At 42.0% G+C, this 104,253-nt stretch overlaps 1 protein-coding gene across 2 annotated transcripts; it reads right to left on the reverse strand.

Annotated features, from left to right (window-relative positions):
- Positions 1-18,907: 18,907 nt before the first annotated feature.
- EGF (epidermal growth factor) lies at positions 18,908-90,842 on the reverse strand. Of its 2 annotated transcripts, none has more exons than XM_068137444.1 (25): positions 90,147-90,842; positions 80,240-80,371; positions 76,288-76,487; positions 74,608-74,789; positions 70,293-70,523; positions 68,986-69,188; positions 64,344-64,469; positions 63,171-63,293; positions 59,437-59,559; positions 58,022-58,147; positions 56,612-56,751; positions 54,556-54,704; positions 52,163-52,267; positions 48,407-48,630; positions 46,053-46,220; positions 45,119-45,268; positions 43,913-44,053; positions 42,861-42,977; positions 41,499-41,624; positions 38,852-38,971; positions 35,445-35,592; positions 30,910-31,074; positions 28,067-28,169; positions 23,738-23,825; positions 18,908-21,113 (listed from the first exon to the last, which is right to left on the reverse strand). In XM_068137444.1, exons 1-25 carry the CDS (start codon positions 90,271-90,273, stop codon positions 20,887-20,889), a joined length of 3,744 nt encoding a protein of 1,247 aa, XP_067993545.1. In that variant the 5' UTR covers positions 90,274-90,842; the 3' UTR covers positions 18,908-20,886. The 2 variants fall into 2 exon arrangements, with proteins under 2 accessions (XP_067993545.1, XP_067993546.1); XM_068137445.1 differs by having other exon boundaries at positions 56,612-56,748; positions 90,147-90,841.
- Positions 90,843-104,253: the final 13,411 nt, after the last annotated feature.

The following is a 104,253-nucleotide window of genomic DNA, read 5'->3' on the forward strand; positions in this document are numbered from 1 at the left end:
GCGGAAGTTAGAGCAGTAACTCAGGAATCAGAAACAGGATCTAGGAAAGAAACAGACCCCATTTTTTTATGTCAGTGGTTTATAATTCATTTCTCTTCTGATTCACTGACCTCATGGAAAACCACACACTAAAGAGAGTATCTAGCACTCCCTTGTTGAACAGTCACAGGATCACAGAAACATAGAATGGTGAGGGCTGAAAGGGACCTCTGGAGATCATCTGGTTCAACCCCTTTGCTAAAGTAGAGTAAGTTGCCCAGCATCACATCCAGGTGGGTTTTGAAATTCTCCAGAGAAGGAAACTCCACAACCCCTCTGGGCAGCCTGTTCCAGGGCTCCAGCACTCTCAAAGAAGTTTTTCCTTAAGTTTAAGTGAAACCTCCTGTGTTTCTGTTTGTGCCCATTGCCCCTTTTCCTATCACTGGTCACCACTGAAATGAGCCTGACCTCATCCTATTGACCTCTACTCCTTAGATATTTATAAGCATTGATAAAATCCCATTGATAAGTCACTGACAAGCTGTGATCCTGCCATGCCTCACTTATCAGTTCCCTGGAGCTTCCTCAGATACACTTCAAGGAGATGAAGAAAAAAGGTCTGGAGGACCACGCTTAGAGTCAGTGACTTGCTGCTGAATGATTCTCTATGCTCTCTGGCACACGTGCCACTTCCATGGCCCAGGACCATACTGCCCTGATGATCTATGCAGGGACCTGATGGAGGCTGCCACAGCTGATTTCTCTCCTATCCACTTAGATTTCCATCACTCAGAAACCAGGGTGCCAGCAGTACAGACGTGTGCAGGTCTCACTGAGTGATGACAACAGATTTGGTCAAGGCAAGCTGAAAACCTAGGAGCTGGCAAGCGATCCTGGTTTGGACACAAACCTTAGTAAGATGAGTGGCTCGTTTTCTACAGCTGTCTATTTATAGAAGCTCAATCCACCCAAACAGAAACTACTGACAACAATGAAAATGCACCAAACAGCAAGATCTTGAAAAGCATTTGGCTTTTTTACTTTTGGTGTGAGATCACTGAAGACAAGGAGAGAAGGACAGAGGAGAGTTAATGTTGACATGATCCATGAGGGTGCTGTTGAGCCACAGGCACATTTTAGAAGCCACCCAGGTTTGGTTTAGTTAATGCAGCCACAAAGAAGAGCATGTTGTGTGGATGGATGTTAGCGCCTTTCTGCACTCACTAAACTAATTCACCCTCTCCACGCCTCAGGTGCCCTATTCATAAATACAATGCTTCTCTCCAGCCAGAATTCATTAACATCAGCAAAGCACTTCAGAGTTTGGGTGGAAGTGTCTTCAGTATAAATAAAGGTCAATAATGCTGCACACAGAGCTACCATTCCTTTAAGAACTGTAGTTGAAATACATTTAGTGGGGTAGAAAGGTTCCTGGGGGATCTCTATGCTTCCAGAAATTTCAACAGGGCTCAGAGAGCAAAGACTATGAGCTGTCTCTGCTCCATTAATGTAAGCCCTGCTCCATTAATTTTGGTCTCACTTTAATCAGGCAAGCTATCCGATTTTTCCAGGACAGCAGTAGACATGTAACCCCAAATTTTCCTCTCTTAACATTAACAATAATAGTCCCTTTTTTTCCAGGAGCTCTCTGCCAATGCACACTAAAGAAAACAGCATCAGTAAATTTAAAAGGTCTTTTAAACGTCTCAGAATATTAATCAGCATTTTAACTGGCACCTTCATACGTTCAAAGTGACATGCACAAATTACCCAGCTGCTCAGGCTTCTCCTGCTCCATTGCATTTGCCAGCTCAGTGCCCACCCATGTGGCTCATGACCTCATATCAGGGGGCAAATGAATGTTATGACCCTATATATGCTGGCTAGCTGCCTCAAGCCCACTCAGCCACCCCTGGTATTTCATCAAGCCAAAGATCACTGTTTCTAGCAAGATTTTCCATGGGCAGCACTTACCAGAATCTGTCCCTTCCAGGCCTGCAAAGCAGCACTGTGTTCTTGTGTGCTGGACAAAGAAAAGACAGCAGTTTACAGGACCTGCTAAATACCCTCATGGGCTCCCTTGCCCCCTGGTGCAAGGAGATACCCAGAGGTGTTCATTGGAAGCCCACGAAATGTAGCCCCAAAGAAAGGTCAAATCCTCATCCAAGCCTCAGATTCAGCAAGTAGAGAAGGATGGGGTTGTATTCTCCCCACTTTACAGGTGAGGATGCCCCTGAGAACCTCAACTGCAAGATGTCTCCATATATTTCAAATATTGGAGAAGCACCATGGCATTGCTGTGGGCTGGCCAACTCCTGAATCTGAAGCAGAGCACTATTCAAAATTCAGACCCTCCAAGACCACACACACAGGCTGCCCAAGGCTTTGCTACTCTTACACAGCACTAAACAGCAAGCTTCTCCTAATGCAAAATACAACTCTAAACAGGCTAAGCCAGACAAAGCTCAAATATCCTCTTCTCTCCTCTGGGGAGTGGATAAGAACAAGGGTTTCTCCTTTCTCTCAACAAATGGAAGCCTTTGGGGCAGCTAAAGGGTTTAATGCACATGGCTGAACCACAGGGACCATCCACATGGGAAAAGGGAAGCAAAAAGCTTTTAGCCTAAATCTCAGCAAAGGAGATTTGCCCTGTCAATGAAAACTTTGATGAATGTGTTCTACTGTCTTTCCTCGGGCTCCCACTTCACTGCTTAACTGGGCCACATTTTCACAGAATCACAGAACACCAGGTTGGAAGGGACCTCAAGGACCATCTAGTTCAACCTTTCCTGGGAAAAGCATGGTCTAGAGAGGCAGAATAGCACTAGTGAAGTACAGAAGAACACATTTTGACTTTTTATTTTGGAAGTATTAGATAAAATATGTACTGATTTCTGTTGGGTCTCAGTGTTAAACACACATGCAGAGCTACAGAGAGTGAATTTGATTTCTTTTAAACAGAAACTATTCAAATAACTGAAATGCTAGCCTATCAAGATCAAGGGCCAAATTGTCTTTGATTTTAATAGAATCAAGTTCTTCACTATGAGGGTGGTGAGAGACTGGAATGGGCTGTCCCAGAGAAGTTGTAGAGGTCTCATCCCTGGAAGTGTTTAAGACCAGGCTGGATGAGGCTTTGAGTGACCTGGTCAGCTGGGAGGTGTCCCTCCCTATGACAGAAGGGGTGGAACTGTATGATCTTTAAGGTTGCTTCCAACTCAAGCCATTCTCTGAAATCTCTGAAAGCCTTCAAGACATATTTATTAATCCATGATATATACACATGTTTAAACAATGGAGATCAGCTAAAGTAGGAACTTTTTACGTCAGATCTCCAAAGATTTATTTAATATGGGTCTGCAGACCCCTGGTTTGTGTGTTCTCTTGTTAGAGCACTGTGGTGCTTCACCTACATCTTGCTTTAATCTTGTGGTAGAGCAGAACTGTAGGGTTTCAGGATGGGGGCTTGTCAGTGTTTGGGTTTTTAATTAGATCTAAATAACCTTTTTTTCAATCTAACAAGGCCTAACAAAGGCATTTAAACATCCTTACTCATACACAACTGAAGGTGCACCAAGTTCAGATTTAATTCTGAAGGATTCCAGGTACAGTTTCAGGTATGACTCAGCCTCCATGACCCAGGATGCAGAGCAGATCCCAAACTCAAGAGCACGTTTTCTCTACCAACCTACAACAACCAAAACACCCTGCACATGTTTTCAAGCCCACACCTTCCATGTGGGTTCAGTGATGTGGTGCCACAGAGGGACCAAATTGTGTTCCTTGGTCCATCTCCAGAAGTAACACTACATGAGCTGCAAAATGCCCTCTTGAACAGGTAGACTGAACAAAAGTAATAAATGTGCACCCAACTGAAGTGTTTAAATAGTTTTACTTCTTAAAGCGAAAATCAATGCCTATGCAAGCAGTTTAACATCCCTACTGTAACTTTTTTCTCAAACCAGAAGGACAGGAATTGATAGAAAATTCAAGAACCAAAGAATCCTACAATTGTCTCAGTTAGAAAAGACCTTTAAGAGCATCACATCCAACTGGCAACCCAACACCATCACGTGCCATATCTACATGTTTTTGAACACCCCCAGAGACGGTGACTCCCCCACCTCCCAGGGCAGCTTGTTCCAATGCTTGACCACTATTTCAGTAAAGAATTTTTAATTCTAATATCCAACCTAAACCTCCCCTGCTGCAACTTGAGGTCATTTCTTCTCTTTGTATCACTTATTATTAGGGAGAAGAGAGAGACTCCCACCTCACTCCAAGCTCTTTGCAGGGAGTTGTAGAGAGTGAGAAGGTCTCCCCTCATCCTCCTTCTCTCCAGACTAAACAACCCCTGTTTCCCCAGCTGCTGCTTACCAGACCTGTTCTCCAGACACTTCACCAGCTTTGCTGCCCTTCTCTGGACCTGTTCTAGTACCTCAATGTCTTCTTGCAAGTGAGGGGCCCAAAAACTGATCTGGAAGTTGTTGCATTGGCAGAGCTACTTTGTTGCACTCACGTTCTGATTCACTCTTTGCATTTTCATTTCCTGACAACAACTTTACCCAAATATACAAACAAGTGGGCTGGCTCCTTAGAAAAGGAAAATGACTCAGTTTTTGTTTTCCATTTTCTTGTCCCCACTCTGTCTTCTCAATACAGCAACAAAACCCCCTCAGCTCAAGCCTTTGATCACCACCCATTCTGGCAGTGCAGTTAAACACCAACATAAACTTCTCCAAGGCTGTGGACTGAGCCCTACCTAGCTGCCTGTCTTCTGTGGTTCGACATGACATTGATCATAAGAGATGGGATGAGTGACAAATGGAGGCTGACAGCAGCACTGCACAGTTGCTGTGCTGAGGGCTGCACACTGCCTTCAGCAGGATGCTCAACCACTACCCTGTGGAGGGCCTTAGGTCTCCCTGCTGAACCAAGCTCAGTTCTTACAGGACCTCAGATGTAATACTAGAAAGTATTGGCTTGTCAGGCCTCACCTTGCTCAAAGCACTTTGTGCCTCATGCTTTCCTTCAGGGCATTCCTTGCTCCTCATCACTGGTGGGAGGTATAGCCTCATCGCTGCAAGAGTCTGTTTACCAGACTCCATGGGGTGGTCTAGAGGAAAGTAATGAAAAATAGTTTTTCATAGCTCAAAAGCAAGTCTGTCCAGCTAAAGCCTGGCAGTAGATTTGTCTACTAGAGAGGGCAAGAGCAATTAGTTGCCAGTGTACATGCAATGTGGCACTGTGCTCATCTGAGTTTTTCTTCCAATACACTCTTTTCAGTCACCACAGATCTTTGGAAAGCAGAAAAGAGACAGAGGGCAGACCTGCAGGTACCATAACTGTGTAATGGCTCCAAATCTGGTCAACAGGACTTACACATTTACAGAAGGGCTAAACCAGCACAAGGAAACTCAGCCTGCCTCTGGCTGCACTGCACAGCGTCACACAATAGCAGGGGTTGGAAGGGACTTCTGGAGATCACCTAGCCCAACTCCTCTGCTAAAGCAGGATCACCAAGTGTAGAATGCCCAGGATCACACAGAAAAGAAATAGACACCTTTTTTATATTGGTGGCTTCAAAATAATTTCCCTTCTGATTCACTGAGATCACAGAAAACCACCTGCTGGAAGAGAGTCTTTACTACTCTCTTGTTGAAGTCACAGAAACCTAGAGTTAGAGAATGCTTGGTGTTGAAAGGAACCTTTGGAGATCATCTAGTCCAACCCCTCTGCTAAAGTAGGATCACCTGGAGCAGGTTGCCCAGGAACACGTTTTGAAAGTCCACAGAGAAGGAGACTCCACAATCTCTCTGGGCAGCCTGCTCCAGTGCTGCAGCATCCTTAGAGAATCTTTGCCTTAAGTTTAAGTGAAACCTTCTCTGTTCCTCTTTGTACCCATTGCACTTTGTTCTATCACTGGGCACCAGCAAAACTAGCTCAGCCCCAACCTCATGACTTCTGCCATTTTGATATTCAGGCACATATTATATGTGGTTATTTGTTCTTCCAATAGCTTCATATCCATTATTCAGTGAAATCTAAAATGTATCTATTTAATTTTCACTATCTGCAATTATTCCCCAGGCCACAATCGACAGTGAGTCAGCAGGCCCAGATTTAATTATCAGGTTGGACTGTAAGATGATGATGTTTATTGATACCACTATCAGACAGACACTGAAATGAAGCAGATGTTAATCTGAGGTTAAGCTCCAGAAGGCGCCTAGCAGTCTGACCAAAGGGACTGATGTTCATCAGATAGTAAAAGAGGAGACTTCCCTCCCTTCCTCTGGAGGCCTGCATAGAGTTCACCGAAGTACTGCCTTGTGTTGCAGATTCCTTCTCACACCAGTTCCAACCCATCCAACGCATGGTTTCCCTCTTAATGCAGAGCTTTCAGCCAGGTTTAGCAAACTGTTTAACCTCATATCTTACTTTGCTTACATAGGAACTTTATGGTGGGTTTGGTTTATTTTTCCCTGCTACACCCTAAAGGACAATGCCAGAGGATTCAAAACCAGAAATGGAGAGGTCACAAAGCTGCTGTGGATTCAGAGTTGGGAGCAGAAAGCCTGCCACTGTTCCTATTGCCTTAAGTATATCCACAGCAAAGCAAAATGCATCCAGCTCAAATGACACAACATAAAGAACAGGGACCTACGGTGGAGTGAGGGTGGATGACCAAATAGCAGCTTTCTGTGCTTCTCAGGGATCAGGTTCTAGTGTTGAAAGCAATGATGTGACAGCCTAGATACTCATAAAAAGCCTGCTGGCAGCTGACAGCCACTGAAATATTCCTATGTTAAACATATTAAAGTTTAATATTAGAGCCTGCACCAGGACTAGTGAGCTGGTGTCAATAATCCTTCAGATGGCTAATTTTCATAGCTACTTTCTGGTACACGTTTTTTCCTAACAAGAACATGTTTTCCATGGAAAATGAGTGGGAAGAAATGGCATGGTCTATACTGCATACAAACACTAGTGCTTCAGCAACACCATGTATTTTATTTTTATGATTACCTTCTTTGGATCAGCTAGAACATTTGGGAGCTGTACCACACTGCAGCAGCATCCAGACCGCTTTCTGGTCTGCTCCAAAGAGCAAGAGCATGGCCCAGCCCTGTGCTCAGACTGTCACACCAACAAGGTTGTGCTCCAGACCTGCCTCAGGTGTAACTGGGCATGTCTCTGGGCACAACACTGCAGGGTATGGCATAAGTAGGCTTTGCACAGGAGGGGAGTCTCATGCACTCAGAAGTCTTCCGGCTCAAGAGCTACAGACAAAGCACCACATTGTCCAGCATCAAAGAGCAGTTACATGGCAAACCTGTAACCAGAACAGAAAATGGCTGGATTATATGGATTCATGCAGTCCCTTAGGTAGTATTTTCTCTGTCAAGGTCAAAGTCAGAAAGAGTGTGACAGGACATGAAGATCCTCTCCCTGAGGTCCAGCTCTTGCCACCACTCCCAACCTGACATCTGGAGGCAGGACCTTTACCAAGCTGATGTTGGTGCATGTTTAAAGTGATGTAAAAGTATTGCTTTAAATTACTAAGAAGAGAGATTTAGTACCACTGGAGACTGTCAGAGCTAATGAAGTGGGGGATCAATGATCCTTTCTTTACTATTAAAAAAGAGAGAAAGAAAGAGAAAGACCAATCTTTGACATTTTGACATGTGAGAGCAGATCATTTGCAAGAGAGCTGTGCTCAACCTTTGTGCCTAGCTAAAGGGAATTTGTGGTTTAATTTCAGGCCCTTTTGGACTGTTTTTCATGCCAAAATTACATATTTGCTATAAGTAATTTCTCTTCCAAGATTTACTTAAACAAAGGAAACATTTGAATAAGATTTGAGACAACTTCACCTATCAGGAAGGATAATTCCCTACCCTCAGATAAATGCAGGAATGTGCTTTCCAGCATTCTCACTCCATATGTCTTCACAAACACCAAATAGATCTCAACGTAAGAGAACACTGTTTTTTCTCCATAGACCAAAAAGTTGCAGTGATAGGCATTACCTGGGATGATCCAGACTTCATCCATATAAAACCTTCATTTGTACTCCTTAGAGAAGTACAGACTCCTGGGCACAGAAATCAGGGGACAAGCTGAAGGTACCAACTCATTCCAGCACTTTCAATCTCAGCCACGTCAACTGTGAAGTGGAACAAAATCATAATGCCCGATTTAGGGACTGAGCTTTATAGGTGAACAACTGCAATGTTTAGACTACTCTGACTCTGAACAGAAGAAAACACTTCATGGTGCTGCATTGTCCCGACTTTCATTCCTAAACAAAAATAGTGTTTGATGTTTTGGAGTAAACTCTATAGAGTAAACAGTGTAACTCTTAAATCTGCCCCTGCGATGCTGTTCTGCTAGTTGGTTTGAAATCTGCCTTCCTATGCTCGTGTTCATACTGGGTTTAAAGGAAATATCAATGAAAGCAGAAAGAGTTGGAAGTGCAAAAAGGAAAGGTAGAAGATAGAAAGCCAGGTTTGCGCCATACCTGATCACCAGCGCCTATGTATAGAAAATTTATCCTGTGCATGTGCATCACAAGAGGGATTTTTTTGTCAGCACAGCTGCTTAGACCACAAATCACACTCTGATCTCTGTCTGTAAAGTCCATCTCTTGCCTTACCCTAGAAGCAACAGTTTCCTCTGCTGTAAAATGCAATATAAGGTGAGAACTTGAGGCACCAAGCTTAAACAGCCTTGATACAACCAAAGGCTCCTTATTTCCTATATGAGCCGCTGTGTCTGGCCTTGGCATCAAGAGGTCAGGTAGGGGGACAGCCAACTGACAGATGCCAGGTTGGCTCCACCACTTACTGGCTGGAATTACATCTCTCAGTGCTTGGCAACATGGCTGGATGTCTTCCCAAAGCAACAAGACAGGGTGGGAAAAAAATAAAAAATAAAAGGAAGGGGAAGGGAGGGGGAAGGGAGGGGGAAGGGAGGGGGAGGGGAGGGGGAAGGGAGAGGGAAAGGAGAGGGAAGGGAGAGGGAAGGGAGAGGGAAGGGAGAGGGAAGGGAGAGGGAAGGAAGGGGGAAGTAAAAGTAAAAAAAAATATAAAAGAGAAAAGGGAAAAAATGGGGGATGGGGGGGGGTAAAAAGTGCTTTACATGGGATTTTCCCATCGGAGAAGGAGATGGATGTACAATTATTTCTTTCCAAGAAAGCAAACATGGAGCTGGAAAAAAATATTTCTTTTCAAATCCCATTGACATCCCAATTCAGCATCTAGCATTCAGCATGGAACTGTCTGCATTACACATTGTGGTGTTTCTTTCTGCCATAAATGGACAGAAGTTATGCATAATGCAAAGCCATAAATGCTTACAGACTCCTGCAAGAATGTTTACATTTATTTTTCATAGCCCCGAGAAATCGATCTGTAAAGACATACCATAAGAGACTGCGTTTGGCCCTGAAATGCTGTCCTGAGAGATTGTGTTTCTCCCTTCCCTCTGACACATTTTACAGAGGGTATCAGCAGATGGATTTGCACCTCAGCTGTGTCATGAGCAAAGAATTGCTATTGTTTTAATATGCTGCGCTGGGACTTTTAAACATTGATACTGTCAGGTACTGCTTTACAATTCCCATTAGATTTGTTGTAAAGCACACATTTATGAAATAAAATATTGCTGTATTCACCCATAAAAATCTATGTTAGAACAGTACCAAGCATCTGGTTTCAATAAGAAGCCAGGAAATTCACAGCATGAGCTGGAACTCCATCCTCTCCTAAACTCATTGTGTTAAACTTCTGCAACTCAAATGGGTTCTACAAGAGTCTCGCTGCCCGTGCTAAAAGCTAAGCACGACAGGCATACAGGTTTGGAGTTAGGTGGTGGCTCAGGGACAATTCCACTTTTTGAGGTTTTCTGATGGAGCAACTTGAACAGCAGGACAAAAAGACCAAAAATTGCTAATAGTTTATACAAGGGTGCTAGTGTTGCAAACAGGCGCATGTGAACTCAGCTTTCAGATCCAAGTTCTATGTGAAATTAGCTTCATGGTTTCTAGGATTTTGTGTAAATGAATTTAATACTTCCTTTCTCTAAAACCACACCAGGGATTTTGCTGGTAAAATCCAATCAAAACTGAGCACCAAATGAGCATAACTCTAGTCACGCAGATCTATGCTAAATTGCTCTGTTCGTGCGTGAAGCGAAAAATCCATAGGAGCAAAGAAAATACATTACTGTAATGCACATAAACAAAGTGATTGAAAGAATGTTGGACAGAAAGCTTTGAGCACAGCATTTAATAAATTTCAGTTGATTACCTTAGCTGGTAAATAAGTGGATATTCATTTGGAGGGGTGGGGTAGGGTATGAGTGTTCTGTTATATAGAGCCAGCATTTGCCTGCTCAGTTTGTTGCTGAGGTTTTTCCTCTGCTCCTACATGCCCTCACCTAGGAGTGTGACGAAAAATTAGGTCTCAAAACCATCCCTAAGAAAATAAAGGGAGTTCTGAAGTATATGAAGAAAGTTTAACAAACCCTCTCAAAATCAAAAAAAACCAAACAGTTTGAGAGTTCTGCAAAACCAGGGACTCCAGTAGCATTCTCCAGGTACTTACAAGGAACTTGACAGGGTCTTCGCAGCTATGATGCTATACACTCCCATAACTCTTCTTTGAAGCTTAGCCAAAGCCTTCCGATGTGAAATGTTTTGCTGGAAAAACTTTTCAGAGCATCCTGAAGTTAAAAGCCAAACAAGCAAATAAAAAACACCCAAACAACAAGCAAACAAGAAGCTGAAAGTCTCATACCCTGCAGGAGTGGATCTGTGAGTGGAAAATTCACGTACGCTTACCTGGCCTCTCAGGTTTCACAGCACTGATTATTTATGTTCAGCAAGAGAAAGATGCTACCACAAGCTTACTGTCTCTTGTCTATACAACAACCAAGAAAAATCATATACTCACAATGACATTTACCTTTCAGAGTTTTAAACAAAAATGTGTTCTACAGCTCAGACTTGCCAGCAGATGAATGCCACTTTCATCTGACATCCAAAGGACTGGAGCAATTCACTGCTATGGCCCTTCCACCTGGTAGGAGGGAAAATGTTAAATTAAATCAAACATTTCTGGGAATATCCAGAGTTCCTATTTGAGAAAGTGTCACTTAGTGTTGCTTCTCAGTTGTAGTGGTGATGAAAGCAAAAAATTCCTATGTAAATCTGTCTGGTTTAGGTCATCACTCAGTATATGGTAAGTAGATACAGTTTGGGCGGCTAACCAACAAAAGGATCTGCATGTTTGATCTACATTCTCTGTCAGCTTGAATGCAATAGTGGGCATGTGTGTGAATCACAATCCAGTGTGTATGCAAGTGGCAGTGTGACCACTGCCATGCCTAGATCTACTGAACAGAACCCACAGAGGTAGCACAGACCACATTCATCCAGTAGCAGGAGCAAGAAACTCTGTACCCTTGGAAAGACCTTAGTTCCGCTGAACACAACATTCAGCTTTGTGCTATTTCTTGGATATATCCACTGTCCATTGATATAATAACACAATCTGTTCAATAGGATAGGATAGGATAGGATAGGATAGGATAGGATAGGATAGGATAGGATAGGATAGGATAGGATAGGATAGGATAAACCGGGTTGGAAGAGACCTTCGAGATCATCGTGTCCAACCCATCATCCAACACCACCTAATCAACTAAACCATGCAACCAAGGACCCCATCAAGTCTCCTCCTAAACACCCCCAATGGTTTCAACTCCACCACCTCCCCAGGAAGCCCATTCCAATGGGCAATCACTCTCTCTATGAAGAATTTCTTCCTAACATCCAGTCTAAACCTCCCCTGGTGCACCTTGAGGCTGGGTCCTCTTGCTCTGGTGCTGGTTGCATGGGAGAAGAGACCAGCCCCCTCCTGGCTACAACCTCCCTTCAGGTAGTTGTAGAGAGCAATTACCAATTAAATCCTTAAACTAATTCACTATGTGTTAATGTAAGACAGAAACATAAACATGCATGTGAAAAAAACTCAAAACACTGCCCCAGAATGTGAACCATTTCACACAGGGAAATAATAGAAGGAGAGTTTATATTAATTTATATAATATGAGAGATGATCTAGGAAGGCCTGTTCTGATGAGCCATTACCTTTAATCACTGTTTCTTATCGTAGTATCAGTCAAGGTTGGAAGGGACCACAAGGATCATCTAGTTCCAACCCCCCTGCCATGGGCAGGGACACCCCACACTACATCAGGCTAGCCAGAGCCTCATCCAGCCTGCTCTTAAACACCTCCAGGGATGGGGCCTCAACCACCTCCCTGGACAACCCATTCCAGGGCTTCACCACTCTCATGGTGAAGAACCTCCTCCTCACATCCAGCCTGAATCTCCCCACCTCCAGCTTCATTCCATTCCCCCTAGTCCTATCACTACCTGAGATCCTGAGCAGTCCCTCCCCAGCCCTCCTGTAAGCCCCCTTCAGATACTGGAAGGCCACCCTCTCCCTCTTCCAGACCACTTCCAGAATAAATAAACTTCCTATTTCATCCTTACTTGTAGGATGATGCGGTTTGAAATCTGCCAGCCATTGTCATTTAAGATGTTTCCCATCCTTCCTGGAGTTTGTTTGGCTTTGATATCTTTGAAGAAACAGGCTGTAGGTGCTTGTTTTCTATGCAAAGCACACAGGCTAAATGCAAATGCTTAGCAGTGAACTAAATATGCTCCTTGGATTTTGCAGATGGGAAGCAGAGGGATACAACCCGGGTTACAAAGCCATCTCTATGTAAGGCTGAATGACCTGCAATAGAACAATGGATGGAGGGATTTTAGAAAGTAGCAAAAACCAAACTAGCAGAAAAAATACACATTAAATTGGAAAAAGGTGAAAAGTGAAACCTATCCCTTTTCTATAAACAACTGTGGAAAAAAATAACGCCTAGTCTTTTTATTCTTGGCTTCATTCCCCCCCCCTCCTTTACATTCCAAGAGAAGATCTGCCAACTTTTGGCCGTATCCATTTCTCCTCGCTTGTTTGCCAGTATTAGTGCACTCTAGCACACATTCTTTCCTAAGACTTCAAAACGAGTCATTTGTTAGGTCTAACTGTTTAAAGAACCCAGTCACCCTTCCTTCCTTAGCTCCTAGCAAGCTGGGTGGTATTGAGCACATTCGCATAGCCCAGTTTACACACTACAAAATTGGCTGAAGTCTTTGACTGAAAAGACTCTTGAGCTAGGCTTCACACTGCATGCCTTGTGTTACTGTAGATCAGAAGACCTTGCACCAATACATTTGAATGCTTCTAATGCTTCCTTCATCCTAAAATATACATGGAGCCAAACATACCTGTGTTTTCCTTATTAAAGCCTCCCAATGCAGAGCTTCAGCACTTCTGTCCTGCAAAGCATTTCTAAAATCTGAGATCTGGATCTGCTTATCATTACATGTATAAACAGAGGCTGGATTCTCCTCTGCACAAAAGGTTAGCATTTAAGTTGGACTCTGTGGTGAACAGGCTGTAGAAGAATAGAATAGTATAGTATAGAATGGAATGGAATGGAATGGAATGGAATGGAATGGAATGGAATGGAATGGACCGGACCAGGTTGGAAAAGATCTTTGAGATCATCAAGTCCAAATGGTTGAGTTTTACCAAGAAAGATGAATTAACATCTCTCAAACATAAAATATTGAGTGAGTTAGGGTATGCACTACCCATTCTTTGTACATAATAATGTAAGACTTCAGATAGATTCGCATCTGGTGCAAAATGTGTCAACACTAACAACAGTGCTCAAGCTGCATCCACTTCAAACAGGTCTTAATTTGTCACTGGAGCAGCAAGAAATATACATCTCAATCAGCTGGATTCCAAGTTCAATGATTTTAATGTAAGCTTGGTTTATAAGAATAGCCCTCCTCTGAGAATTTCTTTTAAAGAACAAAAGCATACCATACCAACAGCTATTAGAATAAAGGAAAGAATTCCTGTGTCCTTCTCTCTCTTTGTTTCCTCCAAGTGGGAAAAGGCTTGCAAGGACCTGCTGAGTTGTTTGCCTGACACCACCCCATGCATAGAGGAGTGAGGAACAGAAACAAGAGCTCCTGATTACTCACTGTCACTCTCTAATGTAGCAGCATCCTCAGCCACAAAGCTCTGAATTTGCATGTTGAGGGAATGCTATAAGGGATTCTGAAGAGTAGGGAACCGCTGGCTGGTTGAAGGCTTTAGGGTTGATTCACTACTACATCCAGCCACAAAGCAGGACATATTCACATACACCTGCCTCAGCATTTGGTAGTATTCAGCTCTGGGGTCCTGCCTGACTCACTGTTAGGAAAATGGGGTCAGTAATGTTTTCATGTACTTCCTACAACTGATAGAGATTCTTAAGGATGAGAAAAGAGGAAAGAAGTGTCATGATTACATCATATAATAAGGAGTTCTGTATGCCTGTCTCCCAGAGGTTGTGTTTACCACATTTCCGCGTTGAGGCAGACAAAACTCTCTCAGGGGTGAAAAATCAGTGTTTAGTGGTTAAGGATACTGACAAAGCCAAAATCTTCACAGTTAATACCATGGACAGGCTCTCATTTAAGAGATTTTGCAGAGAAGTGTGTTACTTAAAGCTAACTCCTGTTGACCATTGGAGAAATGAGGAAAGATACTATAATCTTATGCAGTGCCAGTTTAGGTCTGTTCCCTTGACCTGGATTAACCTTTTCCCTTTTATCTGTATTTTAATTCCAAACACCTCACTCAAATGGGATTGTATCCAGGTCTTTGCTAAAACCTTTAATGAGCAACATTAAGGCCAGCAGAAAGAACTTTGAGCTCTATTATTATTTCATACAAATGCTGCAGAGATCCTTGAATCTCCCATCACTGTGGGTGACTTTGGCCTCCAGAGAGATGCTCAGTACTTGGCTGTGCTTAGTTTGTTGATTTCTTTTTTCAAATGGTCACCTTCCAAGAGCCATTTCAAAATGTAAGTTTCTTCTTTACTCTCTATGTGCAGGCACACACAGTGCTCAAAGGCTGCACAGAACTGGGCCCAAACTTTGTGTGCAAACAGCAAGTAATGTCTTGTGAAATCTTAAGCACTTCTAATTCTTTATTAAGTGAAAAGAATAAATTTAAATATAGCACACCTTCACCACTCTTACATTATGGCTAATGACAACTCATTGGCTAATGAAATATCAGCTGTGCATTCTCTGAATTCATTACATCACTCTCCAATGCAATCAATATTAAAAGAGACCATGTTCATTAAAATGTGCACACTGTTCTGTAGCCTGGATACAGCACATAAAACTTGCTGTCTCTAATCAATAGAAAGCCCAGAGCTACACAAAAATTGCTGGGTCATGAAACTACAAAGCTATTAAACCTTCCTCTTCTTTATGTAGGCATGAGTAACTAATTATATTATACATTATTAAGTATTCTTTTCATTGTTTGCATTATATTAATGCCTAGAGGACTTATTAATGGACCAGGACTCCAGCTGCTCTGTTTCCAGTAGCTGCTCACATCAAAGTGAGAAATTCCCTTATATGGTGTCTTTGACATACTTTTAAAACCATTCCAAATTGGTTTGGATAAAGGCCATTTAGGTACCACCAATATTGCTACAGGGACTGAAAACCAGCTGGTAGATAGGGCCCCATAAGCCATAACGAGTCTATAGTGAGGGTCAATTGATGGGGCCAGATTAGGGGTAACATGGACAACCTGGGAACTGTAGATCCTGGATGGATCTACTTGGCAAAGTAAGTGTCCTGCAGCAGTGGATGCAAGCAAAAACAAAGGTCTAGGACTCAGATGTTCTTAAAATTATTCCTGGAGACATATGCTAAGTTCTTACCTGGAAAGAAAGTCAGCTGTCAGAATACAAGGTCTTGAACTGTAGAAATTCCTTCTAGGCTTTGGCTTAGCTCCTGCTTGCACCTAATAGAATGAAAGAGTAAGAACCATCCCCTCCAAAGAGCTAGCAGGCAGGGAGAAGATATTCTGGCTGCAACACCTAGCTTGATGAGGAAGATATGATAGTAGCCAGGTTCTCAATACAAACAAGCTTCTGCATCTTTATAGATGCTAATTGCAGCACTTGCCTCAAAAAACAAGTTCCAAAGTCTTGAAACTGTGGGATATTGAGGGCTCCTAAGGCTGGTTTGAAAGGACTAAGCCTTTCTACTGGTCTGAATCTTGTCCACCTCAGTCCTGAGGAGTGCCTGAAAGTTAATCCCATGATGAATTGTCTTCACAAAGTTGGCTGTTCCTGGTCCACATCAAACCTGGCATTAAACAGCAGTCTCAATAAAAGATCAGAGAAATGTGAGTCAACTTAGGCTATCACCTTGAAGATTGTGTTTGGGGTGCATTCCTGGGGCTCTGGAAGAGGTTTCTAGTGCTGCTAACATCTTTCCTTTTCACATGCACAGAGATAAAGATGGCAAGCTATCAGGGAGAGGAGCAATAACACCAAGTGTTTCCTGAAGACTAACGTAGCAGTGTAGGCATCACTCTGAAATACCATGAGATAAAAGTGACTCCCAATAAGACAAAACCACAATATATGTTAACAAGGCAGAGGCTTCCTTTGATCTCCTTCTGAATGATTTTTTTTTCATTCTTTCCCTAGAAATTTTAATAATATTATTTGGTTTTATATATTTTCATCCTGAAGGAGACTACCAGGAGAGAAAATTTTTGCCTAACCAGATAAACCTCTGCAAAGCTGCAAGCAACTGGAAAAGGGGATTTAGAATGAGATGTGTCATGCATTCCTATGACTAGGAATTGCTCATGTCCATTGTGAATGGCCATGAATCATTCCTCACCTTTTTACTATGAAACTGTGACTTCAGTGAATGGAAATGTCATCTTCCATAAAGTCCAGATTCACTAAACAAACACATTTTCTCCCTTGCCCAGTAGTCTTCTCCCTTTTGTCTTCTCAAGCATTTTACACCTACATTTATAAATTCCTCTTTTACAGATTGATAGAGCACATGTTAATTTAGTTTTTAAACCTCAGACTACACCAGTAGGATTTGAGGTCAATGCTAAGTTAGCTACATCCTGATAATTTTTAAAGTTTTTTAGCTTTTTGGTTTGGTTTGGTTTGCATATTGGAAAAATATTTAGCAAAGCAAACCCTGAGGAACTTTCAGGTTTCACCCATTTACTTTCAGTTGATCTGCATGTAAAGTCCAAGAATAACACCTTGGAAACCAGTTTAAAAACATATGAAACCATGTGAACACATGTGAACACATGAAACATGTGAAACCATGAATAATATTTAGAGACAACAAATAGCAACAGCCATAACATTCATTTAAATGTACACAAGGAGGAGTATATGGCTTCTGCTGGTTTATAAGCATAGCCTAAAACTAACTGAAATCATAAAGCTACCAATATTCTGGCCGGGATCTACCTCTGAGCTGCAGAAGATAATCCTAATTGGAATAGAATAGAATAGAATAGAATAGAATAGAATAGAATAGAATAGAATAGAATAGAATAGAATAGAATAGAATAGAATAGAATAGAATAGACCAGACCAGACCAGGTTGGAAGAGACCTTCAAGATCATCGCATCCAACCTATCATCCAACACCATCTAATCAACTCAACCATAGCACCAAACACCCCATCAAGTCTCCTCCTAAACGCCCCCAATGATGGCAACTCCACCACCTCCCCAGGCAGTCTATATCACTCTCTCTATGAAGAATTTCTTCCTAATGTCCAGTCTAGACCTCCCCTGGCACAGCTTGAGACTGTGTCTTCTTGTTCTGGTGCTGGTTGCCTGGGAGAAGAGACCAGCCCCCACCTGGTTACAACCTCCCTTCAGGTAGTTGTAGAGAACAGCTCCCTCAGCCTCTCCTCACAGGGCTTGTGCTCCAAACCCCTTACCACCTTTGTTGCCCTTCTCTGGACACATTCCATCAAGTCAACATCTTTCCTAAACTGAGGGGCCCAGAACTAGACACAGTATTCAAGAGAGACTCTCTGAGAGACGCACATGCTGCACCAACCCACTACAAAGTGGCTGTATGAAACTAAAGGAACAGTCAATAAACATGGCATGGGTTACCTGAAACTAGAATTTTTGCATTCTGTAGTACCTGAAGGGGACCTGCAAGAAAGCTGCAGAGGAACTGTTCACAAATGTCCATAGAGATAGGATGAGAGGTAATGTTTCAAAACATTAGAGAAGAGTAGATTTAGACCGGATGCTAGGAAAAAGTTCTTTACCATGAGGGTGGTGGAAGACTGGAATAGGCTGCCCAGGGATGTAGATGAAGCTCCATGCCTGAAGGTGTTCAAGGTCAGGCTTGACATGGCTCTGGGCAACCTGATCTAGTGGAGTATGTCCCTGCTGAGTGCGGAGGCATTGGACTAGATGAACTTTGGGTTTCTTCCAACCCAAATCATTCTATGATTATTCCCTCTTTGTAAAACGAGAGGGACACCAGGGATTTTGCTTTGTTTTATAAACATGCAAGTAGCCCAAATACATTGTAATTTGTGTTGAAATATCATTTCAAGCTTTTACACTAAGGGTTATTTTGAGTTATAGCTGAGTTTGGGAAACATTTAAAATCTTGGAACACCCTAATTACAAGAACACATCAGCTGGATTTTTCTGTCTTAGTCTGTGAAGAGCACTATAAAATTTAAACGGAGATCCTTATGCTGAAGGAAAGCAAAGCAAACAAAACAGAGGGTAGAATATAAAATTGATCTGTAAGGAGTCCTGAAACACCCTTGTTTAGACAAGACTCAAAGTTACAAATCTTTATTTTCTTTGATCAGGGAAACCTCTGACCACATGCTGACTGTCATTCAGCACAACACTTTGGGCTTAGGCACACAAACACATTTCACCAGAGATAATCAAATGCAAGCACCAAAGTCATTTTATTGTCTAGCTCTCATGGAAATAAAATGCTTTATTGAATCAGGGACTTCATGGGTGGACTCTCTTCCCATCAAAATACACAAGACCAGTAATGAACTGTGAAAGAACAGGGAATCCAGCGTAGATGCTTTCAACAATGTTAATGGAATTACACTGATCTTAAAATCACACCTACCAAACCTAGTGGTTCAAGCCAGTGGTTGTCCTCTCCTGAGCACAGCTGAGCATGCCAACTCTCCTCAACCACATTTTTTTTACATGGAAATACCCTTGTTGCTGTTTACACAAGAGAGTGCATCTCCATTGTTCCTACTCCCAACTCACCTCTGGAAATGGCTATTTTACAAGGTTATTCTGAATTCAGAACCGGCACGATTAGAAAACAGACTCAGCAATCCAAAACCACCAGCAAGAATCACTTTAAAAGACAAACAAGTGACAACTCTCTACACCACAGAATATTACAATGTTTGCAATTCAGACATCTTAGGCTCAATGCTCTTAGTGTTTAGACCAACATAAATCTCAACCAATTCCACTAAGTTAGTCAAGCGTGTAAATGTTTTGAACAAGAGGTAAGAGCCTTTCAATACACTTTCCCATCACTGGCCTACAGAACTGGTAACTAAATGAAAACATCCCATACCTTCCTGTCAAGATTCAACAAAAACCCAAAAAGTAGGATTGAAACATACAAATTAATAACATTTGACACTATTAACCAGCTAGTGGTGGGCACTGTAACAGTTTAAAGATGATGTCTGATGGTAGGCTTCAAATAAAAGGAGGACTGAGAGATCATCCCCTACAATGAAATCATTATTAGTAACCCAGCTTATGTCCAGATACCTTCCAGAATGTTCTGAAAACATCCTTAGGAAGTCAAGATCAATGGTGACCATCACTTGATATGACAAACAAGCTACAATTCCATATACCACAGAGCTTTGAGAGTTAGTTCTTAGTAAATGACTGGAAGGGAACTGTAGCTGTTAGAAAGCCAGTTACAAGAAAAATTAGTGGGTTTTGTCCAATTATTCCCATGGATTTTAGTAGGCAGCACAAATCAGTACATCGAAGTCAGTCCAAACTGAAGTGGGTTTTCTGTTTGCTTGTCCCACTCCTCCTGTTCTTTTGGAGCAGCAGCTGTCTGGACTTCTTTCTCCATACTAAGTCCTAGAGAATGGACCAGGCAAGGACATCTCCATCACATGCTTCCTCACAGGGCTGAAAGCAGACCCACTGCCTTAGTCCAGAAACAATCCTGTGATGGTCTGAAGAACTAGTGTAGACTGCAAAATTTAATGGAAGACCTTCCCCTTCAAGTGTTAAGTCTCACTTCATAGATGTGACCATCATGAATAGCATATGCTCACAACCCTCTAGCCCACCAGCCCCAAGAAACGCAAGATGCCATCTGGTGCTCACTTACAGAAGCAGGTACAAGGATATCTCTGGTGAAGTCTAGGAAGTTACACTGGCCTGACAGCAGTGCTGGGGAGAGGCTTACGGTGTCCACAGACAAGATTTTAATGAGAGGATGAATTTTAAACTCATTTTCCTGCATGGTTTTCCGCTGCAGTTTCTCTGCAGTTGTCCTTGTGACCCATTTTCTAGGCAGTTTGGACTCTGTGTGTGTAAAGACCACTCCATTAGAAAGTACTTATCTCTGACACATCATCCACTCATCTCTTTTCCCCTCAGTGTCCTTTTAGCAGGCAGTTAATGAAGTTAGCAGCAGTGAACCTTAAAGTGATACTTAGAGAGTACTCATTGCTAATACATTGCTCACAGTAATTCTTCCCAGCAGAGATGACAGGAAAGCAGTGGCAAGGAGTTCTGTTTTCTACTTTGATTTGTGCTTTTCTTCTAGGCTTGCTTCAGTGTTTCATGAGTTCCCATTCTCTACTGACTTCATCCTTCTTCCTTTTCCAACTCCAGTGCAGGCTGCTTCTAGTCTGGCTGCATCAGTAGGCTGGCTGGGACAAGCTCACAGGGTTCCCTTTCCAGCAGAGGCTTATGGTGGATACTCCAGGGAGCCTGGGGACTACCCTTCACCACTCCTGTGGGCTGACAAAATTTCTCACCAAGGGGAACTTGTTGTTGACAGTCTTGTTGTTTCTTCTCCCCCACCAAAGAAGTCTTGGCTTCTCTGTCATATGTTTTATGCTGTTCTCCCCCTGCAGAAAATAGATACACAATACTGAAAGCCATCTCAGAAGCTTCACAACACCTAAACTAAAAGAACACTGATGGCAACTTTGAGAAAGGAAAGCTATAGAAGGAATTTGAGGGTGCCAGAGCAGTGGAACAGGCTGCCCACAGTGGTTGTGGAATCTTGTTCTCTGGAGACTTTCAAACCCCGCCTGCATGCATGATAGGACTAGGGGGAATGGAATGAAGCTAGAGGTGGGGAGATTCAGGCTAGATGTGAGGAGGAGGTTCTTCACCATGAGAGTGGTGAGACCCTGGAATGGGTTGTCCAGGGAGGTGGTCGAGGCCCCGTCCCTGGGGGTGTTTAAGAGCAGGCTGGATGAGGCTCTGGCCAGCCTGATCTAGTGTAGGGTGTCCCTGCCCATGGCAGGGGGGTTGGAACTAGATGATCCTTGTGGTCCCTTCCAACCCTGAATGAAACTATGAAACTGTATGGCCAGCCCTAGGTGAACCTGGCTTAGCATGGGGGTTGGACTAGATGGTCTCCAGAGGTCCCTTACAACCTCTATTGTTCTGTGATTCTGTGAATTTGGTGCAGAAAATTATGAAACCAACTCATGTCAAGAGAAGAGGCAAAATCAAGCACATTCTTCAGATTTTAAGAAATTTCTTGTCCTAGGCAAGCTTTGTGGCTTTCTGGGTTTAATACACAAGAACAGGAAAAATCAGCCCTGTGACAGGAAGATCAACTGCCTAGCAAAATTAAACCACCTTCTCCAAAGTCAGAAGACCTTAGAGTTATTCACTGCGTGGTATAAGAAGTTTCTTCAACATGTTAGAAAATACATCAGACTATTTACCAGACTTGTTGCTTAAAATGGTTGAACCAGTTTGCTCAAATTTCCAGCTAGTTAAAAAAAATCAGGCACCTGCCATGGGAAATTTGTGTTGCAATAGCTGGACCTGATAAAGCTATAAATGAAAACAGAGCCTCCTAATGGGAAACATCAGGCATCCTTCTCTGGACAATACAGTTCTACACATGTTCACAATATTAGTCCAATCAAGTAAATGTGAGGCATATTTTCTACTGATTAATAAAGTGACTGCCCAACATGTCTAAGGACAGGATGGGCAAGTTTGAAATTCCTGCAAGATGCCTGCCCATCCAAGTATCCTCAAAACCTTTGTCTTTGCATATTTGTAACTGACTGATGCAAACCAGGTTCTCCAGTAACTTCTGCAGTTAGGAGGTATACATGGCAAATAGTTAGAGAGAGAGCAGTCTTTCTCCATCAGTTCTCATAGGCTCATAGAATGTTTTAGTTTGGATGGGACACTTGCAAGGTCACCTAATCCGACTCTCTGACAGTCAGCAGGGAAATCTGCAACTAGATCAGGTTTCTCAGAGCCCTGTCCAACCTGATCAGGAATGTTTCAAAGAATGGGGCATCTACCACCTCTCTGGGAAACCTGGGCCTGTGTTCATCACCCTCAGCATGAAAAAATTCTTCCTTGTAACTAGTCTAAATCTCCCTTTTTTAGTTTAATATCATCACCTTTTGTCCTGTCACAAGAGGCCCTGCTGAAAAGTCTGTCCCCATCTTTCCTATCAGCCCCTTTAAATATTGAAAGGCCAAAAAAAGGTCTCTCTGAGCCTTCTCCAAGCTGAACAACTCCAACTGTCTCATTCTGTCCTAATAGAAGAGGCTATCCAACCCTCTGATTGTTTTTATGGTCTCATCTGGACCTATTCCAACAATATGATATCATTCTGGCACTGAGGGATACAGAATTGGACACAGTGCTCCAGGTGGGGTCTCAGCAGAGTGGAGCAGAAGGGGACAGTCTCCTCCCTCCACCTGCTGTCCATGTTCCTTTGGATGCAGCTCAGGATGTGACTGGCCTTCTGCGCTGCAAGCCCACATTGTTAGCTCACGCTCAGCTTTTCAATGGTCAGACCAATTAGGAGGCTCAGTTGCCATCTATAAGGCAGCATTTCCTAAAACTCAGAGTGGTCCAGGTAGTAGCCAGTGGGCTCTGAAAGCCTCTTGTGTGCTGCTTTGCTACCTGCTGCTCTTTCATCCAGGGACTGGAGATACATCTTCATTCATCTCATCTCTGTTTAAGCACCAAACACTCCCCAAGCAATCAGACATCTTGTTTAACACAAAAAGCAGAACCACAGTTGCTGCTGTAGGGCAAAAGGTTTCTGCAGAGACCTGGACTCCACACACCATTTCAGTTATCCTGCCTGAATGAATAAGGACTGTCAAAGTACAATGTTGCATGGATACACATTCCCCATTGGTATGCTGGGTATAACTTCATCTGTGATGAAACAAAGCTGTGAAAAGCTCTATAGAAATGCAAAAATATGATATGATACTATCACAAGAAGCATCTGGCTTCTTGTGAGAAGCATCTGGCTTCTTGTGAGCGTGAAAACTCTGTTACAGTGTAATTCCTCATGAATAATCTGCAAAGTGAAGGACTGAGTGGTCTCCTCACAGCAACACAAACGTGGCTTCTACTGTGCACAGAAAAGGGCCAGATATGTAATTCTGACTTCTCTGTCTCCTCTATAATCCACTAGTCCTGCTGTTACAAAGCTGAGGAGAGATCTAATAAGGAAGGAAATCCTACTCACCATATTCTGAGGGACAGGCAGGACGAGGATCTGCTGTCTCGCACTCAATCAGATCAATGACGTTAGTCTCCGGAGAGCTGCTATACTCCTTCACAACCGCAAACACATATGGGGTGCACAAAACACACAAAACCCAAATTAATATCAAATGAACTGGTTCTCTGAAACCCAAGAGGCAGACTGGAAGGGCTACACACTCCAACCACAGCAGGGGGAAAAAGGTCATCCTGGCTTCTGGGATGACCCTTCCCCTGCAAATAATTAAACATTTGAGTTGATGACAGCCCCAATCTTTCTCTGGAAAGCATGCGGTCCCAGTCTGGTAAAGAACTATCCATTCTCTTTCCTTGCACATCAACCTTTCCAGATGAAAGAACAAAAATTCATGAAAACTAACCCTCTCCATAGTACTGAGGCCCACTTTTGAAGTATTTTAAAAAAAAAAAACAAAACAACAAAACACAACCAGGCATCAGGAAACTGGAGAGGGAAAGAAGCAAGTCTCCCTTTCTGGCTCACAGCACTGCTTCGGGTGTGCAAGTTCATTGTCCCACAGTGACAGTCAAAGCGACACCTCAGACAGGAGCCTCCAAGGGAACATGCTCTGAAAATCAGAGGGAAAACTACAAAAACAGAGATAGAGAAAAACAAGGTGAAGCACTGTGCTGAGATGGTTTAGAGGGAAAGAGCGAGATCCTGTAAAGGGGGAATGTTTAAAGGGCAGAGGCAGGGGAGAAAATAAAACGTCTGTAAATAAGATGTTCCAGCAGAAGGGCTGACAGATTCAGCGGTCTGGGGGGATAACTGGTGGATTTATGTGGATAGAGATCACAGATGTAGCAGGTGCAGCAATATAGGCACAAGTTCATTTACATAAAATCTGTAGGTTTACAGCTGCTAACCTACATATGACAGACCTCTGGAAGAGATAAAGCTACACACAGTTCTGCAAATTATCTTTGGCTGTGTAAAGCAGAACACTTGCTGGATGGAAAGCCTCAGAATAGCATCAAAATCCAGGCATGAGCAGAAGTTTACTAAAGTTTACACATCCCTAGGACAAGCCTAGCCTGGCTGATGTGGATGTGAAAAATATATCCAGATATACTCTCACAAATATAGCCTTAGCTGGCAGAATAGAAGGGGAAAGTGAGTAACGCTTGGAGAGTTTATAGGAATAGTTTCAGTGTCATGATACCCAGAATTTGATACATGTGACTGTGTATTATCTTGTTTTCCTCTGCACTAACTCAGAAAGAGCAAAAAAGCCTTTCCACTCCCTCCCCCCAGCCTCACAACTGAGCAGTAGTACAAAAGGAGTAGCAGTAGGCTACAACAGGAGTGAATTTCAAGAGCTCTTTAGAGTTATATCCAGTTCCCATACAAAGTCATAGTTTCATTCATAGTTTCATAGTTTCATTCAGGGTTGGAAGGGACCACAAGGATCATCTAGTTCCAACCCCCCTGCCATGAGCAGGGACACCCCACACTAGATCAGGCTGGACAGAGCCTCATCCAGCCTGCTCTTAAACACCTCCAGGGATGGGGCCTCAACCAGTCCTAAAGCAGTCCTGCTTTAGGATTGTTAATGCTGTGTAAATCAGCAGTACCCAAAAACCCATTCTAGTACCTTAACAGTTGTGGAGTTTTCTATCCCTGGTGTAGTATAATCTTTTTTCTTTTTTCTTTTACATAAAGCTCCCCAATAAACCACTCTAAGTGAACAGTAGAAATGGCTAACTTCTTGCTGCTATTTGGAATCCTGATGGCCCAGTGTATTTAACACTCAGTGGATACATCAGTGCAGAGAAAAAACCCAATAAATAAACAATCACATGCATGAAAGCACAGGAATCCATTACTGTGTAAGCAGCAACAATTAGCAAAGCATCAGTCTGCAATAAACCATCTGCAGTAAATTATTAATGTGTTTGATGTAACCCACCGCAAAAATGCATGGTAGAATTTAACAAAGTATGTAATAGATGAGTAGGTTGGATTTGGTTTGGTTTATTCAGTCCATTGCTTAGCTGTCTAATTCCTCCTATACTCAGCAAAAATATAATTGCCTACTAGCATTAATTGTGGGGACAATTCTGGGCAGTGACTGGCTGGAAAGCAGCCCTGAGGAGAGAGACTTGGGGGTGCTGGTGGACAAGAAGCTCAACATGAGCTCTCAATGTGCACTTGCAGCCCGCAAAGCCAATCAGATCCTGGGCTGCATCAGGAGAAGTGTGGCTAGCAGGTCAAGGGAGCTGATCCTCCCCCTCTACTCAGCCCTGGTGAGACCCCACTTGGAGTACTGCATCCAGTTCTGGAGCCCCTATTACAAGAGGGATATGGACGTGCTGGAAAGGGTCCAGAGAAGAGCCACAAGGATGATCAGAGGGCTGGAGCACCCAGCTCCTATGAGGACAGACTGAAGGAGTTGGGGCTGTTCAGTCTGCAGAAGAGAAGGCTCCGAGGTGACCTAATTGTGGCCTTCCAGTATCTGAAGGGGGCCTACAGAAAGGCTGGGAAGGGACTTCTCAGGATCTCAGGTAGTGATAGGAGTAGGGGGAATGGAGTGAAGCTGGAGGTGGGGAGATTCAGGCTAGATGTGAGGAGGAAGTTCTTCACCATGAGAGTGGTGAAGCCCTAAAATGAGTTGTCCAGGAAGGTGGTTGAGGCCCCGTCCCTAGGGTGTTTAAGCCCAGGCTGGATGAGGCTCTGGCCAGGCTGCTCTAGTGTGGGGTGTCCCTGCCCATGGCAGGGGGTTTGGAACTAGATGATCCTTGTGGTCCCTTCCAACCCTGAATGATACTATGATACTATGACAACAGCAGGTGGGGACAGGACCGATAAGCCACAGGTCTTCTAGAGCACTGCTCTCAGGCAACAAACTGTTCTCTGCCCCAACAAATGGTTTTGATTTTCCTATCCTCAGATATTTTGCAAGCTATATTTTTTTTGTGTCTGCTGTGAACAAATGATGGCATCACCACAACTCAGTACATTTGCTGGAGAAGCAAAGTGCTGGTCAGAAAGGTCCAGAAGAGTATGCAGTTGCCCAGCTAAGGAACAATGTGCTGTAACCAGGGTCAAGTCAACTCAGTGCTCTCAAAGCACGCTTGATAGTGTGTTTCAAAATCACTCACAAATTCTTGCAGACACTCGGTCTAAAGTATTTGCAAGACCTTCTTTGGGCTGATTAAAAATCTTTGGATTTGCACTATAAATATTCCATGGCACTCAATCTCTCCAGCAGACTCTTAGTAGGAAAAATTAATTTCTTTCTGGACACAAAAATTTAGAATATTCAAACCTCAGGCCATTTGAAGTCAAATTCTTTTGTGACCACAACTACTATGCACATGGTTCTTGTGCCTTTCCAACTCTAGTTGGGTGGAGAAGGCTTTAAAGCCCTGAAGTAGTAGCTATACTAGAAAAACCTGTGCAGGTATCCCAGTAAAAAAGTGTATGCTTCACTGGAGTATATTGCTGATCTTGTAAGAGTATAAACTCTTTCCACTGGCATAACTGTGCTTGTTCTGAAGACTGCATGCTGTTTATCTATGTGATGCTACCTGGACAGTGGCTTATTCAGAGCTGAATGACATGTGTGCGCGGGCAAGTGCTCAGGGTAAGAAAGGAGTTTCAAACTGGGCACAGAAGTAGCCACAGGCAATAATTATGTCACATTTGCCAACTTCAGGTTTCCCTCAGCAGCGTAATATTTTATTGCCAGTGAGAATCAGGTCCTTAAATCAGATCTTATGGGGACAAATTCTCCGATGCCACTTCAAAACCAAGAAGAGAAACAGGCCAGTTCACCCAGATCACGGTGGCATTTCTGCCTACAGCAGTGCAAAACTGGTATTTTATATTCCATCCCAAACTACCCACTAACATTCTAGCTATTTGTCTTTACAAGGCAGCAGCCTCTAATACAAAGACCCCCAAACCGAAGTTCACCATCTCACGCAGCACACAATACTTGGCTTCCAAGAAGCCTTTTTTCACAGAGGGCACACTTTCCTGTGCAAACAGTCCTGTGATATGCCATGTCATCACATTGCCATTTCCTTAATTTAGAACACAGTTCCCCAAGTGTTGTGTTCAAAGCTAACAATAACACTGGTTAATGGTTGCAATACATCCAGGCAGCTGTGAACTTTGAGGGATAACAATGAGGTAAGCTGAACTAGGGTTCACAGCAAAGCACTTGATGACTCTAGCAGCTATTTAATATATTTAAGATGTGAATTATTTGATGGATAATCTCAAGTGGATCCCTAACACTCTTTGATCCTTCCTGCTTCCCTTTCCACTCCACGTTAATACAGTCACCTGAGACTTGTAGCTGGTAGGTGTCACGTTCTCGTTGTCAGCACAACTGCTGGCATCTCTTATCGCTTCTGCATAGAGATTCTTCTTATACACACTCTGACTTCTGCAACAGAACAAAAGCTGAAGCAAATCATCTTGCTTTGGGAGGAACAGATTCTGTTTCATTTTTCACATCATTGTGCACGATCTGTGAAGACATTTTGCTTATTTGGGGTATTTTAAATTATTTTTTAAGAGATTTTGCTTATTTCCAGGCATTTTTAATCATTTTTGAAGTGATTTGGATTCTTTTCAGGCCTTTTTTAGTTATTTTTAAAGAGTGGGGGGTTTTTCAGGACTTTTAAATTACTTTTGAAGCGGTTTTGATTATTTTCAGACATTCTTAATGCTTCCTGAAGATATTTTTATCATTTTCAGGCCTTTTTCAAATGATTTTTGGAGACATTTCAACCATTTTCATGTGTTTTTAATAATTAGAGAAGGGGCATACAGCTTGTTTCCTTTCATTGATTTGAAAGGGTGTGTTGCTGTCAATTATTGCAAAGTGGCTTAAATGGCTTGTCAGGAAAAGAAGTCATTAAGGAGCGTAGTTCCAATACAGCCACTCCTACATTCATCTGCATCACTTAGGGAAAAACAGCAATTTCACTAATTTCTATTAAAAAAAGGCCTGAAAGGCCCAAAAAAGCTCAGAGCTAAGACATTACACTAAGGCAGGAAAAAGCACGGCCAACAGAATAGCTCATGGGGGGTGGTGGGAGTAAAGAGCCAGAAGTACAATCTGGAGCTGGAAATGGATATGAATAATCACCTCTAAGTGGCTAGTTCCATAAAATTCAAAAATTATAATCTTTGCTGTTAAATATCAATCATTTATAAGGCAGCATTAAATTCCAACATAGAAAACACAGTCATAAGGAAAAGAGTTCATTTACACTGCTGGAGATCCACATCAGTACATCTTTACTGACTTTACAGGCATGAGTTTTCTCCTCCTCGACACCAGCTAACAAAATCAGCTTTACACTATTCTAATTCCAGAAGTCTCACCTTATTATGTCCTTTTACTTGATCTATTTGAAATGAAATTTGATAGATATGTAGTGAACAAAGTGGGAAAATGTCTTTTATATATGTAGGTATGGCACTTGGGGAATGGTTCAGTAGGCATGGTGGTCATCAGTTGACAGCTGGACTCAAGGATCTTCGAAGCCTTTTCCAACCTTAATGATTCTGTGACTTTACAGGGGAACAGGACTATCACACACTTAATTGGTACCTTTCCAAATACAGTAGATGATGTGAAAAAGCGGTATAGCAATTTCAACCGAGATGCCAGTTAAATAAAAATCTTAGGTCAGTGTCTTAATTTTGATCTAGTTATGCTAGTAATTGCTGCAGTAGGAATTGAGTCAAGTTATGTGATTGGAAACTTGTTGAGGTAAATAGTTACAGTGATCAAAAGCATTTGGCAAGAGAGAAAGGTAAATGGGACAGAAATGACGTGAGAAAGAAGAAGAGAAGAGATTCAACATCTTCACACCTTAAACCAAGCCATATTCTGGCTACTTTTCCTGATAGTTATATGGCATATAAACATATGGAAATAGAAGTATCTCACAATTTGTCTATTTTCCATGTATCATTCCACTTAGTAGCATAGTATCAGTCAGGGCTGGAAGGGACCACAAGGATCATCTAGTTCCAACCCCCATGCCATGAGCAGGGACACCCCACACCCCACACTAGAACCACTTCTGTGCCCCAGGTCAAGAAACATGGCAGCTTCCCTACTTCTATGGACTAAATATACTAGGAACCATTACATAAGACTGGGAAATATCAGTTTCCACAGTTAACTTTCTTGGTAGCTCAATATTTTTATGCCCAGGAGAGTCTAATTTTAAAATTAACCCAAACCACAAACTGAACTCCTGCACATGGAAGGAAGGCAGGTTAGCATGAAGCAGAAGCCTCCTGATTTTGCTGCTGTCTGGCTTTTTATTTGTTTATCTTTAAATATAAACATGCACTTGAATAAGAGCCTCTGAGAACAGTGATCTGCCACGGTCATGGCCAAAAGAGTCTATAATATTAAATGCTGAATCTTCAAGAGACATCAATGACATTTAATTTCACATCAGACTGGGTTCTTAAGTAGTGACTGTAGGGATTCTTCTCATGGAAAAAAAACAATAAATAAAAAGAACCCCAACCCTGCAGAATTTATTACAGCCATGGAAAATGCCAGGGAATACCTGTACAACAGATGTGCCCCAGGTTCACATCCCTGATTTTCCCTCTTTCTGACATCAGGAAAACTGCTTTCACTTCCATTGCTGGAGGCACCAGCTTGGAAGTTTGTTATTAGAAGGCTAGTACACTGCTTTTCTCAACAGCAAGGAAATTTTCAGGTGTCACTGCACTGAAAGAGAAGCAAAACCAAAGTGATAGGATAGCTATCAGTGAAGAGGCAAACATTGCCAGAGAGTTTCAGACATAAAGAGCTCTTAAGGGAAACTGAGGAAGAAGTAAAAGGCGTGCTGCTGATCTCTCATCAATACAAATTATGGCTCCTGTTCAAACCTAAAGATTGTTCTCCTTCCTCTCAGACACACATCACTCACTAACACCAGTGTGAGTACTGCAGGTAAAGAGATATGCCAGAAATTTCTGAATTATTCATAGATACAGTTACTGAAGAGCAAAGAAGGAGCATGGATGATATGGCAACTTTCACCAGCTGAGGAACACCTCAAGCTCTTCTCCACAAGCCCTCTGCAAAAGGCAGAACACCTCAAGCCCTGTGCCACACATTCACAGCACATGTTTGGAAGCACTACCTGTGGCAGTAGGCAGCCAGGAACCCCAGTAGCAGCAGGAGAACCAGCACTGCTACACAGACTGTGATGGTGATATTCCTCATCTTCACCCGCTCGGCATGCTGCTGCTCCCACCACTCCAGATCGCTGAACTGGCACCGCTCCCCGACGTAGCCTGTCACACAGCTGCCGAAAGAAAGCAAGCACACCTTGGACCTGGCAGCACAGCAAAAGCCCCAGATCATCACTTCACTCACCTTGCCTATTGCTTTAACATTGGCAACCTCTATGGAAATACCTGGCTGAATTACATAGTGGTGAAGGCAAAATGACTTTAAAGAAACAGCTGTCAAAACCTGTAGGATCCAATATCAAAAGGGTTGGGTTGGTTTTGTAATGTTTTGATTTGTTTTGGGTTTTGTTTGTTTGTTTGTTTGTTTGTTTTTAACTGTAAAGCTATTGAATCACCTATTTAATTATACAGAGAGCCTATAATTTCCAGATTCCCATGGGCAAAGACTAGAAAAAATCATTTTCTCTTGAATCTGGCTGTATGATTAGCATTTCTCCATTTAGCTGTTTCCAGAAGCAAGCCTCCTTTTGTTTGAAATAGGTAATAGAGGACTTGTATTTTCAGGACCAGTTGGTTAAGGGAATCAAATTTTAATTAGAATTCTTATTTTAAAATAAAAGATAAATGAAAGTATTCAGAGGAGAAAACAACTCAGGTGAGTTAGAAGTATCTTCATATTTTAGCTTTGATACAAGCGTCTTCACAGTATCACAGTATCACTTAGGTTGGAAAGGACCTCGAGGATCATCGAGTCCAACCTATCAACACAGACCCCATGACTACACCATGGCACCAAGTGCCACGTCCAATCTCCCCTTGAACACCTCCAGGGTCGATGACTCAACCACCTCCCCAGGCAACCTGTTCCAATGACGAATGACTGGCTCGGTGAAGAACTTCCTCCTCACCTCGAGTCTAAACCTCCCCTGGCGCAGCTTGAGACTGTGTCCCCTTGTTCTGGTGCTGATTGCCTGGGAGAAGAGGCCAACCCCTTCCTGGCTACAACCACCCTTCAGGTAGTTGTAGAGGGCAATGAGGTAGCTTCTTCTGTAGGTAGCTTTAAAATCACCTTCATATTTCAGTTTTAATACAAACTTCTGTAAGTAGTTTTAAAAACATGTAATTTTAATACAAACTTCTTCTGTAGGTAGTTTTAGAAACTAGTTTCAAAAAGTTTAGTTTCAAAAAGCTCAACATGAGCTCTCAATGTGCACTTGCAGCCCGCAAAGCCAATCAGATCCTGGGCTGCATCAGGAGAAGTGTGGCCAGCAGGTCAAGGGAGGTGACCCTCCCCCTCTACTCAGCCCTGCTGAGACCCCACCTGGAGTACTGTGCCCAGTTCTGGAGCCCCTATTACAAGAGGGATGTGGAGGTGCTGGAATGTGTCCGGAGAAGGGCCACGAAGATGATCAGAGGGCTGGAGCACATCTCCTATAAGGACACACTGAAGGAGTTGGGGCTGTTCAGTCTGCAGAAGAGAAGGCTCTAAGGTGACCTCATTGTGGCCTTCCAGTATCTGAAGGGGGCTACAGGAAGGCTGGGGAGGGACTTCTCAGGATCTCAGGTAGTGATAGGAGTAAGGGGAATGGAATGAAGCTGGAGGTGGGGAGATTCAGGATAGATGTGAGGAGGAAGTTCTTCACCATGAGAGTGGTGAAGCCCTGGAATGGGTTGTCCAGGGAGGTGGTCGAGGCCCCGTCCTTGGAGGTGTTTAAGCCCAGGCTGGATGAGGCTCTGGCCAGCCTGATGTAGTGTGGGGTGTCCCTGCCCATGGCAGGGGGGCTGAAACTAGATGATCCTTGTGGTCCCTTCCAACCCTGACTGATACTATGATACTATGATACTATAAACATCTTTACATTGTAACTCTTCTGCAGGTAGATTTTGTTTCTGTATTTGTTTGCAACACTTCAAACCCAACACAGAAATATCTTTACAGTGCACGAAATCATCAAATAAAAATTATTAGAAAGTGAGAAATAGGTCAACAAGTATCTCAGCCCAGTTTTCCCATCTAAGGTGAGATTCAACAAACAATCAAAAAGAAAAGGAATCAATGAAAGTTAAAAAAAAGTTTACTCAATTCATAACAATCTCTCACCTATGCACACTCAAATCCTTCTCACAATTCTTCTTGGTCTAATTTTACTCAAGTCAAATGAGGGGGAAAAAAAAAATGAGGATTTGACCTGAAGCAGCTTTAATTCAGTATCCTGAAATCATTGTATCAGCATTCCTTGACTCAGGCATAAGCACTCTGATTCTGTCACAATTTAGAAAGGTGTGTGTGTTGGAAGGCAGAAACCTGCTGATTTTTGGATGTCAGATCACAAGAAAATCCAGACAGGCTAGAAGATCTACTTTCTTCTGCAAGAATTTTTAGTCATTTGAATACAAACCCTATCTGGTATGTGAATTTTGCAAGATATTTTTTGGGGATAACATTTTTCCACGGCTTGGTGTGGGGATTTAACGTATTACAGGCTACGCGAATGAAGGCTGCCATCTAGTGAAAAATTCAGCGGTGTGAGAATCCAGCAAAGGGAGAACTCACAAATGCTGGCACCCAAGAACATAACTAAACAGTGTTTGTGCAGCAATTTTTAAACAGCTTCCACCTCCAGAATTGAAGAATATGTACATTTGGATTCTCGTTTCACACTAACATGTAACAAAAGAAAACAGATGTGATCCAATTTGAAAGTTCTCCACTTATAGACCCTTCAGTTTCAAGAAAAGAAACTCAGTGAGGTTGAAAACTATAACTTCACATGCCTCTAAAATTGACATTACAAATTCTTTACAAATACCAGGTCTGACTATGAGTCCAGCTCCTGTAATGGCTTTGACAAAGGGCTTTCCTGGACTTACAAAATTCACAGAATCACAGAATGCCAGGTTGGAAGGGACACCAAGGATCACCTGGTCCAACCTTTCTAGCTGATAGCATAGTTGAAACAAGCTGGCCCAGCACCCACCAAGCTGAGTCTTTAAAGTGACCAGTGTAGGGGAATTCACTACTTCCTTTGGGAGTTGATTCCGATGTTTAACTGGTCTCAAGGGGAGTCTAATCGGAATCTCCCAAACAGTAACTTATCCCCATCACCCCTTGACTATTTCATGTGACTCCCTGTAAAAGGGAGTCTCCATCCTTTTGGTAGCCACACTTTATGGTATATGGTAGTAAGGTCTCCCTTAAGCCTTCTCTTCTCAATGCTGAACAAACCCAGTTCTCTCAGCCTTTCTCTCATATGGCAGGGCTTTGTTGTGGCCCTTCTCTGGACACTTTCCATGCAGAAGGAAACATATGACCATGATTCTAAATTCATGGCACAAAGCATCCATTTCTTTTCCATGTGTGTACATCAGATAAGTACTTTTCATATTCCTGCAGGTACAGAGATCTGTAGGCAGGGGAGATGCCTCGTGTTGTATGCTAAGAAAATCTAGTGCTTGACAGTCCTTGCAGGAATAGCCTTGTGCAGAGGTTCTTGCAGTGGAGTACAAGGAAGATCAGGAGGAATGATGAGTCAGAGAAACCTTTCAGCACAAAGTTTGCTCTCCTCACTCTGGGGTGAGTCAGGCCACATACCAGGGCCACTCAAGTTAAGGAGACACAGGGAGATATCTGCCTACTACAGAACAGCACAGAACAGGTCCTCCAAACAGAGATCCCAGGGGAGGAGGCAGCCATTGGGCTTGTCCCACAATAAATATGTTCATGATTTTGAAGAGGAATATAACACAGATATATATAACACAAATATAATCAAGTCACACAATGAAACCCCAGCACTAATGGTTTTGAAAAAAATATTACCCCAAGGGACTAGGCTATCACACTGATCAGGGCCAAGCTCAGCTTCTGGAGGCATGAGATTATCTTTGCTATCAGTAACTGCATTTAGGGAACCAGGAATTAGGTTTCACAAAAATATCAATAGGAGGAAGAAGGCCTTGGTTTTGAGGTTTCATTTCTACTCTCCCTGTTTTTAAGAGGACCATCATGTTGTACCCATTCTGGAGGGACCAAGATGCTTCAAACTGTTAGGGAAGCTGCTGATACCAGACTTATCCCTGGACTTAATCAGGGAAGACAAGACATAGGTTTCCTCTTCCATCCCATCCTGCACATGAACAGCAAGACCAGCAGTACAAACCAGCACAATATGCAGAGGAGAGACAAGGAGCATCTCTTTCATAAAGCCACAAGCACCAATTAATTTAACAAGTTATCTACATGTCTAAAGAAAAGATCTGTGTGCTTAGGGAAGAAATCCAATCCTACTATCAATTGTGTAGCTGGAGTGAGCACTTGGAGTGAGCACTTGGAGTGATCACTTACAGGAAAGAACAGAGTAATGATAACTACTATCATGAGTGATGAACAAACAATTTATGGGCAAACACTTTGCTGCCTGCACTCAGCTGAGCCCTAAGGGTACAATTCATCAGCACAGACAATACACATCTCTGTACTTACTTGCAGGCATAGTCTTGGAGATCAGAAACATAATTGCACACTCCACCATGGAGACAGTAGGACTCATATGAAGGAGGGCATCCTACATCACCTTGCATGGGGTGTGTGGAATATTCCTTGCTGACCACAGTTGGGGAGACAGTAGATTCTGAAACACAGGATTTGAAAAGGATGCCTCAAACTCATGGCAACATTGCTGATGTGACCTTATGAAAGCGTTTCAAAACTTCAAGGTAGGAAAGTAGTTAAAATGTCAAATTTCAACCAATTTCTTGTATTTTATCCATTTCCTCATGCTGCATATCAGAACCTGAGATAAAAATAATAAATATGCTTGCTTCTAGATTTGCAATGAATGACCCACAGAGGTTGGCTGCATTTTCATAGTATCATAGTATCGTTCAGGGTTGGAAGGGACCACAAGGATCATCTAGTTCCAACCCCATGGCAGGGACACCCCACACTAGATCAGGCTGGCCAGAGCCTCATCCAGCCTGGTCTTAAACACCTGTTTTTTGCCTGTTCAGGTGTGTGAATAGAAGTCTAAAAAGAAACTGCACTTCCTGCCTGTTAACTACATTTAGTTAACTACACTTAGATGGCTTTTGCAACTTGTGCAGCTTTAGGGTTGGGTAAATGCCCACCATCATAAAGCCCCAGATTCAGATATACAAGTGAAGGGCGACTGTATCTCAAGCTCTTGGATCTCAAACTGAGAAGTTTTCACATGCAACTTGCTACTAGGCAGATTACTTCTGCTCTGCTGCCATCCAGTTATAGAATCACAGAATCAGTAAGGTTGGAAAAGACCTCTAAGATCATCTACCCAACCATCAATCCAACACCACCATGCCCACTAAAATATGTCCTGGAGTGCTCATGTCTACACATTTTTTTTAACAACTCCAGGGACAGTGACTCCACCACCTCCCTGAGCAGCCTGATCCAATGCCTGACCACTCTTTCAGTAAAGACATTTTTAATGTCCAATCTAATATCTAATATCCAATCTAAACCTCCTTTGGTGCAACTTGAGGCCATTTCCTCTTGTCCTAGTTGATTCCATCTGTGTGTGGCTGTAGATAATATTTTTTGTTGTTTCAAGCTAGCTCAGGTACAGATACCATCCCTGTTAGGAATGTTATCAGGTATGTCCCTGGGGAAGCAGGGAACTCTATTGACCCCATTCTTCACAGGGTTCTGTAGTCTGCTCTGAATCACTCTCATAGTTACCTGCACAGATATTCAAACTAGCCAGTCTTAAAGGTTGTACTGAGGTGGATGTTGGTCTCTTCTTCCAAGTAGCTAGTGACAAGAAGAGTAAATGGCCTCAAGCAGCACCAGGGTAGGTTTAGATTGGATATTAGAAAGATTTCTTTACTGTAAGAGTGGTCAGGCATTGGAACAGGCTGCCCAAGGAGGTGGTGGAGTGACCATCCCTGGAGGTGTTCAAAAACCTGTAGACATGACACTTGGGGACATGGTCTAGTGAGCATAGTGCTGTTGCGCCGTTGGTTGGACTTGATGGTCTTGGAGGTCTTTTCCAACTTAAATGATTTTGTGACTCTGATCTCTGCACAGCATGACCTAAAGTGCAGATACTCCCTCACACAAAAGTAGTGATCTTTTGCCTGCTTTAATGCTACAGCAAATCTATAGGTCAGAAGCAAATATCTACAGGCCAGGACCAAACGTCTACATGGCAAAGAATTTCTAGCGGTACAGCTTGGCAGAAGCACACTAATCGCTCTCACACATTCGTGAGATGAGTGTTATGACTCACACCACTTTTATTGCAAGGTGACCTTCAATGACATTTGTGGTTTTAAAATTTCATTTGCAGGAGAACTGCCACAGCAAAGAGCCTGAATGGAAAGGAAGGAGTGATTTTAGTGAACCACGGATGTGACTGTGCTTTGCCAAGAAAATTTCAGCTTGCTGTAAGAGCTTATTAGGCAAAGAACTAAAACACCCATGAAGACATGGGATCAGGCTTAGAGCTGAGGGACCTAGAAGGCCTTTCTTCCAAGTCATGCATCACTTGAAATTGTCATTTCCTGAGTGACACCTGACACTACTGAAAGCTTAAGTAACTGAAAGAGGGAGTGGAGAGGGGACTTCATAGGTGTTCTGCTTTAAAAAGGGCATAATTTCCCCCTTCTTTCCTGCAGAAACAGACCTGTGACAATTACACAGTGTCCTTCCATCACCAGGCAATCATTTGATCTAAAGTAAGAGAAAGAAAGCTGGGGAAGGATTTTTTACAAGGGCTTACAGCAATAGGACAAAAGGGGGGGATGATTGAAGCTGAAAGAGGGCAAATTTAGACTGGCTACTTGGAAGACATTCTTTACAGTGAGGGTGGTGAGACACTGGAACAGATTGCCCAGGAAGGCTGTGAAGGCCCCTTTCCTGGAAGTGTTCAAGGCCAGGTTGGACAGGGTACTGAGCTGGAAAGTGTCCCTGCCCATGGCAGAGAGGTGGAACTAGGTGATCCTTAAGGTCCCTTCCAACCCAAAACCAAATTCTATGATTCTATGAAAATTCACTCTGATGAGGAGGGCAGACACTAAGACAATAAGTCACTCAGCTCCACATTTTCAGAGATTGCTGCTGCCACATTGAGATACTGAGATGATGACCAGATAGTCTCTAGAGCTGAACTTTCAGCAGCTCCCTTCATGAATGTGGTAACCAGATTTTCTAAAGAGTTTCAGAGCCTTTTTGAAAAATTCACCACTGGATCTGAAAGAGTAGCTTGTTCTGAAGAGTTAATTGGAACTTATGTGCAATTCTTGTGCTAGTCTTCTGCAGAGGGAAAGAATCACAGAGCACATCTGGTTGGAAGAGACCTCAAAGATCCCCCAGTTCAATCCTCAACCCAGCACTAAACCATGTCCCTAAGCACCAGGTCCACATGCTGCGCAAACACTTCCAGGGACAGTGACTCCACCACTGCCCCAGGCAGACCATTCCAGTGTTTGAGAACCCTTTCAGTGAAGAAATATTTCCTAATATCTAGCCTAAATCTCCCCTGGTACAGCTTGAAAATATGAAACATGACACAGACTAAAATCACATCCAAAAAATGCTACCTCCAAGGAGCTTTTACTTCTGCCGTAGATTGTGAAAGCCATTAGAAAGATTTCCCAGTATGATTTGCCAGTGAAAATTAGCATTGAACCTTAATGTAGTTATTTCCAAACTAAACTCAAATCTGATCTCCTTAGCCTCCTAAAGGATTGCTAAATGGATCCTTAGCCTCCTAAAGCAATGTTAAATAGATCCACAAGCTGGCCAATATGTTATTATACAGTTTCCTTAATTTCCAGGTATAACAATTTACCCAAGGGCCCAAATCTTAATTAAGGGCTGCTTCATTTCAGTTGCTCACTCCATTTACTCACTGCAGCCAATGCCAGTTCCAGAAGCACCACCAGCACACAAGTAAGTAACGTTTCCCTCTGTGTTTGTGCGGGTTATGTTCTCTCCACAGGCGTGGGATCCCATCTTGCACTCATCAATACCTGTCATCCAAACAGTCTGCAGTCAGAAAAATGAAAAGTCTCAGAGCTTCCATTAAAAGAGCAGCAGCTGCAGCAGTACAGTCTCCTGACAGTGGAGGAAAACACCAAAGACTCTCTCTCTGCAAATATGCCTTCATGGAAATCATCATGGAAAATCAACCAGCATACTTTCTACACCGAGTAGACACAGCCTTTCCAGCCCCTCAGAGCATGCTATGCTGCTGCAGAGGCTCTCAACAGGAGAAGAAATAAAAGGCTTCCCCATGAAACATAATGAGTACAGCAGAGTTGAAAGATATATGATGGAGTGCTGTCAGCTGCCATCCACATTAAAACAGCAGAAGATTTTGGGAGAGGAGAGTTGGCCACCACTGTACCACCCAGCTGGTCCAGACTAAACAAAAAGTTTAGACCGAAGGAAAGGGGTCTAGAAACCTACAGGTTTATCCATCTTGTGTAAACTTAAATGAGGTGAGTCTCTGAATTACTACAAAGAGGCTACCTGATTACAACAGGAGTTTAGGCTCTTATACAAGTCTCACCCACATTCTGCTGGTGGCAACCTATGGTGGCAGCTCCTGCCAGGCTGGTACTTACTCCTCAGGCTGGCATCTGCATGATGCTAAGAGCCCAAGCACTCCCCTCAAGGGGTTTACATACCAGAAATTGAGAGCCTCTGATTCATTTTATGAACAGTCAGCAGAATACATGTGACAGATCTAGTCTGGGGAAAGAAAATCACAAATCTGCCATCCCAATTTGTGTGAAATTACTGCTTAAGCCAGTGGATTATTTTTTTCTAGAGTAAAATTAATGGGGTCTAGTAAAAAAAAAATATATGGAGGATTCAGAGCACTTTTAAAAGCAAAAATACAGGAACAGAACTGTTGCAAAATATTCCAAGAAATGTGTCAACAATAGAAGATGAACTCATCTTGTAGCATCTCTGCATACACTGACACATTTCTGGAGAGTGTGCCTGCAAGCAGGCATTTTAAACTCAAGTACAAACTTGCTTGCCAGTTTCTGTGTTTTATAGTAGATTTCAAGTCACCAAACCCCCAAATTCTTTTCAGTTCTGTTTGGAATGGGCTGCCCAGGTTGAGTTGCCAATCCTGGATGTGTTTAGAGGCCATTAGGATGTGGTGCCTGTGGATATGGTTTAGGGGTGAACCTTGTAGAATCAGGTTATTGGTTGGACTTGGTGATCCTGAGGATTTTTTCCAACCTGAATGTTTCTGTGATTTCTTTGATTCTGCATCATAACAACACTGCATTCTTCTTCATTTTTCAGACATCCTTATCTATGTTAAAGAATCAAAGTCCAGCAAAGGCTATATAAACTATATATACATATAAGTATGCATGGTCAAATTGAGCAGACTTTGAATTAGGCTATGAAGGAAAAGGAAAAAGGACAAAAGAGAAGTCAAGATTCTTACAAAGTTCTGAACATGCTGTATGGGGAAAAACTTTCTGTTCCTTCATATTTACTGCCAGAATGGATTAAAATAATTAAGAAATGTAGGGAACGAACTAAAGACCTGCATGAGAGCTGGATGAGAAAATCAGTGGCTCTGATTATTAACAAGACTCTAAATGTACTCGAGTTGTCAGTGTCAACACCTTGAACCTCATGCCTATTAAACAGACCTGGAATTATTTGATGAGCATTATGACACACTCAATATCTGCTTTCGTTTATATTCATGGAAACGATTTCCAATAAAGCTCTACTGCTTCACCTCCACTTCCCTCCTCCCCTTCAGCCTTCCGCTCTCTCCTGCTATAGCTACTAAAAAGAGTGCAAACACTGAGAGGAGGGTATCTACTGACAACTACAGGCTTTGCATATTGATTAGTTGCTGGGGTTGCCACACTTCACACAGGAAGGAAAGAATCAAACAGAAATTGGAGAAGAGAAGAGAAGAGAAGAGAAGAGAAGAGAAGAGAAGAGAAGAGAAGAGAAGAGAAGAGAAGAGAAGAGAAGAGAAGAGAAGAGAAGAGAAGAGAAGAGAAGAGAAGAGAAGAGAAGAGAAGAGAAGAGAAGAGAAGAGAAGAGAAGAGAAGAGAAGAGAAGAGAAGAGAAGAGAAGAGAAGAGAAGAGAAGAGAAGAGAAGAGAAGAGAAGAGAAGAGAAGAGAAGAGAAGAGAAGAGAAGAGAAGAGAAGAGAAGAGAAGAGAAGAGAAGAGAAGAGAAGAGAAGAGAAGAGAAGAGAAGAGAAGAGAAGAGAAGAGAAGAGAGAGACAAGAGAAGAGAAGAGAGAGACAAGAGAAGAGAAGAGAGAGACAAGAGAAGAGAGAAGAGAAGAGACAAGAGAAGAGAATTAACCAGGTTTTGACGGTTTGGAGGAGCTACATACAGTTAGGAACCATGCCCCTACAAATTTTTCCAGGAGAACCAAACCAGCTCATTTGACATCTTCACAGCTTGATACAAGTACAGCCTAAACCTTAAGACATGTCTCTTGCTCATTCATCCAGCCCCAGCCTTCCAGAGAGAGCATAGCCCTCACACATGCCCATACCATAGCAATGGACTCCATCTCCAGTGAAGCCCTCCAGGCATTTACAGACGTAGCCTCCTTCCGTGTTGATGCAGCTTGACACGCTTCGGTTGCAGTGGTCCATATTGACAGCACACTCATCAACATCTGGGAGACAGAACAAGGAGAGGGGACACATGGGTCCTGAAACCAGCAGGTAAATCCATAAAAAGAACTGGTGATATCACGGATTCCCCTCAGACTATGCTCCCACTTGTCATTTGTGCATTGAAAGCAAACAGGAAGAGAAGGGCTTTGTGGTCATTTCTTGGCATGAAATCTGAGGGGGGAGGTCTACAAAAGGTAGGTGGAGTCACCATCCCTAGAGGTATTTAAAAGATGTGTGAATGTGGTGCGCAGGAACATGGTTTAGTGGTAGTGGTTTATCAGTAGTCATATAGGATTGAAAGTTCCAGGTGAGTGGTTGGACAGGATGATTTCAAAGGTATGAGAGCCTAAGACAGTCAACCAGCTGCTTTCAACTGGAGACCTCAAATTTCCACAAGTACCACTTGCTTAAAGAAAAAAATCCCTTTAGAGGGAATGATTCTATTCAAAGCGAGCCTTAATAGTCTTAAGCCCTACTCAGAGAGAAACTTTGCTTTGAGAGAGAACACACAAGCTCAAAACAAAAACAAAAAACCACAAACAAACAAACAAACAAAAACCAAAACCAACAAACAAACCAAAAAGGGATAAAATAAAACTACACCCATTTTTTTTTGCCTTTCCATAGTAACACAGACTCCTGTGAGTCTTCATGCTTAGATCCCAAATGGTAAATCATTCTGTTTCTAATGCCTTCCAGTCTTGGCCTTTAGGAATGAACAATGAGCATCCATCTATGTTGTATGCAAGTCCACAAACATAAAGACCACTCTAAGCAATGTGTTGTCTGATTGTTAGAGTCACTGTCTAGTGCTGGAAAGAGCAGGCAGCACTTTTATATAAACATATAACAAGAATACTAATTTGGAAGAGATTTACTAATGCATACATACCTCTAAATAATGCATCAACTATCATGTCCGTGGGCTGAGTTTTTATAATTAGGCAATTTTTATAAATGAATACATTATGGGTTTTATTCCTATTATCCCCCATTATTGCCTGTTAATATTAATAGGATTAACACTCAGGACTCAGGGGAAAAGAAGGCATGTGGTAATTAGCCAATTCATCTCACACGCTCTCTGCTCACCATCCCTTTCAAAACAAGCAATACCATTGACCTTTCTGTGATGGCTCATGCAGCAGTGATGCCAGTGTGAGAAAAGGTAGATTTTTTTTCATCCTCAGTCTACAGTTTTGCAGAAGGCTGTGTTAGTGTCTTTTTATTTTTACCATAGCATGATTTCCCCTTCCTGGTAAATCCTTCCAAACACTGGCACACAGCTCCATCTTCCAGCAAAACACACTGGGCATTGACATCACATTCTAGTGCGGTGCAGTCATCTTGATCTACAGCACAAACAAAAGCAAAAGTACCACTAGATGCATTTGCAGAGATGAAAGCATAGATGAAAGCAGGTTCTTGATACTAAGAAAACAACCCAACCACCAAAACCTCCAAAATAACAACAAAACCAGAACATACAAAGTTTGAAACATAGCTTTCCAGGATTAATGACAATCTAATGCAACCTGAAGGTTGTAGTGAGGTGCGTGTTCATCTCACTTCCCTAAGATCAAGTGAGAGAACAAGAGGAAATGGCCTCAAAGTATGCTAGGGCAGGTTTAGACTAGATATGAGGAAAAGTTTCTTTACCTAGAGTGCTCAGGCATTGGAACAGACTGCCTAGGGCAGTGGTGGAGTCGCCACCCCCAGAGGTGTTCAAAGAATGTGTAGATGTGGCAGTTTGGGACATGATTTAATGGCCATGACGGTGTAAAGTAGATGGTTGACCTCAATGATCTTAGAGGTCTTTTCCAACCAAAATGATTCTATTCTATGATTAAGGCTGTTGGTTTTGTCTAGCTGGAGCTTAAGAGTCATTTAGCATCAAAACTTCTGAATATTGTAAGTAAAGTCTGTTGTAGAGTTGAATGATAAAGTGTCGCCAAACAGGCAAAGTTCAGTGGTTTGACTGCCGTTTTGTTCAGCGATATTTAATATACTTCTAAAATCTAAGGGAGAGATTTTCACAAGGGTTTCAGAGGTCTTTGTTTTCTAAACTTGGTTAATATCATCAAGTTTTGTCAGGATAGCCAAAAAAAAGAGACAAACAAAAACCCTGGCCTAATTCGATAGATCCAGCTTTTGGAAGGTGGATTAGGGGCATGAATGCCACTAGTCTTAATGCTGAGCCTTTCCTTCCTTTAAGAGCTCTGATTTCTGTCTGTTCTACAAACGTGTTTAAAGCCCTGCAGTAAAGGAAGACATCATCAGACTCTACCTGATACCATGATCTCAGCCACCAGCATTTTCTGCTTTTCCCCACTCTCTGTACCCTTGAATATCCCACTGCTTTGTGTGTTCCGGAGCAAGGCTTCTGGTGTAGGCATCGGCACCACCTCCTCACGCAGATCAGCACTTCCTGAAGAAGATATGAAAAAAAGGGACTCAGGCTCTTTAAATCTACTGAACTCATTTCCTGATTTTCTATCACTTGTCCAATTTCCAGTAACCTTGGTGGTTTCCTTTTAAAGTAAACATCAGTATCCTAAGGAAAGGGCCTGAGAGTGCTGGTGAATAAGGGGCTGACCATAAGCCAGCAATGTGCCCTCGTGGCCAAGAAAGCCAGTGGCATCCTAAATTGCATTAAAAAGAGTGTGGGGATAGGAGAGATTCTCTTCCCTCTCTACTCTTCCCTGGTGAGGCCTCATCTGGAGTACTGCATACAGATCTAGGCTCCCCAGTTCAAAAAGGACAGCCAGCTAACTATTGGAGAGAGTCCAGTGGAAGGCTATGAGGATAATGAAGGATAATGCTCTCTTACGAGCAAAGGCTGAGAGACATGGGGCTGTTTAGCCTGGAGAAAGGAAAACTGGGGGGGGCATCTCAAGGGTTACTAATATTTAAAGGATGACTATCAGGAGGATGGAGACAGTGGTGTCTCCTGACAGGACAAGGGTCAATGGGCACACATGGGAACAGAGAAGGGAAAAAAAATCTTCACTGTGAGGATGGTAGAGCATTGGAACAGGCTGCCCAGAGAGGTTGTGGAGTCTCTATCTCTGGAAGCATTTCAAACCAACTTGGACATGTGCCTGTGTGATTTACTGCTCTGGCAAGAGGCTTGAACTGAATGGTCTTCAGAGGTCCCTTCTACCATTCTATGATTCAGTGATCTCCCCATTCTACCCTGTTTCTGGCCTCAAATTATTCCTAAAACCACTCACTGATGGGTTTTCCCATATACAGAAGACAAGGAATGCAAATCATTGCTCACAATACTTGTCAGCACTGCACATCTCTCTTACTGCTAAGGGAATAGTTACAGGGATCAGAATTACACCACCATAAATCCCAGGACAACACCCCAGTGTTCACATCCTTCAGAGCATCCATCATAAATTTATGTAGGTGAATATTTTCCAGTGTGATCTGTCAGGATCCTCAGGGGTTTGAAAAAGGGGGTTTTGGAACTAGACGATAGTACCTGCTGTTGTGTTGGAAGCATTCAGAGCACGACAGATTTTCCCATCTTCAATTTTCCCAAATCCTGGATAGCACATGCAATGGGCAACTCCAAAATTGTTTTCACAGATCTGATCACAGCCTCCATTTACATAAAGGCAAGGATTTGCCCCTAATGCAGAAAAACAGGCAACTTAAGAAGCTGCTTCTTCAGTCAACATCTCCTTTTAGCTGTGCAGAGTTGAAGCAGTTGAAAAACAAAAAGAATAAGGACTGACAAAAACTAGAACAGCCTCCTTTTATATTTTTTAAGTAAAATTAGATGCATATGATAACATATGATATTATCACCTATCCTCTGGCAGGAAAGCAGATTTACATACCCTCTAATAAATGTCTTGCTTAAAAACACAAAAACAAAAACACCACCCCAAAAAAAAACCAAACCAGAATCCTTTATTATTTCTCTATTAATATATTCAATTCCAACATTCCCTGAAAGAACACTGCAAAGGCACAGGGAACTTGTGCCTCACTCCTGGTCTATTGAATGACTTTTTTTCTGCTTACTAGGAGATTGTTGCCAACTGAAAATCAAATTATTAGATCCAAAGCTAATCAACTTAGCAAAATATTTCACCATGTCATTTGTTATTGTTTCTGTGTGTGAAGTGTGCTAATAATCTAGGATAAATAGGGATTAGAAGACTGTCAAAGCCTCGTGGCAGTGGATCAGCCTCTATTTCAGGACATGATTATAAATCTACAGAATCTGTTAGCATTCCTGAGACACATTCCCAGGTGATGCTTTCAGTAAATGCCTCTCTGACTATGCAAGGCATTTTGAAGAGCTTCTTTTTGTGGAGATCACTCTCTCCCCAAGGATATCTATTCTACTGGGATCAGTGAACAAGAGGAGGCTGGAAGGGAATGACTGCTTGGTTTTTGCAGTATACCTGGTTTCGCCAAAGGATGAACTACAACCATTGATGAGGGTCTCAGCATGCTGCCTCGGAGACGTACCCTGTTTTGGCCGGTCTTCTTGTCCACCCTCATTAGTGATGGCCTAGCCCAGTCAGAAAACCAAAGATGATCCTCAAACACCACTACATCAAAAGGGTGGCCTACAAAGAAATTAGATTTCTCATTTCCACATCTGTAGAGCATGCACAAGAGACCATGTAAACAAAAACAGTATCTGCATACATGTCTTCTTCTAACATGGTAGCATAGTTATATCCACTTTTCCACTGTCTTCTCTCATGTGGAGGAACAAGTGTCTATGAATAGTGGACCACGGATACACATTACCTATATGCCTAGCAGAGGAGGCTATGACACTTGCTTGGCTCAGTAAAGTCTCAGTACTGCTGGTGGCCTCCAACCAGACCAAGTTCACCATTTGTTTCTACCTAAATATCATGATTTCTTGAGGTGCTGGCACTGTGATTAGCCTTTCAGAAGTGGAGTGCTAAACTCATCTGCCAATAAGTGGCCAAGTAGAGAGCTGCCCTGAGGGGTTGTGGAGTCTCCTTCTATGGAGACTTTCAAACCCCACCTGGATGCCTTCCTGTGCAGACTACCCTAAGTGATCCTGCTTTGACAGGAGACTCGGCCTCAATGATCTCTTGAGGTCCCTTCCAACCTCTAACATACTGTGATGTACTGTGATGCTGAAGTACAGAGTTCCTTTCACAATCTTCGCATTACAAGGTGGAGAGGAGCTCATAAACACATTCAGGATTAAAAATAGAAGTGTGGTATCATCAAAGAAGACAAAAGGACATGAAAAATTAATAATCATGTGAAGGTTTTCCACAACAGTACAAATCCAACCCATTGCATAGGAAAAGGAATAGTCATGTTGTTCACTGCCTTGGGCAGGTACTTACAAAGTGGTTTACTTACAGTTGATAACAGGGTTAGCAGAAGAGCAGAAATAATCTCTATTTTGCATGCACCTGTAGTGAATGAATTCTCAGTGCAGGAGCACTAGAGGGAGCTGCTGTAATAAAAATTGATGTTCCCACAGAACACCTAACAGGAGATGCCACCTTTCCATCCTTTGGTGTACAGCTGTCCAAGAACAGAAACTGAATTCTGACAGCACTAACAGCATTAGCAAAACATCAGGATACCAAGTTTCTCTGCCTCTCTAAATTCATACCCCTACAGGTCTGCACTTCATCTCTTTCCATAAGGTGCTGATGTTCTTTTTCTCCTACCTCCAACCAGCTGTATTACTACTGCAAGCCTATTTCCTTTCTCTTGCCCTGTGTTTCTCCAGCATTCCTGGCTCTCATCTATTCTTGACACAGGCTTCAAGGTCCATCTTTGCAGATCAGTCACAGGGTGAAGCATACAGCAGAATATATGCAGCAGGGGAAAAGAGAGGAATGCTGGGAAGTCACCCTGCTGAGGGCTTTTGATGAACTGGAAAGCATGTGTCCCTCCAAAACCTCACTCTGCTCACCTTCAAACAAGTGGGAGAGCATCTGGCTTAGGAGATTTACACAAGCCTTCCCAAAGCACAGACTAGAACAACATCTGCTTAACAGAGTAGCCATGAGGACTTTACCCGTGGCAGACATGGTATTGAGCCAAGAGTCCTCATTCTGCCCATGTTTTGTATGCATATCTGCAAAATGATGTCCAGAGAGATATAAAATACACAGGCAATTGCCCTCTCCAGGCACCAATTTGCCACATATAAGATTCTCAAATGTGGTTCACTTTAGGTGTGGTAGAACATCAGATTCTCATTGCTAACACTTCTGTTCTTCTGCTCCAGAGCAACAGAGTTACATGTCAAAGAAAGAAATCTCAGCCATAACAACTACCAGCATATTGCATAAATAACTTTTCCATTCAGGATCTACTATGTAGTTAGAATCATCCTAGTGTTAACAGTGTGTGGATGAAGGCTTGCTGCTCAAGGACCCTAATGGTCAGGATTAATACTCTTCCAGTTTATGCCACTATAACTCACTGGCATAATGAGTACAGCAAAACCTGAATTACACTAAGCAGCCATGCCTGGAAGAAGATAACCACATTTTAATATTTTCCCTTCTTTTCATTGTTCTGTGAAGCCAGAGAAGTTCTCTGTACAATGCAAAATGGCTGGTTAGTAAAAGCAGAGTGTTAGCAGGGTGACCTTTTGCTACAGCGAATAAACAGAAGTCAACTGGGTAACAGTAAGTGATGAAATGATGCCGTTAACCCCAGCACAGGCTTGCAGAGGGTGTACAGTACAACCAAATGCACACTGACAAGCAGCAGTAGGTAGTTATCAACCCCAAGGCCTCACCTACATCATTCTGTGCAAGAATTCGACGACCAGAGCCATCCAGGTTTGCGCTCTCAACCACCGACTGTTTAGCATCACACCAGTACACCTTGTTGGCCAAGTAGTCCAAGGCTATTCCACTGGGCTGCACCAGGCCAGTGCTGGCTATAACCTGGCGATCAATGCCTTCTAATGAAGAGCTGTCAATCCGAGGATTCACCCCCATGTCAGTCCAGAATAATCTCCTTTAGAGAAGAAAAAGTGTGCAGGAAGTCATTAAGTAAATGTTTGTCCTGCTCTCCGTGGAGCTCTTTCAAAGCAGAAAGCAATACAAGCCTGAGGCACATGAGGAAAAGTGTACACCTCAAGCAAATATATTGGCTGCTGATCTTGTCACAGTTGCCATAAGATTCCAGGTGATTGCACTGGGACTTATGCAGAATCCCTGCTCTGTCAATTGGCACAAAATCTTGGGAAAAACAACTCCCACATATACTAACTGCTGTCTCTTCGTAGCTGCTTTGTGCATGTTCATGTGACTGCTGACAGCACTTTAGCAAACCCAAACAGAAGACATTGCATTTGCCTGCCCTTTGTCTAAAGAAGGCTGCACAAATGAGAACAAAATTACCCACCACCCATGGAAAGTAAGAGAGTCCCTAGCTTATTCTGCTTTTAAACACAATAAGCCTGTGTCTGGTTTTAAACTGAAGCAGGGTAGATTTAGGGAAGAAGTTCTTCTCTGTGAGAGTGTCAAAATACTAGAAAAGGTTGCCCAGAGATGTGGCTGACGTCCTGTCCCTGAAGAAATTCAAAATCAGATTTGATGTGGCCCTGGGCAGCCTGATCTAGTTGAAGGTGTCCCTGCTCACTGTCGGGGGTGTTGGACACGAGAACCTTTGAGGGTCCCTTCCAACCCAATGCTATCTGTGAATCTGGCTCAGATTCCTTTCTTCTTTTAGGAAAATTGTGATTCTCAGGGTGTTTCTTTAGGAGTCCTACACATTGCTCATTGAGTGGGGAACAAAGCTGGTGAAAGGTCTAGAGAACAAGTCTGGTGAGGAGCAGCTGAGGGAACTGGAGGGGAGAACTTCTCACTCTTTAAAACTCCTGAAAGGAGGCTGAAGCCAGGTGGGGCTGGGTGTCTTCTCCCTAGTTACTAGGAATAGGATGATAGGAAATGGCCTCAAGCTGTGCCAGGGGATGTTTAGATTGAATGTTAGAAAAAAATTCTGTACTGAAAGAGCCTGGTCAAGCATTGAACCAGGCTGCACAGGGAGGTGGTTGAATCCCCCATCCTTGGAGGTGTTCAAAAACCATGCAGACTTGGCACTTTGGGACATGGTTTAGCAGGGATGGTGATGCTAGGTTGATGGTTGGACACTCTCTATGATCTTAGAGATCTTAATGATTCTATGTGTGTGTACTGGTTTTCAATGAAGAGCTGCTAGATTGCAGCTCAAAAAGGCAGGGTAGCCAAGACCACAAATTCACAGGCACCAGCTGGCCCTGTCAGGTTTACTGAAATAACCCTGAGATTCACTTAGCTTTACTTACATGAGGAGTTGTAGCCAGTTCTGGGGTCAGTACTTTCAAGAGCCTTAATAGAATCTCAGACCTCTCTTTAATACTGACTTTACAGTTATGGGCATTGCTATAATGTCTCTTCCTCCTTTCTCTATTAACTTTCTAATAAGAGAGGTTTTACTGACGTTTCCCCTTCCCTTTCCCCTTGTAGCCTTTGCTTCCATCAACAATTCTAATAAACAATCTCCCTGAACCTACCTGTTCCTAGAAGTTTTCCTGCACAGTGTCTCTGCTGTGTTCAACCTCTACTGAAAGTTGCTTTCAGAGCTTTTATGCCCAGAGTAAAGCTAGCAGAACATTCTCCCCAACTCAGTTTCATTCCTTCATTCATCAATACTTAGTTATAGCAGGATATGAGCATCACAAATTTAATATATAGTTTTTTTTATAAAATCAATAGACTTTAAGCCACCCTCCCACAGGCACATTGACTGAAATACGAGAGGCTTTGCCATTGATTAAAAAGGCCAGAAATTCATCAAGAGTTTAAACATACAAAACTCCTGTGATCATCTGAGCACTAAGCAAGATATAAGGTGAATTTAAATCAACAAATCTCTCCATCAGTAAATTTGGTTTAGCTTCTTCAGAAATTGAAACACGGCCAGAAAGATCATAGAATGGCTTAGGCTGGAAGGGACCTTAGAGATCATCTACTCCAACCTCCCCTCTATGGGCAGGGATGACTCTTAATTAGGCTTGGCTGCTCAAGGCTTCATTCAACCTGGCCTTAAGTACCTCCAAAGAGAAGGCATCCACAACCTCCCTCCTCTTGTTCTCTCTCTAGGAACCCTTGCAAAAACCCTCTCCAGCCTTCCTATAGAGAAGTGTTGGTTAGAAGTGACTACTTCGTCCATACTGATATGAAATCCTCAAAGTTTGTAGTGTGGTGCTTACAACTGCCACGGTGAGTTCAGTGGCTCATGATTTTCCATGTGAACATAAAGAAAAACCTTTTCACTGTGAGGGAGACAAAACACTGGAACAAGCTGCCCAGAGAGGCTGTGGGCTCTCCTTCTGTGAAGATATTCAAAACCTGCCTGGGCTTGTTCCTGTGTGACCTACTCTAGGTGATTCTGCTCTGGGAGGAGTTGGACTGGATGATCTTTTGAGGTCACTTCCAACCCTGAATGTTCTGTGATCTGTGATGCTTTTCTTCAGCTTAAAAACTGCATGCAGTATCCTTAACACTCCTGGGATTTTGGCAAATCCATGCCAGAAATGAGCACGTCTCAACTCACAGAAGAAATGGGATGTCATTCAGCAAGTCCAAGTGCCGAGTGCTGTACTTTGGCTACGGCAATCCCATGCAGAGCTGGGGTCGGAGTGGATGGAGAGCTCCCAAACAGAGAGGGACCTGGGGGTGCTGATCGACAGCCACCTGAATATGAGCCAGCAGTGTGCCCAGGTGGCCAGGAGGGCCAATAGCATCCTGGCCTGCATTAGGAATAGTGTGGCCAGCAGGAGCAGGGAGGTCATAGTGCCCCTGTACTCTGCTTTGGTTAGGCCACACCTTGAGTACTGTGTCCAGTTCTGGGCCCCTCAGTTTAAGAAGGACATCGAAACACTTGAGCGTGTCCAGAGAAGGGCAACAAGGCTGGGGAGAGGCCTTGAGCACAAGCCCTATGAGGAGAGGCTGAGGGAGCTGGGATTGTTTAGCCTGGAGAAGAGGAGGCTCAGGGGTGACCTCATTGCCCTCTACAACTACCTGAAGGGTGGTTGTAGCCAGGAAGGGGTTGGCCTCTTCTCCCAGGCAACCAGCACCAGAACAAGGGGACACAGTCTCAAGCTGCGCCAGGGGAGGTTTAGACTCGAGGTGAGGAGGAAGTTCTTCACCGAGCGAGTCATTCGTCATTGGAACGGGTTGCCCAGGGAGGTGGTTGAGTCATCGACCCTGGAGGCGTTCAAGGGGAGATTGGACGTGGCACTTGGTGCCATGGTCTAGTCATGGGGTCTGTGTTGATAGGTTGGACTTGATGATCCTCGAGGTCCTTTCCAACCTAAGTGATACTGTGATACTGTGATACTGTGAAACCCAGCAACAGAACACTGCAGTTCACACAGCTCTGCAGGGCAATGACTTTCCTGAGACTGATGTACTTTTTGACTGCCCAAAGGCAAGGATGACATGCTCATTTTTAAAAAGTCTCCCTAAGTGTTACAAAATTAACCGCGTTTATCACTCCTTACTTAGCAAACGGGTGAACAGCAATCCCACGGGGCTGGGAGATATCCTCCCAGATGATCATTTTTCTCTGCATTCCATCCAAGCTGCTTCTTTCAATGCATGCCTTCCTGCAACACACACAGAGCACTGTTAGGTCCTCCCTGCTATCTTTTTAAAATACTTTCTCAGGCAGAACACACTAAGTTTTTGCGTCGGTTTAGTTTTGCACAAAACTAATAAATAACTTTTCAACGACAAGAAATAATTCTGGTAATGTGGGATGTCTAGTTGTGTTATCAGCAAGCAATTCATGTTATCTCCTCTAGAGCATGATGATAGAATACCTGCTGCTCAGCAGGAGATATGAAGTTCTCCTTTTTTGGTCAAATAATGAGTTGGAAGTATGATCACTAATACATAACTGTTAGCTTTAAGGGGAGTCAGGAGGCAAAAAAACTCCTAACTCAGTGGCATCATCAAAGGTGCAAGGGTGGTTTTTTTAATAGTACTTTTACATAGCATTTTTCATCCAGAAATCATCAAGCATTTGACACACTCTATCTATTTGACAGGAAAGAATGACGCTAAGATCCTCGTGAGCATGAATCTATGGCAGAGTCCATTATAGAATCTTCATTGCCAAGCTCCTAACCACTTTTCCAGAAAGCTGTATTTATGCCTACAAACCTCACTTTGCCAGATAAATATCAGCCTCTACCTGAAAGCAAGCCTACAGCCTTGCATGCCTATCTGAACCTGCAAAGACAGGCCGAGCAAAGCTGGAAAAAGAAATTAATTTATGCAAATGTTGACTATAAACAGGTAAATTCTGTGAGCAAGAAGGAAGCAGCCGATGCAAATCCACAGCTTCACCCTTGGCTCTTGTCTTACAAAGGGGAGCACCACAATTTCCCATTTCATGTGAGACACTGGTATGCTGAGATGGTACCTACCAGTGAGGAGGCAGACCAGCAGCATAGTTAAAAAGGAGAAGGAGGGTGATCTGGACATTGAAAACCACTTTTGGGTTGATTCATAAATTATGACTTCATATTGAAGTATCAAGAACATGAGTTCTGAGTTCCCCATTTCACAAAGGACAGGGAACTGCTTCAGAGTGTACAGCAAAGGGCTACAAAGATGATCAAGGGACTAGAACACCTCTCTTATGTAGAAAGGCTGAGGGACTTAGAATCATACAATAGAATCATACAATCAATAAGGTTGGAAAAGACCTCAAAGATCATCAAGTCCAACCTGTCACCCAAGACCTCATAACTACTAGACCATGGCACCAAGTGCCTCATCCAATTCCCTCTTGAACACCTCCAGGGACGGTGACTCCACCACCTCCCTGGGTAGCCCATTCCAATGCCTAACAACTCTCTCTGTTTTGGGGCACTTTAGCCTGGAGAAGAGAAGACTGAGAGAAGGTTTTATCAATGCTTATAAATACTTACACAGTGGGTGTCAGGAGGATGGGGTTAGGGTTTCTTTTCAGTGGTGCCTAGTAATAGGACAAGAGGCACAAATCTGAACACAGGAAGTTCCACCCTAAACATGAGCAGGAACTTCCTTACTTTGAGGGTGGTAGAGCAGTGAGACAGACTGCCCAGAGAGCTTGTGGAGCCTCCTTCTCCAGGGTCATTCAAAACCTGTCTGGAGGTTGCCCTGTGCAACCTGCTCTAAGTGAACCAGCTCTGGCAACGGTGTTGGACTCGACAATTGGCAGAGGACCCTTCCAACCTCTACCATTTGTGACCACTCTTAAGGGGTTTTCATTACATACTCTGATCTGACATTGTCTTTTCACCAAAGGTCAGTTTTGTTTCTCTCTACACATACAGTTAGTCATCAGATGAAATGCGGAGTCACATTATCTGTCAGTGGTCATTCCTCTTTTATCAGAGATGATTGACAGAGACCCTCCATTAGCTTAAAGGGGCATGATTCCAGTTGTCAACAACATTCTGACTCTGCCCAAGATGTATTCAGTGCAGTAATACTCATTATTTTTATATATATAAATGAGTGTGTGTATATATATACACAGATATATACCTATATATACACTGTATGTCTCTAAGTACAAGTACCTACATATATATTCCCATGCACATGTGCACATAAATATATGCATATAGGCAGCACATGCTTCAGATTCCTTGCAACTGAGTCCAAACCCTTGCTTCTTGGAAAGACAAAGATAAAAATACAATAGCAGACTCAAAGTGAACTTCCAGCATCTAAGTTTTAAAGAACTTTCCAACTGTGTATGCTTGAGATTACAGTACCCAAACAGAATGCAAAGCCTGCCTGTATTTAGAGTGATATCTCAGCTATTTCTGTATCACCAGTCATTTATTCCAAATATTTTATGGCATGCTCCAACATAGATGCCCTATGGAACATGTACCCTCTGTCTGTCCAGTACAATTTACGGTTAATCCAGTCCACAGCAAGGCCTTCGGCTATGTCTATAGCTTCATGAATAACTTTTTCACGATACGAGCCATCCAGATCAGCTCGTTCTATCCATTTCAGGGCAGTGTGGGCAAAATAAATCTGTGAAGAAATAATAGATGAGATGTTAGTTCCCTTCTCACTTTCCGCTCTGTTTCCCTTGTCTAATAGTTCCACTACTAACATAACTTTTTCCATCTTGAAAGTTCTCTGAATTGCTCGTTCACCAAAAGCTGCAGAGGTAACCTGTGATCCCTGATCAAAGAAAAAGACACTTATCCTTCAACCAGGATGACTTCTAGAGGCAGCTTGTGCTTAGCTGTAAATCCTGGTTGCCCTACATACAGCCCTCTGAATATCCTGTGGTTGTGTTTCAGTGAGCAGCTACCTCACATGAAGCATGGCTGAGGAAGAAAAAGTAAGGGCAGGCAAAAAGAAGCATGTTAACATTTCACTGGCAGCTCATTTTTTTAAAAGGAGAAGAAAGGAGAGGAGTGTAGCAGTGTGTGTGTCAAGGAGATGGGAAGGGAAAAGGAGTTAGAGCATTTGTGTCTATTTTTTTCCTTCTCTCAGCCTGTGCTTACCTTATTTTTTTTACCAAGTGTCTGCTCTATAAGGCTTCAACATATCCAAAACCGGCTTCTTGGGTTTGGGTCAAAATAAAAGCTCTCTGCTGGTGAGGCCACTAGGTTTGTGTTTTCCAAGGATGAAGAGAAAGAAAAGTCTCATATTTGATATCCAGAGGGAGCCAAGCACTGTATGGCAAAAGGGTATGCAAAGCAATGCAGAGGCTTTCTTTGCAAGTGGTCACAACAAAGCAAACACCTTTGTTTGAAAGCTAACCATGAGGCCAAACAAAGCAGAAGGGATGCCCCCAGCAACAGAGCAGCTAATTCAGTTACCACAGGAGCAAAGAGCAATGCTGAGCTAATTCATCTTGGACCTCAGTTCTGTGCCACCAGGACCAGACTGCCACAGCCTGGCTGGTCCTCTGCACATCACCCCACCTTGGCTCTGCTGCCTCCACCACAGTGCAGCACTCCCTACACCAGCAGAAGAAGAGCACACTCCCAGTGTCACTGGGGCAGCTGATTTACGTTGGGCACAGCACAGGACAACTGCTGATTCCCTATTTCAGGAGCAAGTGGCAATGTTCCAGCAGGGCCTTAAACAGTCCTCCTTTAACACAGATCTGGTAACATTCACATGTGTTTAGCTGTGTCCATCCAAGCCTTGAGATGTTTCCAGCAACTTAACTGAGCTGCTCATCAGCTTTCACTGTACTGTCCATTATCTTTTTGTAGCACTTTATGGTGTAAATAAGTCTCCTCATGGGAAAAATTAACCATCTGCCCCAGAAGGGTTCACAAAGCACAGCTGAACTCCTTTTCAACTTTGCAGCAAGAAGTAGGACACTGGAAGCGGCACAAACAACTCTTTATGCAGAGAAGATTCCCATTTGCAACAGCAATATCTTGTAACATGGGGAATACATTTTGTAAGATCTATAAACCCAGAGATCATTCAGCAGTTCTCTTCAATACAGTCAGAACACAGGAATTAATTCTTGTGAAGATCACTCCTAGTAGGGATGGTGGGATGTAGCTCCACAGGAAAAAAATTATAGTGTTGCTTTTGCAGCTACACAGTGAAAAAAACCACTATGTATTTCCTGAAAACAGTGCTGAAAACTTAAGGGAGAAAACTAACAATCACACAAAAATTCTTTGTATTTAAATTATACCTAAAGTGGCTTTAGAAATCCAGTTTCTCCATGAACTAGCCCTGCCAATGTACAAAGCACACTGAATTGGTGAGTAAAGGATGAAAACTCAGTGCTCAACTAGTGTTTGGCATCCCACATCAGTTGTATTCCTGGACAGGCAAGCGAACAACAAGCAGCACAACATGTAATCTGGATCACTGACAGCAGAAAGGTTAATGCACATGAAAGCCCAATCCATTTGTCCTTGCAACACTTCGAAATCCTCTCATTTTTAATGCCTTACCTTATTTTCCACCGGGTCAGAGTCCAGCGCTAAGACTGTTCCCATCTGCCAGTCAAGTAAACTTGCATAATCTGTTCCATCAAAACTGATCTGGCGGATATCTTGGCCATTTGCAAACAACAAAAATGGCTTAGGACCTGCTGATGAAAATTTGCACATGTGTTAATTACACCAGGTTCAAAGTGATCTCTAGACTGCATTACTGCCCAGCTAACGTCTTGATCACTAACAGTAGAAGGCAATAAGGAACAGGAGCACAATGAAATGAAGGCACTTGTTCTACATTCCACTTGCCTCAGAAAGAAAAACTAAACATGAATATGAGTTTTCAGCATCAGTGCCTTGCTCAAGATCAGCCTCAAAATATGTGATAAAGGCAGTTGCATGCCCTGCTGTGTTTCAGCCTGATTCACTTAACCTCAAGACAATATTCCCTCTTCATTTCACAGCATCACCGTAAGTGCCAGACCACTTGACTTTTGCACATTTTACCTGTCACAGTAAAAGCAAGAAAAATCCTGTCTTCAAAAAAACCTAAGGTTTTTCCTTTGTTCCTGAAATAAATCACAAGCTTCTTCTACCTCCCATCTCTCATGTAATTGCTGATACCTTGCAGCTCATCAGGAGCTGTCCTTTTCTCAAAAGAAACAGAAGGGTCTGGAATCCAAACATACACATCAAATTCCTGGGCTTCCTGGGGGCAGTGGGGAAGAAATATCCTTCTAGGAATGTCCTTCAACAGATAATTCCTTGCCCTCTTCTCCAAACGTAGACAGTTCAACCTCCTATCTGTAACACTGGGCAGAAACTACACTCACATTTATATGAAGGCACAAAAACTTGACTACTAGAGACAGACCTCTGCAGTACAGGAGCCAGAAGGTGGGTAACAAACCAGATCTTCTCTGAGGGAGACTGAACCATACATACTGGTAGTAGTTCTGGTGTATTTATAGACTAGACTAGAATACAATAGAGTAGAATTAACCAGGTTGGAAAAGATTGAGTCCAACCTATCATCCAACACTCTCTAATCAACTAAACCATGGCAACAAGCACCCCATCCAGTCTCTTCCTAAACACCTCCAGTGATGGTGACTCCACCACCTCCCTGGGCAGCACATTCCAATGGCCAATCACTTTCTGGGAAAAACTTCTTCCTAACATCCAGCCTAGGCCTCCCCTGGTGCAGCTTGAGACTGTGTCCTCTTGTTCTGCCACAGGTTGCCTGGGAGAAGAGACTAACCCCCACCTGGTTATTTTCCAAACAATTAGTATATCCCAAGTTTGACATAATAACCTTAAAACAGTGGGGGAAAATTGCATCCCAGTTATGCCATCAGCCTTAAAGGACTCTGAAATGCTTTTGCTTTTATTAGCAGAAATAAGCAAGCGTACCAAGATACCAACCTATAGCAGAGCAGTGCTTTCTGTCTCGCTGAAGCTTGTATCCAGGAAAACAAGCACATTCCCAGGAGGATGGGCTTAAAGAAGAACATATCTGACTACAGCCACCATTGTCTGGAGATGTACAACCTTAAACAGAACATTTGAAAAAATTAACTTTGCCATTCTAAGAAAAACAAAACAAACCTGAAAACAAAACAAAGCCAATAACCGGATGTGTAAGTAAGAGAATGCTTCACACTTCTTAGGATTTCTGCAGTGCAAAGCATCTCAGTCACTGATAGACCCACTGGAAGGTCCCCTGATGAAAGCAGAAGTCTAGCGAAGTAAAAGCAAATTAGTGGTAAAATCTTTCAGAGCTTTTCATGAAAATTCACAACCCAAGATGGGACCTTAAGCAACCTGACCTAGCAGGAGTTGTTCCTGTCTGTGACAGAGGATTGGAACTAGGTGATCTTTAAGGTCCTTTCTAACACAAACCATTCTGTGATTGTTAAGATGGGAAGGTGATGGGGTGGGATACATGAAGAATGTTTCCATTTGTTCATTGCTTCAGAGAACTCTTTCTCCTATGTAGATCTCATCCCATCTACAACAAAGTAGCAAATTTTATCAGACTTTGCACTCCATATAAAGGAACAACAAACTAATGCCATTCTCTCCCCAGAAGTTCATTAGGCTAGGATGGTGAATTGATACTTTCTAATACAACAAACCAAGACTTCATACAAAGCTTGGGGCTATACAATGGTTATAGCTTTAATGTCAACATGAGCTTACTAGCAAAACTGCAACACTGACTAAAGCTACACAGTATGTAAAAGTGGAAGTGGATTTTTCAAGATGTAAGGCTGGCAGGAATGGAGTTATCTTGATTGCTAGAATTGAAAAGATCAATTTGAAAAGCTACAGTCCCCTGAGTATGGAAAGCTTGCTGGACTGGCAAATGACAGATCAGTGGGTGCAACAGCTTCAAGTATTCTGACTGCAAAAAATTCCATCTGTGGGTAGTGAGAGGAAATTGCTTTAAGCTAAAGTGACTCTGAATCTGAGTCGCATAATGCCAATAATCTTCAGTTTTCACCCAAGTTCTAGTTTTGTCTTTATTTCCACTCAAACATAAATTTTGAATGTCTCCTGCAACATGCATCTGGGAGATGCCTTGATCTGTGCTGACAACAAAAGAATTTGGCCTGCAAACCCAGGATGTTGCTGCTTTAAAATATCTATTAAAAAATGAAGATGAATATTGCTCTTTTCAGCTTCCAAAGTGCCTGACATTCCATCACCTCCTATCTTGGACAATCATAACAAGATTGTGCTGTGCAAAATGAGTGTAAAATACTTTCACTCCTGGCTCTTTGTGCCAGGAATAAACAGTTTGGCAGTCATTATAGCTTCAAAAAAAAGTTACTTACCTGTGCATGCTTTGCCATCCGTTTTTAATACAGATCCTTCAGGACAAAAGCAAACAGGCCCTTTAGATGTTTGAAGGCAACCATGGCTACATTCAGTATCATTCCTTGTACAGGAAATTAGCTCTACAGTAATTTAAGGAGGAAAGAAAAAAAAATACCTTCAATTATGATAGACTCCACAAAAGACATGCTAACACTTTCTTAAACACCCAAAGAAAGGTACAAGAAAACAAAACAAAAATTTAAGTGTGATAAAACATGTCCAGAGAAGGGCAACAAAGCTGGGGAGGGGTTTGGAGCACAAGCCCTACGAGGAGAGGCTGAGGGAGCTGGGGTTGCTTAGCCTGGAGAAGAGGAGGCTGAGGGGAGACCTTATTGCTGTCTACAACTACCTGAAGGGAGGTTGTAGCCAGGTGGGGGTTGGTCTCTTCTCCCAGGAAGCGAGCACCAGAAAAAGAGGACACAGTCTCAAGCTGCACCAGGGGAGGTTTAGGCAGGATATTAGGAAGAAGTTCTTCACAGAAAGAGTGATTTGCCATTGGAATGTGCTGCCCAGGGAGGTGGTGGAGTCACCATCATGGGAGGTGTTTAGAAAGAGACTGGATGGGGTGCTTGGTGCCATGGTTTAATTGATTAGATGGTGTTGGATGATAGGTTGGCCTTGATGATCTCAAAGGTGTTTTCCAACTTGGTTTATTCTAGACTATTACAACACTTCTGTGGTCTTTCTGAGATTTACTTCAAAGGTTTGTAGAGTTAGATAACTGTTGGGCTTGATGATCTTAAAGGTCTTTTCCAAAGAAAACATTTTATGCTTTGGTTTGTTTTACTTCCCTCCTCCCCCCCCCCATCTCCCCCCATTAACTTCCCCCCCCCCAATTATAATGAAAATGAAAGCAAAAATTCTTGGGTCCTGAAAGCCACTGTACTGGTAAGCCTTAAATTTTCCAAAATTATATTAAGATGTGTTACCAAAATAGAAATAATTTATAAAACTTTCTTTTCTTAAACTGCACCAAAAAAATACGTCAGATTTGGAAAGCTACAAGGAAGTTGTACGAAAGCATAAATAAAAAACACACAGAGAATGAAGCGAAACTGGTTTTCATCTTCTCCAAAGGTAGAAGAGATCTCAATGAAAAGAGATTAACCTTCCAGAAGTAAAGCTATGCTCCTTAGTGGCATGTGGAACCAAAACCATCTGAGGTCCTGGCAGTAGCTTTCCTTTATTTTCATAGAATCATAGAATCAATAAGGTTGGAAAAGACTTCAGAGATCATCAAGTCCAACCTGTCACCCAACACCTCATGACTAAGCAAGCCATGGCTTCAAGTGACACGTTCAATCCCCTCTTGAACACCTCCAGGGATGGTGACTCCACCCCCTCTCTGGGCAGCACATTCCAATGGTAAATAAGTCTCTGTGAAGAACTTTCTCCTCATCTCTAACCTAAACTTCCCCTGGTGCAGGTTGAGACTATGTCCTCTTGTTCTGGTGCTGGTTGCCTGGGAGAACAGACCAATCCCCACCTGGCTACAACCTCCCTTCAGGTAATTGTAGATAGCAATAAGGTCTGCCCTGAGCCTCCTCCTCTCCAGGCTAAGCAACCCCAGCTCCCTCAGCCTCTCCTCATAGGGCTTGTGCTCGAGGCCTCTCACCAGCCTCATTGCCCTTCTCTGGACATGTTCAAGTGTCTCAATATCCTTCTTAAAAGTCATTTTCCATTATAGCTGTTGGAGTGTCAACATTTTTTTTGAGTATTTCTTTAATGCAATTTCACAGGACATGCTTCTTCCACCTTCTGTACTGCAGTGATGCATCTCTTGATGCTAGTTCTCGTGCCATAGGGCAACATCCAGTCTCATGGTTCAAGCTACTTATCCAGAGTAGAACTGAGCTGCACAGTGTTTAACTGTTGTTTGCACAAAAAAAATAAATGTCCAAACTCCCTAGAGTATCTGCCTGCATGTCTCCTGTAGGTTTTCTGTCACATCTGGCTGCCTTCTGCAGCTGTTGCACACACCCTGGACCTCTACATTTGGGTCAATGTATCCTGATCCTGATTCCCCCTTAAAAGGGTGGGAGAAGTGTATCTTGGAGGTCTAAAATAGATGTAGACTGATTGCTAGAGTTTGTTAGAGTCTAGAACCACATTTATTTGCTAGGAGTGATATTTACTATACCCTAGGTTTGAAGCTGCCATGATCTAGACTGGATAAGACTCGTTGGTGTGTAATGGCACATCTACTTGGGGTATATACCAATGCTTTATCTTCATAGAGACAAGGTGGAAAGATCTTTGTGTCTAAGCTTTGCTTCATTATGAAATATAAAAGTGACAGGGAATATCCCAAGACCTAAAAATTTGTATAAAGTTCACAATTCTTGGAATGGGTCTTTTCATTTGTAGGCTGAATATACACAGTGCTGCATAAAGGCAGAAAGAATCCTTTCACCTCTGACTCTTACTTTGGCTGACTTGTGGTTCTTGAAGCTTACTGGCAGATCTTCATCGTTTTTTCCTCCACTGCTCTGTGTTCCCTGCATTTATTTTATTCACCTTCAGAGTTTCTTGCTTTACATACATATGTTATATGGGTACATACCTATGTTATATGGGTCACAGAGCACTGGAACAGGCTGCCCAGGGAGGTTGGGGAGTTTCCTTCTCTGAAGACTTTCAAGACCCATCTGCATGTGTTCCTGTGTGACCTGTGCTAGGTACTATGGTCCTGCTCTTGGAGGGGGGGGTTGGACTTAATGATCTTTGAAGGTCTCTTCCAATCCCTAACATCCTATGATCCTATGGGTAAGTTCTCTCAAGCACACTTATTATACACAATTTAACTGATAAATAAATACAATTTAAAAACCACCAAACATATTTGCAGATCTCTAGAATAAACAATTTTTATGCCTTTATGACCTTATTGCTGTCTACAACTACCTGAAGGGTGGTTGTAGGCAGGAGGGGGTTGGTCTCTCCTCCCAGGCAATCAGCGCCAGAACAAGAGGACAAGCTGTGCCAGGGGAAGCCTAGGCTCGAGGTGAGGAGAAAGTTCTTCACAAAGAGAGTTGTTAGCCATTGGAATATGCTGCCCAGGGAGGTGCTGGAGTCACCATCCCTAGAGGTGTTCAAGAGGGGACTGGACTTGGTGTGATGGTTTAGTTGTCATGAGGTCTTGGGTGACAGGTTGGACTTGATGATCTTTGAGGTCTTTTCCAACCTTATTGATTCTGTGATTATGAATACTTCCATGTGTCTTATTTGTTGTAAACTGATGCACATTAATTTCATCTCACTAATGTCATGCATGTAAGCAATGCTAAAAAGAAATTTTAAAAAATATGATGCTCATTCAGAAACTGCAAATTCTTCTGCAGGATAGCCAGAGTGAGCCAGATTCAGAGACCACACTTCAAAAGCTATAACTGCCCATCCATCTGGACTGTGCTACAGAACCTCATCTGAGCAGAGGTCTCTCTAGAGACGTGATGCTCTGGGATTTGTTTGCACCTACCTGAAGAGGCTCACACTTGATTAGTCACATGTAACTCACACTTCCTTAAACATGACATCTGAATTTGGTTCACTCAGTTTAATCTGATCCTACTTATGTAATAAGGGATTGGAAGCAAGCAATGCAATGCACAAAACTTTCAGCGGTTCCAGCACTAAACAAGCACTCTCTCCAGTGTGATACTCGAAGCATTTAGATCTGACTGCTGCTTACCATGGCAGGTTTTCCTATCAGGCAGCAGAGCAAAACCTTTTGGGCAGGTGCAATAATAGGAACCAGGGATGTTCACACAGCCCAAAGTACAGCCATGATTCCAGAAGCCACATTCATTGATATCTGTCAAAAGAAGGACTTGCTGGGTCAAAGTGTCAACCACCAGTGTCAGGGAGTCAGATGAACGAAACAAATTAACAGTTCCCAAGAAGCATCTCTTTTTCCTATTCATTTAAAAGAAAAAATATGTTTTTCCCAGTAAATTAAATAAATAAATAAATAACCCACTATCAGGTTTTCAGATCTTACTCAAACTAGCTTTAAAAACCTTCTAGTGAAACTACCCAGGCTGCATGTCTAGCGCAGGTGCCTGGAGAACCTCCAAACTTGTGCCTTCCCATATGGATTCCAGTGTCAGCTAAATCTTATTCACCACAAAAAAATTTCTTTTCCCTTTCTTTGGATAAAAATTCTAGTAAAAAAAAAAAATAATTCTATTCCAACATGACTTCAGTACAATTCTCAAAACACAGAAATCATTTAGAAGCAATCCTGCTGAATGTCCTCAGTGCTGGATGGCTGCTGCTGCTCAGGCAGGTCTGAAAAAATAGTAGGCTAGGAATTTCCATGCCTTTAAGTCTTTTCAAATCTGCTCATGTTGAGAAACAATGCTTCTCAAAGTGATATGTGAACCATTATTAATAGCAATGTTAGGCTTCTATTGAAACAATCCAGATTACAACATTTAGAAGCATGTTAGAAATATGTATTTTTTTTGGAAAGTGGGGTTTACAGCCATTCTCTTGCAGGTTTTTCCAGTGTTTCATTGCAGGTTTTTCCAGTGTTTCACCTATGGTGACACAACTGTTTAATTATTTGTTTCTTTGTTTGATTTTAAAGTTAAATAAGCACACCTGAGCATGTCTACTTATCTAATGCTCCTCTAACTATTCAGGCAAAGACCAAAATTTCTCACAAGAACAGCATTTTCATAGGTCTCCTTTTAGGTTATTGCAGAACTTGAAAGGGCACAAAACTGGAATGGCACAACTGGAATTGGAGGCCTCAGAGTGTTTCTTCATAGTTGAGATACGGGTAAAATAAAAAAAAAACACCCCACAGAAGAACTTTGTGATGTGATTGAACAAAGCTGAGGGGACATTCATGTATTACCTTCACAGAACTGTTTATTTCTACTTAAAATAAAGCCACTTGAACATTTAAACTGATGAGACTTCCAGTCTGGCCTGCAGATTCTTCTTCTGCACCTGTCTTTGTTCACATCATAGACTCCCTTTTCTGGAAGAACAAACATATTACAAATGTCATCCAGTTCTGACCACATCAGCATACAAGGTGAAACAGTTTTGAACAAAGATACTCAGGGATGTGTTGTCTTCTCAACCCAAGAAAGCCCTTTTCAATTGAAAATTACTATTCAGTCAAAAGTCACTATAAAAATGAAAGCTGGCTTCATAAGCCCCCAGTCATGCTAAGTATTATCACAGTATCACAGTATCACTTAGGTTGGAAAGGACCTCGAGGATCATTGAGTCCAACCTATCAACACAGACCCCATATGTTACCAGGGCCTATAAAACATTCAAAAAGAAGGTGACACAGAGAGAGAACACCCAAAAAAGAGATAGAAGAGAGTTTTAAAGAGACAGAGAGTGTACAAATACTGGAAATTAATAGCACAAAGCAGTGCTCAGGTCTCATATTATTTAGTGAAAAAAAATACAAAAAACCACCCAGCTGGGCAAAATATAAAGATCATAAGTTTCATTTGGACAAGGACTAACAGTATAGTCTAGAGAATCTTTGTACTGGAGTGAATCCTCCCTTCTGACTATGAGGAATGCAATCTTGAACTCAGATTTAACTCAGATATGCTCAAAATCTCTTCAAAGGAAGCAGAAAAAGAAGTACCCAGAAGATTCCCAGACACCTTTCCTGCTTGTTCTGTGTCACAGAAAAGGCAAACAGGTATTCCAGTATCCCTTTTCATGGCAGGGATTTGCAGAGGCTCAGCTACCTTTCAGAGCTGGTTCTTTCCTAGATATGCAACACCCATGGTTTTATTTTTGTCGCCCAAACTAGTATTTTTGTTTTAATCTTCCTAATCTTCTTCTGCTCTTCTGGGGTTGCTTGCCCCTTTCCCAAGCTAAGAATAGCTGAACTGCTGCTACTGAATGTGGGTATGTAGCCACCCACACACAACACTCCCTCTTTGCCCTGGGCTATCTGTGTGACGTACAAGAAATCACGGGCTAATACAGACAAAGAAATCTGCACATCAACAATTTTCTTGTGCTAGTTCAAGTTTACCCTCTAACTTCCAAGAGATGGAAAGCAGCCTAATATTGGAGCTTGGCATTTAGTCTCCTGCTAGCCACAGCAGAGAGAAATGCTAGCCATGTAGTGGAATGAGAGATTACACCTATAAAAGACAGAAATCATTTCCCAGACAGACACTTCAGCTAGAGTGAAATCATTAACATTATACTTATTTGCATCAAACTGATTAGTTCTTCTGTAACAAAAGCTGCACCACTAAATGAAAAATGAAGAATGGATGACTAGATGGGTATTATCCACATTACTGAGCATGTTACCTTTTGAAGGGATTTGAATTTTATATAGTCTTGTCTCTTGTGAAGAGGACATACATAACACAACCAATAACCCCTGAGGTTTAAAAGACCACTATCATGAAATACCTTTTTGTAGAACTAGTTTTGATCTGGATCCTTTATCTTTGTCCCTGCTGCAACTGAATCAGGAATATAGAGTAATGAGGTTTCTAATCTTCACAGGTAGGTGCATAAGACCAGGCTGGCTGAGGCTTTGAGCAGCCTGGTCTAATGGGAGCGGGGTGTGAACCAGGTGATCTTGAAGGTCCCTTCCAACTCAAGCCATTCTGTGGTTCTATGATAACTCATTAGAAAAACCAAAGTGGAAGTGTAATCACACAATACAAACCAGAAAGATCACATTCAATGCTCCAGCTTGTGCTTGACACTGCTGCTGGTTTTTTGCCCCTTGCTTGTACCATTATAAAATCATAGAATGGTCTGGGTTGGAAGGGACCTCCAAAGGTCATCTAGTCCAACCCTCCCTGCAGTGAGCAGGGGCATCCTCAACTATATCAGGTTGCTCAGAGCCCTGCTGAACCTCACCTTGAATATCTCCAGAGATGGGGCCTCAACTACCTCCCTGGGCAACCTGTTACAGCGTTCCACTACCCTATGGTAAAGAACTTGTTCCTGAGACAGCCAAGAATTACAGGAGAAATAACAGGAGAAGCAATTTTGACATCTATTCAACCTCAAGAAGATATTACTTTTTTTTAATGGAATAATTATTAAAACCTCACTACTGCCCAATCAAAACATTAAAGATTTTATATTTTTTTAATCACATTTCAGAATGCAAAATGAACAGTGACCAAGCCATAAATAACAGAGTTTTTAAGGCTGTCTTTTCTATAAGAACAATGCTTATGAATGATTCTTTCTAGTTTGGGTTTTGTGGGTGTTTTTCCCTCCCATCACCTCTCATATGGAAATGGGTGGTCTGCGATAATAGCCTGTTGCTGGTATCTTACACTGGAAAGAGATACAACATAATTCCTTTTAAAAAACTATAATGAATGTACTCAACAACATTAATCTGCCAGAGAATAACCTTGAAAAAAAAATTGCAGAGGCATTTTTTGAGATTTTAAGGTAATGAAGACATTCCATGAGCCATTAATAAAAGTGTGAAGAACGTTCCAGCAGGCATTCACAAATACACATACTGCCATCAAATCTAGGGCTGACTGTCAAATGGAGCTAAGGTAAATTAGAGGCTATCATTCAGATACTGCCATGCTAATGTTGTTGTGTGGGATTATAGCAAACACATAGCCCAACAAATGCTCTTCTCTGTACTTGCTCTCCCTGACCAATCCAGGAAAGTCTTTTGAGAGACATGAGGAATTTAAGCAGTAAAGTAAGTAATCCAAATTCCAGCAAAAAAATCAAATCATGTCAGTTGAGCACTTCCCAGCTCCCTTTTTATCTGAAGGAACTCACTCACTATCTGCATTAAAGAAGGCCTGATAATTCACAGCTGACACTACACTGCAACTTTCTTGGCTTCTACAGACTATCCAATTAGCCTAGGTATGCTTTTATCTCCAGGTTTCTCTGTTGTAAGAACAGCTATAAATCTCATTTGTACACCAGGCTCATTAGTCTTCCTTTTAACCCACTTCTTGCACTGAATAAGTCAAACAACACACAGGCAAAGTCTAAAAGGTTCATCTGTATTCAGCCTGTTAAGTTTCTTTCTACTCCATCACCTCTCAGACAGTTTTACAAGAAGGTATTTGGAGTTTAAAAGAAAGGGGGGGGAAGGGTGGTGTGAAAAAAAAAGCTCCTACTGCTGGCAACATTTACTGTCATACAAAAATTTACTCACACACTGAAAATTCAGGAGCATATACTGTAAAATTCACAGAAATCACAGAATACTAGGGGCTGGAAAGGACCTGGAAAGATCATACAGTCCACCCTCCCTGCTAGAGCAGGATTCCCCTATACCCGATGACACAGGAATGCATCCAGGCAGGTCTTGAGTATCTCCAGAGAGGGAGATTCCACAACCACCCTGGGCAGCCTGTTCCAGTTTATACTGGTGTATACCATAAGTATATACTGGTAGTTTACTAACAAAGGTGGGAAAATCCTCTTTCCAGTGGAAAGGAAAACACCAGAAAGCAACATGTTCTGGTGGAAGAAGCAGAGCTAATCTTCTGACAGAAGGATAAAAGCTAAATGTAGATGACTTGTGTAGGTGACTAAATGGTCACTGAAATGGTGCTGCATACCCCTGTGGAGAGGACATCTGTAATATAACCAACAGCCACTGAGCTTCAAGAGATTGCTGTCATGAACTACCTTTCTCAGTCATTATTTCTTCCCCTCCATGAGTATGCAGATGCAGTGACAGACACCTGCTTTATAGCAGATACTTAGAAGTGGCTCAAGAGAGATACATGGGAGTTTCATTTTTGCTCATAGAAACAATCATTGCTTTCTCCTCACCCCTTTATTCCACCTATACTTCTGGGAACCCATGCCCATCTTCCCTTAGGAGCTCTGCCACCATTGCTTAACACATGACTGCCTCCAAGCCTCTAAGCTTAGTTGTTCACATAAAGCATAACTGGTGACAAAAGCTGATTCACAGTGAAAGGCAGTGACAGCACCACCTCATAGGGTAGGCAACTGATCTCAATGAGAGACCCAAAGCACTTTATTTCATAGTTATTCTGGTAACTTCAATCTGTCTACATCAGGCTGACTCCTAATCCACTGAGACAGCCAAAAGTATAATTTGTAGGACATGCTGTGCACTTTTAATTCCCTCAGTGCCATGATCATCAGAGGTGTTTAGATGCATATTAGAACAAAACTGCCAGAAAGGAGCAGACATTTGATGAAGATAATCTACATGGAGGATTAAAAAGCTGTATGCTTTGTGCATTTAGCAGGAAAGATTGCAAACAAAGGGAAGAGGAGGAGGAGAAAATTCACATTTATCTGCATGTATATTCAGATCAACAGAATGAGATGCTGGTTCACAATTCCAGTTTGCTATTCCAGATGGATTCACACACACTAAGTGAAAAGTTAAAGAAAACTTTTTCCTTGGCTTCAGTGAAGCCTGGAGTTTTGTCAGAGAAAACTATTACTGTGCAAAATCAGAGTGTATGATGTTATTATTCTCAGACATAACAACTGTGGCATTACAGTTTACTTACCAAAATCCTGATACTCTGTTCTTGCACCTGGCTGTTTGAATGGATGTACCACTTTTATCTCCACTGGAGGGAAAAATGATGGTTTCAGGCTAATTGTCACTACAACTTTCCCAGTATACTTGTTGGCTCTCCATATCATACCAGATTTCATCTCTGAATAGTAGAGGTGCTCAGCAAAGAGAGACATTCCAAGTAATTGATTTCTGCAGCACAAAGATAAGACAAAGTGGCACATTACCTGATACCTATATATTTACTCAATAGATGCAGGATGGGTAACCTGTATTTCTCACAGGATACAGGACTGACTAAATAGACATAAAAAGCCTGGGCATGATCTTGCTACTAGCAAACTCAGCGAGCCAAACTGACATTTGCCTTTTTGAAGGATGTAAGCCAGGTAAATTCCTCCATTCCCTGATTGCCAGTGTCTGCTCTGACACTTCTGATTGTCCCAGGAAATCAGAGTACAGATGAGGGGGTAGGAGTAGAGCATTCCTAAAATCCACCTAGCTGCTTCTCCTATCTCAGGAACTTAGTTTGTGTTTGCTAGTCAGAGCAGCCAGCAGGAACCGTAAAAAGACTCAGTTTAAAATGAGAGGGAAAGCAGAAAATTATACTGAAAGAGGGAATTTTGGCCTCCACTTCCCATTACATATTCCAGGTAGAAAAAGGAGAACCCATATATCCAGGTTCACAAGGAATGTGTTGAAGCCTCAGTGAACACCAGCCAAATCAAGGAAGAAAGGAGAAAAGGGTAAGGACAAACCCAAAATAACAGCTGGCACTGTAGCTTTGTGTTCATCATATGCAAACTGTGTGCTGCATGTTTAATTCAGGAGGACAGAGTGATCATGTATTCTTCTCATTTTGCAGTTGACAGTCCCTAGTAGGTACATGTTGGTCCAGCCATGGTGATACAAACTGCAGTAATACAGGGTAACCTTTTCCTGTGCACTTCAGTGTGAACATGCCCACCATGGAGCACCTGAACCACTGCAAATCATGGAGGTCAAATATTAAAGGCACCCAAAAGCACATGAGTATAACAGCCCCCCCAAGGTCATGCAGGGAGCACAAGGGGAACAAGTCTATTGCGTAGGACAGTTTGACAGTTTTCCCCACATCTACTGATGCTTGCAACTTCTTTCCATTTTCCTATCAGTGCTTTTAGGTTTACAGTTACCACACTTTATACTCCTTACGGTGTCATGAACTGATAAAATAAAAGGGAGAAAGAGGAAGAGAGCTGAAGTACATCCCTGGGAAATGAGTGGTTTATTTCTGACAAGCTCAGGAAAACTCACCGGACAGAATTTTTGAGCAAACGAACAGCTCCACCATCATAGCCACACGATCCAACGTGGGAAATCTCTTTCCTATGGTCATGTTGTATCCAGTAGAGCCTTGTGTCAACCAGATCTAGTGATATGGCCTTGATTTTCTCTGTGGTTCTTAAAATATTTCTCACATCACTTCCACCAAGGGACACCCGGTGTATACTAGACACTGTGCCATCTGAAGACCAAAATAATAGCCTGCAGACAAGAGAGGCATGTTTTGAGCCAAAAAACCACCAACAACCAAATCCACAATTTGCAAGATCACATCACTGCTACACACTCCTTATTTATTTACTCCTGTATATAGAAATTTTCCATCTTACTGCTGTGCTTTCAGAACCCAAACTAATATGGTGGATTCAACGGTCTTAAAGGTCTTTTGCAAATTAAATGATTCTATGAGTCTAATAACAAAGCAAGAGACTTCCTTAATATGTACTCTCTTATTTCAAGAAAGCCCCACACACATCTCCCCTTAATATAGCTCTATGAAGAAAATAAATAACTGGGTTTTTTTTACAACAAAGTATTGTCTATTTAAGAGAAGCAACATTACCCACTGAAGTTGTTACAGTTGTTTTCTTATTTTGATAAATATGTTACTATCAGAGACTCTACAGCTCTGTACAGGCAGCATGGATTGACTAAAATGTTGTCTCATATAGGTCAAGCAGGAATCAGCCCTTCTTAACCATGAAGGACTATTGCCTGTCTGCTTTGTTCATCCATGCAGCCAGGGAGAGAGACTGGAACAGCCTCTCGCATCTATGGGGAACTCCTGCAAACCTGGGGAAAGGCATGAGGAGGAATCAATCTCCAGAAACCCTAGCTGAACACATCACTTAAGTGCTTAACTTAAAAACACCACTTCTATTATTGTTCTTATTTCTTTACCTTCCTGGCAATTATAGAAACCAGATTGTGCTATTATTAAATTAAGACACAGTCAAAATATAGCTCCAACGCTGCAAAGAGTTGAAGTTAGTGTAGGTCAAGTTATTCATGGCTCAGAATCCAGATATACCAATGTGGCTGAAGTTAACCAGAGTTCTTCCAATACAGCTATCCCTCATTCATTTATATTTTATTAATGTTTGAGTCTAGATTCTCTCCTTGGGTTTTTTTGCCCTCCCCTAACCCCCCCCAAAAAATCCCCAGAATCATTATCATTTTGTCTTGATTTCACAAAACTGTAGAGTTTATATGCATGAAACAATGTGGCACAAATCCAGCTTTACTAAGTTTATGTTAATAATTTGTCAAGGGCTCCCAATGGGATTAGATCTTACAGACTATATTAAACCAGCAGGAAGAGTCAGACCTTGTCTCACACTTCTTTCTCACTGTTACGTGGTCTACAGTTCTCAGGAGTTGTTAATATATAGGGGGAAAATATCTTGCCCAAAAGACAGTCCAATTTTATCCTGCCATTTTCAAACACTTCAGTAATATCTGCTTGCATTCTGTAGCACCTGGTACCTAAGAAAGGTCACTACTCTGGAAGTTTGGACAAATGTTAGCATTCACTTTTTACAGACAAGGACTCTGAGAAACCTAAGTGGTTATAGTCTCTATGCACTACTTTTGCAAACCAGTGCAGGGACAAGGGGTGACCTCATTAATATTTTATAATATGTAAAGGACGAGTGCCAAGAAGATGGAGCCAGGCTCTGCTTGGTGACGCCCAATGACAGGACAAGGGGCAATGGGTGGAAGCTGAGGCATATGAAGTTCCATGGAAACATGAAGAAAACATTTTTTCACCGTGAGAGTGACAGAATACTGGAACATGCTGCCCAGGGGGGTTGTGGATTCTCCCTCTCTGGAGATACTCAAGACCTTCCTGGATGTGTTCCTGTGTGATCTGGTATAGGCTCTGGTGGGGGGGGTTGGACTGGATGATCTTTTGAGGTCCCTTCTAGCCCCTAATGTTTTGTGATTCTGTGCCAAGATATGATATGAACACAGAAAGACAGAAGAAGAATGAAGATTAGAAACCAGCTTGGGTAATTGTCAGCATTGCTGTATTTGTCCTCTGTTTTTATTTGGTCTTATTCCTTATCTTCTGACAAAATCAAATCATAGTTATAGTATTACTACAAAAGTAATTCTGTTACTGCTAAAACCTGGAGACAGCTTCTCAGAGAAGCTCTATTTATTAGGGTATCAGACTGACTTCAGATTTGCATATATATGAAGAAAGACTTTGTTAAATACCAGATTTAGTTCATGTTTATGCCTGTGCACGTAAACATACAGAGGGTTTTAATCTGGAATGCATTGGGCTGGAAGGGACCTCTAGAGGTCATCCAGTCCAATCACCCTGCAGTAAGGAGGAATATCCCCAATTAGCTCAAGTTCCTCAGAGAACCATCAAGCCTGACCTTGAATGTCACCAGGAATGGGGCTTCCACCATCTCCCTGGGCAACCTGTTTCAATGTTTCACTACCCTGTGGTGAACTTCATCTTAATGTCCAATCTAAATCCCTCCTGCTCTAGTTTAAAAGCATCACCCTTACCTACTGCTACATGGCCTTGTAAACAGGGAGTAATTCACTCCAAATTAAAAACAGAGCTCTTAAACTTTTCATACAAAACAATTGCCATAGGGCACAAAAAAACCCCAGACTTTTTGGAGTCTACTTTCTTTAGAGTTTATTGCTGGCTTACTGTCCTCCCTCTAAGCACACAAGTACAGCTCTTCTGCACAGTCAATCACACCTAGGTGAATATATGAAAGTTTGGGGAGACTCAACTATGTATATGTTGAGCAAATAAATCCCTGTGATGCCATTTGTAACATGTTACAGTGGCATTTGACAGTGGGTTTGAGGACTTGTGAATAGTTCCAGAATTGGTAAATACTATCTTCTAAAGAAAAATCAGGGGGAACATATATATAAGACATTAAGTTGCTGGAGTATGTCCAGAGGAGGGCAACAAAGCTGGTGATGGATGTAGGGCATAAGTCTCACAAGGAGTAGCTGAGGGAAATGGGACTCTTCAGTCTAGAGAAAAGGAGGCTGAAGGGAGACCTCTTTGCTTTCTACAACTCCCTGAAAGGAAGTTGTAATGAGGTGTGGTTTGGTCTCTTTTACCTAATATCAAGTGAATGACACAAAACTCATCTAAAATTGTGCCGGGGAGGTTTAGGTTGGAGACTAGGAAACAATTCTTTCCTGCAACAGTGGTCAGGCATTGGAATCAGCTGCCCAGGGAGGTGGTGGAATCACCATCCCTGGGGGTGTTCAAGGAAAGTGTGGACATGGCACTTTGGGATGTGGTTTAATGGACATGGTGATCTTAGATTTGAGGAATGGACTCAAAGATCTTAGAGTTCTTTTCCAACTGAAATAATTCTATGACTCTGCTATTTCATATGTGTGTGATGCTGCTAGCATCAGAAGCTTAGTTTATGCATAAAAGTATTAGGAAATGACACATAAGTCTTGATATTAAAATATTTTCACATTCTGATAAGCAATTCCAATTTGCAACAGTCTGTAACTGCAATTGAAATGTGGCAACAAAACCATGCTCTCACTGTACAAAAAAGCATCTCAAAGACTCTTCCAAGGGTTTAGTTTTTGCAGCCTTAATGGAAGAGCTTTAGGTCTGAAGAGAAACTAGCACGGAGAGACTACCAAAACAACTTATATTGACCAAATTTCTCGTGTGAGCATGGTTCTCAGTGTAAATGGCTGGAAACTGGAAGTACCACCTTTGTGAAGCCCGAATTAGTAATGGCACATAGGAGCAGCAGTAGATTCAGAAGCAATATTCTCATCAAATGTCAAAGAGAAAAGGGAAATAGAAAGAAAACTGGAAGTTCAGACCTCTTTTCAGAAAACATCCCAATTTGTATTCTAAGCATGCCAGTTCTGGAGCACAGGGACTCTTAGCATTTGCAGGCATCATTCCTCATGCTGCTCCAATCCTGTTTTCTGCTGCCCTGAAGTACTGTTTTCTTTAAGAGCCACCAATGTCTCTTTTCCCTTAGCTCTCCATGCTAGCAAAAATTTCCCTGATGACCAAGAGGTATAGATCCTGCATTAGATTTTGGTGGGCTTTTCTCTTCTGCTTCTCTATTTATCTCTTCCCTATTTACCTCTCATATACTTATTATTCTTTAATCCTCTTTTTCTAAAGTTCAGGGAGATCCTGTATTACATAAAATGCACTATGAACAGAGCAATCCAGCAGCTTACAAACCACAAGCATAGCACTTTACATATTTTGAGTCCATTTCAATGAAATTACTAACCTAGTTAAAATTACCTTTGCTCAGCATCAATGGTAATCCTCGTGGGACGACCAACGTCTCTTAGAAGAACTCTGCGTTTCTTCCCATTCAAGTCTGTGGCTTCTATGGTTCCTTTCTGTCTGTTGGCCCAGAGAATGTCTTGATTTATCCAGTCAATAGCAAATCCTGAAGTGCCTTTGTCTATGTAACATAGTCTCTGTAATTGAAAAAAAAGCATGTGTTGACAAGAGGCATCCTCATGGTTGCCCTAAATTTGACTTTCAGTATAGGGAACAGAGTGCCAGACTGAAGCTTCCCATTTCATTCCTCCACCTCCTTCACAGTATCGCAGTATATTAGAGGTTGGAAGGGACCTCAAGAGATATCAGTTCCAGCCCCTCTGCCAAAGCAGGATCATTTAGGGCAGTCTGCACAGGAATGCATCCAGGTGGGTTTTGAAAGTCTCCAGAGAAGGAGACTCCACAACCTCTCTGGGCAGCCTGTTCCAGTGCCCGATCACCCTCACTGTAAAGATGTTTCTCCTCATGTTGAGGTGAAATCTTCTTATGTTCAAGTTTGAACCTTTTGTTCCTTGTCTTATTACTGTGCATCACCAAAAAGAGCTTATCCCCATCTACTTGACATCCACCCCTCAGATATTTATACACATTGATTAGATCCCCTCTCAGTCTCCTCAAGACTAAACAGTCCTGGGGATCTCAGTCTCTCTTCATAGGGGAGATGCTCAAGTCCTCTAATCATCCTCGTGGCTCTGTGAGGCTCTCTTCCGTATTCTTAATCACTTTGATTTGATCTCTGCGCTTACCCATACCCCTTCTGAAGTGAATGACTGTCTGCAAAAAGGAAAACAGGTTTCCACAAGAAACACTCTGGACAAGTATTTTAGCTACAGCTGAGGCCTTGAGCAACCAAGTCTGGTTGAGAGGCGTCACTGCAAATGGCAGGGAGGCTGGACTGGATGATCTCTAAGGTCCCTTCTAACCTAAGCAATTCTGTGATTCTTTTATTTTGCACACTATGAAGAACTTAGCCCTGTTCTGTCACAGAAGGAAGACTTCCTAACACAGTATTGCTGGATCTCTACAAAATCAGCATAAAATACATCAGTTTAGACTCCACATAGATACACAAATACTGCCAATCTCTCTCAAATAAAATAAAAAGGCTCTCACAGCATAAAAGTTCAGCCACAACCGCCTGTGTGCCCCTTTTTAATCAGCCAGATGCACTGAACTGCATAAGTTCACCTGAACAAAGAGTGAAGTGCTAAAAGAAGCATTTCTGCAACCATAGAAACCAATCAAAGGTTTGAGGAAAAATGAGTAGGAATCCAAGGACATTCTTCTCATACTACTTGTGCCAGCTGGAGCTACAGTAATCTGGAAGACAAACTTCCCTGATGCAGGGGATTAATTTAAAGCTCATAGAAACATCATTGACTTCAAAGCTTTAGTTTGTCTGAATTTCCACTCCTTCATGTTTCACTCCCTTTCACTTGATCCACAGAAAACACTTAATGAACTGTGAATAGCAGTCAAACAGCCTTGACTCAAGACCATAACTAATATGACAGCAGAAGCTATTAAAAAAAAAAGGGGGGGTGGGGGGTAGAAGTGTACCCAAAGAGCAGGTGGTTTCTACAGAGGGTGTTATGCCCATTAAGTTTGATAATACTGAAGGACAAACTATGTTACCTCTTGTTTTGTGCCATTCAGGTGAATTCTTTGAAGCAATCGTCTCTCAGAGTCTACCCAATATACCTTTTCTTCTGCATAATGAAAATCCATAAGTGTTGACTGACCAGTATCAGCCACCAATCTGTCATGATTGGTCCCTTCAGTGTCAATTCTAAAGATGGCATTTCCATGGCTAAAAAGTAGGAATGGTGCAGGATCTGGTGTGGAGAAAACAAACACACAAAAGAGACAATCTAATAAATAAGCATTGCATTTTTGCTGCATGAAGCTCTCATCAGCATTGTACTAGCCAAAGAGAAAGCTCAGGACCTAACCATCTCTCTCCATATTTTAATGATAACTTTCTAGGTGTATCACAGAGGATCAATAAGACATAAATTTAATGGTGCTTTCACATTTAATGCAGAAGATTAGGTCAAAAATTTGTGTCATGAAACTGAGACTGCAGTTGTTGTTACCACTAAACCCAAACCCTAGAGGCTAGCCAGAGGTATGAGGAGCCATTGCAGGCATGCCAACAGAGGCTGGAAGAATTATACCAGGGATGGGATGGTCTATTCTATTCTATTCTATTCTATTCTATTCTATTCTATTCTATTCTATTCTATTCTATTCTATTCTATTCTATTCTATTCTATTCTATTCTATTCTACCCTATTCTACCCTATTCTACCCTACTCTCCAAGTTGAAGACGGCTCCAGCGATTGTGCTATAGTAAGAATTTGTCACAGAGAGATAGTCAGGAGTCGCATTTTTACCATCACATGACAGGGCAAAGGAAGAAGCTATAGAGACTGTTGAGGTGTCTTATGATACAGAGGGCTGAAGGAAACTGAAATATGTCTATGTACAGCTTCTACAGCTCAACAGCAACAACTTCCAGACAAAAACTGCGTTCACACTGAGTGAAGGGTAAGAGTGTATCAGTAATTTAACATCAAATATGTAAAAGCTCCGATTATCCCCCTAGAAGTCCAATTAAGGCTGAAAGTTATGAGCAGCTAAGGTGGCCCAAATAGCCTAATGCAGGCTTAAAACCAAGTAATATATATGGAAGTATAATTAGTGGGACATAATAGTTTGGATTGCAGACTCCTACTTAGTATTTAATAAAACTGGGACTACCACAGTTTTATCAAGTCCTATTTCTTATTTTCATGGTATCACCCCAGGGTAGGGTTAAGATTGCCCAAGGAACCTTAACAGCATCTCCAAATCACAATGGTTTTCATTGGGGCAAATTGAATAGTATGGGTATCTATCAAGTGTGTAGAAGAGGAAAGAAGGTTTTTATGTAGCCAGACACATTTTAGCCTTCATCATAAAAATAGACCTTTTTAGAAAATTGAAAATAAATAAATTGATAATAAATTGAATAATAAATAAATTGGTAAATAAATTGAAAATAAATGAACAAAAATGAGGGGGCATACAGCCCAGTCTTCAATGCACCATTCCAAAGTGATTTGCCATTAGAATGGGCTGCCCAGGGAGGTGGTGGAGTCACCCTCACTGGAAGCGGTTAAGAAGAGACTGGATGGAGCACTTGGTGCCATGGTTTAGTTGATTAGATGGTGTTGGATGATAGGTTGGACTTGAAGATCTTGGAGGTCTTTTCCAACCTGGTTAATTCTATTGTATTCTATTATAGAAACAACATTTCAAGAAGAAAGCCTATTGTGGTGGTAATGGTGAGGATTCCGTATATATATATATGAAATAGCAGACCATAGCAAACAAGTATTTCCACTGAGTGACTTTGGAGTGCAATTATTGATAGAGATCCAATAGGATCACAGCTTTCAAGCCTTCTAATCAGCTGTTAAATTGATCTTGCAATGCAAAAGCATCTTTCCATTTATCTAGGATGGATGTCATCAAAGATGTTCTACCACCAGTTTTCTTGCACCTACACCTTTGAAAATTAAACTGGGTTTATTGACCATTTGTGCAACCTTTTAACTAAGTAGCTTTGTTACTAGCATGAAACCTAAGACTTTCAACACATATCACTTTTACACATTTCAGCCAGATGCTCTGCCTTCATCCTGGTTGCAAGATTAATTCAACCTCTTTCAAAGCAGAGAAGTGGGAGCAATTTTGGTTTCTCTAGATGAAGAAAGTTCTGACAACCACCCAAGACGTAATTTCCTTCTGCTCACATGAAGCATGCTGTTTCTACATTAACAGCCTGGTTTGTATCTGAGCTTTTCAAGTTATCACCCAGTTCCAGCAGCTGCTTCTAAGATTTCAGTGACTCCCTTTTTCTGCTGCTATTTGCACTGAGCAATTCTGTGTGACAATATTTGAACTATGAAGGCTTGTTTTATGGAAATGGTAAATGAAGGGTGAAGTGTAGCAGGATCAATTTATCTCATGAATCTGACAGCTTTGCTGCCTGCATTTTCAACAATTAGTTGACCAAGAGCATTTATACACTTGGTATTGGTCCTTTCCATGCTCTGAATTTCTTATCAGGTGCCTGTGAATGAGGGTTGTAATTGGAACAAGTTTAGTTTTCATTGCAGAAGCACCAGATTTGGGACTTAATTTTCTCAGGACATCTGAGAACTCCCTCTCTTTAAAACACTTCACCCAATTGAAATATCCTCTACAGAGGAGATTGTACTTAACATAAGTGTTCCTTATCCATCACAGTAGCTCCTGAACCATCAGCTGCTTTCTACTGGTGCTACAAAGGTTAGTAACAATGCTACCAAAAAAGCTTGACTTCTTCAGTCTTAAGGAAGGTTTGTTCTTTGAAAGATACTTGTGCACAAATATTATAAGATAATAATTTATTTGTTTTCACACTTCTTCAGAAATGAGGAGTTTATAAGACATTTGATTTAAAGAAAGTTAAAACTTCTACTTAAGGGGCTGGAGATATTTAGGCAGAACAAAAATTCCGGCTGGGGTCTCCGTGGGTCACATGTTGCTGCCAATAATCATGATTCTAGGAGATGAAGCAATTCTGTTGGTGCCAGTTTGGAACTACATAGAACACTTTTGGATATGTTCTCGATTAAAAATGCCACACACTTAGAGACTCAAGTACATCTCCTATTTTTTGGGTCAAAAACATGCCCTGTCACATCCCAACTCTGAAAAAGAAGGTCTGAGCAAGGGAGCTGTGACATATCCCGGACAGGAACCAAACCCAGACATTCAAGAAACCAAGATGGAGAGATGAGAGGTGAAATTCAGAGCACTTGCACCTCATAGTCCAGATGCAATATAGGATTAAACCAGTCAACAAAATCCAATTAATTTTTTTTTTCCCCTGGGTGGCATCTGTTGAGGACTAATTGAGGGTAATTCAAAGGCTTTAACTGTGGCTATTTGCCTCTTAGAAGGGGAAAAAAACTCTTCTGAAATTTAATTCATCTTAGACATTCAAAAATCAATTTGTACACTCAGGACAGAGTGAGAGAAAGAAAGACCTCACAATAGCACTCATTAAGAAACTGTGAATGGACCAAATTAAAAATAAGGACTTCCTGCTTGTGATTTCACAGCACAGAGCCTAAACATACTGGAAAGACACCAATGCCAAGAAATTGGAAGAGGCAAAAGCAGCAAAATCTGGCATACTGCTGTGTTTTCCTAGAATTAGTAATGATGGGATAAGAGAGTTTACAGCTCCAAGAACACAGAAAGAATGTCTACTAAACAGGAAGTCATTCTTTAGCTTCATTTCTTTGTTTTCATGGCTTTTCATATGTTCATTCCTCTTCCCACCACCATACTTTCCATTCTTCACCATCACTCTTCTGTTGCACCCACTTTTGGCATTGTCACTTACCCACACAGTAAAATGGGGAGTTTTTCCAGCACCAGTTGCTGTCCAGCAGGGACCAGCCAGGCATGGTTAACACTGAAAAACAATGTTACCTACAGCTCTAAAGCTCTTCTTCAGTCATCAAAAAAAAAAGAAAATGACCTTACCATTCACATAGCAAGACCGTTTATCGATACCCAAAGTGTAGCCAGGCAAACAGGAGCAGATATAGGACCCTGGAACATTGACACAGGTCTGGCCACAGGTTCCCAAACCACCTTCAAGACATTCATCAATATCTGAAAGAGATCAGGACAATTCAGGTAGCAAAAGTGGCAAAGAGAAAAGAGAAAGAATACCCTTGACATAGTTATCTAATAACAATTTGGTCACATCATTTATTATCCCATCAGTAGAAGAGGAGAGAGAAATGGCTGTACAGCTTCGTGATGGTCTTAGGTCGACAGTTGGATTCCATGATCTTAGAGATCTTTTCCAAGCAAAACAATTCTATGATTGGTTTCAGAATTATTGTGTTGTCTGTTGTTTATGCCTAAATAAACTGTTTAGTTATTTATTTTCTAAATTAAAATGTTTATTTATTTATTTTCCTGAAGACACTTTGGTCACTCTTGTCTCTAATTGCCCAAACACGGGGCACAGACATGTCCTGTACTCCATTTCTGTGGTTTGTGTTATGATTTGCTATGTGATTGTTGCCTCCAGCTGTTTCTGTTTTTATCTCTCTTTCCACGGGAATAATACTGCCAACACATTTGCAAAGCAGCAAACAGGCTGCCACAGCACTGAGTTCCACATGGAGCTCATTTTGATTTGAGTCAAATCTCAAAGCCACATACAAAACACCAAAATCCCCACCATGTTCTGACAGCAACAAGCCCTAATACAGGCAACAAACAAACTTAACAGTAGTTGGGCTTTTAATGATTAGATGAGGCTAGAGCCTTTAGGCTCAGATATTTGATAGAATTATGGTACAGATGATTGTGCCAGGAAATGTAGATACTCTTCAGTTCCTACTGAAAACAAATGCATCTGATAGTAACTTCCCAAAGTGTTCACTCTATGACAGTATCATATCTCAATACATTTCTTGTATTGCAAGAATGTATTGTATTCTTGTAGAGCAACCACTGTGAGGGTTGCTCTAAGGAACAACTTTTCCCCTGCCCAAGATTTATCTGATGTTAGTGGCTTTTGTTCTGGGTTTTATCACCTGGCTTTGTACATGCAGGGGGGGGAAAGGAACATGGATTATTTTAAGAGGCACATTTGATTAAGTCACTAAAGAGCACTGATTAATAACCAAAGAAAACCTTATATTAAATCACTAAAGGACATTTTATGAGTAACTGGAACTACATATATGTACTGAGTTACTCCAAGTATAGCTCACAGCAATTTCACTTTTTTTTTTCTAGTCCTGTATTCTTGATCAAAAATTCAGGGCAATGGAAGAGCTTTGCTTTTGATAACTTAGATGAGCATTTGTATCAAGTGCAAATTATCACAGTGCTTCAGGAGGGCTATGCTAGGTGAGGATTCCTCTAGTTCAAATAAGGTCAGAAACGTCACCTCATGATAACTATGAGGAGCTGCAATTTAAACAACTCACACCAGCACTCTGAATGAAACTTCCTCCCTCAGTAGCCTAGAGAGAGGTAAGTGACCAGATCTCTGAAATCCCATGGGTCTGGGGACCTGTCTCCTCTAACTACTCAAAGAATACATATGAAGGAATTTCTTCTGTGTTAGATATCAAAGCTGTTCAAAAGGATCATCAAGGCTTTACAGCCTACTAATGTGTCTTTACAGACCAAGGAGCATTTCCATACTGTTTCCAGAGTTTTTGCACAACATTATGTTCCACATGGCAGATGACCTAACCTGACAACATATGAAATGTAATCAGAGCACTTACAACTGATTTCTGTTGGACAGCTTATGAATCACAGAAACATTCATTCATTCAGGTTGGAAAAGACCCTCAGGATCACCAAGTCCAATTAATAATCCTACTCTACAAGGTTCACCCCTAAACCCTAGCCTCAAGAAGATAAAGCAGAAGCATTTTCAGCAACTTAATTCCATGAAGCACTCTAATTCTGACCCACAGTCTTCTTCCAACAATCAGCTTTCAGGAGCATATTTTTCCACACCTACCAGGGATTTACATGCCATTCTCCACAGAATTCAAGGAGTAAATCCACCAAATCCCCTCTAGAAAGGTTTGACTGGCTTAGAAGTTTATTAATGGGAAACAGAAATTGTAAACACTAGACTGTCAATTTTAAACTAGCTACTCCTGGCTAGCATTGCCTGGATGGGGAGACCTTATTGCTGTCTACAACTACCTGAAGGGAGGTTGTAGCCAGGTGGGGATTGGTCTCAGCACCAGAAGAGGACACAGTCTCAGGCCATGCCAGGGGAAGTTTAGGCTGGATGTTAGGAAGAAGTTCTTCACGGAAGGAGTGATTGGCCATTGGAATGGGCTGCCCAGGGAGGTGGTGGAGTCATCATCACTGGAGGTGTTCAGGAAGAGACTGGATGAAGTGCTTGGTGCCATGGTTTAGTTGATTAGATGATGTTGGATGATAGGTTGGACTTGATCTCAAAGGTCTTTTCCAACCTGGTTAATTGTACTTTATTCTAAAAAAAAGTAATGGGATCTTTGACGGGATGGCTTGGGTGATTTCAACTCATTGTCACAGCTGCTGTCAGTGTTAGCAGAGACAGGAAGGTGGGCATGAATGCTTTTCCCTGATATACTGGTTTTCAAATGGAGTAACTGGCTAAGTTGGACAGTTATGTGATCTAGTCACCAGCACAAAAACAGATAGAAGGTGATGTTGATAAAGACTGCCATGCACCTTATGTTAGTCAACAGACTTTTATGATAATAGTGGCTTGGAGAATAAAGTTGATGTCATTTGCTCTGAAGAACTCACAAGAATGGGTGATAAAGGCAACTGTGCAGAGGTAAGATTGCCAAAGGCAGAGGCCATTTGACTAAGCAATGTGAAACATTGATGAAAGAACTAATATTTTATCACAACAAAGAGCACATTAAATAAAAATTAAAAAGACAGGCCTGGTGTACAGATTGCTTACTCTCAAAAGGATTTGTGTCCATCTGCTGACCTCTTAGTATTTTTTGGGGCAAGAAAATTCAAACCGCAACCATAAACACAGGAGAAGTAAGTGACAGTGGGGAAATTATTTTACCTCTGTATGTATCATAGTATCATAGTATCATTCAGGGTTGGAAGGGACCACAAGGATCATCTAGTTCCAATCCCCCTGCCATGGGCAGGGACACCCCACACTACATCAGTCTGGCCAGAGCCTCATCCAGCCTGGGCTTAAACACCTCCAGGGACGGGGCCTCAACCACCTCCCTGGACAACACATTCCAGGGTTTCACCACTCTCATGGTGAAGAACCTCCTCCTCACATCTAGCCTGAATCTCCCCACCTCCAGCTTCATTCCATTCCCCCTAGTCCTATCACTACCTGAGATCCTGAGAAGTCCTTCCCCAGCCTTCCTGTAGGCCCCCTTTACTGGCATGCTGTTTGTATTTCTCAGATACAGGTTGTTGAAGGATCCACAGAAATTAGAAAGTGTGTACAATAAGGATAAAAAGCTTGATCTGATGGTAAAGAAAGTTGCCTTTATGTGAGACACTTAAAGAGCTTAGTCTGCCTAGATTATCAGAAAGAAGCTTGGGAGGATTGATCCCAGTATATAAATACCTTCACAAAGAAAAAGCACCAGATTTTCTAAAGGAGACTATTATCTTTTGCAAGAAAGAGTTGATAAGGACTGATGCCTGAAATGTGAAGCCAGGGATATCAAATGTAGGCATTAAATGCAGACATTTCTATGTTAAAGATTTCCCTGCTCACTGCAACAGTGTTGAACAAGATGACTTTCAAGGGGCCCTTCCAATCCGAAGCATTCACAGTATCACAGTATCACTAAGGTTGGAAGAGACCTCGAGGATCATCGAGTCCAACCTGTCACCACAGATCTCATGACTAGACCATGGCACCAATCTCCTCTGGAACACCTCCAGGGATGGTGACTCCACCACCTCCCTGGGCAGCACATTCCAATGACGAATGACTCTCCCGGTGAAGAACTTTCTCCTCACCTCGAGCCTAAACTTCCCCTGGTGCAGCTGGGGATTCTATGATTCTAATTCAATATTTTAACAGGAAATGTGATTCACTGAATGAATTAGCTACCAAGAAAAGCTGGGAAGGTGTGAAAAACATCAGTGGATATTCTCAAACAGAGATCAGACTGGGAAGGCACACTTTAACCAAGCACAGGTTACTGAGCTATGTACCACAGTAACTGAACAATAATCTGTTATTTACAGGATGGATTTTCCAGCTTTACATGAGTGCACAAAACTGCCTCTCCAAGAAAAAGCATGTTGATTGATCAGGCTACGAGAATTTACACTGCCTCCCCAGTAATTGTACATGAAGAGAGGATTTCAGGGTTATCAATCTGCCCATTTTCATCACTGCCAGAGTTCACAGAATAAAGGAAATCCCAGACATACTGAAAAGCATGCAATCACCCCAGCTGAAGAAAAGCTGTGGTGGAAGAATGCTTATGGTGGGTAAGAAAGGCTATAGCAGAAGAATGGCTATAGTGGAAGAATAAGTGCCTAATAAAAGATGAGGGGCACACTGGCAATAGACAGCTCAGTCACTGGGGAATGCCCCTTCCAGAGGTAAACAGGAAGGACCCACAGACACAGCACTATTGTAAAACATGCTGCAACACTGTGAACGTTCAGCTTTTATGGTGCTTACAATGGAAGTGGGTCCTGTGCTTAAAGTGCTCTCTTTGCCTGAAGTATTAAAAAAAAGAGAGAGAGAGAGGGAAAAGAGGAAAGATAGAAGAAAAAAAACAAAACAACCAAACCTATTTCTTAATGGTTAGGGGAACTCAATCATAAAACCATCCATCAGGTATAGCCAGCAGTGCCTTCACCTGCACTGATAGGGCCAAAGCGAAATGTTGAGCTGCACCCTGCTGTAGCTGTTCAACGTGTCCTGGCAACCACATCCCCCAGTGGGAACTTTAGCCTGTGAAAGAAATCGGCTTAGTGAACACAAAAGCTGTCTGCAGCGCCCTGACAGCCAGCCCTGAAAGGAAGAATGAGGTTCTGCTTCATTCTCAAAGGCTTCTTTATGCAAAAAATGCCTTGAGAATCAGCAAAAACGATGAATCATGTCATCATGATGTTGGCAGCTCTCAATGACTTTGCATACAAATATGCTACTTTATTGAGAGTCCTGAGAAATGCTCTGATTGTAGAAGGTGAAGCATTAGTATGCCTGGCAGGGACACAGAGAAACCACAGTGAGCCAGAACTTGCCTTTGATATTCCCAAATACACACATTATATACATTAAAAATATATGTGCAGTACACACAAATAACCTCACTCAGATTTGGTTCCTATGGTGTTGGACTGGGGATTAGTTCAATTCACTATATCTAGCCACCACTATAATCTTTTCGACAAGGCTGAACATGAAATTTCATCTGGGCTACAAAGCAAGCAGCCCATCCCTTTTATCTATTTTGCTAAAAGCACAGAGCTCAAAGACCAGACCACAGGCAGAATGAAAAAAGATGTTCCATCTATCAGCAGGTCACAATAAAACAAAGGAGGCACAGCTCAGAGATCTCAATATACTGCAACATCTTTAATTTTCTACCTTTCTAGACTCATATCTCAAGGGTTTGGGCATTAGAATGGAAATAAATATATATGGTTTATCTTTGAAATAAATCCTATATGTAAATTAGTAACTCTGAAATGGACCTTTACTTGCTAGATCATGCAACTTCCAACATGGCCTGCTTTTCAAAGCTGAAGTTCATGAGACTATCATCTCTTTGAAAGGCATCAGTAAATACTGTCATCTACCTTCTTTTGTAGCCAGGTTTCAAAGTAGACATTAAAAAGTAGACAGCTTTGTTTCAAACAGAACACAAAATTAATACCTGCTGTTTACCACTGAGCAAAACAGTAAGTCTGGTATAAGTCATTGATCCTGGAGTCTGACCCTTAGCCCTTTTTAGGATCAAGCTTCATGTGGTGTGTGACACCATTTCTGTTGTTTCTGACAACATATTTGCCCCCTTCCTACTCTCATCTAAGTTTTTTTTGCAGCGAAAGACAGTATTTGACCACATTCAGCTGGATCCAGCTTCCAGAAAATTTAAAGGGAATCTTCTAAGGAATTGTCTGTAGGTTCAGACCCATGTTGAAGAATTGTCAGTTAGGTTTTGGTAACAATATTTTCAAGTATCAAATGAATTTAAAGATGTAATACAAAGAGGAATAACTTCAAATTCTGCATCACCAGTGGTCCGTGGCTGGAGAGCGGTGAACAGCAAGAAAGGAAGGAGGAACACTTGAGACACAGAGAAGTATCTGACCAAAAAGCTGACCTAGATAGCTGCAGTTGTCACCTTCAATTACAGGCTGTATCTCTGTAGGAATGTGCAGCATGTTAGCCCTGAAGAAGTGACAAGATCTGATCGGTCAATGTCAGAAGTTAGCAGGCATACAGAATTTAAGAATCTACAGTTAGGTAGATCTGCAGTACTTTCATACAGTCTTTTATTTCTATTGCTAAAATAACTATCTTCCTACACTTCTGAAACTTACAAAGGGAGCATTTCAAGTCAGCCCTGAAGCCAAAATACAACTCCAGTCTTGTAGTATCCAGAACATAATCTATTTACCTAGGGTAACCCTAGACTAACAGGCACTTCCCCAAAACTGATAACACAAAAGACTGTTCTAGGAGCCTTTTCAGATATACAGTGCCATGTGGGAAACTTGGGAAAGCATATATATGCCTTGTGAGAACAAAATATAGTGTTGTTAAAGGGGTACCTCAAGAGGCCACAGGCAACCAATTCCAGTAGGCATAAGGCTGATCCTTTGGTGTGCCATGTATGTTTCCATGGGCAAATATGTTAGAAATTAAAGTTCTCCCAAGACCAGCTAGGCACACGCTTTTTCCTTGTAGGAATAATAATTCCTGGATAGCCCAGACCATTTTTCTTGAAAGGTAGGTTCTGAGTTTTCAATGTGGTATAAAAAAAGATGAGTTATTTAAAGGTAACTGAGTTCCTATTCACAGAATGGCTTAGGCTGGAAGGGATATTAAAGATCATCTACTCCAACTGCAGGGATGCCTCTCAATTCTATTTGTGAGAAGGGAAGCTGTGAAGACACTCCTGACATGATTAAATCAGTGTGGCAATGTCAAAAATTTCAGAAATGCTTCCAATTCTACCATAACTTGCTGATAATTGATATGTTCATTCACCAGACTAACCTTGTTCTGACCTCATGATCTGATCTCCTTTATTTCTCTTATAAAAGTTATTGTTGTGGGACACACGTCCCCTCTGAAAGGCTTCTTCTCCCTTTGCATACCAAGACTCAAATTATCTCTCTTAATATAACTCTATAAAATTATGTGAGACATTTAGGGTTAGATTTCATTATCCTTCTACAGGATGAGAAGGTCTTTGATCTCTGAATATCCCTAGAAATAAAAGGAAATAATTAAGAAGCGAACTATTTAGCAGTGTAAGAAGAGCACGGCCTAGACCTTCATCTGTGGTGGCAGAATGGAAAACAAATCTAGATCAGCCCACACACTTCCCAGTAAGTGCCATTTGTAGAAGTTCACCATCAGAGAGCAGACACCTTCTCAATTCAGGGTAGTCCTCATGGCTGGCAGGATGCCACCATGGCCACAGACTCTAAGGAACATTTTACAATTGGTATATTTATTACAGCTGACCAAGAATGGTGGCCAAGCCACAAGTTCAGCTCGCTGTCATCATTCACAGTTCAGTGCTATGAGTCATGTCTCCCACTCACCCTTTTTATTCCCACTATTACCTTCAAAGCCTGCCCCCAGCTTCCTACCACTTGCTTCCACTGCACCCTCTCTCTCACATAATTAATGAACCAGAATATCTTACATTCAGTCTTCTGGCCAGAACATGACTGGTATCCAGTACACAGAGGAAAGAACAAGATAAATTCATTCCACCAAAGCATCCTCCAGTCTTCAATTTCATATCAAAGCTTCACTTTCATTTCATCTCCTGTAATCCAGTGGTCTCCCATTAAGCAGACACCCTAGTGCAAATCATTTTTCATTCAATGTGTATTGTATGGGATTGCTCAGAGTATGGTTTAGCAGCATTAGCTCTTACATAATAGACTACTTCTCTTACTGTTTCTTGCAGAGTGTGCTGAGCTGCCACCCATTCTGGTTCTGGTGCTTTACCTAGAGTCTCTCCAGTCATACAGCAGCTAAATGTATCTGGTTTTCAACAGACAAAACATAAGGCAAGGTAGGCTCTCCCTCCTTTATTGGAAGGGTGATGTGCAGCAGCATGTGAAATATGTAAACTGAAATTTAAAAAGGCATCTTTTCAGCCCTTTGAATGCCAATATGAAGAGTGCCTTTTAACTCACTAATCAATAGCAATTCCTGTCATGTCAGTAGGATTCTCCTGTTACACGTGAGCTCTTACTTGAATAACCCAGCAATGTAGAAGTGATAACTAATACACACCAAATTAGCTTGTGGAAGCTACATATACATCAGCATATAGGGTGGACCTATAAGAGAGGTTGAGTTAAGTGCAACAGTTGCTGACTACACAACATATACACTGCCTGTATTTTAGGTTGAGGTTCCGAAGAGCCAGGTCTAGTCTGGTCCCATGGAACAAATGACTATCAATACTAGAGAGGGCAGATGTTCTGCAGGCGCTCCTTCTGGCTTAGGCTGGCCTGAAGGGTCTCCAGTCTGTGCAGTTCTAGAGCGCTCTGCAACAGGCAGACAAGCACAGTGAGAGGCGGCAGTAGGGATGTTTTTTTCACAAGGGTGTTTCTCATTTGAATCCAAGCATCAGTGTGGAAGCACCCTAGGTGTGTTTGGCTCACCAATAAATTTTTGATCAGGTTTATCATTTGTACACAAAATTGCCTAGCTCCACCTCTCTTAAAACAAGAGCATTTAATATGCATACTTCTGTTTTCTGCTTACAGGATGGTATTTCTTGGCAGAATGCATAGAGGAGGCACCTGCTATTAAATTTCTGGAATCATGTCAAGAACTGAGTCAGAGCCTCTGAAGCTCAAACAATCTAGCAAAAGCATTAACTCCAAGTATATCTGCTTGCTTGAATCCTCACAGAGCATTTCCTCACCCCCTCACTGCAAAGACCATGACTTCATTGGCTCTGGCTTTCTTTAAAAAAAATTAGACTTCAAGGGAGAAGAGTTGGGAGAAAGAGTCTGTCATTGTTTGTCTTACACTTAGGAACCTGCATTTCACATGGCCCAAAACACAGGAGGCCATTGTACCACTATTAGTGCCACACATTTCACTCAGGCTTTAGCACTGCAGATTCCAACACACCTGGAACTCATGGGTTGTATGAGATGCAGTATTAAATATAGGCACACGTATCTACATACACAAATACATGCAGAAAGAGTAGGTTTTAAAGTTTTCTAGTATATCCTAATATATAATCATTGACATATTCTTTCTCTGTGCATACAGAAATAAAAAGCTGCACACACACAATTTCTACACATATAGAGGCACGAATGCACATGAATGTATATTTGAATGTGTGCACATGTACTGAAAATACAGAGACACCGAAGCTATGGCAAGGAATATTGGTAACCAGGGAACAGTTCATCTCTCTTAATGATCATATAAAAGCCTATTCTGTTTTCTGGTAAACTAACACAGACAGGGGAATGAATTCTGAAACACAAACTAAATAGCATTTGCTCTGTTGGTTTCATGAGAAGCAAAAGACACTGAGAAGCTGATTTATAAATTCTGCCAGTAAAATGAACAAGAAATCTTGGGAGGAAAAAACAACAAGCCAAGGCTGAAAATTACAAAGCTCAATTAAGAGAATACAAATGCAGTTTTCTCAGGCTGTGGTCAGCAACTTACCTATGCAAGCAGAGTTTTCAGTCTTTAATCTGTATCCATTAGGACAGTTCCAGTGCTGCAGAGCTGAGAGGCTGACAAAACCAATTTCAAAAAACAGTGGCCAAAAAGCAACGAGGAAGAGAAACATAATCTCGAGGGGGTTTGAACTGTCACTAGAGAAAAAATAGCTTGTATTCAGTCATATCCAAGACAAGATGAGCACGTGTAATCCCAAAAGGTTTCTGCAGTCTCCCACTTGATACTCAGACATCTTATCACAATACCAAGTTTTATCTTTGCCTTGCTTTTCTTGTCACTTCAGCCCTTACTCTGTCTGACTATAACCTTGAAGAAATTCCTGGGAGATTTCTTCCCTGCAGACGTCAGGTTTTTTTTCAGTCCCTCTTTAGTTTCTTTCTTCTTTTGTTCTTTTTCTTTTTTATTTTCTTTTTTTTCCCTTCTTTTTCCCCTCCTTTCTTCCTCCCCCTCTTTTTTGGAAGCCAAGTATGAAATGCCTGACACTCTTGTCACAAATCTAACACAGCTTAAAAGAAAAGCTCACAAGGATCACTGCAGATTTCCTCACAAAAGCCAAAGCTGCTGTTTAAAAAATCTTAAATCTTGGAAAGCTGTTCCCCACAACCCCCAGTGGAGTACAGGGAGCGAGATCTCCAGGTACCCTCCTTCTGCAAAATGCAGCTGCTTTTCACATACAAACTTGGACGGACTCCTCTTTTCTTTTTAAAGCTCTGCTTGCCCCACCTCTTCTCTTTTTAGTACCACTTGAGTGAACCCTGTGTTTGCAAATAGTAATGTGGTCGATTCCTTACTACAGGGAACTGAGCCAGAATGCAGATAGCCAGCCACCCATAATAAATACAGTCTATTTAGAAAGCCTCTCCTCCAGCTTGAGACATACCTTGCTGCATGCCAGCTAAGCTTTATTTCTCAGAGGTTGCAGGTAGGTTTATGCCATGCCTGTCAATCACTATTACTTCAACACTGTCATGTGTTTTACCAGCAGAAACAAACTTAGTCAGCAGAAAATTTCATGCAAAAAGGAGAAAAAAAAAAAAAAAAGAAAAATCCTTCTGCTTTCTCTGATGCATTTCAACTAGAAATAAAAATTGGCTTAAAGTCCAGTGTAGATCTAGAGTATGTGCTTGTAATTCTGATTTCAAGTTGAAGCCAGCGTTCCTGTGCAACCTGTTCCAGGTGAACCTGCATGGGTGGGGCTTGGACTAGATGATCTCCAGAGGTCACTTCCAACCCACACCATTCTCTGATCTCTCTCAGGTCTGTATTTGGCCCTTCTGCAGTTCCAGGAAAATATTTCCTGTCTGAGACTGAGGCAACACGTTCTAAGCCTGCACACCTTGAATGGATGACATGTTGGGGTCATTTATATACACACCGGAGTGGTGCAAGAGGTTGCTATATGATGCAGTGCTCTTTTACACCTGTTTTGTTAAGAAATATCAACTAGGGAAGCACCAGGAGCATCAAGCTGATAATTCTTTTGTATTGAAAAACCCTCTCCTTTGTCCCACTTCTTTGGCACAGACAGCAATGCTCTAGAGCATAATCATAAGTGATCGGCTGAATTTTGACTGTGCTGAGGTTTAAGCAGGTGTTTAAATGGCTGACTGTGCCAGGCTTTGTTGAGATAACTACTGTGAGGCTTTCTGGTTCTGTCCTTTTTCTTCCCCTGCCTTTATTTTTTTTCTTCTTCTTCTTAATTTCTGCAGTGTTGTGCTGACTACAGGAGCAGCATCAGATGGTAACCTCCAGCTGTACAAGTCCCATCTCTGAGAATTTTCACCACAACCTCATTTATTTGTATGAATTGCTAGAAGCAAGAAACATGAAACTTGATAATAAATTTGGCAACACTTCATTAAACATAACTGTTTCTTGATGTTCCTGCCTGTGTGTAGGCACACTTTGCTCACTCAGTCTTCACTGCTCCAGTAAACGTAGCACATTCAATACAGACTGACAAATGGCAGCCACATTTCCATAGACCGTTCAGAACCAAGCCTCCATCCTGCATGCTATAAAATACAATAACAGCAATGTGAATTATGCAGGGCCAGACTCATGCCAAACAGCATTTGCTTCTCCAAATAGTCCCTCATAATACAAAAGGGCAACCAGTGTGAAAGCACAGTATAATGCCATCCCATCTAGGATTAGAGGATCCTGCCCAGGAGCTGTGATACGTTCCGCATGAACCTCTTTTTTTGCTAATTCTGCAGCCGTTGCTCCCAACTCACACAACCTTTTTTTCAGTGTTGAAGCTGGGAGCACACAACCTAAACAGCTCAAAAGGAATGTGTCACTTCTTTGTGAGCAACCACCAGCAGAGTGTTTGCTAGACCGTGAGGGTGGCTGTCCCAACACAGCCCTGACCTCTTCCAGGGCAGCCTCAGAAGGAGACCAAATGATTAAGCTCCCCTTCTCCTATTAAAAGCCAGTAGCAATTTCTGTCTTACATTCTTTTAATCTCTCATTTATATACATCTTCACCCCACTGCTCCATTTCCTCCCTATGTCTTTACTCAAATGACAGTCAAAGACATGTACCAGAATTTCTCTTTATTCTCTAAAGTAAAATTGAAGACAAAACTGTCTGACATGCCAACACCACAATGAGGTTTTTTTATGGAAGAAAAGATCCTTTCACTGCAGTCAAGTAAAGAGTGGTTAACAAAGTCATTCATTTTAACATTGTAGAAGTGCAGGAATGGTTTAAAAACAGGTAGAAAAATCTCTTAATAGCAGAATTACTTTCTCTTTATTTTTTTTTAACCCTTAAAAACAAATGTAAGTCAGACTGAAAACAGACCCACAATATGGTACAATATGATCTAGGTCTAAGGATGTAAGGAAGTTATTTTAAAGTCTACAGAACCAATCACCTCCCCCTAGACCAAACCAGAAAGTTCTCAATAAAATCTGAACTACACCAGGCTGTACCACATCTAAACTTTTCAAACATACCATTTTTCACCTCACAGTTCAGCATAACACAGACAAGAATCCCTTCGCTCCTAAAGCCTTTTAGCACTTAAAAAGTTGCTCATTTTCCAACAAAGCAAACTACTGTGCTCACCTATGGGTATGAAGCACAGTCATTTACTTTAGTCTAACACTCATCTGATAAATTCAACTAAAACAGCTCAGCAGTCTCATTTCCAAGGCTTACCATAAAATCAGTCCAAGTGATCTTAAAATTACCTGGCCCAGTATATCAAATATAGTTAAATTTTACCTGCTGACTCAAAGAACTGATTAATTAAACAACAAACACACCACTTATTCCTTTGTTCTGAAATTCCTGCTATCTCAGCTAGCTTTGGAAGGCTCTCTTTCCCAAAGTTGGAAAGACCACCTAGTGATTCAAATGGAGAGGGTCTTCTCCCCTAACCTGATAAAAAGCTTCTGTCGCCTAGTTCAAGGACAGTATGTTCTGGCTGTTTCTAAACTTGGAAGCAAATAGAGCCCTCCATCAGTTTCCCAGGGCTCTCAGTATCTATATGGTAGTAATTAGCACATTGTTTAGATCATATATTAGTTTTTTATTCTTCCTTACTAGACATTACACCAACTTATCAGGGCTTGGACTACTTCTGTCAGCCTCTGAAAGTTTGACTCTGGCCTTCGGCATATTCTAATCTGGTTAAAATTATGTTTTATAGTCACCACAATCCTAATTATTGCCAGCAGAGGTTAATAATTAAATGTAAGAGTTTACTGGAATAGCTTAGGAAACATGTAGTGGCAATCTCTAGTACAAACAGCACAGAGCCCTGAGAAACTCTGAGGTCACATGAAACAGCTTCCAGACCCTCCCTGATGGCCCCAGCACACGTACATGACAGAAAAAGTGTTGCCTCCAGAGCAATATCTATGAGACAGAAATTAAGGTGCTGGAGCAGGTCCCGAGAAGGGCAACAAAGCTGGTGAAGGATCTGGAGAACAGGTCTAGTGAGGAGCAGCTAAGGAAACTGGGGTTGTTTAAGTCTGGCAAAAAGGAGGCTGAGGGCCACCTTCCCACTCTTTACAATTCCCTGAAAGGAGGTTGGAGCCAGGTATGGGTTGGTCTCTTCTCCCTGGTAACAAGTGACAGGAGGAGAGGAAATAGTCTCAAATTGCACCAGCAGAGGTTTATGGTGGATATTAGAAGAAACCTCCTCATGAAAAGTCTTCCCAAAACTGGAACAGGCTCCCCAGGGAGGTGTTTGTATCCCCGCCCCTGAAGGTGTTTAAAAGACACATGGATGTGGTGCCGAGGGACATGGTTTAGCACCAGACTTGGCAGAGTTAGATAATGGTTGGACTTGATCTTAAAGGTCTTTCCCAACCAAAGTGATTCTGTGATTCAATGTTGCTAATGGCATTTCAGCAGGCTGCTCCTGCATTCTGCAGAATTCTAACTAGAGGGTCACTAGGTGCAGGAGGAGGCACAGCCTAAGAGAGGCATATTCCAAGGATCTCAAAAAGGCAGGGATGTCTGAAATCTCCTCCTGAGGAATAGAATAGAATAGAATAGAATAGAATAGAATAGAATAGAATAGAATAGAATAGAATAGAATAGAATAGAATAGAATAGACCAGACCAGACCAGACCAGACCAGGTTGGAAGAGACCTTCAAGATCATCGCGTCCAACCTATCACCCAACACCACCTAATCAACTAACCCATGCAACCAAGCACCCTGTCAAGTCTCCTCCTGAACACCTCCAGTGACGGCGACTCCACCACCTCCCCGGGCAGTCCATTCCAATGGGCAATCACTCTCTCTGTGTAAAACTTCCTCCTGACTTCCAGCCTGAACTTCCCCTGGCGCAGCCTGAGACTGTGTCCTCTTGTTCTGGTGCTGGCTGCCTGGGAGAAGAGACCAACCTCTGCCTGTTTACAACCCCCCTTCAGGTAGTTGAAGAGAGCAATAAGGTCACCCCTGATGGCCTTTCTGGTTCTGTCCTCAAGCATGTCACTCCTTGTTTTCTCCAACAATGTGGAGATTATATTTGGCAGGGAGGATGTTGTATTTAATTTATTAGTACAATTAATTAAAGAGTGAGGCTTTAAATCATGAAAGCTTTATAAAACTCTGGTACTACTGTAGGTAATCTCTTTCCAGGTGTCCCAATTTGCTTCAGAGCAGCAATTACAGCAGATATCTATGAGATCTGAGGGGGCAGTTTGGGTCTCACGTCCTTTCTGCTAAGGTTTCCATTTCTCCTATTGCAATCTGATCTTAAGGGAAAGACAAAGACCCCTAAATCCATGTTAAAACCATACTGTTAACTCTAACTGACCTTATTGTTTTAAGCAGTTTTACATTTAACATTTTAATGGGCACCTTTCACCAGCTGCTCTACAGTGAATACTTACTTCATCAGCTAGACCACACTGGAATCCACAGAAGCATCCAGAAAGCCAGTTAAATATGCTGTCTCTCATTTCCAGACAGTCAGAACAAGAGTGAAACATTCTGGGGAAGCCGCATAGCTGACTTAAGGACATTCATCAACGTTAGATGAGTGCATTAGCAGACGTAAAGAACTAGCTAAAGCAGCATGTTGAAGGAGTCATTTAGCTGAGGTGGAGATAAAACCGAAGATAAAGCAACTCATTTGTTACCATGAATAAGGTCCACTCAGTTCTCTAAGTGAAAACATTTAAGGGAAGATCTTAGTAGATGGCATGGCATTGCTTCAGGGTCCAAAAATGCATCTTTCTCATAGTTATTTGCTGTGTCCATCCCAGGGACAGCTCTGCTTCACCCACAGCCAAATGATTTCTGGTGTGCATACCAGGAGGGCCACTCTAAAAGATCCCTCAGAGCAAAGCACTATCTGAAATCTGATGTCACTGATTTTGAGTGTTGCTAAGAATTCAACCACCTTCCCCAATACCAGTGGAAGACTAGGATTTGAAATATCAATCCATAGGTTCTTATTTGGAGCCCATCTATTACAAGTATTGCTACTTTTCCTCTTTTTATCTCATGAATTCTGGGCTGGGAAGATGAATAATTGAAATGCTTTTTTTTCCAGTCAAGTTTTGTTTCCACATTACAGACAATTCATTCTTCTTGTGACCATGATGCACTTCAGTTAAACATCAGGGGACACATTATCATAGAATCATAGAATTGTTAGGGTTGGAAGGGACCTCAAGGATCATCCAGTCCCACCCCCCCCTGCCATGGGCAGGGACACCTCACACTAGATCAGGTTGCTCAGCGCCATGTGCAGCCTGGCCTTGAAAACCTCCAGGAATGGGGCTTCTACCACCTCCCTGGACAACCTGTTCCAGTGTCTCACCAATGTTATGCGTTTTAGCAGCTGCCCCAGTGGCTGTGTAGAAGAGAATAGTTGTATTTACCCATCTAATTCCCTTTGACAGATCAAACCCATTTGATCAAGGAAGCCTATTTCACCAGTTTGTCACACCTACACAAACACAAATCTGTATATCACATATCAAAGGCAGTATCCAACAAAATGGACAATAAATAAAAGTAGAAACAGATACTGTTAGAGTCACCTTTCCACAGCAAAAGCACCTGAGATGAACTCAAGAGACTGGAATTAGCAGAGATGCTGTCTGTGCCTTGGACTGAGATGCTGCAAGTTGCTCCAGGCTGCTGCCAGACTCAAACACTCTGGAGGAGGGAACGACTTCCTAAGCACATTGCAATTCACTTCATGGAAATTCAGCATTTTCCTGGATATGGCCATGCAGCTCGTGCCAGAGGGATTGGTCAGTGAAACTTTATTGATTCTATGATTAAGTTGGTGGGCAACCAAGAACAGGTGTAATAAAATAACTGCTGTAAATACTCACAGTATAACTAAGGTTGGAAGAGACCTCAAGGATCACCGAGTCCAACCTATCACCACAGACCTCATGACTAGACCATGGCACCAAGTGCCACGTCCAATCCCCTCTTCAATGTCTCCAGGGACGGTGACTCCACCACCTCCCTGGGCAGCCCATTCCAATGACGAACAACTCGCTCGGTGAAGAACTTCCTCCTCATCTCGAGTCTAAACCTCCCCTGGCGCAGCTTGAGACTGTTCTACGATTTGTAGAACAGATTCACAGGACCTCCAGATGCAAGCATGTCCTAATTAATAAGTATTTGAGCATTGAAAACCTCCTGAAGAATTTGCCCAGAGCCTGGTGAACATAAGCTTAACTTGAAGTGCAAGTTTTTTATGTGATGTCATTTAGTCTGTGAGATAAATTTACAGGCTCAGTACAGATCTCAAGCACACCAATCGATAGTTCTCAGACCCCACCCACCTTAGACCCCACCCACAATGGTCATAAGAGTCCTGCATGTGGATTTCTTCTACCATATCAGGAAATATTTGGTAGACAAAGTGGCAAGTGATCAGCAAGGGGCTCTGCCATGGAGGAGCAGCTTGACCCGACACCACCTCAGAGAGCCTCACAGCTGCGGGCAGTGCAATGTCAGAGCCTAGCACAGACCCAAATACCACTGTGAGCATGATATCCCAGAACGTGGCATCTAAACCCTGCAGCTACCAAACACACCCTGCTTGAGGCCACAGCTGTCGGTTCTCCGTTGAGACAGAGACAAGGAAAGGAGAGCTGCGAGGAAAACGGCAAGTGTGTTCAGCACAAGTAATAGCCCACATTATATTTAACTTCTAGATAATGGTTCTGCACACTCCAAAGCTTCAGACAGATCCTGTTTGGTGGGGGGGGGGTGAATATGGAGGCTCCCGTTCAGACTCATGTGGCAGGGGTTCTTTCAGTAAGGAGAGAAACATTTCTTTGTGGTAGTCTGTTTGTCTCTGGAGCCTTCTGAAAACCCACTGAACCACAGGGATCCCCTGAGATTACCTGTAGGACTCAAAACCAGCACTATTTGCAGGATGTTTTGGAAGTATGCCTGTGGAGATCTCTTGCTGCAGCTACACCCCTGATGAATAAATGACAACATTCATGTTTCACATCACTCTTTGTACCAGGACACAGCAGATTAACCATACTGGTTAACTCAGACAAATGTACAGATAGTAAAAAATCTGCCATATATTAACTTCCATGTGTTAGAAAAGCTTCCATGGAAAACTTTCATGCAATAGAAATTGATTTAGATGAAAATTTCGCTCCAGAGTTGTCAGGACTTGTCCTAACTGGTCTGTTCCTAGAAGTAATGTCATCACTATTCAGTAGCTTAGAAGAAAACAAAACAATACAAAATAAACAAAACTCCAACCCCCACAAACAAACCAAAGAAACAAACAAAATACACACACACACACACACACTAAAACCCCACAACCATCTTTTTGATGCAGCCAAACTCTTGGCAATACATGCTCAGGCAAAGTGGCTTGAAGAAATACTCTTGAGGTTAGAGTCCTGAGCCCAAAGCAATTGCTTTTCTGTGACCAGTTGAATTGCAGAGTTACTGAGAAGCAGTCTTTCCACCAAACCAGAAAAAGTGTTGAACCAGCACCAGAGAAGGAAGTGGTATGCTGCATGGTAAAATGGCAGTCACTTCACCTTCCTGCACCTTTATTACTTAGGCAGTGGATACTGCGAGCTCTGTGAGTTACAACTTTATGACAGCAGGCAGGGCTGTTTCTCATACACTGCTGACCTTTGAGGATGGTGGAGCTGCTATAAAAGTGCTGCCCCTCTCTTGCACGAAAATGCCAGGAGGAACACAAACTCCTGATGGACAGTAAGTCCAGCCAACCTCCCAAAAAGGACAGTTATCTTTTGCCTGTGGCCATCAGTGGTTACCTACACACATGAGGTTCTCACAGTGATGCATGGAGGCCATTCAGTTGTATCTTCACAGGTTCCTTTATCATGCTGAAAATCTCAATCATTTATGGTCTCCCTAGCAGTCAGTTACCCTCGGAGACTTTCCTGGGATGATATTCCCCGAAATACCTTTGAAACACATTAGTAAGGGGTACTTTGTCTGACTATTATTATTTTATCAATACCACCAGTGGCTTACCTCTCACTTTACTGAAATTACCAAGATGTGGAAGCATCTTCTGAATCTTCCCCATGGCCCAGCCTCTTGCCAGACACTCACACTATTTGTGCATACTTATTCTTGGCATCTGAAAGCTGCCTGAAACAACGTGTGACAGGATTCATCTCACTGTAACTGGAGTACCACTCCACTAAGTCCTGAGCTACTGGCATTTGCTGAAATGGCTGTGGGCTTAAAAACATCATCAGATGCCAGATCCCAGGATGTGGTCAATAAATTATTTACAGCATCTTTTCAGAATCCATTCCTATGTTTTATCCGCAGCCCACACAAGGTTGGCATCACACAGTTCATAAAGAGCATGGCCTTTTGTGAAATTTACTCCATATATTCATCAGAGGAAGAAATCTCATCATTTCAGATGTATTTTTAGGTGGTGACATTTGACTTCAACTTCCTCCAGGCCTGTCCCTCTGCCCTTTTAATGAGTCATAAGTTATTTGTACTGTAATGGGCTTCCTATAGTTACAGTTTAGTTAATTCATTCTGCCCAGAACTTCCTAGAATTGGGAAGAATCAGAAAGAGGTGTAAGGATATGTTTTGACTATAACAGATCCCTTCAAGGTGCACCATCTTCATAGTTTATTTCTCTCTTCTGTTTCCATATTCTTCTCAATGCGACTGAAAAAGATCCAGGCAGTCCTGTGCAAGTTCACAGCAGTTCTCTTTGTAGCTGGTGGCTGTCATCAAATACTGTCCTGGCTTTTCCCACTTAACACATGCCCCATCTCATTTTTACAGTTGTTAGACTCGTTTGATGGCAAAGCTGTCAGTCATATGGATCCTTTCTTACAGCCTCATCAGAATCAGAAAGCCAATTACTTACTTTCCTCCAGCCTAAGTCCAGGGTTTCTCCTTCCACAAGTCTTGCTACAAAGCAGTTACCTCAACTCGTGAATTAATATTGAACAATGAACAACTCATGTACAAGAACACAAGATTTTGTTCCCCAGACCAGATTTTTCTTAACTCTACTGAAGAGCCTTCCTGCATCCATTTATTTGAACTGGTAAATTCTCACTATTATTGACTGTGATTTTATAAGCCAAAAGATTGGTGAATGAGGGCTTTTCACTCAGGGAACACCTTCTTCAGTAGGAGGGTTTTATTCTCTAGTTAATCTTACTTCTGTGTTTCCTGTAGGGATTTCCTCTTTGCTCCTCATGCATTCCCCTTCACAGAATCATAGAATCATAAGGTTGGAAAAGACCTCAAAGATCACAGTATCACCAAGATTGGAAGAGACCTCAAAGATCATCAAGTCCAACCTGTCACCACAGACCTCATGACTACTAAACCATGGCACCAAGTGCCATCACAGCCATTTTGTTTGTTTAGCATCTGCATTTGATCAGATTGGCAATTTAATACCTTCTTCCAAGGCAGATTTGCACTCAAATAGCTATACTAACAATTCTTGCTTCATGTCTCAGGCTCCAAACTATCATTTATGCCCTCTGCTTCTACTGAGCTTCTTTCCAAATGTCTATCTGCTGATTCTGGGCCTTTCCAATCTTTTACTAGAAAAAAATTAGATCAATAAAAATGAACCTTTTTTTCTTTTTTTAACACCATTTTAGGCTGGTCAAGTCTTTTAAAAAAGAAAATCATTACCATTCTTCTAACTTCTTCTTTATGAAGGTTAATGAGCTTTAAGAATCACTGGAATCACTGTGGTTTTCTTTCTCTCATACCATTTGATGCAGACTTCATCATTCTGTGAATCTTCTGAAAGCTGAAAACTTAATCATCTTGTGACAGGCTGTCTGTACCAATTCACATTCAGGACATATCTAGAGCTGATTCATTGTTAAAAGACACATGAAAATGTCACTGTTTTTTCCAATCAATAAACAAGGAACTTTGTTAGTTACCTCTTCTCATGAAGCCCCCGTTACAGTCTCAAGGAAACAGTTCATCTGGATGTAGGCCACAATGTCTATTCAGTCATTGTGCCCTACCAGAACAAAGAATGTTCTTTTTCTGGCTTGTGAAAAACGTGGTTTGCATTGTTTCTGCTGCCAATTACCCTATCCAAAGGGAATGTCTGCTCCTCTGTCAAAGAGCAAAGAATGCTCAAGCAAGTTAAGGAACAAATAAGTAGCACTTTTGTGCATGAAAATGTGCCTCTGCCATTCTGTAGAACTTCTTTCCTCACACTGAGAAATAATTTGGGGCAGTCTTTTAGTCAAAGATATTACACTCAGACACAGAATGAATGGCACAAAAGTCCTGGAATGGAGTGTTCGGTGGAGAGTCATAGACTCAATAAGGTTGGAAAAGACCTCAAAGATCATCAAGTCCAACCTTTCAACCAAGACCTCCTGACTACTAAAACCATGGCTCCAAGTATCGCAGGTCTCAAACTGCTCCTAAGCAGGTGCCAAGCTGCTTCCACACTGTGGGGCTCAGCAGCTCCACTTACCAGCCAGTCCCTGCTCAGGGCAATGCAGACAAGATGGCAACTCTACAACTGCCAGGTGTAAGCAATCCTCAGCTATGAAGCTTGAGTCCCAGAACAAGCAGGAGTGTTATGATTTCTCTTTTCCCTGTTTCAACAGGAAGGAAATCACTCCATCATGTCACTTTTATGCTAAAGAACGACACCAAGTAATTCTGGGTTTTAAACCAAACAGTAAGAACAGATCTCTCAAGACCTGAGAGCACACCCTGGAAAAATACCCATGGATAATGTCCTTCATCTGTAATCTGAAGGTAACAATATACTGTATCATAGAGTCATTCCAGTTGGAAAAGACCTTTAAGATAATCAAGCCCAACCATTATCAAGTCTGGTGCTAAACTATGTCCCTCAGCACCACATCTCTGCCTCTTTTAAACACCTCCAGGACTGAGAATTCAACCACCTCCCTGGGGCACCTGTTCCAGTGTTTGAGACCCCTTTCAATCAAGAAGTTTCTCCTAATTCCCAAACTAAACCTCCCCTGGTGCAACTGGAGGCCATTTCCTCTCACTCCATAGGATTAATGTAACACATAAGAAAGCTCTATCCAAAGTCAAGTAAGGATCAAATTTAGAAGACAAAGAAGAGACAAAAGCAATATTAAAAGAGGAAGTAATATTATTCTGAATTTGGTTTTGTAGAATCATAGAATCAATAAGGTTGAAAAAGACCTCAAAGATCATCAAGTCCAACCTGTCACCCAGGACCTCATGACCACTAAACCATGGCACCAAGTGCCACGTCCAGTCCCGTCTTGAACACCTCCAGGGATGGTGACTCCACCACCTCCCTGGGTAGCCCATTCCAATGGCTAACAACTTTCTCTGTGAATAACTTTCTCCTCACCTCGAGCCTAAACTTTCCCTGGTGCAGTTTGAGACTGTGTCCTCTTGTTCTGGCGCTGGTTGCCTGGTATGCTATGGTCTGTAAGAGCATGGTAAGCAGCCAGCTACATTGTCCTCTTTCTCCCTCTGCGATTTAACTTCCACATGATCTTAAACCAAGGAGACTCAGCTCTGAAACAAATAATTGGTACAAGTTACTTTTGGAGGCTCAAACTTTTGGCTCAATCTTAGCAGCACAAAATTCAAGACACATGACTCAGCAGTGAATCCGATCAGCTCATGGCTTTAGACTATAGCGTCATTAATTCAATCAGGTTCTTACCAGAAGAAAAATGAAAAATAGAGGTACTTATGAGTATTGGACATGATTTGCTTTTCCTTCAAAGGTGTAATTGTTTTAGAGACTGGAAAATACTACAAAGCAGACTCTACACACAGGGCTGTTCCTGATTTTCAAAACTATGTTAAACTGGAAAGAATGAGAAAGAGTTAAACAAGAATCTGATTTGGAGATTTATGAGTTTACACTTTTGAATGATTAGGGAAACATCTGTTTAAGAACTCAAAAAGTTTCCTACAACTGTATGTCTAAATGAATTAGAAGACTAAAATTACATCAATGAAGCATTTGTTTAGTTGACTGAATAAGCAACTCATTGAATTTAAGTTCTAGTTGCACTGAATCTAGCAGTAATTGTCATTTTGGAATGTTCGTTCTTTCCATCTAGTCCAGTAGCATGTCTCCAATACCAGCAGCCCATACCAGAGGCGTCAGAAGAAACTACTTGTACTCTGTTTAAGGTAACACTGGAATAGTCTATTCCTGCCCTCAATGCCCACATACATAAAGCTGTATTAAGAAACAACAAAAGACATTCCATTTCAGCTTTCCCTGGATGTAGAATCATTAAGGTTAGAAAAGACCTCTAAGATAATTAATTCTAACCTCCAACCCAACACTTCCATGGAGTCACCATCACTGGAGGTATTTAGGAAGAGACTAGATGGGGCACTTGGTGCTGTGGTTTAGTTGATTAGATAGTGTTGGATGATAGGTTGGACTCAATGATCTCAAATGTCTTTTCCAATCTGGTTAATTCTATTTTATTCTAGTAGATCAACATGAAGTATTTCATGAACTCCTGTCTCAGTCACCTTAGTATCATAAAAACCCAAAACTCTCCACACCACCACCAAACTCCTGTGACTCCTCCTTAAACAGATGTGTCAGATAGTTGATTGCCCATCAGTTCATTACTTTTAGAATAAAGCACTTTCTTGTCAGAGTATCTTCTCTGAAACCTAGAAGCTCACACTTTGGTTGCAAACCATTATTACTCTTATGAGACACTTACACTATAGTTATTTGTATGGTCAGTTCCTTTCATAATACCCTTAAGCCAATCAAGTATCTTTGAAAAATATCAGACCTTAAGTTAGACCAAATATATTTACAACACATACCTGATAGGTGCTGCAATAACAGAAGCAATTTCACATTCTTCTCTAAACACGAGTTTAGGATGTTATTTCATAAAAAAATAGAAATTGGTGGAGGTGAGAGGTCTCAAGCACAAGCCCTACGAGGGGAGGCTAAGGGAGCTGGGGTTGTTTAGCCTGGAGAAGAGGAGGCTCAGGGGAGACCTGAAGGGAGGTTGTAGCCAAGTGGGGGTTGGTCTCTTCTCCCAGGCAACTAGCACCAGAACAAGAGGACACAGTCTCAAGCTGCACCAGGGGAAGTTTAGGCTTGAGG

The sequence above is a fragment of the Melanerpes formicivorus genome, unplaced genomic scaffold, assembly GCF_026170545.1.
Source record: "Melanerpes formicivorus ecotype bairdi unplaced genomic scaffold, bMelFor1.0.p_v2 SCAF_4, whole genome shotgun sequence".
NCBI lineage: Eukaryota > Metazoa > Chordata > Aves > Piciformes > Picidae > Melanerpes > Melanerpes formicivorus.

Bases quoted from the DNA above. Each gene is read 5' to 3' on its own strand.
- EGF (XM_068137444.1), bottom strand. From the start codon at position 90,273: ATGTTTCTCTTCCTCGTTGCTTTTTGGCCACTGTTTTTTGAAATTGGT. The intron at 80,372-90,146 runs GTAAGTTGCTGA...GATCTCTTTCAG, and splicing joins TGAAAACTCTGCTTGCATAG to ATATTGATGAATGTCTTGAA. The intron at 59,560-63,170 runs GTAAGCAGCAGT...AAATTACTGTAG, and splicing joins TGATAGGAAAACCTGCCATG to AGCTAATTTCCTGTACAAGG.